Source organism: Bactrocera latifrons, unplaced genomic scaffold (assembly GCF_001853355.1).
Source record: "Bactrocera latifrons isolate USDA-ARS-PBARC rearing strain unplaced genomic scaffold, ASM185335v1 scaffold_100, whole genome shotgun sequence".
Taxonomy (NCBI): Eukaryota; Metazoa; Arthropoda; class Insecta; order Diptera; family Tephritidae; genus Bactrocera; species Bactrocera latifrons.
The window spans coordinates 832,493-976,671 of NW_017534409.1; the positions used below are offsets into that span (position 1 = coordinate 832,493).

General features: G+C 37.6%; 10 protein-coding genes across 31 annotated transcripts; 2 read left to right on the forward strand and 8 right to left on the reverse strand.

Moving 5' to 3' along the window:
• Positions 1 to 20,597: 20,597 nt before the first annotated feature.
• LOC108967409 lies at positions 20,598 to 25,148 on the reverse strand. Of its 4 annotated transcripts, none has more exons than XM_018930809.1 (6): positions 24,807 to 25,148; positions 24,122 to 24,745; positions 23,604 to 24,030; positions 22,115 to 22,242; positions 21,617 to 21,746; positions 20,598 to 21,545 (listed from the first exon to the last, which is right to left on the reverse strand). In XM_018930809.1, exons 3-6 carry the CDS (start codon positions 23,809 to 23,811, stop codon positions 20,773 to 20,775), a joined length of 1,239 nt encoding a protein of 412 aa, XP_018786354.1. In that variant the 5' UTR covers positions 23,812 to 24,030; positions 24,122 to 24,745; positions 24,807 to 25,148; the 3' UTR covers positions 20,598 to 20,772. The 4 variants fall into 4 exon arrangements, with proteins under 4 accessions (XP_018786354.1, XP_018786363.1, XP_018786371.1 ...); XM_018930818.1 differs by having other exon boundaries at positions 23,604 to 24,055; XM_018930826.1 differs by having other exon boundaries at positions 20,598 to 20,957; positions 21,036 to 21,545; positions 23,604 to 24,745.
• A 409-nt stretch (positions 25,149 to 25,557) lies between these two features.
• Positions 25,558 to 27,201, reverse strand: LOC108967459. 2 transcript variants are annotated; one of them, XM_018930892.1, is made up of 2 exons: positions 26,550 to 27,201; positions 25,558 to 26,454 (listed from the first exon to the last, which is right to left on the reverse strand). In XM_018930892.1, the coding sequence occupies exons 1-2, from the start codon at positions 26,931 to 26,933 to the stop codon at positions 25,570 to 25,572; spliced, it is 1,269 nt and encodes a 422-aa protein (XP_018786437.1). In that variant the 5' UTR covers positions 26,934 to 27,201; the 3' UTR covers positions 25,558 to 25,569. The 2 variants fall into 2 exon arrangements, with proteins under 2 accessions (XP_018786437.1, XP_018786428.1); XM_018930883.1 differs by having other exon boundaries at positions 25,558 to 26,457.
• Positions 27,202 to 27,574: 373 nt separating this feature from the next.
• On the forward strand, positions 27,575 to 33,454 carry LOC108967435. 5 transcript variants are annotated; one of them, XM_018930847.1, is made up of 6 exons: positions 27,575 to 27,659; positions 27,831 to 27,937; positions 27,998 to 28,518; positions 29,356 to 29,457; positions 30,397 to 30,558; positions 31,941 to 33,454. In XM_018930847.1, exons 4-6 carry the CDS (start codon positions 29,449 to 29,451, stop codon positions 33,243 to 33,245), a joined length of 1,476 nt encoding a protein of 491 aa, XP_018786392.1. In that variant the 5' UTR covers positions 27,575 to 27,659; positions 27,831 to 27,937; positions 27,998 to 28,518; positions 29,356 to 29,448; the 3' UTR covers positions 33,246 to 33,454. The 5 variants fall into 5 exon arrangements, with proteins under 5 accessions (XP_018786392.1, XP_018786401.1, XP_018786382.1 ...); XM_018930856.1 differs by having other exon boundaries at positions 29,360 to 29,457; XM_018930837.1 differs by lacking the exons at positions 27,575 to 27,659; positions 27,831 to 27,937; positions 27,998 to 28,518 and adding an exon at positions 28,654 to 29,175.
• A 2,572-nt stretch (positions 33,455 to 36,026) lies between these two features.
• LOC108967081 lies at positions 36,027 to 58,313 on the reverse strand. Its single transcript, XM_018930330.1, has 4 exons — positions 57,234 to 58,313; positions 49,557 to 51,043; positions 39,664 to 40,314; positions 36,027 to 38,407 (listed from the first exon to the last, which is right to left on the reverse strand). Exons 2-4 carry the CDS (start codon positions 50,919 to 50,921, stop codon positions 36,407 to 36,409), a joined length of 4,017 nt encoding a protein of 1,338 aa, XP_018785875.1. The 5' UTR covers positions 50,922 to 51,043; positions 57,234 to 58,313; the 3' UTR covers positions 36,027 to 36,406.
• On the reverse strand, positions 40,229 to 40,958 carry LOC108967379. The gene is made up of 2 exons (XM_018930753.1): positions 40,622 to 40,958; positions 40,229 to 40,461 (listed from the first exon to the last, which is right to left on the reverse strand). The coding sequence occupies exons 1-2, from the start codon at positions 40,877 to 40,879 to the stop codon at positions 40,384 to 40,386; spliced, it is 336 nt and encodes a 111-aa protein (XP_018786298.1). The 5' UTR covers positions 40,880 to 40,958; the 3' UTR covers positions 40,229 to 40,383.
• Positions 47,064 to 88,862, forward strand: LOC108967323. Of its 12 annotated transcripts, none has more exons than XM_018930673.1 (10): positions 47,067 to 47,320; positions 47,382 to 47,498; positions 47,613 to 48,599; positions 60,426 to 60,599; positions 84,840 to 86,311; positions 86,401 to 86,611; positions 86,671 to 87,284; positions 87,345 to 87,550; positions 87,610 to 87,758; positions 87,827 to 88,862. In XM_018930673.1, exons 2-3 carry the CDS (start codon positions 47,402 to 47,404, stop codon positions 48,509 to 48,511), a joined length of 996 nt encoding a protein of 331 aa, XP_018786218.1. In that variant the 5' UTR covers positions 47,067 to 47,320; positions 47,382 to 47,401; the 3' UTR covers positions 48,512 to 48,599; positions 60,426 to 60,599; positions 84,840 to 86,311; positions 86,401 to 86,611; positions 86,671 to 87,284; positions 87,345 to 87,550; positions 87,610 to 87,758; positions 87,827 to 88,862. The 12 variants fall into 12 exon arrangements, with proteins under 12 accessions (XP_018786286.1, XP_018786259.1, XP_018786218.1 ...); XM_018930682.1 differs by having other exon boundaries at positions 86,697 to 87,284; XM_018930709.1 differs by having other exon boundaries at positions 86,401 to 86,521; positions 86,697 to 87,284.
• Positions 78,963 to 83,978, reverse strand: LOC108967316. The gene is made up of 3 exons (XM_018930637.1): positions 82,585 to 83,978; positions 82,401 to 82,451; positions 78,963 to 81,132 (listed from the first exon to the last, which is right to left on the reverse strand). The coding sequence occupies exons 1-3, from the start codon at positions 82,591 to 82,593 to the stop codon at positions 79,333 to 79,335; spliced, it is 1,860 nt and encodes a 619-aa protein (XP_018786182.1). The 5' UTR covers positions 82,594 to 83,978; the 3' UTR covers positions 78,963 to 79,332.
• Positions 88,863 to 93,786: 4,924 nt separating the features above from the next.
• On the reverse strand, positions 93,787 to 94,770 carry LOC108967088. The gene has a single exon (XM_018930342.1). It carries the CDS (start codon positions 94,768 to 94,770, stop codon positions 93,787 to 93,789), a length of 984 nt encoding a protein of 327 aa, XP_018785887.1.
• Positions 94,771 to 97,082: 2,312 nt separating this feature from the next.
• On the reverse strand, positions 97,083 to 98,104 carry LOC108967208. 3 transcript variants are annotated; one of them, XR_001993249.1, is made up of 3 exons: positions 97,799 to 98,104; positions 97,597 to 97,737; positions 97,083 to 97,462 (listed from the first exon to the last, which is right to left on the reverse strand). XR_001993249.1 is itself a non-coding variant. In XM_018930504.1 (3 exons), exons 2-3 carry the CDS (start codon positions 97,649 to 97,651, stop codon positions 97,242 to 97,244), a joined length of 225 nt encoding a protein of 74 aa, XP_018786049.1. In that variant the 5' UTR covers positions 97,652 to 97,737; positions 97,831 to 98,104; the 3' UTR covers positions 97,083 to 97,241. The 3 variants fall into 3 exon arrangements, 2 of the variants coding, with proteins under 2 accessions (XP_018786049.1, XP_018786041.1); XM_018930504.1 differs by having other exon boundaries at positions 97,648 to 97,737; positions 97,831 to 98,104; XM_018930496.1 differs by having other exon boundaries at positions 97,648 to 97,737; positions 97,799 to 98,103.
• A 19,499-nt stretch (positions 98,105 to 117,603) lies between these two features.
• Positions 117,604 to 118,397, reverse strand: LOC108967290. The gene is made up of 3 exons (XM_018930600.1): positions 118,064 to 118,397; positions 117,826 to 117,978; positions 117,604 to 117,760 (listed from the first exon to the last, which is right to left on the reverse strand). Exons 1-3 carry the CDS (start codon positions 118,287 to 118,289, stop codon positions 117,720 to 117,722), a joined length of 420 nt encoding a protein of 139 aa, XP_018786145.1. The 5' UTR covers positions 118,290 to 118,397; the 3' UTR covers positions 117,604 to 117,719.
• Between the last annotated feature and the right edge of the window lie 25,782 nt (positions 118,398 to 144,179).

Sequence of the window (144,179 nt, forward strand, 5' to 3'; positions counted from 1 at the left end):
TGCATGCTTTTCATCAACCTGAAAAATATTTTCAAAAAAGTTAAGAATTTTTTATTAAAATTAAAAAAAGAATTAAAGTAAATATAAACAGAGAATCGACATCTTAAAATAACGGATATCAAATAGCCAGGTGCAAAGAACCTCAAAGCCTCACGCCGACTCTGATTATTAGAAAGTTTTTCTACTTATATTTCCAGTTGATCTTAAATATTTGAAGACTCAAGTGGGCTTAATCTCTAGGCGAATTTAGAATTTTCGAAAAAAAGATTTCTTTCTGAATAAACATTTCAGGTTTCTAAAAAAATTTGCTGAATAGGTAGAAAATGAAAAATGTGCTGTAGTGTTAAAACATTCGGGTCAATCTGTACAGCAGTAAACGCGTTATTCTCGAAATCAAACTTTTCAGTTTGTTGTTTTATTCCTGTGAAAGTACATTCCATGCCATTGTTTTGCATGGCCACCACGGGCACTCGTGCAGAATTCCAGACGCTGAACCCAATTTTCGACGGTTTTCAAGCATAAATCGGACGTTCGATATTCGTACGAAGTTCTTCACGACTTTTTGGCATAGACCATAGCTTGACGTAGTACCTTACCTGCTTATTTACGAAACCATTCACCTAGAAATAAGCTTCATCGCTGAAGATAATTTATTAATGAAAATCCGCACCATTTTCAAGTTGTTGCTCAGCCCAATTCACGAACATACGACGAATTGGTGGTCAAGCGACTTCAGTTCTTGCGTCAATTTGATCTTTTAAGGGTGTATGTCAAGATTTTTTCGCAAAATTCACCGCAACGACGTCACAAAGATACCCCATGCTTGATAACGACGTGTGAGAGACTAATTCGGGTCTTCCTCAATTGATGCGCTAGTGGCAGCAATATTCTCGACACTGTGGAAACTTCTTCATCTCACGGGCACGGAAACTTTTTGTACTATGTCTGTGGGTTCAAATTTTTCCACTAGACTTTCAATAGTTGATCTGATAGGACGATTACGAAGACCATAAATTGGACGTAGCTCTCTTGAAATTGAGGCCATTGACTCCAAATTTTGGCAGTAAATTTTTATAATTTTAGTTATCGTCAGTTGGATCGTTAGCTTTCTATGACGAAATGGCAAACCTTACGGAAGAGAAATGTCAAAAGAACTTCATCGGTTGCTGTCCCTATAGGTATACTTTTGTATACAGATTATCAGATTTATTCACTTGAAATTTTATCTGTAGCTCATGGTAACATCGAAGTGATCTATAAATTGCAACTTTTCTTGATGAAAATCTACGATTATTTCCCATTAAACGTGAGTTTTGCAAAATTTTCCATTGGGTTTGAATTAATTTTTTGATAGTACTAGAGTGGATAAAGCTACGCCTAAAGAATATATGTCAAGAGTTGCGCTTAAGCGGCTCTACATGTAAATGTCAGTCTCATTATGCAATATCATTTGCTCGCAATGCTATATCCCGACAGGGTTGAGGTTGTGGACAGTGGGTAAAGTTGTTGGTTGAACAAGAGAGGCAGTATGGCCACTTTAGTACCTCAATACCCTATCGTACTTACTAATAACTCGTATGTAGATTAATAAACAGGTATTATTTTGTTCCATATAGCATAAGATTTTATAATCACCGTGACCTGTTTGATCCCTCTGAGAGATGTTTTTACCAAAGTTTGAACCAGCAGACATTTTGTATCAGAATTAGTTGTCGCAGTTAGACTTAAATTTTGGGGCACTATATTTTTATGGATATATCATTACTGATTTCCCAGCTGCGCGATGCGTGATGATGTAATGGAAGGTCATACAGCTCTGTGCAAATTTTTTTATTGAAATTCCCATTATCACTCGTTAAAATCATGTCAGAACTCTCAATTTGCCACATTTTTTAGCTTTTGAATAATATGCTGTGCAATAAAAAGTCAATTTTAAAAATGTAATTGAAATCCTTATTTACAAAAGAAGTAAGGACAAAATAAATCAAATGATGAGACATAACGCACTGCAACAGGGGACATGACAGCTGCAACATACCAGATTTGACAATTCACCAAAAAGTCCACAACAAACAAAAAAAGAGAGCAAACAACTGTTGTAGAATTGCTGCAAAATTAATTGTGAGGAGTGTACAAGCTCCTTAAAGAACGAAACAATAACAACAACAAGCAAAATACATGTGAATACCATTAAGAGGCAAGAAAAATTTGGCACTGACAAATGTGCCACCTGATGATGCCGCGATATGCGCGACAAGCGAAGAAGCAACGAAAGAAAAGCGGTAGCGAGATTGCGGCAGCCAGACGACAGCTTGCAACATGTTTTGCCAATTTGAAAATCACCTAATTACGTGCGACAGGCATAACTGTCGCCGCGGTCACTGTTGCTGCCACGGCCGCGGCCAATAACATTAAGCGTGCTACCGTGAATTGGTGATTGCTTGTTGCTGTCACTCATTGAATTGTTAACTGCCAACATTTTATTTCACGCATGTGTGTTTGTGTACGTGTGTGTGTTACAGCAGCGATTGAAAAGTACCTGCATGTTGCTACAATATTATGACTTCTTTTCTTAATTGAAATCATCAATTTTCACGACTTTTTATCAAATAACGACAGCTGCAGTTGCATGCCACATAATCAGTAAAAGCCAGAAATACATGCAACATGAAGCACACATACAAAAATCCATGAATTTTTGTTGTTGTTGTTAGCGTTGTCGCTTTGGCAAAATGTCGTCGCAGATTTTCAAGTCCAACGCATGTGCAATGAATGAGTGTCGTTGACTGATGATGACAGTGGGCCGACGCACTCGTACCCACCGCAACCAAACATGTATGCAACATACACCTGTACATAACAGAGTGGCTGAAATGCATGTATGCATGCCGTTGACAGTAGCTGCCGCCGCACTAAAGATGGGCAGCCGAAAACAAGTGCTGTGTGGCAGGATGTTGTTATTGCCACTTGGCCACTGCCACTTGCTGCCACCGCCTGACTCTTGCACGCTTAATTGCACGCAATTAATTGCGCAGCCGCACAGCCATGGCGATAAGCAACACACACACAGACGCTGCTGTTTGAATATTGTACGCGCAACAGCGACATTTCCGCAATTTGGTGGGCAATGTTGCAACAAGACGCCTTACTAAATAACACTGCCCCTATGTAAATGCATATGTTTATGCAGCATCCATGATAGGTAATCACTTGTTTAGCATGTTGGCATGCGTGTATGTGCCTATGTGTCTGAGTGTGTGCGCATGCGTGAATGGCTCAGTTGTCGCGCATTGACCGGTTTTTCTTTTATTATTCATTCATGCGTTTCGCTGCCCGATTAGCCAAATGCGACAGTTGCAAAAACAAATATTTTCGCGTCAAGTGGGCCGCAGGCGCGCCAATCCACTTGTCAACTGCACCACGCAGCAACGCAATGAAATCTTCACGCGCACCGCTGCACTACTTGCCACAGATACCCACTTGCAGCAAGTTTTTGATTGGCTTTTGGCCACTTATTAAGTAGAAAAATCATATTTCTGCCAATGTTCGCTTCCATCATAAGCCGATCGCTGTGTCTTGACTTAAACGCGTCTTGCGCATGCGTAGCTGGTCAGCCGGCCGAGTGACGTTGCACCGATTTTGACACCTCTTATCGCAACGCGCTCACAAACACACACATACACTCGCCTATATAATTTATGCATATACGAGTTTAGCTACTTATGCGCCTAGCAATTAAATATTATTTATATTTCAACTATAAATACTCAAACCAATGCGCATACTTACATATTTATTGCATGTCTACGTATTTATGTATGTGTGTAATTTGCAATTTCCTGTTTGTATGTATTTTCCACTTGCCACAGTTGTTATTGTGATATTTATTTATCCTCCAAAGTTGTTGCAAGAATTTTAATGCGCCTCCACCACTACAACTAACCGCTCCAGCACGTGTGGCTTATCATGCTGCCACCAAACTGGTTGCAAACAATTCCGCCGCTTCTAATGCAAAGTTATTACAAACTGTGTGTGAGTAGCATTGGCGCTGGGTGAACAGTAGTTGGCGTATTAAAAGTCTATAAATCAGGTGTCGAAATGGAATATGTGAGGTTGTTGCAAAAACAAAAATTAAATAGGAGGAAAAAAATTAGAAAAATAAATAAACGCTGAAGGCACGTTTCTGAAAAGTGGTTGACACTTTAAATACTCTTTTCACTCAATTTCGAGTTATTGCAGACATGTGGCAACTTTCGGTCAAAAGCATTCCTCTAGCTGATTTATGATTATGCTGATTGTCAAGCGTCGGTTTGACTTTTTAACCAAAGAAATCAGTCAATACATATATTTCCATAGGTCTCATATATCGAATGTAAGGATTTATGCCCTTCAGGTATCTTTAAAGGATCGATATTAAGTGGAATATTTTATTAAGGGAGATGAGAACTTTATATGTACATACATAGCCTGTCGTCATTTGACATTATAAATCGACGTTGATTATAATAATATCACGACCTTGTTTAGTTTTCCATCATAAATACGCCATAATCATTACGGCACGAAATGAAGTTTACTTCTACTACGGCGGTCTCTTCTTCATGTAAATCATTTGAGGGAGAAAAAAGCATAGATTCGTAGAAGTGAACTGCATTTCCCAAAACTTTGCAGTAACAACGGCTATTGAAACACATTTTATAAAATTGAACTTAAATTACGATTTATATAATAGAATATAGCTATGAGCAAAAAATAGTAAAACTTTACTCATAATTTTAAAATTGTGTAATAATTCTTCAAAATCTATGTCGTCCCCTTCTAAATAACTCCCCTTGGCCTCAAACGAACGCAAAACACTCAAACTCTGTTAACAGTTTGGCCGGTCGGAAGGAGTTCGGAGTGCACCGCACCTCGAAAATTGAAGAAAACTGTCAACATGACCTTGATTTTTTACCTGTTCTTTGCGGCTTCGTCTCATCTTTGCCCCGATATTCGCCCTATTAATAGCCTGTTTCCGGGTCGTAAGCATAGATCCAAAACTCATCACCAGTGATAATACGTTTCATGACATTCTGGTAGTCGGAAAACATTGTTTCACAGACGTTAACGTGACGCCGTTTTTGAAAAAATATAGTGATTTTGGCACCAATCACTGATCTTTCCGATATTCCAACGAATCGAGAAAGACATCTGACGGTTAATCGATGATTTTCAAGCATTAGTTCCTTTATTTTATTAGCGGGCCCTTTTAATGACATCAATTCATCACAGCGTGAGGGATAATAAGTTACGACGGCTTTGCTCTTTATTCTTACATGGTGTCCATGGTGGCAGAAGTCTATATGAATCATTTCAAATTGTAGTCCCCAAAAATACTTTCGCTTGAAAAAGCCCAGCCTGTGTATTAGGTACCGAAATCCTTTCATTTTTTTTTTCTTCTGAATCTCTTTTCATATGGTATGTGTCCGGTTCAAAGAATAGCTCTGGTTTTATCGGTTTCGAGGCCGTCGCTTTCCTGTCCAGAAAGTGAACCATATCGTTTTCTTTAATGCTCTTACTATTTACGTTTCCTATCATTATTTTCGATCTATTCATTTTGACGCTTTCATTCTATGTTAACATAATTTCGACATATGTATATGGGGCACTGAAATAAATTCAGAGCAATTACAGATTTTGTACAGAATTAAATGTACTTTAATAATCCACGATTGGATACCCTTGATTCCATATTGACCTGAGCCATAGTCAATGTGAAGGAGGACCTCCGAAAACAGGTGTATGTTGGTGAAGAAGGTTATTCTACTTAAAACTATCTCAAATATAAAAACCAAAAACTTTAAAAAAGTCGTGTGAAAACTTCAAGGCATCAGCCGTATCAGAGACATTTATTTCACCTACAAACCATCTATGAAATGGTGAGGAAATCTTCAAAATAATACTTCAGATATGAGTTTGTGACATCATTTGAGGAAGAGTCACTCATAAAACTAGCTAACTTTCTTTAGAAGTATAATATATGATTGTATAAAATACTTTTAAACTCGTGCATATGCCAGAAAGTATAATAAAATAAAAAACATGCATATACCATTTCGATTAGGAGCGCTTTATTTTATGCATTGAATAGTTAATTCGCTCTTGTCCTGTAAATTAACCGATATGGCTATCGAATTGATGCGCACACACACGCGTTCCATTTCAAATTCATTAACCATTGAGCAGTCGCCCGAAGTGCAAATACAGCTGCAACAATTCCGATGAGAAATATTATTCTCCCATCAACGAAACATAGATCAAATCACTCCACAATACTCGTAACACTGTCATAACAGCGCGCATTCACATCGAGCAAACAGAACAAACGGAACAAAATGCATACAAAGTGCAATTGCGCTAATGAAACAATAATCCAATTCGAGGGTAACAATAAATGTTCAACATGCATAGAAAAAGTTACAATCAACAAAAGTACACCCCAAAATCGCACCGAGACAACACAACAAAACACTAAAGCAATCGAAGGAAGGCAACGCGAATGTCAGAGAAATTCCCACGCGCACGTGGCGGACGCACGTACGGCAAGCGCAGTGAAGGCGGCTGTCTAACGGTAACGGCTGCGCTGAGCTCATCACACAGCCAGATAATTGAGCCGAACGCAAAGCGAGTAGCGCGATGGGGTGGTTGATAACGGTTAACTGTGAGAGGCGTTCATGTGGCTGCGAAGTGTACAAACTCTCATCGACAAGACCCATCGTCGACCAATTGCTAGTCATACTTGAATTAGCGCTTTGGGAGCAAGCGGAGGCGCGCAGCTGCAGTCGCTCAGGTGTCGCCGAATCCCATTAAGGGTTGCGCGATGCGCTTTTCCTACGCAGATTGATAAGCCGCTGCTATAAACTGAATTAAGCCGGCAATGTGTTTTGGTTTTTTTTTTCTTCCATTCCAAAATCCCATCACTCTTTCACGCCGGTAATGCACGGCAGTGTGAGAACGCACAGTTCGCACTGCGTGAGGCAAACCCTCGCACCTTCAAAGCGCTACTAAAACACTATTAACACCAGCGTTTAGCGCAAATAACGTCCATTCAACGTCTGCTGATTCGTCGCTTTGACTGCTGTGAATTTAACTAATTTTGAAATAACTGGCATGCTATTTGGGCGCAGAGCGTGGAAGTTCCCATCGGAATCGGTAGCGCGGTTGAAAAGTCACACGAGAACCACGCCATGTGATGTGAAAATATTTTAGAACATAAAATCGTTTTTGCTGAGTTGTTTTTGCATTTCATTCGTTTGAAGCGATTGTAGGTGCTGGCGGTGATATTGCCCGCATTTTGGTTGCAAAGGGCATTTTTTGTTGTTTCTGCACGCGATTCGTTTATTGTTGTTAGGGACGAGCAAAGAACAGACTTATGCGAAGAATTTCGAAATTGTTACGTTTATAAGTGGAGCAGGCGTACAAATACATAAGACATCAATTGAAAGTTCACAACGTAGGGTTTCGTAAACAAGAAGCAACGGCAACTGCGGTTGCGCCGAAATCACAATAACCTACACATGTGCATTTCTTAGTGCATGAAAGGGTATAGAGTGATCAGTTTGTATGACAGCTATATCCTATAGTGGTCCGAAACAATTTGTCGCCTATTGTACCGTAAATTGCCCAATAATTCGTGTTAAATTCGCAACAATATCTCGTCATATAAAAAAGTTTTTCATATATAAACTTGATCTGAATCGATCAATTTGTATGGCAGCTGTATACTATATGTACTATGTATAGTAGTCTCATATCGATGGTTCCAGCAAGTGAGCAAACTCTTGGAGAGAAAAGGATAGGTGCGAAATTTTAGATCGATATCTCATAAGACCAGGAACTAGATCGCGTATATGCAAACTTTTCCTTCTTCTTCTTTACTGGCGTAGAAACCGCTTAAGTTGTTATGGACGTGTTAACAACAACGCGCGTTGTTTCTTTTTCGCAATGTGGCGCCAATTGGAGATTCCAAGCGAAGCCAGGTTCTTCTCCACCCGGTCTTTCCAACGGAGTGGAGCTCATCGTTCTATCGAATGCGAGATTCACCGTGGCCAACGCTCACAGGACCTTGTTCACCACCAGCCACGTTTGCTTTGCTTCTTTATCCATTCTAGATAAGGCAGAGCTAACGACGCTGTTGTTAAGGCAAATGACATCAATATCGTCGGCGTACGTCAGCAGCTGTATACTCCTTTAGAAGATGGAGCATTCTCTGTTTAGTTCTGCAGCTCGATGAGTAGATTAAAGAAGTCTAACGAAAGGGAGTTACCTTGTCTGAAAGCTCGTTCGGTATCGAACAGCTTTGAAACGACGAAAAGGTAGTGTGTGTCGATTCTTTTTTCAGAGGACTTTACCAAGGTTTGGCGCATGGTGAATAGTTTATTGTTTATTGTTCAGTCTAAAGCCACACTGGTAATTGGTCCAATAAATTTGTTGACACTGGGCTTTCACACAATACTCTTGATGTGACTACTCAGGGTGTTACAAACTTCGTGACAAAATAAATAAACAATCTTCATAGCATAAAAATGTGGAAAAGTTCATTTTAATATGCGATAAAAATATGCGGAAACATCTTAACCCTACAACCGGAATCTGTACTGCAAATATTTGGGCTTAAAGGAACAAAATCAATATTCTACAAGTAACTATATAGTACGTTCTAAGCCTTTTCTATTCGAGCTTTAAGATAAATAAAAAGTTATTAACTATTGGTTTGAAAACGGTCAAAGCTTGGTTGATTCCCATATACTTAGAAAAGCTTAAGTACTTTTGTTCAAAATAATTGGGTTTATATACTAAAAACCTTTTGTAAAAGTCCGTCATTATTTCAGAATTGCACTGGTAAAACTCAATCGGAACCAACCAGCAGTGTATCCAAATTTATCCCAATTGAGTACATGTTGCGTGCGCCTCAAATTCCAACCAACCACATACCCTCCCCCACATAGATTTCAATTCACGTTTATTAAGCGGCATACACACAATAATTTAATTCCATTTAAATATAATACTTTTGTTTGTGTACAAACGCTGTTGCACATTCTTTCTCAACCGGACATCCCGTAAAACGGTTGAAGAGTCACAGCAATCAACGCTGAAATACTTGGCTTCGCAGTCCAGTTAAACTATGACAATTATGGACACACAATGAATTTATAGTAAACAAACCCGCAGCTTTACCAATATAACTAACTAGTGTGTATGTGTGGATATTAACATGATCGCCAATAACGATGAGAGCGACGCGTGCGCGTCGGTGCGTTAAATAATATTACTTTGTGGTTTAAGCCTATGGAATACCGTTCACACGCCCAGCATTCCCACACTTGCTGTGTGAGACTGAGAATCGACGAATTTTGCCAAGTTCACGCAATGTTGGACATATGTATGTATATGAGAGTACGTTTAGATTCAAATACCCACGGTCGTTTATATGTCTAAGTATTTACTAAGAATTTCGTAAGCATTTTCAAAATTGCTGGTTTTTTAGCATACAAATTTTTTTCTCAAGCTTAAGTAACCATCATCCAATTGAAGAATTTGAATGATTTTAAAAAATTCCTAAAGGAGACGTTGGCCAGAAATATATACTATGTACATATAAGTACAAGTACAAAACAAAGCATATCAGCGAATATTTAAAAATCGAGTTAATCCAAATTTTTATTGGATCTAGACTTCTTTACAAATCCAATATTTGCAAACGTACTACTATGTGCAAAAAATAGTAAGACTTTGTTCATAATTTTAATATTATTATTTTATTCCTCAATATCTATGTCGTTCCCCCCAAAGTTATCCTCTTTGGCCCCAATACAACGTGTTTCTAATCCTCGAAACAATTGTTAAAGGCAATTTCCAGAATAGTATTCAATGCGCGTATCTATTTAGCTTGCGGAAGGATAATTGCGATCCTTCTTTACGAAAAACTTCGCGCCCACGACGCATAACATTCCAATAGTATTCTTTGTTGACAGTTTGGTCGGGCGGAGTGCACCACACCTCGATAATCGAAGAAAGATGTCAACCTAACCTTCATTTTGGAACTGCTTTGACGTGTTTTTACCGGCTTCGACCCAACTTGCCAGAATACTCGGCCGATTGATCGTCTGTTTCCAGGTTGTAAACATAAATTCAAGACTCACCGCCAGCAATAATACATTTCATGACATTCTGGTAGTCGGAAAGCATTGTTTCACAGACGTTAACGCGACGCTGCTTTTTGGATAATTTTGGATCAATCATGCTTTCAGCTTTCTTAGGCCGAAATCATCTTTCAATTCGATTTCGATATTCCAATGGTGGCAGTAAGATCTCTGACTTTTATTCGTCGATTCCCATGCACCAATTCCTATATTTTATTGATCATCAGCTGTTGTTGACGGCCGTTCTGGACGAGGTTCGCCGTCAAAGCGTTCTCGACTCGCTTTGAATAATTTCTACTAATCAAAAGCACTTGTTCGCGACGAACAATTATCATCGAAAAATATTTCGACATTAAAATTGAAGTAATTTTTTTTTCCCCCACATTAGTTTGCTTGTTTAATAAGTAATAAGTGGATGAGGGCGAATAACCAGGGCCCAGCAATGCTAATGGTCTTTTAATAACGTTTTAACATAAATTTCGTAATCTATATATTTTCTTCGTTCCATAGGTAGATGCAGATTCTTAGAAGACTTCCTTCTTCACCTAATGCCATTCCCATAGAGAAATTTTTATTAAGATAAAAAAAAATCCTTCAGAGAGATCGTCATGACTTAGTAATTAACTAGATTTTGTCGATATTATATTAAAAAAATACTCTTCAAAGAGTCATACGTTTTAAACATAGAGCTGGCCGAGTAATGTCAAAGGAACGCTCAACATATCACGGTCGCTTCTGCGACCTGGCGGCGGTAACGCCAGAGTATACACTTCTCGATTTCTCCGTGATCGCAAGAAAAAAGGGTTAGACTTTCGGAGCGAAATATCCATTGAGGAAACTGATTACATCTATCACCTCACATGCGTTGTTATATCCACTGAGGTGTTCTTATTCAGATATCCTATAAAAATATAAGAGTTCAGACAACCGAAAACAACCTTCAAGGATGAAAAATTTTCACATCACTTGCCAGTTATTAAAATTTAATGTGTCCGAATGGGGGTGGGAAAAGAGCTTGTTAAATTTCGTTTAGAAAGTGGAGCTCAGCTGACAATTCCTGGTTTGTCATTCGATAAGTGGACTCAATATATGCTTTTGCTCAATTTAAAGTTGGGTTAAAAAAAAACTAAAGAGTTTTTAACAACGCTTGGAATAAGTAAGAAATAGTATAGAATGCAGGAAGAAATCCTTCTGCACATTTCTCACTCATTAACTAAAGTTTTGATAGACTTTAATTCAAGCCCTTTGTTACGCATTTTCTGATTTCTCTCTTTACAACTTTCAGTGGCGTCCAAAATGTGCTCTAAAGGTAATAGCGAATGTGTGGATATGGTATCAGCAACATATTGGTAAAGAAGCTCAATTCAATGGCTACACAGGAATTCGCTATAAAACTCCACATGCACTGGCGGCCGCGATAGTCGCAAAGTGCATTTATTGCGAAGGTTACGATCAACGCCCACTATGGTCCGTTTTAAAAGCCTTTTAGTGACTGAATTAAAAGTATATGCATATAAATTCACCGTCAGTAGGCAGAGAGCATGTAAAACTAAGTTAGTCATGGAGGTAGCCTTAACAATATTTGTATTAATAAACAGGATTTCTATGTAATGCGCACGTGCGCGGTCTGCATTATAGTTTAGAGGCAGTGCAGATATGATATTAAAATTATATTGATTTCTAAAGGGTGGTTCCTAAAGTGGAATATTGCTAGAAATAAATATTGCACATATTGATCAACTTATTCGAAAGGGCAGGCATAGATTTTGTTTGCGGTTTAAGAGCACACAGTCATATTGCATTTAAGTTAGTCAAAGGCGTCACAGTTCATGTGGAGTCATGTGTAGAAGTTCCCCCAAGTGAGGAAAGTTCCCTCACCGTCATTCATTTGGGAGTGGTGAAACGATTATTTAACATTTAACTCAAGCACCTTTCGACTTTCGGTCTTAGACCAAGTATCCTCTGGGTAATCAAAATTAAATTATGGAGGAAACACTTCTCCAGCCTGCTGATTGGCAGTGAAAGCATAACACCTGGAGTTGGTGAAACCGATTCCCCAATAGATGACGATGAAGCAGACGTTCCATTGTCCGACCTTGAAGTTCCCATAGCAATTACCCGTCTGAAGAAGAAAAAAGCGGCGGCGGTCTATGGATGGCCGGCCTAGCTATTCAAATAAGGCGGCGAAGAACTGATAAGGAGCCTGCATCAGCTTCTCTCCGAGCCGTTCTTTATCAAAGGTTTCAGACAAGGGTACTCCCTTTGGTGCCACTTTTTCAATCTACTCTTGGTAAAAATAATTCTAACTTCAGAACTAAATAGAGACGGTCCCATCTTCTATAAGAGTGTACAGCTGCTGGTGTACGCCGAAGATATTGATATCATTGGCTTCAATAAGCGCGCTTTATTTCAGCTTTCTCTAGATTAGATAAGAAAGCGAAGCTGGTAGTTAGCGAGAGCAAGACGAAATATCTCCTGTCGCAGTCGTCGCACTCGTGACTTGATCGTAGCTAATTTCGTCTTGGAACCAACAACAATGTTAGTCTCGAAATCTAACACAGAAGAACACTTGCCAACAGGTGCTACTTCGGTCTGAGTACGCAATTTAGAAGTAAAGTCCTCTCTCGACAAACAAAAACCAAACTCTATAAGTCACTCATAATTCCGTCCTGCTATATGGTGCAGAGGCTTGGACGACGACAACAACTAATGAGTCTACGTTACGAGTTTTCGAGCAAAAGGATTTGCGGAAGATTTATATTCCTTTGCGCATTGCCAACGGCGAATACCGCAGTCGATGGTATGATGAGCTGTATGAGATATACGACGACATTGACATAGTTCAGCGAATTAAAAGACCGCGGCTACTATGGCTAGGTCATATCGTCCGAATGGACGAAAACCCTCCAGCTCTTAAAGTATTCGGCGCAGTATCCGCCGGGGAAGCAGATGAAGAAGATTATTATGGAATCCCAATCTCTCAACATATATCATCAAAATAATTCCAAATTATTCAAAAAATAGTTCTTTTCACTCATTCAATTCAATTAAATAACACTGCATGGAACACCCTCTATCCTAAGCTCTACAAAAAAAAAAGTAATAAACCAATGAGAATTAAAAGCGAAATAATGAAAACCAATTGCTTCAAAAACATTCACAAACAGATAAAATTTTGATTTGAAACCACAAAAGGAAAACACCAACCAAGCAAAAGGCGAATTAAACGCGCACAGCCACTTTGGCCTCGCGAAAAAATACTTTTGCGGCTATAAGTGTAATAACTGGAGCCGCGGCTCGGAGGCCTGAACTCGAACGCCTTTTTGAAATAATGAAATTATTATAATTTAAACAAATGGAAAGCTTAATGCAGCATTCACCAGCGCTCCAACAGCAAGGATTGTGCGCTTACACCAGGGCTGGGCGATCGCAACGGCCGCAGCTGGTGAAAATCGCAACGGCCAAACAAAATTCATGCGGAGAATTATGCATTTAATAAACTCATAGCGATCGTTGGGAGTGTACTCAACCATAACAATTTACAGCAACAGTAACAGCAACAACAATGAAAGTAACTTTTACGAAACACAACAAGTGATCATCAAAGCGATCGTGCAACGATCTTTGTGGCAAATTGCTGGCGCAACCGATAATAAACGGCACAACTGAGCAATTGTGATCGGAAAACAATGCAATCTGGTATTATGTTGCAAGTACGCTTACTCGCTTGGCCGCGGTGAGATATGGCGGTATCACTTATAGGTTCATAAACCCATTTGACTGCGGGTTCATCTAACCAAAGATGTGCACATACAAAAGCACTTGCATATAAATATACAACAATAGAAGCAGCTGGTGGCACGGCCCTCTGAAATTTTGTAACTACAAGTGTATTAGGTTGAACCCCGACTATCTGTCTCTATTACACCAACTCGAGATCGCTTCGATTTTGGGTGCAGAAAATTGCTGACCAATTGTTGCTTGCGATTTGAATCAGCTGCTTGAATATAAAAAAGTATATATATTTGCATACATATGTTTGTGGATTGGTATATAATAAGGAAGTTCGTACTAAGAAGGAGATGGCTCCAATAAAGCTTTAAAATTGCTTATAAGCCACACACTTATACAGAATATAAGTAGGTTTATTTTGTCAACAATATTTAGATAAGATTTAATGTCAATGTGAATTATTTTGTGTTGATGCGATCAACATACTTGCCTTCGAAATTGATACCACGGTTTTGGCAATTTTCCAAATTTTGGACACCAATTGTCTTTTTTTCTTCTTTATGGTGAAAATTCGTCTTCTCTTAAGGTTTAGAGATAGTAAAAAGACATTGGCCTGGACTCATGCAATTTTTTGATCATTATCTTTGATTTGTGACACCGTGGCTCGCTAAATCGGTTTGATAGAAGAAATCGAGTTGCCCACTCTGCAGAAAGCTTTCTCGTATCTAAATTTGCATAAACCAAATATCCACTACGTTATTTTGATATGTTCGGAATCTCAACTTTATCGATGAACTTTGCTTAACGGTCATACAAACTTATTTTGTGGACTTTTGATGATTCGTACCCGCCTAACATGGACGTCTTCTTTGCTCAAATAGTCTGTATGGAATTTAGCAAACAACTTACGAATGGTAACTTGATGTAGACCCTATACTATATCTATAACCAAGCCAATTTTTAGGATCATTGTCAATATTTTGCTATTAAAACACAAAGCATTAACCACTCAAAATATTTCCTGACCTGACAAAGAGTTAAATTATAAAAGCTATCTAAACGAAATGCCAATGAAATTTTAAGGTTAAGTTTAAATACAAAATTTGTAAATTCACAATTAGGACCCCTTTTATACATAGAATCAAGTATTCGGAGGTGTAATACCCATTCGCTTAAGGTTTCACTTCGAAAGTTATAATACAAAGGTTGATCCATTCTGAGGATCCTTACTTGTTTTAATGGGAATTATTTTTATTATTCGAAACAACAGTCTTTGGCATTTACTTTTTTAAGATTATCTCTTTCAAATGTTGGTTGCGGCCACGTCTCAAATGGTCCTGCCTTTGAGTCCAATTTTCGTTGACTCGCTCGACCATTTCGACTGATAACTTTCAAATGACACGTGTGATGTTTTGCTCCAAGACCTGAATCGAAGCGGAATTGTGCGCATAGACTTTAGACATTACATATCCCCACAGGAAAAAGTCTAACGGTGTGATATCTAAGGATCTTGGTGGCCAATCGACTGGCCCAAAACGTGAAATTATCTGCTCTCCGAAGTGTTTTCTCAGTAAATCCATTGATTGATGTGATGTATGAGAAGTGGCGTCGTCTTCTTAAAACCAAATGTCGCTGAGATCACGAGCTTCAATTTCAAGCATCAAATAGTCGGTTATCATAACGCGATAACGGCTGCCAATTGCGGTTACGTTCTCACCGGCATCGTTTTTGATTCCAACGGCCCACACCAAATCATTGTTTTTTTCTGGATAAAGTAGCATATCTTGAAGCTCTTCACGTTGCTCTTCGTCCCAAATGCTAAATTTTTGCATGGTTACATACCCATTGAGCCAGAAATGGGCCGAAAACGTCGAATCTTCTTGGAACGTTTCAATTGCCTTTAGAGCGAAGTGACGTCATTTGGGAAAATCGAGCGGTTCAGTTCAAGCACAAGCTGTATTTTGTACGCTTTCAATTTAATTCAGTCCGAGTTACTGCGAACAAACAAATTGTTACAGAACGCAAAAAATTACATGACAGCTTGACACGGCTCACATGTGCTCTGTTAAAAAAAGGCTATTGAAAAAATATCTTTACTTGGATGATCCGTTATTTCAAGTAGGCTGAAGCATTGAACAATGTCTTTAGAGAACTTTTGGTTCAACAGATCCAACAGAAATATAACACAATAAGAATCGAGAACCTGCAAAATAAATTATAAAAAAGTACCTCCCAGTAAATATTGAAAAATGTAAGAAAACAGTGCTTGATAATCATCAGGTAGGCATCGAAGGAAGGTAGATTCTAGAAGGTAGAAGATCTCAATACATCTTATGGCTCGACTGAACACATTTTGGTTAAGATTTTGAGTAAGAAGTGTGTCAATGCAAAACACGTACGAAAATACCTGAATATTTTGCAAAAACGACGTCGAATAGAGGTCGTAAAAGACATACTTGACAGTGTAGCTAAGCAACCTATATTCATAAAACGCACCCTTAAAAGGTGACGAGACCTGGATTTATGAATATGACGTCAAAATTGTCCAAAAGTCGAGCGAATAATGTTCCAAAAATGAGCCGAAACCAAAAAATCAAAATTCGCTGAAGACATTGAAGGCCCTGCCTGCCGAAGCTTATAACAAGTGCATGGAAAATTGAATTAAGAGCTGATTTGCTTATGTTGAAAGCGATTTATATTCAACATTGCTGTTTTTTTTTTTTTTTTGCCTATAATTATTGTATATAATTATTTGTATGTATTTATATATCCGTATAATATATGATCTCGTGTAGTGCTTTCGCTTTGGAACTTTTCTGCTTGCTTTTTGATTATCCAAGCCTGTTAGATTTATACCAGCTGTTTGTTGTATCGGCAGTCTTTATGTTCTAAGGTATCACAAAGAATTCGAAAGCTGCATGCATCGATTGCATAACTTGAAGCCAGAAAACACGTAACATTATTACAAGCTACAATGGCTCTCGGTATTGGAATCACTCTAGGTAGGTTGTTGTTTGCACTGATTATACACGGTTTGTCTGGGAAGTAATAGGACTGATTTTCTTCCGCCGCGATTGTGCTTCGGAACGTACGCGCACCGACTGTATTCCGTAGAAGCCGTTCCTAGCTAACGAACGAGCGGCTGGTCAGTTGTCTCCGAGCCGTGTTTCCATAGATAACGTGTTTCTGTGAGTGATGCAAGCCGAAAATTCCGCGTTTGTTAGAGCCGAGGTACGCTATTAAATTATGTGTGAAACTGAACATGTGTGAAAGTGATACCCAATTTTTGAATTGCTTAATAACAGGTGATACGTAGCCGATTGGAAGTTGCACCACGACAATGCCCTGGCTCGCACCGCCTTCTTGTGCACATCTATCTAACCAGGGCCGGCATCCCAACGCTTCAGCAGCCACCCTATAGCCCAGATGTGGCCCTCCGGACTTTTTTTTTTGTTTCCTTGCCTGAAAATGCCGATAAAATTCAAGCATTTTGAGACGACAGAAGGGATCCAAGCAGCATGCGTCTCAACGCTCTCAAGGCTATTAAGAAGGATGCCTTCAGTGGCGCCTCAATGCTTGGACTGCATTCTGGCAGCGCTCCATCGATTGCTTCAATAAATTTTTTTACATCTACTCTATCCTATTACTTTCGGGACAAACCCTGTAGATGACAAACAGCCGCTGTTGCTGGCACTTTCAGCATCAGCTTCTAAGAGGCGTCTATAATATATTCAAGCACACCATTTAACAGAAATTAAGAACGAAAATCATTTATAACTTCCACTTCAGTCGTGTCAACAATTTTGATCGACATGAAATTAAAATCAAAAGCAACCAGATTGTTGCAACAGCCCCAAGACTGGTTGAGCAGCGAGATTGCCACAAGTGAAGTGTATGTACAAATGCAAATTAATTAATAATCAAACTTATTTGCAGCTGCTCATTTGCCACAACGTCGACTTTATAAATAACTAAACTTAACTACAACTAAGTACACACATACGTACACACACACGTACACGTAGACGGTGGTGTGCAAGAGGAGTGTGATTGATGAATAAATATTTGTCGAATGGGTATATAAAAATCAAAGCCAGCCAAATCGCCGCAGAAGTGGTTATACTTGTTGCAAGTAACCCACTTGAAGCGCATGCACATGTGGCGGCGGCATGCAGCATCTGCCATCATTTAGGCGATCACAATGTGGACAGGCGAGAACAGACAACATTTGCACCTGCCGTCTATGTGATTTTAATGCAGCGCCAAGTTTTCCCCCCACGAGAAAATCCAATGACAACAACAACAACAACGACAACGACAATAACACAACAATTGCCCCCTGCAATTGTGCCACACGGCGGCGGCGCATGCAACATGCAACATACATACTCACGTATGTAACTGATGGCATGCATGTGATTTGGTTGCATGCTTCTAAGCGAGTGCATGTGTAAATATCAGCGCTAAATGCTGCCACATTGTGGCCATGAATAGAAGCTGCATGAGCCACGGTCGCCGCCGCTCCAGTGCGTCCACTGACAACAGATGCGCACCGGGGCGGCTGCAACTTGTTATCTGCCGTGTTTCTCTAAGCGCACATGCACACACATACATACATTCAAGGCTTGGGCGCTTTTACCACATGGTCATCGTCGGCTTCCACGAATCATTCATTCATTCAGTCATTCATGCGCCCAGAGTGCGCAAAGTGTGTGGGGTGGCTTTGTGCCGCCGGTGTCCATGGCATGTTGTTGTTATTGCATGTGAAAATCTGAGTTGTTGCCGCACTTGAATATGAGCGCGGCATGCACAGCTGCTAAGTGAGTGCGAATAGTTTAGATGTTCGACTATCTACATATTCGTACTCGATTGTTGTTGTTATTGTTATGTTTGTTACTAGCAAACTAGCCGATTGAACATCTGCCGGTTGTGGAATTTAAAGAGCCACTTGTAACATGCGATGGTCATTGCTGCCACAATATGCTGCTACATCAATAAAGTTAACTAATAACATGTCTATACTCGCATACATACATACATACATACACACATTCAAAGTGCTTCTTCTTCCTAACTTGTCAGGCATTTAAGTTTTTTGGAGCAATATTTTGAAGTTGCTGTGAGCAGGTGGCGCTTAGTTGAAGGAAAACTCAAGCCAACTGGCACTGCTATTGGCAATCAAACTTCTGCGAAGAAAGTTGTTTTCTTCTTCTGGTGCACCATGGGAAACTTACCTCACTTATTATTTTGTAGCAGAGTGGACATCCAACGCAAAATACCTCTCGCCAACAGTTGCTAATTCGGACTGAGTAGGCAAATGAGAAGTAAAGTCCTCTTTCGATGTACAAAGATCACACTCTCAAGTCACTCATCATCCCCGCCCTGCTATATGGTGCAGAAGCATGGACGATAACGATGGCGCTAAGAGTTTTCGAAAAAAAAAATGTTCCGCAGAAGGCGGTCCTTACCGCATTGGCAACGGCGAATACCGCAGGCGAAGGAACAATGAGATGTACGGGATATGTGACGACATTGACATAGTTCATGTTGTCATCCGAATGGATGAAAAAAATCCGGCTCTCCGGATATCGACGGAAGCAGAGGAAAAAAGAAAATTTCCACTCCTTTGGAAAGGCCAGGTGGAGAAGGACCTGGCTACTCTTGGAATATCCACTTGGCGCCAAACAGAGAAAAGGAAGAACGACTGGCGCGCTGTTGTAAACTCGGCTATAACCGCGTAAGCGTTGTACCAACTTTGTACCATCGACCCAGCCAAAGCATTCAAGAAATGTTAGTTGTACCGTTTTTGCCACAGTCAGATCTACGTTATCCAGATCACGTTTGGGTTAATTGCCATCAAAATTATTAAATGAGAGGCCCAGAAAACGCGTTTTTTCGACGTGATCGGGTCATAGGGAAAAGGGTGTTGAATATGTTGGTGTCACAGAGCATGCAAAGAAGTGGTAAGACTCCTGAGAGGACTGGTTGCATGCAGCTTATAGAACTGGCTGACAGCTGAGTCGACGTTGCGAGTTTTCGAGAGAAAGGTTCTGGTCCTGGGAAAGGTTTATGGTCCTTTGCGCATTGGTCATGGCAAATATCACATTCGATGGAACGATGAGCTGTATGAAATATATGACGACATTGACATAGTTCAGCGAATTAAAAGACAGCGGCTACGCTTACTAGGTCATGTTTTCCGAATGGACAAAAGCACTCCAGCTCTGAAAGTATTCGACGCGGTACCCGTCAGGGGAAGCAGAGGAAGACCTCCACTCCGTTGGAAGGACCAAGTGGAGAAGGACCTGGCTTCGCTTGAAATATCCAATTGGCGCCATGTAGCGAAAAGAAGAAGCGACTGGCGCGCCGTTGTTAACTCGGCTATAATCTCGTAAACGGTGTCTACGCTAATAAAGAAGAAGCTATGGCCCGGGGTTTGACTCCACAGACGCTGTGGGGAGTTAGTGAAGCTGTTAATAGCTCAACTGTGAGTGACGTCCATTGCTTGTCTGAAGTGCCATAATCTTCATCATATGAGATGGTTCTAAGCAGATGAGTGTAAAGCTTTAAAAAAATTTAAATTCTTAATTAATAAATAAAAAAATTTTAAATTTAATTTTCAATCACTAAAATGTAATACAAAATTTTAGCAAAAACGTATTAATCAAAAAATTCGTAATTCTAACCTCAGGGTATATTGTATACATTATTATAATTATTATTAATAAACGGTTTCTAAAGAGTTTTTTCTAAAATAGGCTTTGCAAGTCATTTTCATGCACAATATGAAATATTCTTAGAATGCCAATAAAAAAAATTAACCTAGAAGAAAAGATGTAACACTGTTTATATTATACTATTCCGTTATGTTGACTCCTCGATGTCGTAACGCTTTCACCAAATCTCCCTTAATACGACGCTGATGAAATTCAGGCAACCGCTGTGTTGCATCTAACATTGCATCAAAAAATGCTTTCAAACTCTTTTCCTCCAATGATAAGTTCTCGTAGGGCGTCGTCTGCTTACGTTCCGTCATAGTGCCTGTTGTCGTTAAAGTAGTTGTAGCAGCATTTGCTGAACATGTTTGATGTGATTTTGTGAGTAAAGTATTTAACTTACTCTGTTTTATTTGAAAATCATAATTAGGAGATTCTGAGTCTTCTGAAGTACTCATTTGAATTTTGTAAACCTTGTTATCGATATTTATTTCGATAGGACTTTCATCTTGTTGTTTGTTAGTTACGTAATTCATGTGTGCTTTTTTGCGGGATGTAACTGTAAGCGATTTGGATGTGGAAGGTTTCTCAGTGTCTTCAGCAATGTCTGCACTGATGTCAATCGCCTCCAACTCTGTTTCTGACTCCATATTTCTGTTTGTTTGCATATCAGCTGCAAGTATTTCTTCCTTTTTTATATCTTCCTGTATCGCTTTTAATTTAGCATCGATCACAATGCTTTTGATATAGGGCATTACGAAAAGCATTTCTTTGAAATAGCGATAGTCATGCAACTTGATGCTTCCGTTATTAGGTGTTGGCAGTCCGTCGTTTGGTGGTGTTTTCTTGAACACTTTAAGTGTGTGTACATAAAAGTCGCTAAGCAGTCGGTCCCAACGTTTTTTGGATTCATCTGAAGTTTAGGAAATTTTTTTTCAATTTCTATGTATTTATTTAAATACATATATTATAATTTTAACTTACGTTTTTTAAATCCACATGCCGCGTCAATTTTCTCCCAAATTGCATGTCGCACTTTCATCGATGGACTAGTGTATACCAACGGATTGGTCTTCACTAAATTTATTATTTTCAAGTTTTCTTTTACGCAAGGCTATTTTTATTGAAAGAGAAAGAATAAGATTGGTGTGGAAAATTGTTTTAGTGCATTGTTGAACAATATTATTCCAGATTTAATTGTGTCATTGAATCATGTACACTAAAAATTCTATATCATCTAAGTTTCATAAATACATCGAGTTCAAATATGAAATTAAAGGTTATGGATAAAGTTAAAATTAAAACAAGAAACAAATTAACTTTAATACCCTTCACAAATAACAAGAGTTTTCATGCAAGAACTTGATTATAAGCGATTAGTTTGTATGACAGCTAATTTAAGCTAATTTTAAATAGCCTATGCAGGGTATTATGACAAAACATTAAAAACAAAATTAAAACACTATTGTTTTTCATCCTTACCTCTGCGATGTGAATATCATGCACAAGCAAACGCTGGGTACTCGTCGTTTTTATATCCGATCCTTCAGGCAAGTTTTCATAAATTGATGGTACAGCACCACGCTTCAACAATCGATTCCTAGCGTATCCTAGAATATTTTAATAACACAATTAAACATAATTTAAAAAACAATAATATTTGGTATTATGAAACTAAGTACGTAGTTTAACTTGTTTTAGTTTTTTGAAAAAATTTTTAAGTTTTTAAAATCACGACGAGAGATTAATTGTGGACACAACTCGATAAAGGATCACTACTAGTACGACTTGGCTTCCGTTACCAGACTACTAACTTACTGAAATTAAATAGAATTACCAGAATATAATTGCTTTTCGGCTTCTGCTTGTACTTCAACTCATATTCAAAACTTTGTCTCTGGGGCTTCGATAATTTCTAGCGCTCAATTTTAGCCGGTAGCGTTTTTACCTACGTAGCGATACCTACGGCATCGTTCCGCATTTAGTCGCATTCTACATAGTTTTTCTGAAACAGGCTCACAGCTTTTATCGATGGACTTTTCATTACTCAACGTGACATCTGCTATCAGTCCACTAGCTAAATAATCTAATAACTGTACATAATTAAACGACTCCATTAAATTATCATATCAATATATTTTCCTAAAAGCACGAACACTTCCACCATTTTGCCTCCTGGGGCGTGATTTATCCACACAAGTATTTCCATGGTTTATCAGCTTGTTGGTGAGACATGTTTGTCAACCGTTGCAGTTTTGTTTTGATCTAACATCTGTTCTCCTTTTCGTTTTCTTTTTGGATTTGGCGTTGCCACTCATCGCAATTATAACAAAGATTTTGTACCAACGTGCTGAACATACTTATTGAAATGTGTTCCCAAATATTTTATAACTAAGGCATGGGCTCTGATGAACATAGCATCGGAGGTAATTTAAATTATTATATGAAGACACCTACAAATGCGAAAATAGCGAACAAGCAATACTGGCGAAACGAAGAACCGCAAAAGTTAGAAACTGTTGCTCTTTGTGCAAACGGGTCTGAAAATAAGAAGTCTGGGTCAAGACAAATAAACCAAGCTATGTATGTAGACCTTGTAAGCAGCAAACAAACTCTTTTGACAAAGTTGAAAAACTAGCAAGTCGTAAACGAAACTTACAAAACGGATCTTTTATTAGAACCAGGAAAATTAAGCAATCAACAGAGCCGAAAATTTCGATAGAGCTCTAGAGGGAGTGAATTGCGAGGTGTCTGTAATACCACTAACATACAGTGCTACTATGAATAGGACCTTCTCGAAATATCCACTGTCAAAGTGATACGTATTTACAAATGTACTTTCATATGTATATCTATATGTATGTATTCAAAAATAAAGGTGCAATGTGCCATAGAACAGAAGGACGAGATTATTCGATGCTATAGTTAAACAGTTTTTAAATAAACTAATTAATATGTTTCTATACTATACCCATTTCGAATTGAAGACTGTTCCCAAAGTCGCCGCGAGTGAAATGCTTCATGCATATAAAACTAGTCTTTGGATTAAAGTAGTCTTCTCGCCGACAAAATTCCACCCACTTTTTTGCCAACTCCATATTCGAAGGGAAAATGTAGAAGCTACAATTTGAGGCTTTTGAGTGATTGTCGCTACGACAATTGGCAACTGCACATTTCATTTTTATATATGTAAATTATTTTAATGCATTATATTGTGTTTATTGTTGTATTATATTCTTTAAAATAAATGATTACTTTTGTTAAAATTACACATTATTTTACGAAGTGAAAATATTCCTTAAAACACACACATTAAACCTCATAAGCATTTGCTAGCCTGACGTCAGCAAACAGCTGATTACGTATGTCAAATCTTATACGAAGAACATTGTGTGCACCTAGGTAAGATCGTACATAAATTTCCTGTTTTATATAGCCATAACTGCATTTTATAAATCTTAGAATAATCAAAATAAATGTTTAACACACCTGTGACTGTTGTTGTTGTTGTATCGGCAGACTTACAGCTTTACAACAAACTAATTTTTTTCCTTGTCGTCCGATGAGACATTAAAAACGAATGCACATATTGTATGTGTATTCAACTATCCTGCTGCTTAGCCCTGAGCAACGTCCTTCTATCAGCGTCGGCTAAAATTTCTGCCGAATTTAACGATTGTAACATGTCTCGCTTAACTTTATTTTGCCATTTTAATGGTAAAATACACGTTGCACGGTATATTGCATCGAAATAATTACGCAAACACAATTCATTTTCTGCCATGTTTGCCTCACAAATAGCCGGTATATCCATACGTATGTTCTCCAAAGGTGTTTGGGTTTCAGCAGATGCGCTTACTGACGATATGGTTATTGGCTGAATACTACCTTCCGATTTTTTGCTTTTGCTTATATTCAAAAAGTTCTCTTTCAAATCTGTGTTCACCGCTATAAACGGAAGTATGAAATGCATTTCACTATGGTAATCCCGACAATTTGAATCATCAGACCCGCTTTCATTGCTTTTTTCAAGATCGTTTGATATAAATTTATTGCGATAGTTTGTTATAAAATAAGTTTTAAGATCTTTCCATGCTTTTTCCGCATCGGCACCTGAAATTGATGATATATTGAATTCATATACTGAGATTTGTGGTTAAGTAAAATGTATTACCATTGTCATAACCACATTCCAGCGCAACACCTTCCCAAATCCTGTTCGTATGTTCGTCTGCATCCAAGTAGTTTTCATGTCGAGTATCATACAAGACTTTATTCTTTCGTACTGCTTGTATAAGAGATAATATTTGTGGATTATTTTCTAAGGGCATGTTTAGGTATAAACAAAGTTAAGAAAATTAAAAAAAAATTCCGCACTTATTATAAAAGATTATTTATTTAATCAATTATGTTGTATTGATGATATTATTAGTAGTGTAGTAATATTTTATTTAATATTTGTGCTGGATGTAAACAAATTGACGCTTGGCGTTACAGCTGTTTAGTATGCACTGCCGGTAAACATATCTGTGATGTTTATTTAAGACCTATTAAACACAGCTAGTTTTCAAGACGAATTTGAACCAAAAAAGGTAAAAGTAATTTATACTTGATATGTGGACAGCAAATATTATTTTTGGTAATTTTATAAAAAAGGTAAAATATTCAATTTTATTTTCAAGCATATTTGCATGTTATACAAATTTAAACTAGAAAGAAATGAGACAAGGAACACACTTAAACTATTACTTGAGCCAACTGAACACGCCCAAACGAAACGATAGAAGAAGAAACGTCTGTCATCGCAGTCATGTGTAAATAAGAGGAAATCCACTGATTGATTGATGAAGATTGACGCGTTTTCGGAATAAATAGCGGTAGAATTTGTTTAAACTCCAGTCATAAAATTCACTTTTGACCTTTTCATTATATACAAGTCAATGTATGTATTCGTGTAGCTGCATTTGTTCACCACCAACTGCATATACGTAAGTGGGATTGCCATCATCCATGTGCAGTAATGTTTCCTCCGCTATATGTTCTGTAACTCCCTCATTATCCTCCATAATCTCATCCTTTTCGTATTGAGTTGAAACTACAGGCTCCGTAGCATTAACATCTGTTTTAACATTTTGTTGACGTCCTAAATTTCCAAGGCAACCTTCAAAAAGTATTTCAGCAATCGCTTTGCGTGCATAAATTCTTTGCTCCTGGGACATTTCTTCATACTGTATTGCCCACGATTTGGCTAATATCTCTGTAGATTCACTAATAGCAAGACCTGATCGAGATGATTGCACCGCACGTCCTCTCGCCTCTTCTTTAATTATACCAGTTAAAGGTGTCTTTCTGACTTGTCTAGTTGTTAGCAGTTGCTGTGACAGTTCTGGTGGCGTAGATGCTATGGATTCAGCCGTTACAGTCTTACTACAGTCTTCAACAGTTTTTACGTCTAACATATCGTCCGCAGTATGCGATGAATCATCAATGTTGATAATTTCATGATAGTCGTCGGTGTCTGCATCTCCAACCGTTTTGCTGTCATCATCATCTGGCGCTGTTATTATGTTGTTATGCTGTTGCTTTTGGTTGGGAAATGTAAGTGTACGAAATTGATTTTGAAATTGCTGCTGAAACGAATTCTCATCTAAATACTGAACTGCCTCTAAGTGCTCCTCTGTTTCGTTACCGTTGTCAGATGCATATTCGTATTTGTTAAGCTGCATTTTGTATTCGCTGCAACTGTCTTGTGAAGTGTGTGGTGATTCCAAAAGCTGCGACCTTACTTTCTCAATATCCGAATGTGATCTCGCCATCCGCCGCTGCTATGCATAAATGACAAAAACATACATATAATTTCACAAATCTAAAATGTCTGCAAACAAATTACATATTTTTAGATGTCTCACAAACTTACCAAGATTTTCTTCTCACTACTCGGCACACGTTTTCGCTCTTTACGAAACTCTTGGCTCTGCAAAAAGTCGAGCATGTGAAAGTACCAGAGTGAGGTGTTATACCGTTTGCCCATTTGATTGCTCGCTTTAATGCGTGTGCATTCACGTCGGTAATTGGTACGAAATATGTTGATTTTGCGCAAAACATCTTCCCGGCATGCATGCGGATCAATTTCGCGCATTTTCATCACCAACATCTCATAGCCGTGTGTCTTACTCTGTCGATCTTTATACAACGGATTACTTAGGTCCCACAGCGCTGGCAAACTCTCGTATAGCGCAAAAAACTCCGTCCAAAAAGCGCGCTTATCAATTGTGTGTGCATGCGGACGGGCATTCGCCATTTTGTTGCTTGCACCGGAATTGTGTATGAATGTATGTAAACGGCAACGCAACAATTTCAAAACACCGTGAATCACCGATAACGGCAGCGAAACGTAACTTCAATCACACTACTTGGCTTGTCCGGTCGGCTTGATTGCTCGACATCAACTGAATCAAGCATATTTTTTTCACTCTCCCGCTCTTCGATTGCTTGATTTGATTTTCCGTTTTACTGTTCTCTGTTTTTATTTTCATGTGCGTCAGCAGCGCTGCTTAGCTGCTCTTAACAAGTGTACACATGTTTGTTTAGAAGTGTGTGCAGTACCGAAAATAGGTTTCTGTAAACTGAATGTATGTTTTTATATTTCTACTAATCGAAAACGAGGGACTTTTACGGAAGCTGAGGCTTGCTTTTTTAAAGTTTGATGATTTTCGAATCTTTTCTGTGATAATCGGGTTTTATGTGCTCTGTTTTATTTTTTAAGCGACCTTAAACTTAAATAGCAAAATAAATAATTTGATTATCGATGTAAAAATATTTGCCGAAAGCTTCCACCTAAGCATAAATACACCAAATAGTGCTTATTGTTGTTGTAATAGCGGCAGAAAACATTCCTGAAGTTATGACATGGAATGCTGCTAAGTTGACAAAATTTGAGTCCGTTCCGGTTACTTTGACCTTTCTGTCGTGGGAACGAACTAAAAAAAAACACAAAATAGTATATTTTACATTAACTCTCTCCTAGGTGAGTTTAGAGTAGCTGAGATCTTCAAATATGACATTCATTTAATCGTATTAATATGTACATAATATATGTATGTTTGTATATACATATGTACATATGTATGTATGTCTATATAAATAACTATATTTCAATTTCATTATTTTATGCCCAAATTTTGTGCCCCTCTGCCAGTACGTTGATGCGCTACCGTTGAATGGCCTTCAAAACAGCATTTCGCGAATGGCAGGACTAGACAGTGTTAATTAACACAAAATCTAAAGTAACTATTTTACACCAAAGTAAGTTTTCTTAATTCAACAGGTTTTTTTTTTTATTTAATGAATTTTTATGCTCTTCAGGATCTTTAGCAACTCATTTATTGTTTATTAACATACTTTTTAATACCTTAATCCAAAACAAAGCAAAGAACATTTATGAAGTGAGAGCAGTACTCGAAAGGCTCTGCTTGAGGAAGCAGCGCAGTTTCGTCATATGTGTTATACAAACATATGCATATACAAGTAGGGAGTATAGCAGAGCCGCGTGTTGAAAAGAGAGTTGAGAGCCAAGGTTACCTGGTTTTCACCCTGCTAATACAAGTCCATCCAGGTTTGTTTATTAACACATTGCGTTATTTTCAAACAGTCGACGTCGTAGTAATAACAAAAACAACAAACAAAAGTGTCAAATCGGAAACCTTACAAGAGAGGTAGAAAAGGAATTATTAGCGGGATGAAGTTATCATAATGAAACTCACAAAGAATAACCAGGATAGCATGTGCACTTTTCAATTATAGCAAAGCATTTGCTAGTTTTGCGCGACCTCAAATGACACAGGCGCTGCTGTCTGAACTGGGAAGGCCTAACGCTTAGATTTACGGTATGTAAATTCCGAATATGCAATTAAACACATGCTTATACACATATGTATGTATGTATGTTTGTATGTAGAAATAAACATGTGCAGCAGCATATGAATGCCTGCTCATATGTGCGTTGTTCCGACGAAGCTTGCATTGGGACCGCATATTTGGTGTTGCCCAGAGACACGGCTACGAGGCCACATCTCACGCAGCAACTGCGTAACGCACTCGATATATAGCGAAATTCTGTTTTGTGATTACGTCCATAATTTTGTATTTTTGCACGCTTGTTCGGTCGTTCGCTTGGCTGGTGCGCCCGGTCGAGCTCTGTACCCGAGGCTTGGACTCACTCAGCTGTCTCTTTCATTATACACTTCACTGGCCTTGCTTTATCGACGTGTTGGTGCCGCTCTTCGGTGACGACGCCACACATCTATTATGTGCTACGAGTTTCGCGTTGTGGAGCTTGTTCGGTCTGTTTTCTGGTGTATGACACTCAGTCGCTCGTCGGGTTCCCTGTAAATTTCACGTGTTTGGTCTGGTTTTGCAACAGTTTGCCGGTTTTTTGCTTTTAGCTTGTGTTGTTATTGTTGTGTGCTTTGCATTTATATTTTTTATTATCGCGCGTGTTTGTGACTTTGCATTTGCTTTTGCGCTCGTCAGACGACCAGACGGTAAGCACACATACGCACATATACATATGTATATGTATGTGCGTATGCTTGTGTACTCGCAATAAATTTCCACTTTGAAAAGTTGTGGAGGTAGCGAGAGCACTTTTACGTCGTTTTTGTTATTAGTGTTGTTGTTGTGTCGGCTTTATTTGATTTCATTTCGATTTTGTTCTTTTAAAGACAGACGAGCTCTAGCTAGAGTGTTGGAGTTTGGAAGAAGTACAATTGCGGACCTGCCCTTCTGCCTATGGGTTGACAGTTTGGAAAGAGGATATGAAAAATGTAAGTACTCAGAGCCGGTATTAATTTCTCTCTTAATCATTCGTAATTGCATTTAATCGCTTTAATACAATGAGCATGAAGTTACTTGAAGAGGTGTTTGTTTTGAGGCTCTGGGTCGTAAATTATTATCGTATGTACTTATTCAAACAGTCGATACATACATACATACATACAGGTATTTGTATAAGCTTTACGCTGAAATCTCAAAGTTCAAATCTCAGTTCATAAAAGTATTATAACCTAACTATTAAATAAGAACAGTGGTCCAGGCTTCGTACCAAAGTGGAATTGATAGACGGTATATGAGGGTCTAAAATTATGTAAATGGTAGTATAGTTAGTAAAACACCAACGTAAAAAATTAATACCGAGTCATTTGTATTTGGCACTCGCCTAAAATATTGAATATTCGGAAACTATGAAAGGAACAGAGCAAGATATCACTTCCATTTTCCTATATATACAAAAAGCAACCAGACATACATATGTACATATTTATAAATTTATTTGCAAAATGTCACGTGGCACAAATCTGAACGAAGATGATCGAAAAAATTTTCATTATTTGATGGTGAAGGGAAATCTTTTCGCAAAATATCAAAGCAAAAGATCATCTGCAAAATATCGACGTATCGTAAGGGCAAAAAGTGTGAAAACTTGAGTAAAAAATAATTACCGTTGACAAGCTTAATGTTTCCCAGAGTGGGACGACGAGTTTTAGGACAATCAGCTGATATTGAAACGAGTCAAATAGGGATGTGTTATTGGATTGTTTGCAGTCTCTTAATCAGATTTATGTTAGTTTATGCTATATTATATAAAATATGTTATTATCAAACAAATTATGTACATATTTATTCGCATGTACATAGTCCCATTACATTGAAATTTTTCGTTTCATCAACATTTTTTTCATTATACTTTTAATTTTTTGTTGTAGATGGAAGAATCATCAGCTGTAAGAACATATTTTCTAAAGGAAAGACAAAATAAAAGTTATAATGTTGACAAATTAATTGAGGAACAAATGCCTGTCAGAAAGTTAATGAAGAAATCGGTGCCCTCTAAGCAAACAAAACCGGTCTTCCATAATCAATACACTGTAAGATTTCTTAAAAAGTTTACTAACTATTATTACTGCTGCATATTTAAAAATTATACAGTATTCTAAAATACCGGTCAAATTGAATACATACTCATTTAAGGGGTTAGACTAGTCCAGAGCGCTGAGAAAACGTCGAATGTTGCCAAATTATTCTGGGAACACGGAGAAGTCGAATTTCTCTCTTTGAGGCTCCATCAAGGGGTTCATGGCTTTCCTCAGATAAAACAACATTTTTCCAACAATTTTTTTATCATAAAAAATTAAATATTTTATAAGAATTTTGATTGTTACAAGCATGCATACATTATTAACAAAGAAGTTCTGAAACTTTGGAAAAATATTTTTAACTCGGCCATTGCGACGACATCTCCATTGACGCCTCGGAAAGAAGATGCGCCCCCGTTGGCGGGACAACTCCTTACAGGATCATGTAAAGTGAAAAAATGTTTTAGTTAAAACTTTAACTTAGAACTTGGGCGAAGAAAAAAAATGAAAATTGAATTTTTGGCATACATTTTTACAAAAGAATTAAAATTTCAGTCAAAATTTCGTGTAATTTTTATTCAAATCCTTCATCCAAGTCCTTAAGAATTGTGTGTCAGAGACCTGTGTAAAATTTTCTTGGGGATCTGTTCGAGTAGTTCTCGAGAAATCTTGCCAACCGACTTCAAAAACACAGTATTTACACAGTACTGATATTTAATAACAATAAAAACAAATCGATTTTTTAAAAGTCGTAAACCCATGTTAAACCCATCTTGACTGAATACCAACTATTGAAGCTGCAATTTGAAATTTTAAAACCTGGACGCTACATTAGATTGGAGAGGGAACAAAATTCTATAATAGTTTGAATAATATTTTTAGAAGCCTAGCTTTCTTTTAAGGCTTATTGCAAAAAACTTGATTTTTATAAAATCTTCGACTGGCCTAACCCCTGAAAATACTGGTAATTTAAATATGCACCTTTCATACAAATTGAGTGAGTTTTTTTTTATATTTTATTTTATTAAAGCTTACATAATAAACAAATTATTAAATAAACTAAAGTACGCAGCGCTAGCATCATAGGCTTTCGGCTGAGTTTTTTGAGTGAGTTATTTATGAGTGTTTTAAAAAAAAAAAAAACAAATTAAATTACTAACAGCGAATATTTTCTGAAAATGGCATAACTCAAAATTGTTTGCTTTTGAAAAAAATTATATAAATAGCACAAAAATTTTAGTTTTCGTAACTTTTTTTTTTAATTTTTCGAACCAACTGAAAGTTTGCCACTAGAATTTCATTTAAAGCATACACTCATACAATTTAAACACGCACACTATGCAATATATGAGCATTAAATATTTAACTGATATCCAATAATTTCCACCTTCCAGCCCACACGCTATGAACGCGAACGCGCCACAATGAAGAACAAGCCGCGCAAGGTGCTCAATCTGGAGGAGCGCGTGCTGGCCATACGCCTGTACCAAGAGAAGCCAGTCTACCAGCGTGTGGCTTCGATCTTCAAGTGCAGTTGGGAGCAAGTACGCAATGTAATCGCCAATCGCGACGATATACTGCGCTATTATGGCGAATGTCAGACTGTGACGCACAAGGACACGCCACAATATGCGCGCAACAAGAAAATCAACTTTCTCGGCAATGTCACATACGAGTTTGTGCGACGCGCCCACTACCACCGCAGCGCGACGCTCAACGATGAGACTTTGCGACAGCGTGCGCTCAAACTACGCGACATCCTGCAGATCGAACAGTTTCATCCGAATAAGGCATGGTTGGCCGATTTCAAGAAGGTCTACAATGTGGAGTGGCAAAATTTGGACGCGCTAATTATATGCGGTGTACCGCCGCGTTCGCTAGACAACAAGGATTTGATCGAATACTGTACGCGTATGGTGTCGAAAGCACAGTCGCTGATAGGTAAAATGCCCAAACCGCTGTCAAAGAAAGAGAGTTCGCAACTCTACCATACGGATGATGCGGAGTATGAGTCAGCCAGTAGTGGTGGCGACGTTGATGTTGGTGTTGGTGTTGAGGGTAGTTTCGATGACAACGCATCCGATTCGATGTACGCTGAGCAATACGATGATGTGCCTGTGGTGAATGAAATTGACGATTTTTCCGGCACTTATTTAGACACACCCGACAACGATGATGAGGGCTTTAATGGTTTTGAGTTAGAGCCATCAGGCGCCAACAACACTGTGGAAACAGCAACATACGATTTACCACGTACCAGCGTAAGTCACGAGGCTGCGGCGCCCACAGAAATAACAGCGGAACCCGCTTTGCTAGCCGAAGTACAGATTAAGCAGGAGCGACGCAGTCGCAGTCGGAGCCGCAGTCCGCCATTGCTATCGCCATTGACCGTGACAAGTGGCACGAGCACGAGCGCCACGACAGCGGGTGGTGGTGGTGGTGTTGCTGGTGTTAAACGCAAGCACTCACCTACAACAACAACTAACACAAGAACAAATAGTGTCGAGTCAAATAGCAAGCGTTTGAAAACAGACGCGGTGACCACTTATGCGGAGGCATTGCGCAATTTGTGCCCTTTAGAGGACTTCGCGACACAGCAAGAGGACTTTCAGGCCATAAACTTGCTAATGCAATTGGCGCGCGTCTTTGAGAAGGGCGCCAAACGTAACGCAGCACAAAGGCGCATTCATAATTCGTAATTAAGACATTTGACATGATAAAGAAGTTATAATAAAAATGTATGTAAGCAGATTTAAGCGTACAAGCGTATGTAAATATGTTAGTTTGAGACTCTCTCTGTAGTTATAGTGTGGATTAAGTGATGCATAATAAGTTAATGTACAATAAAAATACAAATTAATTAGGCCACAATTAACCGAAATATTATATAATTTGTGTAAGATTAAGCGCAGCTGAATAAATTTAAAGTTTACTATATGTACTAAAAGCATTTTGTATTTTTTTCATTGTAAAGCGCCAACCAACTCTCTTATATGTGCTCTTCGCCTGAGCGTAATTAGCAGCGCGCTGTAATCTCACAATTTCTACGGATCGCTGGCGGTTCTTATCAGCGCCGACACGTTTATGAATTTACAAAATTTTACAATTTGCTGCGCTGGACACGATTGTGGCCGCAGTAACAAAGGTAATAAGTAAATACAAATACAAAAACAACATTTATTGACTCACAAAAGTTGGGTCGCAGCTTGGCGTGTTTGCATGCTTGTTCTAAATATAATTGCCAGCTTTTTTGCAATAATGCAATGTAGTCACGATGGCCGCCACGCTGAGAGGCCAATTGCAGCGCTGAGAGCGCGTTCTTTAAGGCGGGGAGAGCGAATGTGCGCATTACTGCGTATGTAAATGTACTATATAGTAATAGTACTGTGCATATATTTACATATATCTACGAAGCAATTTACTGTTCATATACATACAAATGTATGTATGTATGTAAATGAACTAGTCATCGCTGGCAGACGCTTTAACTCAGTAGGCAGACATGCGCATTGGCGGTCAGGTCAACGCTAGTAGGAGATGTTGCTGATGTGCACACGTATTCCTATATATGCACTTATTATATATGTATGTACATTACATATTTAGCATACAGACGTGTAATGGACGTTTGTTTAGGTAATTGATTTTAGAGCTATATTTTCTGCTTGTGTGTCCGTGAGTAAAGTTCTAAAGAGTAGCATATTTATTGAGAAACGTGCAAACCCGAATATTTCGGCTGCACCGAAGCTATAACATGCATTTTTGTAGCAAAACGAGAATAAATTTTAATTATTTGTCTAAATTTTGTAGATGCGATCTGAACAATTTGTTTGGAGATTGTAGCTCTGTCTTGAACAAAAATCTATGCTAATTTTATGTTGGCATTTTGTTAAATAAAACATTTTTTCCATAAATTTTTACTTTCCTCACTTTCTCTTTTTTGATCGGTCTGTTTGTGTGGCAGTATGTGCTGCATAGGTCCGACATCGACGGTTCTGACAAATGAGCAACTTCTTGAGGGAAAATAAGCTGATATCAAAAAAACTTTTCGTCTTGCCCTCGTTCGTTTGCTTTGCTTCCTTGTCCAGTCTGGAGAAAGCAGAACTAACGGCGCGGGTGTTGAGGCCGATGATATCAATATCGGAGAGGTCGTTCCCGATCCTGGCGGAGCTTTTGGTATGACTCATCGCCAGTTTACACAGCCGTATGAGTTTTGCGGGCATACCAAATTCGGACATTGCGGCTTAAAAACAGATATTTTTCGTCCTGTCAAAAGCAGCTTTGAAATCGACGAAGAGGTAGTGTGTGTCGATTCTCTTTTCACGGGTATTTTCCAAGATTTGCCGCATGGTGAGTATCTGGTCAGTGGTTGATTTTCCAAGTCTAAAGTCACACTGATCCCTCCATAATTTCAGTACGCCCTGATCTTGAAACCTTCGGTTAATCACACCTTCCTCTTCAACTTTCGGTATCTCATCCCATCCCGCAGGTGTTGTGGTCGAACGTTGAAAGGTAGGTAGTTTGTTTTCTATCCACAACGACACGACAATCTTCATCGTGCCAGCTGTTCTTTTGCCTTATCCGAAACAAATAATGTTGTTTTTTATTAGCTAAACTTCGAAAATCAAAAAAAGCAAATATTTCGATTTTGGAGATTTAATAATTGAATAATACCATTGACTTGAAGAGCACCTGCATTTGTCAGGCGAAAAATGGCGCAACATATTGTGGTCCGATGAAACAAAAATTGTTTCATTTGGTTCCCGACGACGCCGACAGTATGTACGAAGGCCAGTATGGAAAATGTCGTTGAAATGGATTTATCAACCAAATAACGACCCCAAATATACCAGCAGGTTGGCAAAAAATTCTTTTGCTCTAAACGAAGTTGAGGTTAGAGGTTGGCCGGCTCAGCTACCGGACCTTAATCCAATTAGCATCTTCGGGCAGAGGTCAAAGAAGCTGTAGGGAAAGAGAATTCGTCAAATACGAAGCAACTAGGCAAGAAGGCGTGGAAGGCCATTCCTCTCGAGAAATGCAAGCGTTTTGTGGAATCCATGCCTAGGCGATGCGCAGTATTATTCAACAACGGTCATTCGACGAAATACTAATTGTTAAAGCTTTCTTTTATATTATTATTGTGAATTAATTGATTTTTTATTTAAAAAAGTTGAATTTGGCGTAAAGCTCTGCTAATCTGATCTCTGCTCTGATCCATACATTTTACATTATTTAATGATTCATTAGGGATTTTTACATTAGTTTCCTTTTTCCTTTTTCCACTAAATACAATAAGCAATTTTCTTTTCAAATTCCGTTTTATTCAACTTTTAATTAATTGGTAGCTTCTCTAAAAAATTTATGCACATACTTATGTAACGTATTGTTGACGTACAAATATAAGTAAGTATGTGAAAAAAAAATTAAATACAGTTTGATATTCACTTGAAAAATAAAATATTTCATGTAAAATAAACATAAACAAAATTGTGTAACTCCAATACAGAAGGAGTATGTATGTATGCAATATAGTAACTATATACATACATAGATGTGTCCCTAGTGCTCTTCTACTTAGAAATATGTGTTTATGTATATAAACCTCTATATAGTATGTGAAAAAATTGATTTGTATATAGGCTGCATACATATGCACGTACTCACACGAGTATGTATGTATGCATGTATGTACATAAGTTTTCCCACTTCACTTACAAACTATGGTAACAATTACCGGCTTTGGTATTCATAGAAAAAGCTATACTCTTACATTCTACGCATGTATACACATAGATACAACAGATGTGCATGTACGAGTATGTATTAATTTTAAACTAGAAGTTTGTTTGTAAACAACAACTCAATCCACATCCACGTCGTCGTCCCCATCAAGCTCGCGCAGAACTTCGTCGGCACGCGTGATCAGGCCGATCAGTCTAAAGTTCTCTTTAACCAGCGCAAAGTCTTCTAAGAGTTTTAGATATTTACGAGCCTCCGAACAGGATTTAATGGGCGGCAGCAGTGGCATATTGTTTGTGGCGTGTTTGCGTTTATTCGCCAAGCGATTTATAACGGCATCCGGTGCCTTCGTCAAAGGCGGCAAGGGCGGCGTAAAACATAGCGATCTACTCATGGCGGATATATTGGCGGCGGGTATGCAAGTAATGGCAGTCGTCGATGTTGGCAAGTTCTGACGCTCAGTCGTGCCCGATGTGCTGGGGTTTAACGGAGCGGGTAATAAAATGGGTTTCGGTGCTAAAGGCGGCACGGCCGACGAGACGGTAGGACGTACACCGGTTGCGGATGGCGTTGAAGTTGCAACAAGTTTACCTTGCGTCTGTATGAGTCGCCGCAAATTGGCTAAAGCTATATTGTCATCATCGGCGGTTTCTGGCGCGCGAACACGCTCCTCAAGATCCATGCTACCACTGGAGCACGTATCACCTTCCGGTGTAAATGGCGTGATATTATTGTTAATGGCATTCGCTTGCAGCGCAGTGTTTGTTTTCACAGTAACTTCAGTGGGTTGTTGGTGCTCCTGCTCCGTTGGCTCCTCATCCTCCGCGTCTGAAATATATTCCTGTTTGATTTCAACGGGCTCCTGCGGCTCCTGCTTGATTTCCTTTTTAATATCCAGCATCGGTGGCGGCACATTGGATTTCTCGGCATCCGACACCGGTGTGGCGGCTGTAGCGGTTGTTGTTGCCAGCGCTGCAGTTAGTGCAGTCGGTGTAGCAGTCGCTGCAGCGGTTGCAGTTGCCGCAGCTGTGGCCGAACCGGCTTGCATGCTCTGCGATTGTGCTATAGTCGCCAGCGGTATGATTGTCATGGTCATTGACTTGCCGCCAGGCATTTGACCGGCCGGCGTTATGGGTGTAGCCACCAGCACTTTTTGCGGCATGCCGGCGACATTGCCTTGTAATGGCAATGCGACCAGTTGACGGAATGGTGCCAATTGCGGTGCTGCTAGGTTGTGCATGGCTGGTGACGCTGTGTTCTTCTTTTGCAAATTGGCAGCTAATTGATTATTCGACATATTCCCGTTGGGGTTGGTGATATTTATGCGTTTTACAATTGGATTGCCAGTTGCATTTAGTGTGCTACCCGTTGGCTGTGGCATGTTGCCTGCAACATTGCTTTTAGCGCTTTGAAGGTTGCCTGTTGCCTTCAGTCGTCTACGCTTTGCTTCCTGCTCCGCATCACCTTCGTGTGCTTTCGTATTTTCCGTATTGTCACACTCCTCCTTAATCTCTTCCACTTCATCGTCATTGTCGTCGTCATCGATCGGTTGCGTCTTGCTGCCCGCATCCGGTGTACACTCGTTGAGCACGTCCTTCATGACATCTTTTATTTGCACAGAATAGCCTTGTGTATAGCCAATATTCAGTAGTTTACTGTCGATCGTATGGATTTTGTATGTCTGTCGAAATTTATCACACCAATCCTGATGCGGAAAGAAATTCTGTAGACCCATAGCGCTTTTAAATTGCAGCGCCGTCTTCTGTATGAGCCCATCCGTTATCTGTATATCCTGATAGTAGATCATGCGACGTAGCCAATCGAAAACCGCTTTGCCCAGCATCGACACGCGCACCACTTTCATTTCGAGCGTTTTTGCGTCGTGACAGCGACGCGTACGCTGCTCCCAAGCCTCGAGTATGCTGTCTTTCTGCTGTACTATGCGCTTGATCTGGTCGGGACTGCAGTGAAACATGCGTCCGATACGCTTGTACACCGGCGACTTTTCGTACTCGCGTATCGCGGCCACTTTCTCGTTGAGCGCCAATACATTTTTTCGACGTATTCGTGTGTCGTAGAGCATTTTCTCGTGGAACGGCTGTGCCAACGCTGTTGGGGGGTTCTATAAAGCAGAAGAGAGAACAGTAAGTGAGTGTGTGTGAAGAATTAGTCATTCGTGAAAAGTGATTGAAGTACAGAAAAGTAGAATGTATGTATATGTATGGTAGCTGGTGGCATGATCATGATTGTATATTCTATACTGTATACCATAAAGTATATAGTATACTCGTAAATATATTACGTCATTAAATGCATATAAAGATTTTTGGCTGACACGCCTCATTTAATGTTGCAGATTTTACGAATCACTTAATGAAAGGTGAAAAAAATATAGTTTATTCGGGTGGCAAGGCGTCAAAGTATTCTAACGGTATGTGCAAGAAACATACTGATTCGGAGTGGTCGAGCCATAGAAAAATTGTGGTTATAGTCATGCGGGGTCCCCAAAGCAAGTTAACACTCTGGAATTGACTCGGATTTTATTGGGCTAAACGCCGTTATATCGACGATCTTATATCGTTTTTGATCGGAAACACTCCAGCTATGAAAGTATTCGACGCAGTACTCGCAGAGAGAAGCAGAGGAAGACCAAGATCTCCACTCCATTAGAAAGACCTGGTGGAAAAGGACCTGCTTTATCTCGGAATCTCCAATTGGCGCCCAGCAGCAAAAAGAAAGAACGATTGGCGCGCTGTTGTAAACTCGCCTATAACCGCGAGTTAATAAAAAGAAGAAAAAGTATGTATAGATCAAATCTGAGGAAAGCCAGGAGCACCTCTCACATAACGGTAGTCATTAAAACTGCTGAATTTCTTAGTAGCATCTGAACAATAATTCTAAGGTTGAGAGAAGAATCGGATAATTACCTAGCCTATTGCAGTTTGACTCTATTCTAAATATCACTAGCAGAAAGACGTCGAAAAGACCCTTGAAGCCTCTGTCTTACTGATAAAGAAGAACATGCTTGAAATAAGCATAGCTTTGCCTAACCCCTAACTAGGACAATATATGTATAATATATAGTATAATGGCTGATCGCGGTTGTAGCATTAGAAGACACATTCCCAAAATAATTTTGAAGAATGCAGCAAAGTAGGCAGCCCTAGGTCACATAAAAATCCGATTATATGACACTTGCATTGACCCGATTGTCATGTTGAAAGATCGTCTATATCAAGAAAGACATAGTATATAATTATGTATCTTAATGAAACTGAAACCGAATAAGATGCCGAACTTCGACGGTGTCAATGTATCCAGGCGGACTTCTAAACTCATACATAAGTACATTACAAATGAAACGCTTTATTCACTTACATTCTCAGACTTATAGCCATCGGCGCCATCTTCATTAGCGTCGTCGTCACTGTCATCCAACTCCTCGGCTGCAATGGCATGCTTTTCGGCCACTTTTTCGCGCTCCTTCACTTTCAACGCGATTTCGTTGTGTTGAATTGTGTTTGTGTTGTTGTTGTTGTTGCTGCTTTTACAATTGCCGTCAATGCTATTGTGGGTGTTATGCCTATTGATATTATTATGAACTTGCTGGTGCTGCTGCTCCGCAACAATCGGTTGTTGTTGCTGTGGTCGCTGCTGCTGCTGTTGTTGAGCACTGCTGCCGCCGCTAGTGCTGCGCACACGGATAGGTTTTCGCTTGCCGCGCGACAACAAATTTCGCAAACTTCGCAATTTCTTCGGACCCAGCGCGGAGGATACCGTAGCCGCCCTTATAGCCGCGCTCGACGTCACCGATGAAGCGAGGTGCACGGGCAGGCGCACGCGTCGACCGACGCGACTAGTCGTGGTCGTCGTCGTGTTGATGGCACTAAATAACGGCGGTTCGACTGTTCGACGACGACGTCTCGAATTTTGTTGTTGCTTCGGCGTATCCGATGCGAACGCCGGAGCGGCTGACACCGTTGTAGACGTCGTCGTGGCTGATTGTATTATAACACCGTGTGTACTTTTGCAACGTTATCGTTTTGGTTGCTGCGACTGCCGCTGCTGATGATATTGTTGTTGTTGTTATTGTGATTATTATTGTTGTTGTCTATGTGGTTGTTGCCGTTGCGCTGCTTCGTCGTGCAATTGCATGCACAATTGGTCGCCGCACTTCTGTAATATGCAAATTCAGTTTATTTTTCTTTCTTCCATAGCACGCAATCACAGACAGACACACACACACACTCACACAAATATATACATACATATAAACACACGTCAATGCACTTGCTTAATATGCTGCGAATTTATGGATAAATGCACTTCTATCTACCAAATCCAAAGCGATATGACAGAACACAATGCGCTTAAAATGCGATTCCAAGTGTGCCTTCCTCCCTTCTACGCTGCGTATGCCCATAAACACGCAAACATACACACGTAGTGTGTACAAAACGTGTGTATTATTTGCTTCGTAGACGTTCCCACAAATTGCTGTATTTTGCTTTGTTTTCACAGATGACGGCTGTGCTGTGCTGCCTGGTGATGGGCGGGCGGGCGTTCGTTGTTCTGTGGCTCTTCGCGAACGCATACAACTCGTATTATCCGCGTAAAACGTACGGTGTAGAACTTTTTCAACCAGATTGCCAGAGCGCGGTGTCCCAACTAGAACGTGGCGTTTGTCTTGAAGCGGAAGCAACCAGCAAACCAAACAGCCAGTCAGGCCAGCCAGCCAGCCAACCAACACATATGTACATACATATGTCAACGAGTCGAGTCGAGTCAGCGCCGCTGAGTCGTCGTCTATCGTACTAGTGTTCTAACCAACACACACACGCATGTGACTGCGCCGGGCCATGCGGAGAGCGCGAGAACATTTGCCGTGCAATAGCCGCGTTGGTCGTCTCTTTGCGCTTGCTCTTTGCGTGGCACTACACATAAAGTACACCTGTATGTATATGCTTATGTACCAGAGTGTGTTATTGAAGTTTATTCAGCATGACTTTGGGTGCTTGCTGTTTGCTGTTTCTTTGTTCTATGTGTTCAATTTCGCTTTCGTTTGGGATTTGGAAATTTTGCTTTCGTGCGCATCTGCAGCACATTTCTCACCGTCGCGCTCTCCATAGCCGTCATCGTTCTGAACAGCTCAGCTACTGGCCGCTCATGTGCTTCTGTGATAATTGTGAAAATTATAAAATTAGCGCTGCTTTCGGTTTTATTTTGGTTGGAAAGAGCGCCGGCGTTTAACTTTTATTTATTTAATGCGAGTACGCGCATTTAGTATATACATACATGTATGTATGTACGTATATTTAGAGCTTTGTATTATTTGTTTAACAGATGCTGTGGCATTTGTCTTTTGTATTATCAATTATTAATACCTTCGAACTTATCAAAAGAAAGTTCAAATATATTTACTTAATTAATTTTATTTCCATCGAAACCTTATAAATATATGTACATACATACACATATACGTAGTTTAAGTATTAAAAATTCTCACAACAAATACTGTGCATTATTATTGCATAGTGAAGCTTACACTCTTTAACTTTCATTAAATAAAAAATAAATAAATAGTATTAATTAATAGAAAATTATCCTGAAATACACTTTATACTATATATATATGTATATGTATGTATGTATGTACATAAGTACAAATAGAGTCTATACAGTCGATCGCTGGTTTATTGAATAACCCATTCGCCCTTCAATCCAAATACAACATATGTATGTATGTATGTACATAAGTACAAATAGAGTCTATACAGTCGATCGCTGGTTTATTGAATAACCCATTCGCCCTTCAATCCAAATACAACATATGTATGTATGTATGTACGTACAATATATACATATGAATGCTTATGTAAATATTACAAGTACATACATATACATATAATAAATATCATTGCTGATGTCTGTATTCAGTATGAATCCAATAAAAAATTTGCTGACACAGTTCAAAAGTCAATTCGCGATCGCTGATTTTTAATTAGCCCGTTTGGTATATCGTTGTAGCACATTGTGTTTCGACCTTAACCTTTGTAATGCGGTGTCTTCTAATTCAGTTGGATCATAAAAATTACAAAAAATAACCAGAAATAGTAAATAAAACACAAAGTATTTAATTATCTATCAATATTTATTTTGTCGCCTTCAAAGTAATCCCCACCTGATGTAATACACTTACACCAACGTTGATTCCAGCCCTCGAAACACTTTTCATAAAAACCATATGGCCTTCAACTCCTTCAGTGAATTTTGTTTTACCCCTTGGATCGACTAAAAACAGATTCCACTGAGCGGCAATTTCAGTTTGCGGAACAAGAAAATATCACACGGAACCAAATCTGCTGAATACGGTGGTTGATCGATGGTTGCGTTTTTGACTTTAAATTCAGTCACAATCTTAAAAAAAAAAAAAAACAGCTTTATGGGAACGAGTCGAGGAATAACGTGCTTCATACTCAAAATATCCATCAAAATCATTCGAACGGACTCGAAGGAAATGTCAAACTCTCTTGTCATTTCTCTAACACTGGCCTGACGATTTTCAAGCACTATACCATCAGTTTTAATATTTTCATTAGTTGAAGAGGTCGAAGGTTTTCCAGAACGAGACATGTCTTCAACGACCTCTCGACCGTTTTTTGAAGGCTTTGTACTACTTGTAGGCTTCTGTTTTTAATGAAACTGTTTTAAATGAATTGAATCGCCATTCGAAACCATTCCGCACACGAAATTTGATTACAAAAACAAATCTTTAGATAAATTCTCTTTATCCTACTAATTCCAAATTTTTTGAGATATCGATCTGAAATTTCCCAAATGTTCTTTTCTCCCCAAGAACTGCACCATAAAAACGGATCGATGAAAATGAAGTCCATTTTTGAAAAAGTTTGTTTTTTGATTTGACGAGGTTAGTATTCAAAGCAACACTACAATCTCCGAACATAAATATCAAATCACACCACTTTATCACTTATATAGCTACCATACAAAACGATCAAGATCAAGATAAAAATTGAGTCTTTTGTGTATAAGAAAAGCAGTGGTGACACGAGGTTACCAGCTTGAAATGATAAAAAAGCACGTAGCCATAGAATAGCTGTACCGATAAAGTAACCTTAATCATTTCACAAAGAATATTCTTGTGTTATTAAAACCGTATCGAGGAGGTGCTATCAATATTTGAAGATTTACAGTACAGATCTGGTTTTCAATCCCATTTTAAAGCCCTATAGTGTGCTGTAAATGCGGTTGACCATTCAAATAATTAAATCCATTTTTAGTGTTTTAAGTGATTTTTCATTAAAATCAATAAACATACAGTGAAATTCTCTATTACGGACAGTCCTCATCCTTATTTCCCTTAACTGGACAGATTGTATTGCGCTGGTTCGAGGTAGTTTAACGCAAACTAATGGAATAATTGTGATTTCTTCCAGGTTGACTTAGTCTCGCAATTATTAGTTCCATAGAAATATGGTTCCGAGTCTTTGCCAACGCTGCGTCTGTACGTCTGCGGTTATGAAGAATTTCGCTGCATGTATACATTTAGAGAGTTTGATGCACTTTAATAATCAGTGAATGATTTCGAAAAATTTTATTTTGTTTTGTATTCCCATGATCCTATAGCCGTTCTAAAGAATTAAATGCATTATTTTAATATCAATAGAAACAAGAAAAAACGTTAACTTCAGTTGCACCGAAGCTAAATACCTTTCACAGGTGCATTTCTGTTAGTAATTATGTGTTCAGTTTGTATGGAAGCTATATACTATAGTAATCCAGTCTGAAAATTTTTTTCGGAGATTATATTATTACCTTAAGCAGTAATCCATTTAAAATTTCGTGAAGATACCACGTCAAATATGAAAGTTTTCCATACATGAACTTGATTCCGATTGTTCAGTTTGTATGGCAGCTATGTGCTATAGTTAACCGATCTAAACAATTTCTTCGGAGATTACATTGCTGGCTCAGGAAATTATCTATACCAAATTTTGTGAATACATCTTGTCAAATGTGAAAGTTTCCCTACAAGAACTTGATTCCAATCGTTCAGTTTGTATGGCAGCTATATGCTACAGTAATCCGATCTGAACAATTTCTTCAGAGATTATATTGTTGCCTCAAAAAAATAATATATACCAAATTTCGTGAATATATCTTGTCAAATGTGAAAGTTTTCCATACAAGAACTTCATTCCGACCGTTCAGTTTGTATGGCAGCTATATGTTATAGTGGTCCAATATCGGCAGTTCCGACAAATGAGCAGCTTCTTGAAGAGAAAATGACGTTTGCAAAATTTCAAAACGATATCTTAAAAACTGAGAGACTAGTTCGTACATATACAGACAGACGGACATGGCTAAATCGACTCAGCTCGACATACCGATCATTTATATAGTATATACTTTTTATACACCTCTGGGTGTTACAAACTTCGTGACAAACTTAATATATCCCGTTCCGGGTATACATAAATATTTAATTCCACCAAAATTACTTCACGATCAAATTGATGATCATAGCTACATGCATATGTACACACATACATACTTCAAAATTCATGCATGCATACATACAAGTATGTACATACATACATACATACATATATCGACAGTTGTACAATTGGTTCGGTACGAGTATACTTGACAAAGCTTGTATGAATTAGCACTATTTTTATAAAGAGTCATTCAATAGGAGTAGTAGCGCCTAAACAATTGACCTAAACAATTAAATCTCAAATTAGTTCTGTAATAAACAAAAAATAAAATAATTCTCACACAATTTGGATTGTATTCATTCGTGCGCCTAGAAAAGCAACGTAACGAGATGACGTACATACATACATACATACGTACATAATTGCGTACTAAATAAAGCACCCAAAGTTGCAATTGCGCATGTCAAGCAAATCTTATCGCCGACTTCTACTAAAAAATATAATAAATACACACACGATTGAATAATGCTCAGAATACATACATACATAAACACATTCATAACAGTCGACGTCGCAGTTTGTCGGAAACCGTCGTGGCCACTCTCCACGATGAGATCGATCCCAGCGCTTGTATGCGTGTATTTATGCATATAATATACACCACCCCTTTGGCGCCAACCCTAACCATGTGCCTTTGCGCTCAAAATGTCATTTCTTAAGAGTCAAATGAAGAGAAGATATATGTATATGATTTACTCTTACTCTCTAATGCTTACAATTTGATAAGATAAACATACAACCTTTTAAATATTTTAAATACAGAAATAGCTTTGATTTTAACTTTTAAGTAAATATGTATAAAGTAATATAAATAGCAGATTTTCAGATAAAATGTATCTCAGGTATCATCTTCAGTTTGGAAGTTAACGCCTATGTTCTCTTCATAACCATTGAAATTGATCGAAAATAAGTGTTAATCTCTCTAATACTCAAATGAGAGCACATGCTTTGGGTTGAGCGCCTGATAAGAAAGGTCATGTTTTGAAAGCGATATTGTTATATTGCTCACAGAATCACTGATTAAATTTTTCTATTATCAGTGACATATCATGGCTTTAAGTAATGTTAGAAAGGATAACATTATATTTTAAAAAGGTCAATCCTTAACCCTTGTTACAACAACTATCATGTTCATACAATCTATTTTGCATACATTGAACAAGGTATATGAAGTTTGACACGAAGTTTCTAACAAACAGAAGAAAGTATCGGAGATCACATAAATATCATCAGCGTGCCGAGCTGAGTCGATATAGCCATGTCTGTCGGTCTGTCCATTTGTATATACACGAAATATTTCCTCATTTTTTAAATACCAATCTGAAATTTTGCACACGTCCCTTTCTCTTCAAAAAGCTTTTCATTTGTCGGAAATGTTATTATCGAACTACTATAGCATATATATGCCATTCAAACTGAACAATCAGGATTAGACCTTTGTATGGAAAAATATAATAATTTGACTTGATATTGTCACGAAATTTGGGAATTCTATCTAAATTTACTGCCCAAGGTAAGGGCAGTGTCTCAGACTTTTTTTCAGAAGGGATCAATATGCATATAGCTGGTATACAAAGTGATTGGCAAAAATCCAATTTCAAAAATTATTTTTTCATGGGCCACCTTCGAAGAAATTGCTTGATCGGACCGCTTTTGCAGTAATTGCCACACAAGCTGACCTATTAAAATCCAGCTCTGTATTTAGAAGGGTATTACAGCTTTTTCTAATTTTAATGATTATATAATTTTTTGTTACTAAACTGGCAACTCTTATTTCCTCGATTCAAATTTGTGCCGCATATATCGATAATTAAAGAAGACGATTTAGATATCTATCGGTGAAGTTACCCAGCTTAAGTAATGTTTTAATAATCAGAATTAAAACACTTCAGACGAAAAAACAAAGTTAAACATCAGTTGATATCTATCTCGAATTTGGAATTTTAAATTTATTGGAAATATTGCAATAAATTTATAATCGCATTTTTGTATTTACCAATAATATGAAATTACTGAAAATTATAGATACATTAAGGACAAATTAAATTTTTAAGGGATACTATTTGTGCATTATTTTCTCAGTTTTTTTAATCCAATGAATTTTGTTTATCCATAATTCATAAAAGAGCATTAAAGTGATAGCCGAGGAAGAACAAATTTTGCTCTTGCATCTCTGAGATAATTGGAATGAAAACTAAACTTACAAAATGGCAACGCCAGAAAGAGTTTTTTGCGGATGTGAAACTCGAATATGATGTTTTTGAAGAAGTTTAGAAATATTTAACACTGTATTTGTTGATACCTGTATTATTTTTAAATACATTATATTGGAGCTGTACGTGAAACAATCACAGACTCACTGAATTACCAATTAAGTCAAAGTGTCCCTAACCAAAAACTTTGATGTGGCATCGCCACATGTTCATCTGTTTTTAGTTGATACAAAATCTACAACATAAATACTGTGGTATGTACATAATAACTTCCAAAAAATACGTTTTTCTCTGTTCGCAGTAAGTTATAATTATTATATTTTTATATTTTGAGTTAACACATCTTAATTACTATCAACAGGGTATACAATTTGATTCGATATGCCTAAATTTGTGAATGCTAGGAGTGCGAAGCGTAGACGCCGGAGACGAAAGCATGAAAATGAGCTAAGGTTTAATTGTCTGGATTCAAAACAAGGTATATATGTATAAAATATGATATGTAAAATTAAAGATTAAAAGTATAGTATTACAAGAACCAATAGTAAAATATTGCAAATTGTTAAGTTCTAATTATTTGCTTTTTTGGCAGAAAATAGAATTAAAATATGTAACGCTCAACCAAAGGTTGTAGTAAATAGTCAATCCGAATATGACATTCCTATAACGCATGTAAATCCTGTGGATGTGTGTTTCCCGAAGAACAGTTCTTTAAGTGAAACCAGCAACTTTCATTCAACGGCTGTAGTAAAAAGTGAGCCATTAGAATACAACGATGACATCTACTTAACGCAGCTAAACTCGAAGGTTGGCCAATTGACATATGATAAAGGTCAAGAATTTCTTTACGTTAAGTCTGAAGAGATCGCTGAGGACAAGAATCCAGAAGTAGCTTATAATCTCATGCTATACGAAATAAATGAAAGAAATCCGGTAGTACTGAATGTAAATCAACTTAATACTGATTCTGACAAACATACAAAAAATGATGCATCTGAAATTGCAGTTACACAACATCTACAACTTCCACATTCTGAAAATTCAAAAATTCGAATGCAAAATACAACAATATCAAACATTTCTACTACAAATGGCATAAAAACCAAACGATTAATCCCTAAAACACCATATTTTGTGGAAATACCCGGAACATCAAGTTTACTACAGAAAGCATCGAGCAGAAGAAAAGTGGCTTCGTTAAAAATAAACAAAACTCCAAATGCAAAAATACTAACAAACTTCAGCGAAGAGACGAGTAAATGCGCTTGTCATCTAAATCCAATGAAAAACGTCGATGTTCATAGCAATTTAGAACTAAAGGATTTCTTTGAAAGAATGTTTGAAGAGACGCGGAAATTGAAACTCGAAGACCGCCAAACGATTAAAACAGAATTGCTCAAAGCTGTTTCTCAAGCTCAAGAAGACGTAGAGGCTGGAAAGTTTTGTGAAAGATGCTATACAATGTTGGCACAACCAAAGAAGAGATGTTGACGAATGATTGTGGAAATCTCAAATTACTTAATTGATTTCAATACACGCTTACAAAAATGTTGCATTATCTGCCTGATAAGCATGCACAGTACGTAGCACTTTTCATTTCATTTCAAATTTTAATATTTAATTAAATAATTTACTAATGTGCACGGGTAGGTATGAAGTTGCATAAATTATTTACTGTTCGAATATTATTTTTTTACTGCTTTAGTTGCAGAGGCAATTAATTTTATTTTCCCAAAAGTTTCTTAATATGTTTTTGTTTATTGGCTGGTGACCTAGACCCGACAATCACGGCTAATAGATGATATTAATGGATGCCTATTTTTTAATTCCGATGTTGGGGTAAACATTAGATTTTCAAAATAAATTTAAAGTTGATAAAATATTAATCATTTGAATGTGTAAGTTTGCAGACAAGTGCTTTAGAGAAGTAAATATGTGATGGCTCAATGCCACCTTTAGTTCAAAGTTGGATAACACGAAGAACACAAGCACGACAAAATGTAAATTCTAAAACAATTTCTTTTATTAATTCTTTCTTATATTCTGGGTGTAATTTTTTCCGAATTTTGGATTATTATTTTTTTATCCGGTACTTCGGAAAAGAATTATATATTTGTTTTAAGGGATTACAAAATAAAAAAATAATAATAATTCCACATGTAATTCAATTATTTTTCTTTGCAATATTTTCAAGTTTAGATGAAATACATAAAATTAATGAACAAGAAAAAAAACCTTTTGGGTCTTATGAATTGAATATATTTTTTATTTGTGTAATAAATAAAATACCTTAACGTCGGCATTGTTTGCTATGCAGTAGTTTTAGTTATGGATTGAATAAAGTATCCTTACATTTTATATACATGTATTTCTATAGTTTAGATATTAATGTTCTTGTAAAAGCAAAAAATTATTCAATTAATTATTAAATTATTCATATATTCTCTAGTAATACTAAATAGTTTTAAAAATTATTTACAAAACCTAAATCACATCAACATATTACAAATTAGCTTATAATTCCTCCTATCGCTTATTTCAGCACCGCTGCCAAATGTTTATTTTCACCTTTTCGTAATATCACCTCCAGTTGTGATATTAAGCCGATTGCGCGGAAATTCTCTCTTGAAAGTGCAAACTCCTCCAAAGGTTTAAGGTGTTCGAGCGCCTGCGTGTAGGATGAGAGCTCGATATCCGCATTTTTGGTAATACCATTTGTATTACCATTTGTACTACCACTATTACCATTTGTAGTACCATTCATTGTGGGTTTAGGCGAAGCTGCTGGTGTGTGGCCATTAGTACCATTTGATGTTGGTGTTGCTGTACCATTAAGTTTAATTGGCTTAACATCACAATCGTTTACTTCGCAATCGCTAGTCAAATCGGTTACGGTATTACCATTTGTTGCCGTTATTTCGCTGACCTCACCGTCGTTGGACCGAGGTCGTTTTGCAGGCGGTTGTAGTATTGGGCTGGCACGATATGCTGGAGAGGCTAATTTTTGTAGTTGTTGGAGTGGTGGCGAATTCGAGGCAGGACGTTGGGGTTGTGGAGAACTATAATTACTATGTTGGTTTTGACGTTGATCGTAGTATCCCTCATAGCTGTCATAACCGCCATTGTAATTTGGTATTGGTTGGCCATATGCGTCATATCCAGCATGGCTCTGTTGTTGGTCCTTTAGGGATGCACCCTGTGAATCCTGATCATCGTCCTCTTCATATTCGCCATACTGTTGCATATAGTCCATATACTGTTCAGGCAGGCTTTCTAATTTCGCTACACGTTCAGCACTAGTTGGCGGAAAGAGATGCTGCAAATCTTGTACAATATCGGGAATCCATAAGGATACGCCGAGTGGTTTCAATTGATTGCTAGCCAATTTTTGTGCAAAGCCGCTTAAATGTGTCTCACGGAATCTATTCAGCCAACGATTGTCAGCGACAAATGAGGTTGAACCCACGAGTTGTCCTGCTGTAGCGGCTTTTTCTTTAATCATGCCGTGTGTTATGGAACCACGAAGTTGTGGATTCAAGTTGGCACGTACTAACCATTCATAAACAACTGCATTGATGTATGCACATTTACGGCTTCTCTCTATTTCCTCAACCATTGCTTGCTGTTCGACAGCTTTCAAATCATTGGGTACATCTAGGCGTAGCGATGGCACAGCTGATGATGTTAATCGGCGGCCGCCTATAAGATTTGGATGAAAGTGTAGTGCACATACAACTGGCTTTTTGAAGGGCAGAATGCGATTGAGCGAAGCATGGCATGCCTGCTTCCAGAGACCGTAGAATGGGTTTTCAGGGCGTGGAAATTGGAAGAATTGCAATTGTGGGCTCTGACGTGAATTAGAAAGGCAACCCACGATGCAGCAACGTCTGATTGTAGGCATTTTGTTGTTATATTAATTTAAGATATATATTTTTTAAGAATAAAAATTCCTTCTGCTTTGCTGATTTTCCTCTTCCGAATTTATGAGTTTTGCTTTAATTTTTGAAGTCCGTTATAGAACAGCTGAAATGTGAAGAGAAGAGAAGAAAAAGTATTGTAGAGTGACCATAAAAAATGAACATACGTTTTTAAGAAATTTGGGAATATTAATAACAGTGTACCTCCTACATATGTATTATATAATATGTACATAAACAAGTTAATACAAAATCTTAAGGATTTCATACAGATACGCTCATGTATTGTCATGTAAAATTAATAACATTTTACTGCATTTTTTAACTTTTTATTTATAATTTTTAATATCTTTATTTAAAATTTTTTCTATTCAATTTTTTTTTTAAATTTAATTTCTTTCTTTTTAATTTTTATTTATTTATTTTTTTATTTCATTTTTATTTATTTTTTTTTATTATATTTTTTTATTATTTTATTTGTTTAATTTTTCATAAAACAACTTTTACTATACCATTTTATACAGTAATTTTTTTGTTCTATTTTCACATATTTATTTCCTTCTTAGTAAACATTTTATTGTATACTTTTTACTCAATTATTTTTTTCTTTATTTTGTTATAGCAACAGTTTTTTTATGCCATAAAAACTGAGTAATCGCTATTACGTGCGAAATCTCAACTCTTCCAATAAATAATAGCATCTGGGGAAACAACTGACAGGAAATTACAAAGACTTCTACCAATTTCAAGTTTTTATATACATACATATATTGCTCGTACAAAGTTGCTTTAATGCATATACTTAGATGCGTATGTACAAATACATGTATACCTTTATCTGAAGGTATACTTTGCCTGAGAGTCAGTTTTAGAATTGTGGAAACACCCTAGGGGAGTTCCATACAGCAAAAGTTTTCAAACTACCGCTGCGAGCAGACCAACAAAGAATCACATTTACACTCGTACAACGTGGTGGTTGCAGAAGCCCACAAAATAAATTACAGATACTTGATATTCGACCCAAAGTGATAAATTATATCAATATTAATGTAGATATGTATGTACGACTGTAGCTATGTTCTCGCTGTGAATACATAGTAAGTAGTGCATACACATACATATACACTCAACAGTTATCGTTAAGACCCCAAAATAAGAGTCGTTGTAACCGACGCTTCCCTTTTCAGGCACTTTTATCAAACAAGCATATATGTAACTACTCACTGAGTGTATCCGAAACCGATCGATATATTCAGTCGTTGATAAATGTGAAAGTATAAACATGAACATACATATATTCCATTTGAAATTCCACTGACTCGCCTGGTATCCCTAATTAGTATTGTTGCTTCGGCTTAAAAAGGTTTTTGAGAAATCTGAAATTCGTCACAGGTAAACGGAAGTTATTGTACTACTTATAGGTATTTTTACCGACAGACAGCGCAAAGATGTTTCATTTCGATTGGGTACTTTTGTGTGTAACATCATTCCAACTAATATCATTTTCGTATGCCATTGTGTTGACTCAGACAGCTGCCGAAGACCGAGTGAGTCAAGCTGAGTGAGTTGCTCTTTTTTCTTCTTATTTTTGTATCTCAACGATTAACTGTGGCAATGAAGATTACCTGAAATAACTGAAAATCAGGTTGATGGCAGCTATAACATATTATGTACAGAAGTCTAATATGCACAATCTGCAGATGAATGTATATACATACACATTTACATACATATACTATGTGTTCGTATGTTTCTAAGGTGCTGGAAACGGAATCGTGCCGAATGACAGACAACTCGATAACGCAGCACACAAAGACTCTCTCAGCGCCCAAAACAGCGTCGCTATATTTCTATAAGCTGACTACGTTTTGCGATTTATTCATGGCGTTTTCGAGTTCTTCTAAGGTTGAGTTACGACTTGAGGCTGTGGAATTTGTACTTCGATTCAAGTGGTTGTATATACATATATTATATATGAATGGTGTGTATGTCTGAGTACGAGAGCTGTTTGCCTTGTATATATCGATTTACTTACAAACATAGAGCCAGTTGTAGTCTAACATTGTCATCTATTGAAACTGTTGTAGCGCGCCTCTGACGCTCTGACTGTCTCATGCATATATATATTTTTCCCCCAGTTTCCACTTTTGCCTCGCGATTAATGGGTATACAAGTAGTATGCTTTGAACATTAAATATACAATTTTTCTTTTGAATTCGAAGTCGCTCGGTTCCCATGCTTTGCTTCTAGCGGATGTTAGAGTGGTTTAATCTTTCATCATATTTATGTAGGTATGCTAGCGGTTAGTCTATAAATATGTTTGACTGTATTTGTATATACATATTTACTGGGTTGTGAACAGATGTCTTATCTGTAAGAAAGTTCATTTCATTGTTGGTCTTTAGCTATCAAATCACGTAATCCCAACTGGGTTGCTGAAGACTAGCTGGGGATTTATACGTGTACATGTATCTGTACATACATATGTATATGTATGATATGCATATAGGTTTATGTCTATCTAACCGTTTCGACTATTATAGCCCACGCTTAAGCCGCAGCTGCCAATTTTAGAGTTATAGAGTTTAGTCGCCCTACCTGAAATGTGTGCTTGTACACATACATTCGTAGAGATTTATACACATACACGAAACGATTTATATTGCCTGTTCCCAAATATAGATTTACAGGTGAGATTATCGATAATTTTCTCAATAGCACATGTTTGTTCTAAGATTTTTGCTTTAATTTGGAATTTTTTTGTGCTTATAAATAATCAAGACGAAGAAATAAGCCTTAGCTTTAGTTTAAAATTAGTTTTCATTATGTACGTGTGTATATTTTCTTTGATTATATTATGGTTTGCAATATAAATAATAAAAGATGTTTGTTTAAAAACGGTAAAGGAAAATTATACGAATTAACTATAAAAAAAATAAATAAAGTAAAATAAGAAAAAACAATTAAATAAAATAAAACAAAATAAAAATTAAAAAATTAAAATAAATGAAAAAAAAATTAAAAAAGAATAAATAAAGTTTAAAAAATATTTGGAATTTTAAAAATTAAAAAAAAAGTTATTAACTTACGAAAATATCCTGAAATATTAGGCATCGAAAAAAGTTGTGTATGTTTCAATATAGAATCCAATAATTAAAAAAATTTAGTAATAACAAAAAATCAAAATTTTTTTATTTTCATTTTATACTTTTAAATTTCACATAGATAATAGAAAACAATTTATATATGTATGTATGTATATACTAGTATGTCATTAAAAGTCATTCTCGTTATAACACGTAATAGGGTTCTTTGATATCACTCTGTATATACTAAATATGTGCTTAAGATCAAAAACTATATACAGAAATAAACGTACAAACATAAAACCAACATACAAGAAACTCCCTGAAAAAGATAGCACAACAATTAACGTACATACATATGTATAGATACGTATGTAAGTATGTATGTATGTATGTATCTACTTAGATATGTATGTATATAGTGAGACTAGAATATTAGTAAAGTTATTGTAGATTATTTTATTTGAAAGCAGATGGCACCGGTTAAACAAAAATGTTCATAAATGCAAAAGAAAATGAAAAAGTATCTTCGAATGATGAGTAGACTAAGCATTACGCAGTACACCTACAAAAATATCTATGCAATCTTTTATTAAAGACCCCGGTAAGAAATTTTTGAGTAATTTTTTTAACTGTAAATATCTATTATAAAAAAACATGAATAAAATTTTTAGTTTCATAAAACAAAAAATGTTTGCGTTAAAAGCTGTGGCGAATCGAACAATAAATAGTGATAGAATGAAAAGTGGTCATAAAAATTTAATGAGTTTCTCTTGCCAATTTTGAAAATTATAAATTGTTTCGACAAGAGCCATGAATTGGTCTGGCGATTTTTACCATGGAAAAAACTGAAAGCTTGGGTTTCCAGTAGAATCATGGTAACGGAATCGTAAAAATGTTACAGAAGTGTTTTTAAGAACCCACTTTATCATTTGAGTGGCACATAGCATTCAGTGAAGGTTGTGAAGTCATCGAAAATTTGTTTCTTTTTTATGATGGCCATCCACTTCTGTTAATGACAATAACATCGAACAAGTTAAAAATACAGTGCTTGAAAATCGACATGTTGGCAGCAGAGAGATAGAGATGCTTGACAATACAATGTTTTTGGTGTTTGACAGTCCGGGTCAATTTTGATCAGAAATAATGATATTATTATATGTAGTATATAAATTTGATCGGTATTTGCAAAGTCTGCACTAAGTAGATTTAAGTTTAACTTTAGAAACATTAAACATTCAATTATTAATTGAGTCCGAATTGATTTTCGAATTTTTCTGTACAAAATCTTAGGAAGTGTTATGCAATATCATCAAATATTAAGCAGTTACATATACTCGTATTTGAGAACATAATATAAATATGTACGTACTATATAAGTGCAAAGTAATCAATATAAATAACTAATGCATTATGTGCCTATTTGACCTTTTCAATGTGCATTCATGCGTACATACAATCTCAAGATACAAATGTGTGTGTATGTCAGTATGATGCTGATTGTTGTTGGGATTAGATGTTAGAACCAATTGAGAGCAGACTTTTTTTCCAGCTTCGCTGTAGCTTTGATGTATTCATTATATTGCTCTTAAGAGATTAATGATACATCTTCAAAAACTATTATTGTAAGGGTGGTTTTCGTCACCACTAATATGTATTGTATGGTTCTTAACCCCCACAGCAGTTTGTACTACACTTTTTTTATACCATGAACAGGGTATATAAAATATGCTACGAAGTTTGTAACAACCCAAAAAGAACGTAGGAGAAACTATATAAAAAAGTGATGTATGTAAGTAAATGATCAGCGTGATGAGTGAAGTAGATTTAGCCAAGTCCACCACCACCTGTCTGTATATACGCGAATTAGTTCATGAACTTTTGAGATATCGATATGAAACTTGGCATACCTCACTTTCTCCTTAAAAAGCTGCTATTTTGTCGGAACCGCTGACATCGGACCACTATACCATATAGCTGTCATACAAATTGACCGATCAATACTAAGTCTTTGTATAGAAAACTTTTTTATGTGTTGAGATATCTTCATGAAATTTGGCATGGATTTTCTAAAGCAAATTGTTCAGATCGGACCACTTTATCATATAATTGTCATACAAACTGTTCGATCAGGATCAAGTTCTTGTATGGAAAATTTTTTTATTTGACACGACAAGTGACAACTCACGAAATTTCGCATGGATTATTGTCCAAGGCAATGCTAGAATCTCTGATTCTCAAATATTCTCAAATCGGTTTACAATAACATATCGATGAAATAAAAAATGAGGGCACAAAATCAAGTTTATTTTGAAAACGTTTTTATTTCTGAAAGTTATTAAAGCAACGCACGGAAGATAAAATATTTTCTCATTTAATTTTGGTTAGTTGTTGTTCACAGCTTGTGTCTTTTAGTCTATAATAAAATAGGATTTTTGTATTCGTAATACTTTAGTATATTCATTGATGATTTGATGACTAATAACTGTTTGAACTCGTTAGTATGACTATAAGTCGTGAATGTTTATATTACTGTGATCTAAATCATTAATAACGGGTTTTGAACGTCTATTAAACACAGCTGGCAAGCACTCAAAATAACTGACAAATATTTTTCCATTTGTCATGCTACTTATTTGGCGCTAAAGTATTTTTTTGTTATTATTGAATACAAAAACAATGCTCCATTAGTCATGACAAATCCGATTCCAAAAAATGCATATTTATCTGTTTAATAGTATGTATGTATATCTGTGTAACACTTTAACAGATCATATCAGAAAAATTTTAAAAATGAAGAAATGCTTGTTCTTCTTTTCAACAATCTGCTCTCTAAGAAAGTCAAGTATGTAGTCAGCCGGCTTTCTTGCTTGCTGCTTGCGAAATCTGAAATATCACGCACGAAATCACAAGCAGTTGTCAATCGAAACACACACACATATATAAACACTCAACAGCGCAACAAAGTTTATGTCGCTTACAATATCAGCTGTGCGAAACACTAATATAAACAACAACAAACACTTAAAAAAGCGGTAGCTGTAACAACGTTAATAATAACAAGTAATAAAATGCAGTGAAATACGTAATGACAACAACAAAAGACCGCGTCTTAACGCATACAAACTAATTAATATGCATGTGTGTATATGTATATGCATACATATGTCTATATATGTATGAAAATATTCACATATGATTGATAATTACCTTGTTCGTGCACAACCACACACACCAGCACAATTCTCAAGACCCCGTCTCTTGTCTGAGTCGTTTTGATAGCCTCGTTGTCGTATCCACTCAACGCGCTCTTGCGCTTTTTTGCGTGACCGTTACACACGTACACAACACACCGGCTTTTGTATGCGTATTGAGTAAATTTCAGGTGTCAGTGGACACAATCTCCTATAGACGACGTCGATAGGTCCCAACACACCAATTATACTTATAATGTCTATATATTCGAGCGGTTTCACGCGCTGGCCTCCGTTTGCGATATGACAACTATTTCTTTCTATTTTAAGAACCACTTTCGCAGCGCTACTGTTATGAACGCTCGTAAATATATACTTATTTGTCAATGCTAATCAATGATTACTTTCTGAATCAACTTTTATATCCAGTAAAGCGCGCGTCACACAACAAACAAGCTGTTCCGTAGTATTTTTTAAGCGTTCGGAATCAAAGCGTCTTTAACGAGGAATAAAAAACAAACACTCCACTCACTAATATTCAAGTTAAACAGCAGCTAAGGCGAGAGAGCGCCAACGTTCTTCTGTGTTCTATGTTCTTTGAACGCCTAATACCAAGTACAGCACAAATATTAGATACTACAACAATAATAATCACAAAAGTATCGTTCGTATAGAGTAGTAGTGAAAAAAGTATAATGATACTACACCATCAGCGAGGAGAAGAGCGCGCTGACAAAATTACAAACGTTCAAAGCGACTGCTCAGCACTAAATGAAACGTACGTACAACCGACTTGGTGGTCGAGGTCTCGTGCGCCCCAAAATAATACTCGTTTTTTCCATACGCGTATATAGACGAAAATCCTCCAAGCATAGTGTGGCCCGGCATCCGTAGTCGTTAGTCGTGAGTCGTCAGTGCCAAGCGTTGTTCGATGTATAAGCACAAAAACAACACTATACAATATGCACACGAACACACACACAAATACCCTGTGTATATATACATATATGGTATTATACACTCATACCGTGGAGGGAAGTTTGTATAAATGACTGACTGACTGCTGCATAGATGGTTGCTTGGTTGGGATGGTTTGTTGGTCGCGTTCACTGTGGTTGCTGGGACGAAACGCTTAGAGGTAGACTAGGTAAGGCAAAAAAAAAAAAAACACTCAGGCAGCAACGCAGGCTTATGTGCGGTGCCAAGGTAAGAGGTAAGCTGTAGATGCATACGACGAGTTCGTTGTGTCGTCGGTAGTATACTCGGTAGTTTTGTACGATGTTGTCGATGACGCTGCGATGCGCAGCGACTTAAGCAGAAGAAGCAGCAGAACCCAACTGAAAGACTGACTACCTACGACGTCTATACCGACTGCATCAGAAGAAATGGAGGCGTTCATAACAACAACAACAACAACAGTTGGGTATATTGTACGTCGTTGTATGGTTGTTGTCGGTATTGATGATGATGTAGAAAAAGTCGGTGAATACAATCAAGCTGTTAGTGATGTCGCTAGCATGACTCGTCGTAGTCTACATTGCTGTCATCGTATCGTATCGTCGTTGTCGTCTTCAGTCAGTCAGTCAGTGGTGGAAAGTAAACAAAAGCTATTGAGACCCAGCCGTGAGGCCATCCATCGGTGAGTTATACTTATGTACATAGTTCGTTCCGTAGCGTCGCTTTTATGGTATAATGTGATAGAGATAGAAAGGTTGGTTAGTTAGTTGGCTGCTTTTTTGGTTGCTTGCTGCTTCAACGTTGAGCGTCGACAGTCGTTTATTCGATCATCTCACCTGGCGCGTCGCTTGGCTTGCTGGTTTTTTCATTTCTTCTTTGCTTGTACGGCTCGCTACCTTCTATGGTAGTTTATTATGAGCTACCTATCTTTGGTTATTATACTCGAGCTCGTTTCTGTGTTCACTTCTAAAAACTTTGTGACGACTTTGTGAATAGCGCAGTTTCCAAGGCTTTTAGTTTCGGGCTTTGAAAGTAGTATAACAACTCGAGCGGTAAGTGCTAGCTAATGCACATGTTTACATACAGTGGCAGCTATAAGCAACCCACTTATAGATGCTGGTATTAGTCTATAGCATATATATGTGTGCTTGAGAGTACTTAAACGGGTTCGTTGGTCCACAAGGCTACCAACAGAAAACTCATATGCACGGCACTTCAACTTTCAGAAATGTATTTTTACACGCGCATACCTGCTATAATGATGCCTGAAGTCATTTCGAGAAATTATAACAACCTGAGAGATGTATTCATGTAGATGTCGGCATACATATACATATTCTGTATGTATTCGATTTCGTATATGTATATATATATATTCTGTATGTATTCGATTTGGTGTACATATCTGTTGTGGAGTCGTTGAACTGCGCACAGCGCACATTTATCGAGGTTGCCTCAGCCGATTTGGGTCTCCACGCCGTGCAAGCGACAATCGGGAGCCGACAACCGACAACCGACTACTGACGACCCATACGACTGGCGTCCGTTGCTGCTAGGGGCCGTGCAGCGCAGCGAGAGCGACTTTTAGTCGAACATTTTGCTTGGCGTACAAATACGCCCTCATATCATGACAGACCCACACCCACTTACCATATATACATTTTGTTAGCGCCTCTGTGCTTTATATACAATGTATAAGCATTTATAAAACCATTTTATTATACGCCCAACATTCACGTTTAGGGGTCCTTTTATTTATGATACTATGGTGTAATAAAAGCTGTACGAAGTTGTCGGGTAAGTTTTAGGGCACGGGTCTATAAAAAGCGCAATATGCGAGTGAGGTGAAAACAGTTCGTATTGGCGCGCAAGGAGGTGTCTTGTGTGGTGTTCTATGTGCGTGCGTCTGTGGTGAATTGGTATTGGTTAATATAAAAATGCATCTGTATAAGTTTACTGTTATTTCAAAGTGTATGTGTGTGTTGAAACCATTTTTTAACGGTATTGTTTATGCATTATTCATTTCAGCAAAAGGGGGAAATCTATAAATTAAATTATTTATAGACATCACAGTGGGCATAGAGTTCAAATCAGGATATTAAGGGAGGAAAGTTGGTTGTGGTTACGTAAATTTATGCATTTAAATAGTTTTGTGTTTAAATTTTTTTCGGCAAGTTACTTTTGAGCTACCATATTTAATATTTCTGATTTAATTTATGTCTATTTATTATTAATTTATTTTTCGTTACAGGGGCTTCAAACGAGCTGCAGTTCTTTACTGGCGTAGACACCGCGTACGTGGTTATAGCCCGAGCCGAGCTGTAGTTATACATATAATCAAAAAGGGGACCATTGATGTTTTAAAATAACCGATTTCTCATTTCAAAGGTCGACCATAAATGTTTCGAAACATTCCTGTAAATAGGTGAGAATTGAATCATTAACAAATTCTCTAGTCGTTTAGTGGAAATCTATCGGTTAATACACATCTGAAAACCTTCTATCTTAGATATATTGCATATGAGTATATAACTAAAAGCATAGACCTGAAAAGTTTAGGTTTTAATTAGGTGTTAATCAAAAATCAAATATATGAGCTTAGAGCTCTTGAACCTACTAGCCAGGCTACATAATAACTTTCATCAACCTTTGACCACTACTATTTAATTGCTCATTACGTGCCAGACCGGATAGATTCTATTGCTTACAGAAGCACAAACGAAGATCAAAGCTCACGTGAAAATTTCAAGCTTCTGGATCAAAGTATTTATTTAGGACTTGTTAGTGGATAGTGAGCTTCAAGTCAAAACCGATTTACCTAACGTCACGATCGTCGTAGTAGAATTTTAAGCTGGTTCTTGATAACTAACTGATTAATTAGGCGTTGCAGATATGCAATATTGGTCCTGCAAACTCGGAATTGCAATTTCGGGATTTCTTTTGGAAGAAATTGATTGAAAATTGTTTTCATAAAAAAAAAAAAAAAAAAAATTAATAAATAAAAGAATAAAAATTATAATAAATAAATAAATTTATCAGATTGTCTTTGTGGTCCCGAAAATTCGTAATTGTAATTTCAGGATTTTTATTTTGAGGAAATTTAGGGGTTAAAAAAAAATATTAGAAACGGTTAAATAAAATTTCGGATACTTTTCGTTATTAAATGGCATTTTGTTTGAAATTTCGAATTTCCAGTTTCTTGTCACTGTCTTTTATTTTCTTCTGACCCCGAAATAAAATGACATATATATGTTTGTTACATAGCTGTATTGCCGTGATTCCAATTACAATTTCGGAATTTAAGAAACATTATTTTTTTATTAATCCCGAAATTTCGGGATTGGAAAATGGGGACGTGCCCCACGGTTTTATTTTAGTGTAGTCTATGCATATGTTTATAATTCCCACGACTGTATCTATTTTATTAATTTTTGGTTTTTAGTACATTTATCTTAAAGATTTCAATGTATGTTTAACATAAAACCGTTTAACTTAAAAAGTTTTTTTACCTACTTTTATTTTCTAGTTTTTTTTCCTACTTTTATTTTCTAGTTTTTAGTTTTTATTTCGCATTCTGTTTAGTTCATTTAGTGCTTCATTATTGCAAGGCTTCTTGCCCGTTATTTTCTTGCAGTCCAACATCTCTATACGTAGTCCCTGCAAAGATCTTACTCTACTAAGACCCACGTAGGCTTGACCTTCTTCAAACAGTTTCGCACCTAAGTATACGACTGCGTGATCCACAGTGCTGCCCTGCATTTTATGTATTGTAGAAGCCTATGATAGTATTAAAGGCAACATTCTTCTTTTAGCCGTTCCGTAATTGTACTTAGCTGGAAACTGTATGGCTTTCGGGTGTATAACATGTACTCTGTCTCTTGGGAAATCAATTCGGATGGAAGGTACATCTGTTGCATACATCTGAGTTCGACGAAATTGAGGCCAAACGATTTCGTTGATGTAGCCTATAGCGCCATTTGTATTCTACTTCTTGAGACCTTTCATTTGATACCCATGTTGATGGGATTGATAAAACCTACGTTATCCGCCATTTTGTAGCGGCGGTCATCTTGAATTTATAATGATAATGAATAAACATAATTGTATTGTCACCAAAATCCAAAGTGTATACAAAATTTCAGATTAATCGGTTGACAGGAAGAGGCTGAAATTTTAATTACTAAATTTGACCCAAGAATAAATAATAAATAAAATAAACGGGGTGAGCTAAATAAAACCATTTAAAAAAATCCATTACGTAGTTCCTTGTTGCTTATAATCTCACCCGCACTATTAAAATCTCAAATCTATTTTCTGTCAGAAACAACACAAAACAAAAACTTTAGTCATCTGTTGAAAAACATCTGAATTTGATTTTTTTTGTTAGATATTATTCTCTACAATTCATTTGAGGTGTGGACCCACCCCAGTACAGTTTCTGGTTGCGCACACACAGCGCTAGCATAAGGCCTCTCGTCATTTGCTCTTAACACACAACTATACATACATACACATATATTTATAAAATATATTTGAACATGTGTTAGCACATTCCCCTATTAAGTGCATAATTCCATTATATGTGTTGTTGCTGTGAGCATGCTCGATCCGTAAACTTTTTATATCGAACACGGTCGTGTTATACGGACGAGGGGTGTGCCAAATTCATTCAACCCAATGAGTTGATGAGCAAAAATTCAGTCTCTACATTCTAAAAAAATGAAATATTCAATGCTACCCTTCGGGGACTTATAGCAGCAGTGGTTCAAATACCCCATGAGCAATGATCCCATTCTTGAATGCTCCTACAATGTACATACCATAGTGTGAAATATATGTATGTACGCGCAAAGCAGATTCTACTTATACAAGCAGACTAACAGACATACTAACAAATATACACGCATTGTAGATATTTCTGCTTCCCTGCATCGCTGCCTTGGCTTTATATCTGCTATACAGTTGGGGATTATCGTCGTTAGCATCATTGCCCAGCTGCCATTATTGTATGAAAATCAAGCATTGCGTCCCAATGTGTAACGAACCAACCCAAACTCGAACTACTTGAAAAACTGGCAAACTCATCGTTTAACGACGAAACGAAAGCATGAAATGGAATTTTACTCGGGCAACAATATAATTTTCTGTATCTGTGTATCTGGATATTTGCCAACTCGCTCTGACACATGCCATCGTGCCAACGGATGAGTGGTTGAGTGGACGCATGGACAAGCGGACGAGCGGACGAGCGGACGTTGGCCGATTGGATGGCGCATATAACTTTTTATGGATTCGTTTGCAGTTATAGTGCTGCTGCTACATAAATATATACTCGTACAAAAGTACGGAAGTTAAGAGATATCATTTGGCCGGGCAGTTGTTTGTGTAAAACAAGAAATGCTCAAACTATTGGAGATACTACGAATCAAGTACCTATTAATATTTGGGCACTCGGCGGCACATTTTCGGTATCAAATTATTCTGTCTTCTGCTTTTATTGTATGGTGTACTAAGTAGCCGTGTCGTTAAGTCGTTTACTGTCGCTGGTCTCTAAGCCATTCGAAGACTTGCTTAGTTGTGTTGTTTGGCCAGAACAGAGGCGCTCTATCTCAAGGTGCCAAATTTTGTGCGCTTAGCCGGCGCACCTTTGGTGTTGCTCCACCTTTTTTTAGTTGCATCGACTTTAGGTATACACTTACTTCGGCTCACAATTTATCTTCGAATTTGTGTTGGCTATCTAAAGATAGGGTCACCTTGGTTGGGGCATTATTTTACCGTTTCATTGTGCTTAACTGTTTTCTTATGGCATGTGATATAGCATAGTAAGCGCAACTGCATACAGGGTGGCTATAAATTAAAATGTACAATGATAAACTGGTTTTTCTTCTGTATACCCTTCAAAGTTCGCTACAGAGTTTGCTAGATTGGAGGAAACGTTGGGAGACCCTATAAAATAAATATAAGTATACATATACTACATACAGGGCTTGTCCGAAAAGTAATAGAATTGGTTTTCTTCCGCCGCGACTATACTTCAGAGCGTGCGTCCACCGACTGGATTCGGCAGAGCGCGTTCCTAGCTAACGAACGAGCGGCTGGTCAGTTGTCTCCGAGGACTCCAAGACAGAAATGAGCAAAATCCAAAAGTGAAAACGATGCTCATTGTCTTTATTGACATCAAAGACAGCATGCCCGCCATGAATTTGTTCCTCCTGCACAAATCGTCAACGTCAAGTTTTGCGTGGAAACGAAAGGTCAGTCGGGTCCGACAAGACATTGCAGCCGATTGGAAGTTGCACCGCGACAACGCCCTAACAACAGCTACCTAACCAAGGTCGGCATTCCAACGCTTCGGAAACCGCCCTACAGCCAAGATGTGGCTCTTCCGGACTTTTTTTTTTGCTTCCTTGCCTGAAAAGGCCGATGAAAGTCAAACCATGTATGCAGTCATGCTCGTCTATCCGAACAAGTAACTCAGTTTTTGAGATATTGATCTGAAATTTTTCACACGTCTTTTTATCTCTAAGAAGCTGCTGAATTGTCGAACCGCCGATATCGGACTACTACAGTATAAACTGTCATGCAAACTCGTCTATAAAAATGTAATCCTTGTATGGACAACTTATTTATTTGATGATATCTTTTCGAGAAACAATCTAATGTAATGACGTACTTTCCGAACACACTGTTCAGATCGGTCCACTACATATAACACATATATAATTGTCATACAAACTTCTTCTTCTTCTTCTTTGATTGGCGTAGTCACGGCTTACGCGATTATAGCCGAGTTAACAACCGCGCGCCAGTCGTTTCTTCTTTTCGCTACGTGGCGCCAATTAGATATTCCACGTGAAGACAGGTCGTTCTCCACTTGGTCCTTCCAACGGAGTGGAGGTCTTCCTCTTCCTCTGCTTCCCCCGGCGGGTACTGCGTCGAATACTTTCAGAGCTGGAGTGTTTTCGTCCATCCGGACAACATGACCTAGCCAGCGTAGCCGCTGTCTTTTAATTCGCTGAACTATGTCAATGTCGTCGTATATCTCGTACAGCTCATTGCTCCATCGAATGCGATATTCGCCGTGGCCAACGCGCAAAGGACCATAAATCTTTCGCAGAACTTTTCTCTCGAAAACTCGCAACGTCGACTCATCTGTTGTTGACATCGTCCAACCCTCTGCACCATATAGCAGGACGGGATATATGAGTGACTTATAGAGTTTTTTTTTTGTTTGTCGAGAGAGGACTTTGCTTCTCAATTGCCTACTCAGTCCGAAGTAGCACCTGTTGGAGTTATCCTGCGTTGCATTTCTAGGCTGATATTGTTGGTGGTGTTTACGCTGGTTCCAAGATAGACGAAATTATCTACAACTTCAAAGCTATGACTTCAACAGTGACGTGAGTGCCCAGTCGCGAGTGCGACGACTGTTTGTTTGATGACAGGAGATATTTCGTCTTGCCCTCGTTCACTGCCAGACCCATTTGTGTTGCATACAAACTGGCCGATCAAAATCAAGATAAAAATATTTTTTGAAAATACATTTATATATATGTATTTACAGTTTAACTTCACCTAACTCGAATCACCATAGTCCACAAAAAATTTCGATTTAGAGAGACTTCGAGTTATTGAATTAAATTTGCCTTCCATTGACAATTCAAGAGTTCGAGTTGTGGAGAACTTCGAGTTATAGAAGCTCGGGTTATGATTTTTTCCATTTTATTTGAGGCAACAATAATCGCAGCATTTAGGAAGAAAGATCGTTGCTTACATAAGTGATAATGCAAAATTAAGGTAAAGCTGGCGTTGGAATAATTTTTCGCAATTTGAAAGACTATTATACTTACAAGCACATGTGTCTAGGAGAGGGCGGAAAAAGCGGATCTCTATGATCTTGCCTTGTTTTACATTTTATGTATGGAATATCGAGTTTCTGCCGATTTTGGTGGCTTCTTTTAGGAACTATGGCTATCAAAAAACCAGCCATTGAATTAAAAGGCCTAATATCCAATTTTATGCCAAGCAAAATCTATTGTAATTAATTTTGTATTGGCTATTTATATAAAATATTTTATTATAATTTCAGATATGTATTTTTTACACCAAAAGTTGTATATCACATATGTATATAGCACCCTGTATTTTGGTATATGTATGTATACGCATTTATAGATCAATGTATTGGTAGGGTCAGCGACTGTGTAAATAGTGGCTCAAGTGACCTTGTATTGAAGGAAATAAAGCTGCTTCATTCTGTCTAAACCAATAATACCCAGAAACAGCCCAAACCACGTTCAATGATTATTGTCTAAAAGAAACCAAGGCACAAGAATGCCCAAATGTATATAATCATAGTATATAGTATCTAAGCACATAATCAATTCTTGGGCGTATCAGCTAACCTGAACTGAACACAACGAAATCGTTCAATCATTCAATGTCTAACATCCTTAGCGTCCTTTCCGGCGCACAGCAACAACAACATATGTGTGTATACACATGAACATGAGATTTCAACTGGGATAACAGCATTACTTGTTCAAAAGAAATATACAACTACATGAGCACACACAATAGGCGACGTCAGCAGCGACGTCGACTGCAGCAGCATCAGTATTATCATCGCTCTTGCTTTGTGTATAGCATTCTTGAACCTTTTGAGGGATTTTGTATAAAATTATACGTTCCCATTATTGAAAGTAAAATGTGTATACTTCGAAGAAAAACAGTCTGAAAGTTGCTTCTTCTCTATACCTATGTACGCGCATAATCACACATTCTTCTTTGCTGGGCGCGCGTGTATTTGTTAGGGTTCAGTATTACTTGATTTTCGGTTCGTCCCCTTCATAGCTAGCATGTCGAATACGGGCTTGGCGAACCCATTTTATACTTGAAATTCTTTCGTCGCTGTCGTGCTCGTTCTCATTCTCACTCGCCTAGCTGTGTTGTTCGTCATGCTTGTCTCAGCAAGTTTTTCATTCTCCCTTTAATGAGTTTTTTCCACGCAGTCATCCATCTCGGATTTCCCAAAGACTGCTGGAAATCTAAACGTCCATCATAATATTATATATAAAAGTTAATGGATTATATTTTTGAGAGCTGAGACATTGCTTTTTGTACGAGCACTTATCGTAGTCGTATAGCGTTTAGAGATGAGGTCACAAGCGTGTACGTTTATATGTTTTAGTATGTATGCATATATATACGAGGTTTGTTCAAAAAGTATCGCGAATTTTGAATTTTCGCGGGTTACATTCGAATTTCGAATTTTTTGTGGCGTTATGTTGGTACTCATGTCTCTCACTTATGCAAGCTCGGCCAATTTGAATGTTTATTTAATTCTTGACAGCTGCTTTGCTTGCACGTGTTCGTGCAAGAAGACGTGGATCGTCTTCGATTTTTACCTATTAAAAAAAATGGATCAAAGAACCTGTATCAAATTTTGTGTGCRGATGCATTCCGAATGTTGACTGTGGCATACGGAGAAGCTACCTTGGACCGAAGCAACGTTTATCGGTGTTACAAAATGTTCTCAGAAAGCCGAGAAGATGTGACAAAAATTGGCTTTTGCACCACGATAACGTCCCTGCTCACACGTCGTTGCTTGTGCGCGACTTTTTGGCCAAAAACAACACACTAATGATGACGCAGCCACCGTATTCCCCAGATCTGGCCCCCTGTGATTTTTTCTTGTTCCCTAAACTGAAGAGGCCCATGAAAGGACGACGTCACACTTCTCTTGACGTGATAAAGACTTCGATGCCGTCTTTATAACGTCAAGAGGAGCTGAAGAAGATAAAACATGATTTTTTGAAGTGCTTCGAAGATTGGAAAAGCCATTGGCACAAGTGTATAATATCTCATGGGGATTACTTTGAAGGGGACAAAATAGATGTTCATGAATAAATAAATAATTTTTGAAAAAAACACAAAATTCGCGATACTTTTTGAACACACCTCGTATGATATGTATAGATATTTGCTGAATGGGTATTGAGCCTGGGTGTGTATTGAGGTCGCCGGGTTAACTATTAATTTTTATATCTGTACATATGAACATAAAACGATTGCCAAGAAAGGATAGGAAGATAAATATAAGGGTCTGGTTGTACAGTCACGCCAAAATCGCTAGCGTTGGAAGAGTTTTTATAATAACTAGATGCAGATTCAGTTCAATACGAGCTCGAGTTTTCATCATACAGAACATTTTAGAAGCTTATCTGTATATATGCGAACTAGTCCCTCAGTTCTCTCCAAGAAATCACTCATTTGGCGGAACCGCAGATATCGAACCACTGTAGCTTATTAGTGCCATACAAACTGATCGATCGATATCATATCATTGTATGGAAAACGTTTGTATTTGACGAGAAACTTGGTATGGATTAACACTACAATGTTACTACTTTTGGATCGGACCACTATATTGTATAGCATTGTATGAACACTAAAGAAATAAGTTCGGGTATGAAAAACTTTTTTATTTGATAGGGCATACCTCGGACCGATCAAAATCAAGCTCGGGTAGGCATCATTTGTATTTGTGAAGAATATTATAGTTTTGGTGCTAAGGAAATGAACGTTTTTTCTTATTTTGGTAATGCAAGTACCATTTATATTACAAAAGGCTTTGGCTAGAACTCGGCATCATTACCATGGTACCTAAACATAACCCACTAGCTCGCATGAGTATCGCTGGTGGCAACAAAGGAAAAAGATGATCTCTTCGGCGGTTGAAATTTTTATGCACTAAGCTTACTATTCATTCTTAGTATGCAAGGGCGACACTTGAACGTTAATATATTTTTCAGTATGTCATCATTTGGGTTATGTTAAGGCTCAATTTTAATTTCTAACTGAAAAAATGGCGCCACTTTTTCAAGATTGGAATAGGTACAACTAGTCGACTAAAAACCATTCGCCTTTCGAACAGTCTCAACTTTTCAGTTTAGGTTAGTACCTGAGAGTTGTGTTAAGTTCCAAAACATTAATAAACATTTATTGGGCACTGGGACTTCTAACTCTCACATTGCTTGATATTGCATTTCAGCAGCATGAAATTTTTCCATCTGATCCTATGTAGTTAGTTCTATTAACAATTTCTGCAAAACTACTGCATTTGATGTACATGTACATTAGAGCGGGTCGGGATATGTGTTACGGATCATTCTGAAAAACTTTGTCTAAAAGATCACGGGTCTAAAAGCGTGTCAACGATTTTTAGGACGAAGCTCAGTCTGAATAACGGGTTGTATGAGATATTTGTGATATGCTTGTAGTTGTCCCATCTTGCCGATTGAATGACCAATACACATTAAAATTCACACACATTAAAATTCATTTGGATACCTCAAAAACTGACGAAAAAAAAATGAAACCGGTTTTAGACCCAACATTTCCTTTTTTTCGCTCAATGTAAACCGACTCACTCTAATGTATATACATACATACATATGTACCTTCTGACAGACCGAATCGATAAATTTCTGCTTGGATTTTTTGGTGCAAGCTTTTCTATGTTCGTGTGAAGAATGGTGATCCCACCATGTATCAATTAGTGGGAGCTTGCTGTTTACGGTGCTAATTTTTTTTTTTTATCCACGGATAAAAAATCGAACGAAATCAGGGAAATAGTAGTTTTGAACAGTCTACTTCACCACTAACACAAGTCTTTGAGTGGCACAAAGAATTCAGCAAAGGTTGTGAGTCATCGAAAATTTGCCTCCACCGAGTCGTCCAACAAGCTTTGTTAATAAACATAACCACAAAAAAGTGAAATATACATTGCTTCAAAATCGTTGTTTTAGCATCAGATAGATAGCAGAGGCTTTCAACATCGCTTATGGATTCATTCAACGCATTTTGTTTAATGTCTTGGATATGAAGTGTGCCAAATGCTAGACTCGATCTGGATTTTTTGCAAAAACAACATCGAGTCAGAGAACTTCATTTACCAAACGCCGCATTTTTAGTGTCAAGATATTGGTTTACAAATATGACGTCGGAACTGTCCAACAATTAGCGAATGGCGCTTCAAAAATGAGCCGAAACCAAAAAAAAAAATTTAATTCGCTGAAGGCAAAGAAGGCTATCTCAGCCGAGGCTTATAATTAGTAAATGGAGGACTGAATTAAGCGTTGGCATGCTTGTATCAGGTGCCTACTTTGAGGATGGCAATAAAGATTTGTATTAAAATATGTAAAAATGTATTTTAATTTTTGTCAGTCCGGCTCAAATTTGATCAGACGGTAAAAGTAAAAAGATGAATATTATATTTTAATTGGCTTGCGCATTAGATACTTTTTTTTGTAAGCTGTTGCTTTAGAATCAGTTTGCCGAATACCATGCTCACACACACACACACCCACACACCCACACAAACACCGGCAAGTGGGCAGTACAGGTGGTGTGATTTCGGCCTTGTGCGCGCGCGCATAATTTAACACCCATACATGTTCGTATGTAACTCAATATACATATGTATGTTCAAACTATTTCAGTAAACAATAACGGCATGCTAACTGCAACAATTTACACGCACACCTGCATATATACATGTTCTTATATTTACTATTGCAGAAACGTCATAAACTATCTAACTTCTATATAATAAATTATGACGAAAAACTATGGATTCTATCTGTCTATAGTACATGCCATACACACCCAACAAACATACTCATTCGCCTAGACATAGCACGACGATAAGCTGTTATTCGTTCTGATGCGTGCGACCCAAACTTCAACGGACCCCAAAACTGATGATTCGATGAGCATACTAATACAAATATTGCCATACACACCCAAACTACAAATACAATTACAAAGCCAATAAATTCCTATCTTTACACAAAGCCATAGCACAGTATATATTCGGTGAACCAACCCGAATTCCTATTCAAAAGCTATACACACTCGTAGCTCGCTCGTAAATCGAATAATTTTATATGAAATTAGTAAGAAAGTTATAAAGCTTCATTAATAATATACTACATAAAATGTTGGTCGGGTTATATGATGCGCTACGTTTTTGGAAAACACGTAGAGAACTTTTAAGGCAACACCAACAAAAGCAGCAACACTCACTATCACACATACTCTCAATCATTGCAATAATCAGAACAATAATCATCATCAGCATCAACTGCAGCAGCAACAACAGCAGCCGCCAGAGTCAGCAACAATACTGCAGCAGCAGAAGCTCAGCGTCTAACCCCACCAACCCACCGCACACACACACTTCCAAACAAGCAGCTTCATTAACATCCTCACACATACATTTATGCAGTGATATCAAGCGCTGCCGCTGTCGCCTTCGACGTTGTCGTTAGTTGTTTTTCGATATCGTGTCACGAGGGGGCAAATATCGCCCGCCTTTCGTTTCAGCATATCGTTAACTTCGCCATCGTACTGTTGTCGTTTGTTCGTTGCTCGTGCGCTCCATTCACCAGACCGTTCACCTCGTTGCGCCCAGCCGATTCGACTGGTGGTTCAGACGTTCGTTCTGCCGATTACTCTGTCAGACAGTCAGCCAGTCGAGTCGTTGGGTCGCACGCTATTCGATCCATCTGCCTTTCATTTATGTACTTTCGCCTCAAGTTCTCAACTGGCAACTGTCGGTTGCATGGCGCTCGTCCGGGTTGTTATGCCGGTCTGACTGGGTTCTTTGGTGAGTGGTGTTGGCCTCGTCGAAACGGCAATGACGATGAGCAAAAATTTTCGACGCTTAGCAGTGTGGCAGCTAGACAGCTATGGGAATGGAAAGGAAAAACAAGTATTCAACTTGGTTCTATGCCATTTGGACAATGTTCAAAACTGCACTGCACGATTTATTGTGAAGATAAACTGGGTATCTGCTTGTAGATATAATACATACTATAGTACTATAGTAGTAGTAATACTCGTACGATTGGTTCATGAGCTGGATAGATACATGCTTGTGCGTCATTAAAACTTTGTGAGGTATACTCTCATTTCCAAATGCCATACATATATGTACAATTTAATGTATCTGTGTAGGTATATGCCTGGATCGCAGGCCAAAATTAGGTTCAAGTTATTGTATCTCTTTAATTTAGGTATCTTTTAACTGTATTTCTTCGCTGTTTATGTACGTATGTGTGTAGTGTTCCACATGTCCCACAAAATATGTTCAACCTACTTTATGTTAAAGGGTAGATGTTGACGACCTAAGACAGCCATGTTGTTTTGTCAACTGTCTAATCTGCCATTTATTTTTCATTCAACGTTGCCTATTTGGGGCTTAGTGCGGTTTGAAAGCAGAGGTTGCGAGCGTTACATCTTTTGATGTTACTTTTTGGTAGGCGATTTAAGGGAATTTAAAAATAGTTGTTGAAAAATCTGCGATCGTCTATGAAAAACTCAGGTTTTATGTATTATTAGAGTGAACAGACGAAACCGTGAAAAAAAGACATTGAAGAAGAAGCTAACCACAATTCCAGAGAACGTGCATTAGGATATCAAGTGCTATAATTAAGAGTCTCCTAAAGATCGTTTACGATATTTAAAAAAAATGTTTTTTTTATACTATATCATTGAAGACTGGACAAAGGACTCGCTGAAAAATCCGTCCAACGGAAAATGTTATGAAAAAGTTAAACTCGCACCGCTGAGGTCCATAATTTAGTGCGGGGTCTTGAGTGCAAATTTGGTCGAAGGTTTGAAAAGGATAGGACATTGTCTCACAGCTGGCGACCCTATCTAAGTATTCATGCAGGTATATTATATAAAGATTCCTTTAGCACTCAAAAAACCGTACGGAGTTCACTCACAACTTATAGAACCCCTATTTGTCCAGCCTATTTTGATGGCGATAATTACGATTCATATTAAAAAATAAGTATTTTTTGTCAGTCAATCATATGGTATATGTAAAAATTTATAAATATATGTATTATATATATGCATACATCTAGATGTGTATAAGAGACAGGGTTTTATTTTATGCGAACAGTAGTTTAAAACGTTAAATATATGTATTATATATATGCATATAATATATAGTTATATTTTTTTAAAATTATTTTTAAATATGTGCAGCTATAGTAATAAGCATACTTATCTGTCCAACCGTTCCCTTTATCTATTTCGTAATTACATTATAATTTTTCCATAAACCCTAAAAGAACAAGCCTCAGTATACGGTAAATATATATTCTTATATATATACATATATGTATATATATTGTAGGTATGCACGATTACTATTATTTTACCCGACCCTAGTCACCTTCAAAAGAACGTTCAGGGTGTGTTTTCTTTTCAAACAAAATTACTATGTATATAGTATACCTGTGAATATGTGCATACACTTATATATATACATACGTGCGGTAGAGCATACATATGTACATATATGGGTTTCAGCTCAGCTGTCTTGAGTGCGGTGTTATCGGTAAGGGATATCAGATTCTAGCATGGTATTTATATGGGCTCGTTGTTACTTCTGCCGCCGTCATTGTCCTCATTCGGATAACTTTTGAAAGCAAAGTTATTATCGCAAGAGTTTCGTCGGTTATGCCTTCTCTGTTGTCTCTGTTCTTCATTGCGTTTACTTTCAAAGTGTGAGTCTCAATTGAATATAATGGCGTCGTAGAGGAAACTCTCATTTTTGGGTTTACGATAGTCATCCATTATTTTACGAATATAAATGCGCATTAGCAATGAATCGTTTAATCCCACGTGCCTTAGATATCAAGTTTGCATACATAAAATATTGAATGTTTAGGTTAAAACTTTCTTTATGCGTAGAATATTCGGTAATCATAATTTGTAGGGTAAATGATTGTAAAAGGAAATTTTTAGAAGTGCATATTGAGTTGTAGTCTGACAAGAAAATGTAGCTCAAACGGTAAACATACACTATGAAGAAAGAAATTCGGAAATTTTTGAAAAAAAAAAAAAACATTAAACTCGACCATGCGACGCCATTTCCGGTGACGCCTCAATAAAAAAAAGTTTGAGTTAAAACCTTAATTTAGAACTTGGACGAAGGGAAAAAACTGGAAATTGGATTTTTGGCAGACATTGCTACAAAAAAAACTGAAAATTTCGGCACATTTTATTTTTTCAAATAGTTGTAATCGAAAAAAATCCTTCGTCCAGGTCTTTAAGAATTGTATCTCAAAGATCTGTGTAAAATTTTATGAAGATCGGTTGAGTTGTTCTCGAGAAATCTTGCCAACTCACTTCAAAAACACAGTTTTGAGAAAAATCGATTTTTTGAAATCCGTAAACCCTTGGAACACATTAAGTAGAATGGGATTTTACTTCCAAAATGGAGATGGGATATATAATGGTTGTTTGTATCACCTATAACAAGTCGAGATGGGTATGAAGAATCAGATAGGCGTGGCACCGCCCATATTTAGTTAAAAACACATATCTCCGTACATACTCGACCAATTTTAACCAAATTTGGTGCGTTGGATTTTTTTCACATTTGTAATACACTGTGAAAATGGGAGAAATCGGACTGCGAACATCGCTACATCCCATATAACGCAACTTTAAATTCTATCTGATTAATATATCGGTATAAAGCTTTGCACGAATAGTGCCTTTATGGTGAGTCACTTTATGACTAAGAATTGTGCAAGTCGGACCAAAACTATACACGCCTCAGATATCGAATATGAGGACAGTTCCTATTGCGGAACTCAATCAAAATGTCAGATATAAGTATAAGTTGAAATTCCAAAAAATTTCCCAGACATTGCTCTTTGAAGTTGCGAAAGTATGAAATATTCGGTTTCACTCGAACTTAGCACTTGCTTACTTCTTATTTTGCCTTATGTTTAGTTTAAAAATATGTCTTTCTCAATCCTCATTAATCTCGTCGGCTCATCTGGTTCTGTTGGTGAAATCATGTCCATAGAAGTACTATATGTGATGTTTGTCAAATAAATACATACATAGGACAGAGAATGACGTGGTCATCAGTAGCGTGATACAACACGATGTTCAATGACTTCTTTCACCCGCAATGTGATGAAATCGATCTCTATTTCCAACAAGACGTCTCAAGTCTAAACATAGACACATTGCTATTACATTTCTTTAGCTAGAAGAATTCTTTAACCTCCATATTTTAAGAAACTCAAGGTTCCAAAACAAGCTCAAATCAATTGTAGACCTCCCAGGTAGTTTCACCTTTTGTTGTCGACCATCAAAGAAAGGGGCGTACCTAGTGCAGGCAACATTTTCCAGGACACTGTCTTTAGAACCACAAAAGCCAAAATCTAAAATAATTGATCCAATACTCACTGGAGGGCGTCAAGCATATTTTTGAAGGCCATTTTAATTGTATTACCCGTTTGCATTAAAAACATCTGTCATGAAAGTATTAGTATACTTTATTAAATTCCATTATTACACAGGAAAAGCCTGATTAAAGCAATTGTATCTTTTCAAAGCTATTCTCCTTTCAACATTCTTCGCTTTGGAAACATAATTCAGTAAAATCAATTTATTAAATTAAGCAAAATTACATACAAACTTATGCAGATATACCATAGATATTTATTTACTTTTCGAATGTTGAAAACTGCCGAAGAAGAAAGACATCATTTGTTATCGGCTATCAAAAGAGAGATAGATGGACGAGATTAACATCAAACAAGTAGAACTAATGAATTCACATGAAGAATCTGAGTTAATACCATTACAAATATACATATATACGTTTCAATGAATATTATAAATACATATGTACATAAAAGTTTCTACACAAACAACAATTGAGATTGACAAAAACAACATACAGCTTACGAACGTCACCAACTCAGCATTGCACAGGATGGTAATTCAACCTGACAACTTTCCACCCTCACAAAAGGTTGGTTCAATTGGATGGACGACGGGCATACAAATGAATATAAATAAATAGACCCTTCGTTACCGCCAACCGACCCGATCAAGTGTGTACACAACCTACAATGGTTGAAAGAAACTTTTGGTTTTAGTGCTCACAAGGACTTTTCCATGAATTTCCGGACTTTTGCTGACCAGTTGCGGATGAAACTCAATATCTATATATAAAATGACTGCGAGTGAAGGGTGCGCTAAAACCCGACGGAAATGAAAGTAGTAATGGTAGGGTATAAAATAAATGAGAACCCATAAACGAGGTAGTCACCACCATCGAGTTGCCTAGCAGCTGTGTATCTACCTACTGAAGAAATGTGTACATAGTAAATGGTTATAAGGCAAAGTTGTTATAAAGAAAATATCTCAAGTTACCTTGGAAAGTTCGATAGCAAAAGTACATGTGTAGTAGGTACGTAAGGTCTAAGTAGCATGCCGGAGATGTGCTGAATTTCTAATGTTAGTAAGGCAGTTCGGCTTCCAATAAATTATTCAGTCTACTTTTTATTAATTTGCAGTTCTGATGTGTGAAAAAAAAATGTTATACGTATATTGCTTGCCAGTTGTCTAGCAACTGGTATTTAGTTAGAGTCAAATCTACATTTTCGTAAAATCATGGTTTATGTGGATGAACCAGTCATGTCGACATAACGCTGGTAATGGTATAAGCAGTAGCTGTTGCAATTGCAATTATACTCCTATTACAGTTTAAATCTAAAATTCAGTTGAATTGAATTCGATACAACTCAACTTTGAAACGAATTAACTCTTTTTTTGGCATTACAACTAGTTTCAGTTGAAGTTAAATTGACTGCCGAATTAAAAAATTATAATTTGACAGATAATATAGCGATTCTTTCTTCGATATATGTGTACAAAATTTCTGAATAAAAGTCAGTTCAAAATAAGTTAAAATATTTTGTTTACACGCTTTCCATTTTCTATTAATAAATACAAAATACAATAATTCTCTATACAAAACTAACGGTAATAATACAAACAAGTTTAGAGATTTTAACAATTCAACTTTAAATTTTGAGGCAGGTTGAGTTGTTATCGATAATATCGGATTGGTAAATTCTCAACCGAATGGAGTTGGGTTGTAAATCGAAATTTCGGCATTAAATAAAACTTGCATCTCTTCACGTTAGAAGTCTCACTCAATTATACAATTTTCAACAATCAGAGCTCTAATAATACCGTGAAAACCTGTATAAATTTTCATCAAGCTAAACATTCCATTTTTAAAAGATTATCTCTTTCAAATCTTGGCCGGGGCTACGACTTAGATTGTCCATCCTGTGAGTCCAATTTTCGATGACTCGTTCGAGCATTTCGACTGGTAACTGGCGAACGACACGGGTGATGTTTTGCTCCAAAGTCTGAATCGAAAAGGAAAAGTCTAACGGAGTGATATCACAGGATCTTGGTGGCCAATCGACCGACCCAAAACATGAAATTATTTGCTCGCCGAAGTGTTCTTTCAATAAATCCACTCATTGATGTGATGTGTGGGAAGTGGCGCTGTCTGTATGAAACCAAATTTCGGTAGTTTGTCGAATATTATTCAGTAATGAACGCTGGGTCTCAAGTTGGGTGATGGAGTAGCGAATAGTACGCTGAGTAGGCCGTTTATGTTGTACATAAGTTGAGCGAAGCGCGCATTATTTACAGAACGCGAATTTTCGTAATAAATATGAACGATTTGTAAACGTTGTGCAGTCGGAAATCGGAACTGTGGGAATGGTTTCGAACCATTTAATCGATAAATCCTAGGAATATATAATACTTTTTGAGTAAAATTAAATTTTCAAAGCGGTTGGCTCCTCTTCAGCCATTGTTGTTTAGCGGGTGATCTTGTTGGCTTAGAGTAATCGTTAGTAAGGATTTTATGGTTTATTATACCCTGAAATACCCTGTTTGTTGTGCAATGTGTTTTTACGTGAATACCTGTCTATGAAGACTAAACTCCACGGTGTTTTCTATTGCTAGAAGAACATAGATCATGAACAGGATATATTAAGTTTGCCACGAAGTTTGTAACACCCAAAAGGAAGCGTCGGAGACCCTATAAAGTATATAAATAAATGATCAGTATGTTGAGCTGAGTCGATTTAGCGATGTCCGTCTGTCTGTATATATACGAACTAGTCCCTCAGTTGTTAAGATATCGTTTGAAATTTTGCAAACGTCATTTTCTCTTCAAGAAACTGCTCATTTGTCGGCACTGCCGATATCGGACCACTATAACATATAGCTGCCATACAAACTGAATGATCGGAAACACGTTCTTGTATAGAAAACTTTCACATTTGGTAACGTATCTTTACAAAAGTTGGCACAAGTTATTTTCTAACGCAACAATGTAATCTTCGAAGAAATTGTCCGGATCGGTTAACTATAGCATATAAGTGCCATACAAACCAAATGATCGGAATCAAGGGCTTGTATGGAAAACATTTGCATTTGACGTGGTATCTTCACGAAAATTGACAAGGATTACTGCTTAAAGTAATAAATTAAACTCCGAAAAAAAATTTCAGATCGGATTACTATAGCATATAGCTTTCGTAGTATTGGCCCAATTTATTAATGCCCATTTTAATAATTATTTATCTTGAGAAATCGTGATGAGCGCATCAAAAAAATTATTGGAATGAAAACGTGTTTTAAGGGAATACTAAATCGGCTGAGTGTTCATGATACTGAAACCATATACAGTTAGTTTTGGATAGTCGAAATATGAAAGATTCTAATTTAATATGATGTTTTAATTAGAAACAGTTTCAGTTTGATTTTTAATTAAGAACATTCAAGATAATTATTTTAATATTTAACAGAAATTAGTTAATCAAAAAAAAAAAAAAATAATAATAATAAATAAAAATTATGAGTAATTCAGAGCAAACCCAACATTGTAATTACATAAGGTTATTGTAAAATTTGGATTTATCCAAAAATAGTTGTATCACATATACATATATGCGAGTAATCTCATTGAATCGCATAGAGACGTTTTTATATCTAATAATGTACACTTGTATGTGGGTTGGTGTTGTATTGTACAAAAATTTTGAAATATTAACTAAATTTATCCGCTTAAATATGCATGTTTAATATTCATAAGTCAAAAAATGTATACTCTTACTACAAAAAATATTTACAAGCATGCTCTCACTATAATATTTTTGGCGGGGCTAACTTTAAAACAAGTCCATGGTGCCGCCTAAGGCTACTTTTTCTAGAATACACAATTTCACAATCAACTATATTTAGTTGTCCTCCTTCGGCGGTGGATGCTTGAAGATCTCTTCGAGCTGTGATATTAAGCCGATGACACGATAGTTCTCCTCCAACATCGCGAACTCCTCCAATGGTTTCAAAAGCTTCAGCGCGTCGGTGTAATTAGTCACGTGTTTGGGCAGCTCCTCCTCGTCGTGGTCGCTATGCTCCGACCAATGCCCCGGACTATGTACATTTCGCTCAGTAACTGGTACGCCAATCGATTCAATCTTTTGTATTTTCAGTGGTTGGTGGCTGAAGCTCGCCTCGCTGCTCCGACGTTTGCGACTTAAGCTTATTGTTTGTGTTATTTCAGGGGTGGGCGTATTATTGGTTTGCGATGTGGGCGGTGACGCAGTTTTTAGCAACGGTGATAGCGGTGGCACCAACTCACTTAAGCTCACGACTCTCAGAGCAGGCAGTTGAGCGGCATGGGACGTGGTGGTTGGCGCCGCTTGTTGTTGTTGCACTGTTTGTCTGGTCAGCGGCGTGGCAGGTGGTGTTGGTATTCTGCGGCGTTTATTAGTTTCGACCGCTGTTGCAGTTGCTGTTGTAGGCGAGGGTGGCGGTGGCACAAGCTCACTTATGTTTGGCTTAACATCCTGCTCCTCTTCATCCGCGTCTAAATCTATAACTTCTACTTTGATTTTCGTTGCTAACGTAGTTGTTGTTGTAGCTGATTTAGCGCTTGTTGCGATTTGCGCACCCGTTGATTTGCACGCCTCATTGTTGCGTCGCAAGTTAAAGGTGTGTATTTGCACTAGCGGTGTGGTGGTTGTAGCTGTTGGTTGCTGCGCGATTTCTTTTGGCGCAAGCGTTATCGTGCTGGGCGCCTGTTTCTTATTCTCCTGCCTGCTGCAGTAGCTCAGTATGTCCTTCAGGTCGAGCGAAAGCGGCGGCGGGCGCATATCCTGTGCTTGCTTCAGCATTGTCGGATATATGACCGTTATGTACTGCGTCAACCACTCTTTATCCGGATAGAAATTGTCGATTTTCAGCATCTCTTTCAATTCGAAAGCGACTTTGCGTAACGAGTTCTCATTCATACGCATCTTATGGTGATGTCTGGCTCGTTGCCAATACTCGAAGAGCGTCTTCTTGAGAAAGTTAATTTTGCGCAAGCGCCGTTGTTTCATCTCCTGTAAAGCGGCTTCATTTTCGCCGGAAATAGCGATGCGCGTGGCGGTGCGATATAGATCGGATTCTCTGTCCTCAATCGCGCTTGGGCTTGACGCATCCGCTTTGGCTTTATTTTTCGTGCAATAAGTCATGATGTCCTTGAGATCCAGCGAGGTGGGCGGTGTACGTGTGATCGTTATTTGTCGATTTGACAGCGAAAAATTGTAGGTCGCTTTGAAGTGATTAATCCACGCCTTGTTCGGCATGAAATCATCGATTTGTATGATATCGCGAAATTCGATGGCTTTCATGCGCAACAACTCTTCCGTTATGTGCGCCTTCGTGTGAAATTGTGCACGCTGTATGTACTCGTAGAGGCATTCGCCGAGAAAGCGTATTTTACGTGAACGCAGCTCAAGGCGATTGGAATCGTTTTGCGTTTCAGCGCTTCGGGTGGCCATATAGAATTCCATTATAGCATCACGATTGGCGATTATATTCTTGATTTGCTCCCAACTGCAATTGAACATTTTCGCCACTTTCGTGTACATGGGCCGACAATCGTAGGCCTCTATGGCGGCGACGCGCTCCTCCAGCGTCAATATGTTACGTATGCGTTGCGGACTCGGTTCCAGTATGGTTTGATCGATGTCGATGTAGTCCTTGACACTCTGAAATGTTACGATTTGTTCATTAATCAAATTAATCAACTGTTTTGATTTTGAAGTTTGTAGTAGAAATCTGAAGAATTGTAAAGGCATCATTGTACTTGTTAGGCAGTGGCGAGGACTAATAAGAGATATAGTGTGTGTTTTTTCGAAAATATTTGTCTTTGACAGTTTCGTTTGACTTGAAAGCCCTCAAAATTTGAGACTTGATTCAAATACGCTTATGTCACTTTTGATTTTGAAATAAAATTTTTTAGAACTAATTTATCTTGTGTTACATGTTTTACCTAATGATTGTGATTAGAACAAACCCACTGTCTCCCAGTCTCTTAGTCTCATAGCTAGAATAAGCTGTTATTTTCATCGAGTGCATTGTGTTCTCGCGTTTTATGTCTAAACAAACTCTGGTTTATCGGTTTACATCTCGAAAATTGTTAAATTTGATAAAAGACGAATGATAAATGAAGTATAGAAAACTGAAATTTCTCTTATATGCAGGGTTGCAATAATTTAATTCAAAAAATCATTTTTTGATAAATTATATTCAATTCTTATACACGATTGTGGAATAAAAAATGCAAATATTATTTAGATTAAAAATTTAATATTTTGATTTTTGGGATTAAAAATTTAATATTTTGCTTTAAGAGTAAAAATTTAAATTGAATAAATTTGTCGACCACTGCTCAGAATGTTCAAGGTGTTGGCACTATTAAATTATAATTTTTTTTTGTTTCAAACTGTTAGTTGGGCTTAAAAATAAAAAATTATTTTTTAATAAAATTTTCGGTATTACAAAATTATGAAAAAATAATTCTAATATTTGCAACCGTGCTCATATGCGATATTAACTGTTTAACTTGGTATATGGATTCTCCAAGTTTTATATTGTTAAGCTATTTCTATTTTCTTTCTTTAAAAAACGTTGTTTGGTGATATTTCGAAAATCAGAAAGTAGAAAAGTAACAAGTCAGACAAATTTTTACTAAAATTCGTTGACCAGAACTATGTATAAGTAAGACATAAGCATGTAGAAAGCTGCTTCATAGAAAAAATATATACATATGAAGATTCAGCATTGTCTACTGGTATTAGAAAACCGAATTCTTTCTTATATTGTTTCAACACTACGCAATAAGACCCCATCCCTTATAATGTATGTTTGAATATTTAAATAAAAATAATATACATAAATAATGCAAATTTATAATATAAATAAGTACCTATAAACGATTTAAAACATCTAGTTCAGGAATGTATCTGCTACTCACCTTTTTCTTGCTGATCTCCGGTATCGACTTGTTCCGTAATGAAATTGTGTCCTGCGTTGTTCCAAATTGCAAACGAATATGTACATACATACATATGTAAAATAAGTAAATATTAGAATATGAATTAAATTAATTATGCATTAAAATTTCGAAAAGCGAAAGAAGTTCACTCGATCACACTCACCTTAGCCATGTTCGACGGCTGAAACTGTAATGATAAATGGCAAAGCCTGTTTTAGCGTAAAACAAAAACCGTTCAAACGTTCCCCGATTTGAAATGAAAAAAAAACAACACGTAAACAGCAATAACAACAACAATGATAACTAAACACAGAAAACCAGAACACTTAAGAGCTCAGTGTCGTTAGAGTGGAAACCAGACCCACAGCGTAGAAAAAACGAACTCGCCCAACCGGTCCGCGTTTCGCTGGCGCAAGCGGTAACCAGTTTTTTCCTTGTGCTGTTCGCAAAACGTGTATGCATCAACAACAACAGCAAAAAAAACGGTATGAGCAAGCGCACTGTGCAGGCTGGTCGTGGTTAACCGGTTTTCTGCTCACGATATTTGCAGCGCTGCTCCAGTTGTGTGCGTACGTGTGTATGTGTGTGTGTGTGACTGCGAGAGTGTAGGTTGTTGCTGTTGCACTCTGTCGTGTTGTTGTTGTGGCTATTTTGGCAGCTTGTTGTCGTTCGGTTGGTCAGGTGATGATTGCTTGCCAATGATTCACGCAAAGCAATGTGTGAAACCAACAACAATAAGAATGCAATCGTTGCCGCTGCAGTAGACTTCTTGTGCTTCAACTTCTCTACGTTGTTGTTGTTGTGATTGTAAGCAAACAGCTACTGACTGCTGTGCTTGTGTGCAAATTAGCTAAACGCTCTTGTGGGCGCGAAATTGCTTTCTTTCCCCTCGCAGATCTTGGTATACACTCCACCAATGTTTGTGTGCGAGTGTGTGTGTGTGTGCTACAAATTAAGTAATACGCTGACGATCCAACACTTTTTTCGTTATCAACACTGAAAGCTGCTGAACAATACTAAATTCAGTTCGTCGCTTCTATAATGTTCGCTAATGTGCTCCCTACAGTGCCGCCAACAACCGCTAACACCCTCGAAATGGTGCTGAAAAACAAGCGCAAGTGAGCGTCAAAGAGAAACGCACACAGACAGCGCGAGAGAGCGCAAAAGAGAATATTTGTTTGCGTGAGTGTATTTGGGATAGTCACGATTGCAGTGTCTCTCCAACGGTTCTTCGTAGCCACGCTACCAGGTTCGCCAGTTGAGCAGCCGCGGATCGAACGAAAAACGTGTTTAGCAAGAGCAATAATAAGTGCAACAACATCAATAACACAATTGCAGGCACACACCGCAAGTGAAAGTCGATTGACGAGAGCTAGTGTCATTGTCGGCGCTCACATGCGCTCACTTTGCCATTGCGAATGTGTAGAAGAAGCGTTGTGAGAGCATTTACTCACATAACCGCTTCTTTGGAACATGCTTTTACAGGCGCTCTGAGTATGGCGTCACTGTGTGCGTTAGATACGGTTGTGAAATAGATACATACTGACGATAGCATATATGTAAATATAAAATAGTTGTGTTTTCATATTATATGTATGTATGTATGTATGTGTATTTATACATAAGAATGTGAATTGAGGTTATTTTTAGATGTGGCGCTTCCTCTAATATTTCATATGCGAACGTTATTTAATAAATATGTATTATAAATCGAATGTATTTTAAGTATATATTTACATTATTATTATTTAATAAATACATACATTTGTATGTATGTATGTATTATGTATATACATACATAAATTTGATACTCGTAGCTAAGTTATTTATAATGAAATCTTTACTGATCTTCAAGTTTTCGTCTATTTGTACGGAAGTATGCATATATCAGTATATAGTTTGTATGTTTATATGCTTGTGTATACAAGTTATGTATTTATGAGTATAATCATATTGTAAATTAAGCAAGTCAAGAAGAGCTAAGTTCGATTTAACCCATTTTTTATACACAAAGACACTTTTATCAAAAAAGGATTATCTCTGAATTTCAAATATACATATTATATAATATGTACATAGTATATCCCATACATTGACCGATATTTTCGGCTAAAAGTCAGCTATAGATACTGGGGTCCACATATTTGCTCCTAGCAGCTTGAACATATTTGGTTGGATTTAGCCAATTTTTGGTCATAAGGTGGCTTACCTTAAAGGATTTATTAGTGAAAAGTTTTATCCCTTTATATTAATTACTTGTAGTTGATCAATTTATATCATAAAGAGTATACAAATATCTTTATAATAAAATTGAGGAAATGCTGTTTGATACACCCTAATCCTATTATAAAAAATTATAATTTATATATTTAAGTGTTTCAGCAATTCTTTATAATATAAAACATTTCTGTTTTTCAGAATTTAAATGTGACCTTGATAACCGTAATGGAAAACTAAAACGAGGTAATTTGGTAATCAAATCTCGAAGTCTGGATCTCTTAAATGGAACAAAATCTAATGCCGCTCACAAAATAATAAAAAAAAATGTTTCAATAAAACTTGTTATGCGTACTCGCTTGAATTGAAGAAACGTCAGTATTAAAAAAACCTTTTAGTGATCGATGGACTTCATTTGCAAAGCAATAAGTGAAAAAGAAAGGACCTCATTATGGACACTATGAACATTGATCAGTACTCGTTTTAATGACTTGAAGTTGTGGATAATAAGGCGGTATATTTTCTGTGCTGAAGGTCATTCTTAACATCCGGTCACACGTAGTAACTCCGCCATAGCCGGTCCCAAACTCCTGTTGAAAAAGGAGGAGTGTTGGTATGGTGGAATGACTATTAATAAGCGTCTCGGTCGTCTGGCAGCTGCAACCAGTACGCAGGTTAGTGTTACAAATGACAAAAACAATCAGCTTCCCGTTATTGAAAAACAAGTACGCAATCCGGAAGCAAAATACCAAGCCTAGCGAGGTACCCAACCAAATAGCTAGCAGTAGTTCAACAGCTCCAAGCATCGATAAGAAGTTTGTAGTAACCTCAAGTGGCAAGGAAAGGAAAACAGATCATATAGGGAAGCTAACTGTCCTTTCAACTACGTCGTAACCGACCCTGTTCGTTCGGGAGGTAGTAGCAGCGGAGCAGCAGACTTTGTTCGAGTCGGTGTTCAGCGATGGTCTAATGGCAATAATCCCGTCGTCGTCCTCGGACATAACTGTCTTCAAGATAGATAATGCGCGCTTCGAAAATGGTATTTTTTTGATTAGCCATTAAGAGGATGTGAACGCCATGGTGGAGGGCTTTCCTCAAATCTCCCTAGACTTACAAGACTCATATCTTCATCCGAGGAAAAATGTCGGTTATGTCTACGGAGTGCATCCACCAGATGCTGGCTAAGCAGACCAAAGAATTAAGAACTGAATTCTAGGAGGTGTTCCACCGCGGTTTCACCTCGCAAGAGCATGTCATTGTGTTGAGCATAGACCAGAACTCGGTCTCATTTGTTGAAACTGCAGCTGGCAGAGTTCCAGTTCTGTTTTCCACGGTGCAATTCAAGATGGGACACTGTCAGATCACAGAAAAACCTTCCTTGGAGACTTTTCCATCTACCGTTGCGCACTCTAATAACATCACAGCATGGGAACAGACGATACCGCTATCGGCACGAATAACCACTGAGAAAATTCTTGGCCTTATTATTAGACGTTGAAGTCTTCCCACCACAATGAGTTCATCGGGACACTCCGATGACGCCTACCCTCTATTGTTAACAGGAACAGGCGGTGCCGAGGAGTTAACAGCTAAAACAAAAATGCTGTTCACGCAGATTAAATGGCACTCACGCGGCGTCCAATTACTAGAATGTTTTGACTGACCTTTTAAAGGTGAGTTCGATATTGTTTTAATTCAAAAACCCAATTTCCATGGGAAGAGGGCCCCTGAATTAGGTTTAACCAACTTAAAAAACAAACAGTCCGAAATATTTTCAGTAAGATTATGTATTTGCGGAAGAAAAGGAAGAGTAACCATAGGGTATTCAGTCTCGGTAGAGAGGTGTCACATGTGAGGAAGTTGGTTTCAAACGGAGATCGTGGGTATGAGAGAAGTTCCTATTTTAATCTTCGCTTTCACTTTCAGCAACTAGATAAAGTAGAATAGTCAGAACGCGTTGCAGGAATGATCAAGTTAAGTGATGAAAGTCGTGAGAGTAGAATATTTTTTGTTATTTTAAAACAACAAATAGCTATTTTTCTTGCTTTTTACTTGCAGTGCTATCAATACTTTTACCTGGAGTCAGCTGTATAAATATCGATATACATACATGTATGTATATATAGACTTTACATAAAGCTCATGCAAAGAACAGCGAGATAGCCAAGAAGCCCTGAATCGTGGGGCTAATTGACCTTAGCCAACCCATGGGACAGATTACTCAAGAGTAAAGGAAAGCAGTGCAGCTGAAGCTGTTTGATGCGCTCTTCGCAAGAATGGATAGGACCCCGGGCGCGCCTGGCGTAATAAGGTCAAAATCCTCAAATGCAAGGACGTGTCCTCATTCTATGGGTAAAATAAGTGCTTCGGAACCTTCAAGGCCTATAGAAGGGTCGCCTTCTGGACGTTGTGTACCGTAGCTGCATTCCCATTTTTCCGAAAGCGAAGGTGCTCATTCCACGAACGGTAGAACCGGATGATGCACTTAGGCTCCTCAGAAGATAAAATCCTGTTGTGTGGAGGGAATTGAAGGTTACCAACTCTGACAACAACTTAGTTCTGGAGCCATAGATAATCTCGGGACACATCGTATCTAGACTAAAGTCACCAACATACTAGTCCTACTTCCCGAGTGCAACAAATAAGGTCAGAACAGCTTGACAGGTGAAAGTATGTACTAATATATTGATCACAATTTATCTTCAGATGGCCTGATTGCTGTAGCCGTAAAAGATGGCCAGGATAAGGCAAACTCCTTGTATCCAGTTACATGACAAACGTTTATGAAATGCCAGTAGCCCAGTAGAACCCCGGATGTTGCTGGATGCTTCTGATAACACGAAAGAATTCCATTGATAGGCACGGACACCGGTGAGCATAAAGTCAAACAGATGCAGAGATTCTCATATTCGGTATCTTAGGATTTGTAGGAACTCTTACTACTTTTGCTATATTAGTTTGTATTTTCCAGATGCATTGTGCAGAATACGCTGAAAACCGTTACGTGACACGTTCAAAAGAAAAAGAGGCACCTAACGCCTAACAGCCAAGAAGATAGAGATCTAGAAATTCAAGTTGCACTTAGAGCTGTTTTTTAGATAGTATACCATCTAACAACAAGTAAATATAATATAAAAAAATATTAAGAATTAAATTTTTTAATTACAAAAATATTTCTTTCTCTGCAGTTGTGTAAGCAGCGAGGACGAAGACTACAATGATAACTGCTTTAACATGACCGAACAAGCGAAATTTTGCAAAATGAGGAATCCTCTGTGTCGAGTAATTCTAAAAAACGCCTAAAATTGTTACGAATGTAAAACGAGTTTCACCGCTTCAAGTAGTGACAAATAGTTCGGCTGGTAATAAAGATGTGCCTATTGCCATGGCTTTGGTTATGAAAAATTCCACTTCCACTTGGTGGGTTTTCGAAGTCTTAGCACATAAAGCTTTATCGGCTGGCCTGTCGGAAAGTGACGTTGGCTCAATCGAATAGAAAGTAGCCACATTGGGCTTTGAAGACGTTTTAAAGGAGCGCCAAATATCTGCAATACCATCTGTTATAAATCCGACTGAGCAAATCTCATAGTCCAGCTCAATATAAACTGTGATAGGAACATTTGAAGGGATAAATACTCCTTCGTAAACAACTGTTTACTAAGTCACGTACCAATTCAATAGTTCGATTTATGGCAAGGAATTTTTATGACTTCTAAACGCTGTCGCCAATTTAAGAGTTCGAGTTATGAAAGTTGCCGAAGCGCCTTATTTCTGAATTATTCTCATCTTATGTAGTCGCTTTGAAATTACTTAGTGTGTGACTCCCAATGCTGAAGTAAGCTCTTCCTGCGTTTAACACAGATCCTCAACGAGCAACGACTCCAATTCAGCGTCTTCGAAGGTTTTTGGCCTTCATTCACGCGGACGGTCGTTGATAACGAAATCGCCGTATTTGAAGCAACGAAACCAATCACGGCATATGATTGCACTTTTAGAGTCGCCGAAGTTCTGCAGCCGCCGATTTCTTTGATTGAAAGAAGAAAATCAAAACTTTTCGCAAATGACGTTTATTTGGCAAAATATTCGAACAACCGAAGGCATACATACATATGTCACATAAACAACGTCACTAATGTAGATTCACAGTTTCTAGGTTAAGTTTATCACATTTAGGATATACTTATACATATTAAAATCAATCATCAATAACTGATGAAGCTGAAATATACGACTATTCATTACGAAGGTTTTAGTTAAAATTTCCAAGGTAGTCTTAAAACACCAAATTATGGAGAAATTGTGAAAAATAAACTGACAAGCTTTCTGACCTTCAAGCTTCAGGATCAATCACAATCATCTGGTTAAGTTTTCGGATAATTTTAGAAATTATAGTGAGGAACAGCGAGAGAGCGGTGCGATCAGGATCTAAAAGTGAAGGAAAAAGTTATCAAGGAATTTGTGATCGTCATATAATGACTATCTCAATGAAGAGAATACAATCAATAGCCCTTATATTTTCTTCAAATAAACTAGTTAAAAATTATCAGACTAAAAAATTTATTTCGAAAATTGTAATTGCTAAAATTATTAGAAGCATGCTAGAATCTTTTTGCTCTTACAAATCAACAGTTAGAGATAACTCTGAAAATTCTTTGGAACATAGTATTGAATAATTTGTATTATTACATAGACACCTAAAAACTTTCCCAGCTATTAATCTAGCAGAACAAAGTTATTAAAATGTTTTAATCTAACTTAAATTTATATAGTTAATATTAATTTATATTCCGTATTTTATCACAGCTTCGCTGTTCGCACAACTATGTGCTTAGTCTTACTACACAAATTACAACAGCGAGTCGCAGTACTTTCATTCGCATTTTGCCTCCATAATGATTAGTGCTTCCGCGGTACAAAAACAAATATTTATATTTGTATGTATGTATGCCGTGGCTGGCCTACACTAGTCTCTCCCAACCATGTTTTATATGCTCCCACAGGTATCTTTCATATACCTATATAAGTAATTAATTTACGTAGCTTTACTTTTCGCATCGGCCACACTCCTAAATATATACTCCAGTTGTGTTATTAAGCTAAGCGCGCTATAGTTCTCCTCAGTCATGACGAAATTCTCCAGAACTCTTAAATAACGCAACGCCTCCTTATAATTTGTTATACGTGCGCTACGTTTTGGCTGATTTGTTGTTGGTTTTTGAGTTGTTATGCTGCCAGTGTTATCGCTAATATCGGTGGATTCAACTTTAACAACCGAGACTAGGTCATTCGCCGCTGCTTCGGTTTTTATACCGATTTCAGTGGGTTCCACTAACTGGGCGCTCTGAGTAGTGCTTGTACTTGGCACTGACGTTGCGACATTTTGTTCTCTGACATCTGACATTATGCTCATAACAAGCGCTTCGATATCGTCTTTAAGACGTCTTTGGGTTTTTGTTGTCGTGGGTACTTTTGCAGTTTTCCCTGTACTTTTTGCACATTCCATATTCAGTTCAGTTTCACTTTTGCACAACTCTTCCACTCTTCTACTCAATATAGCAATGCGCTTATCTTCGGCCAACAATTTGCGCTGTTCCTCTTTTTGCTGCTCGCGCACATATGCAATAATGTCATTGCAATCCAACGAGCTACGCTTACCCATATCACTCTCCAATTGTTCCATCGTCTTCATGAGGTCCACATTATTGTGTTTTAGTTTGAAAGCATGCAGCCACGCATCGTTCGGTGTGAAATTTTCAATGGCCAAGGCTTCCTTCACCTCCAACGCTTTGCTGCGTATGGCGGTCGCATCGGTCGACATGCGAAGATTGAGTGCGCGTAGTAGAAACTCAAAGATCACTTTGCCGAGCAATTCGATTTTCGCCTCATTCGAATTGTCCACTGTGGCGTTTAGATTCTTGGCACGTGCGTTCTCATAGCTCTGCAGTAGTTCATCCTTGCTGGCCATAATGTTCCTGATCTGCAATTGACTACAGCCGAAATGCATGGCCAATTGCCGATAGTTGGGTATGTATGTGTAGGCCTTAATCACTTGTATGCGTTGGCCCAGCGTCAGTCTCTTGTAGGACTTGTATTGGCGCCACTTCAGCTGTTGCGGCTCCATTTTACATATACATATGTATATATATAACTTTATTTAAGATTGTATATGTATGTATATACAACAAAAGTATGCAAAGTGGTTTAATTTTGACAATTAGTGATATAAAGCGGCGGAAAACCACCGTTACAGACGAAAAACAACACACTACGATCAAATTGTATCGGATACTGAGCAGCCGACCAAGCCTTGGCAGTGACGATCGTCAGACACACACATGTCTATCTATTAATATATAAGAAGAGTAGTAGCCGAGGGAAATAGTGTGCTCAAAATCGTATTTTCCATATATAAACTCATATACAAAAATATATACATACATATACCTACACATACGTGCATAGCTAAACACGAGAGCATCTCACTGTTTTCAAGAGAGCAAGTTTTGGTGGAATTTTAGGCGCGAGAGCTGAGTTTGAGAGTCAATAATAGGTAATATATAATAGTATAGCTGTGTATATACTTATGCATGTACATATATAGCTTTCTGCACTGAAATTTTGTAAACATTGCATGCTCTCTCTGCTATCGCTTGCCGAGTGTTTGTCTGTTATATTAACAAGTCAAAACAATGCCGAACAGCTGTTTGGGAAGCTAAAAAACAAAATATATTAATACATATGTACATGTAGATAGGTACATAATCATGTATATATGCATATAGACGTGTGAGTATGCAAAAAATCTCAGTAAAGGATTTATATAAATGGCTACAAAAGTGCAAATACACGTTTAAATACTCGTATAACCGTTATTTGTTGTAAATATAGCAAAAATATTAAAAATATTTTGATAATTTTCTCAATATCTATAATTAAGATCTCCAAACATACGCGAGAGACCCAATACATACGGATTCGAAAAGTGAATATGAGAGAGCGTCTCATTACTCTCTTGATATTCACTGCGATAGTCCAAACTTTTTGGGAGCCGTAGAACAGGTGTTTTGTATTTGTTTTAAATGATGAAAAGAAAACATAAATATTATATTATTTATAAAAGCTTAGAAGCGTGTGATATGAAAAAATAAATTGGTGGATTTAGTTTGGAGCCGAACAGCTGTATGTATGTACATATATTAAATATTCCTGATTTAGCTAAGTTACTAAGGCAAGGTATGCATACAAATTTTTGATACCAAACTACACTGTTCTAAACACCGAATAGATGAATGCCCTTAAAAGAAGATCCTTGGTCCTATCACGCTTTCAGACCGAATTATTTGGCATTAAATCGTCGGAATAATGGAAATTGGAATCATGGATATTGAAATGAATGAAATAACGGCTGTCTGTAAATGGGGGCTTCATAAGCGACCGTAGACTCAATTTCAAATCATGCTAAGAGAGAGAACATAAAAAAATTTAATATTCACGAATGATGATTGAAGTTGGACAACAGGCTTCATACAAAAACTTAGCTGCATATTTATGCTCTGAGTTTACTTTTTGTGGCACTGTGAAATCGGATAGTCCTTGAAGCATAATACTGCAGTTAATTCGGGGGAATGCAGTCAAGAGGACAGTGTTCTGCAAATCCGGATTCGTTCCGGTTACGTAACATAATTTAAAATCTCATATGATAATTTCAGAGCTCAGATGCTATTTATGTTATTTAAGATTTCATTGTAAAACTAAGAAAAGATTGATCGAGTAGAAGTTTTAAATCTTTGGTGTTTAAGTAAAAACAATCTCGGAAATACGACAAACGAGGTGAAAATCTTTTTGAGTTCCACGTAAGCAGGCGATACACTGATTTATTGTGTTAGAACTTAATTTGGTGGGAAGTCTCTTCCCACTGCTTTAGAAACTACCTAGACAAATATCGTCATGATTTTAGTCCATATTGTTTGCGTACAGACTGTATAAAATACTCTGAACACGTATTCCATCATTGCCCTCGGTTTTCAAGTATAAGGCTGAAAAACACACTTTCAAGTAATCTCACGGTGGAAATTTTGACTACACTATACATGATTATGTGTGGGTCCTGTGGAAAGCTGTCAGTGAAGCGGCAGCTTTAATTATGACAATATTGAGACATTTACAACAGATTAGATTAAATCAATCAGTCCGTACAATAGAGAATACTTAAATGACTTCTTCTCTCACATGAATAATACTTTCTCCTGTATTCCCGTGGAAGAAGCATGAGATGGTAAGATTTAGCAGTTTAAAGTCCCGCACTCCGGTTTTCCATGCTTCTTCCTACAAAAAAAAAATATTCCTCAAAAGCAGCATAGCTGTATCATTGTAGATTATGGGAAGTATTTCGAACATTTGAGGTCGATATACAGTTTGTTAAACACCAGTAAGCATTTATTCAAAGAAATTTATAGTTTATTTTTGCAACTCTTATGTACATGTGTATTCATTGGAATGTTAAGAAGTCTTAGGAGTCTATAATCAAAATATAGAATAAAGAAAAATAAATGATAATCAAAAATAGATTTTATGAAAATATTTACATTTCTGGCATAAGCTACTTTGACATAACTGAAACTTTAAAATATAGGTTTCATTACTTAGACATAAATATTTTTAGGTTATGCAAATATGTACTATATAACCAGATTACTTTAGAAAATAATAATAACTTACAGAACAAAAATAAAAAGGTTTAAAAAGTAATTCATTGAAAATGTGTGATTTATACAGAGTTGCTAAACTAAATTTTTAGGCACCATTAAAAAATTATTACACTTAACTTCAAAACTTTTGAAGTTTTTTATTATTAAAAAAGTTAAAAGAAAAAAAATTTAAAAAATATAATAAAAAATTAAAAAAATCAAAAAATAAAATTAGCAAAAGCTTTTGTAAAAAGCCTTAGTCATATAACATTTGGAACAATGCCGCTTATTATAAATTGTAAATATAATAATGACCTTATATAAATATACATACATACATGTGTAAGGAAATATTTACTTAAATTATTCTTATACTAATACTATATATTAATAGTTAATAAATTTGTATTTACATATTTCTTCAACAAATAACTGAACTTAGTTTAAATTCCACTTCGAATTCAATGAGTTAAACTCTTCAATTTGGGTGGATTCTTAAATATCTGCTCCAGTTGAGTAATCAAACCGATGGCACGATAGTTCTCCTCAATCATCGCAAAGTCTTCGAGCACCCGCAAATGACGCAAAGCCTCCGGATAACTGTGTATATCGGGGAAGGGGGGCAACGTTATCGGCTTTTGCGTCGAAATGCTCTGATTAGCAGGCGTGTTGATTGATTTTGCTTTGGCAAGAGAGACATCATCGCTGCCCTCTTCTTCGTCATCCGATGCAAGATTCACGACAATCGGCTCAATATTTTTACCGACGACGCTATCGTCATCATTACTTTTCATATCAGTATCGCTGTTAGTCATCGTATGCTCGTAACTGCACGAACTATTACTGCCATCCGCATCGCTCTCCCACACACTATTGCAATTCTCATCTTTCGTCATTGTCAAAATTTTGCGCCGCTCTTCTCTCTCCTGCTCACTAACATACTCGATTATATCGATGCACTTCAGCGAACGTCGCTGATCCATATCGCTGGGCAAGTGCTCCATCATGCTCGCCAAATCCAAACGATTATAAGTGGCTTTGAAGTCGCGTAGCCAAACATTGTTGGGTGAGAAATTTTCAATGGCAATCGCTTCCTTAACTTCAAATGCCTTTTGGCGTATGATTGTGGTGCCGATCGGCATGCGCAGATAGAGGGCGCGCAGCAGAAACTCATAGACTACTTTGCCGAGAAAGTCGATCTTCTCTTGCCGTCGATTGGTCACCTCATCGGTTAGCTTATTGGCACGTACACTATCGTAATGACGCAACAGTTGATCCTTATTCGAAATGATATTCTTTATCTGCTTAGCACTGCAGCCGAATGTGCTCGCCAAACGTTGATAGTTCGGCATGCGTTTGTAGGCTTTGATCACCTGAATACGCTCCGCCGTCGTCAGTATATTGCGCGTTTTGTAATCGCGGTGCTTCGCGTTTAACAATTCCATTGTCCGTATGTTTGTATAAAAAAAAAGAGCAGCGAACTACAATTACAACAATAAGCTTTATAAAGCTCCGGAAAACCACGTTCAGCAACACAGAAGCGTCCTCTCAACCGAATAAACAACTTATTGCTTCCAAACTCTATCGGATACTAAGCTGGTGTAGCCACATAATAGCCGTCGATCGGCTACGACCGAGAGACATGGAAGCGAAAACGTTGTGCTCATTAAGCGCGCTTGAAATTATCAATTCAATTCGTCGGCACACACTCTTGTTCTCGGTATGTTCATAAGTACATAAGTATGTAAGTAAACAAGGGTGTAGGTATGCGCGTAGGCAAACGAAGTTAAGGCAAGCGAACCTCAAAGCGTAAAATGCCAAATAAGCAGTGCTGTGAAGCTATTATTGGTGAGAGCGCTGAGTCGGTTTCAGCAAATTTGCAGTGTGCGCTCGCGGCAATTGTCTAAGCATGCCGGTACTCTCGGACATATCGGCTGTTGAGCAGTGGTTCGGTTCGGAGCGCTACGGCTGAGCGAATATCTACCGACATCGTAGCATGCAAAGAAGTGAGTATCAACAAGTGAAACCGTATACTGCATTTACGAGTCAGTGAGATACATACATACAAACATATTTACAGCCAATGACATATACTAAAGTAGACATACGTATTCACATTTGTAGCTACGTCAGTGGTATAATGATAAACAATTTAATAACACACGTAAATTGCTACATACATACCTACAAGGCTTTGCACGGTAACTTTGATACTTCCGATGAGTGATTCAGTTGGATCAGTCTAAAAAGCTTTGAATTTTGCAAATGGGATTAAAGTGTACATATATAAGTATATATTAACCATACATATCCATACATATTTATGTATTTAAGAGAGGCATAATAAAGCCAGTCGAAGTACATCTCGTGAGTATAAGCAAATAGAGCATATCATACCGGTGTCTGGGGAGAAGCAAGCTTTTAAGCTGTTAGGTTAACAAAATGCTTTTATTCAACATTCAATGTGGAATTGTGTAGAATTGTATATATTTGTAAGTATGTATGTATGTACATACTTATGTATTTATATAAAAGTAGAAAACGTTTTTAGGCATCATTGACTCGGAGAGTAATGCTTTAGTAAGCTTGCTGGAGCGTTTTGATCAATTAAGCCGATCACATTATTTTAAGGAAATCAGAAAATTTAAACATAGATTTTATTTTCTAGTTCTTATAATATTTATTCATCGAAATTTCTGTGCTTCGAAGTATTTTTGTTGTGAACTTGAGTACTTTGAGTATAAAAATCCGTACAAAAAAGCTTTTTTTCCATTCAAACTGTGGTTTTTGTCTGGTTGTTTGGCTCTCTTTCGAAATATCTACTGCAAATCTATACGCTTTCTTCTAGTTCTTTCTAGCAAACATCTGTCCTAGCCGGAGTACACTTTGAAATTCGTTGAATTATGATGACGTCATCACAAAGCTCGTTTTTCGTTAAAGTCTATAAATAGGTATAGCATGGGCGGATATTCGGGAGATTTTCGGGTTTGAAAAACTACTCAAACCCTTTTTCCGCACTTCCCTAGAGAAAAAATAATTACTTTTTGTACATAAGTATAACAGAAAAATATGGATATTTGTATACATATATATATGGATGTATTCGTCAATGTCTGCTGTTATTTAAATTCTCTTCCCAAATAATAGTAATTTTCTAAAACCTCTCCTTCTGTAACAGATCATCGCCTGAGGTACATAAACATAACCACATTTTTGAGTCATAAAAAAACGAGAAACTTAAAATGACGGAAAACTTCAAAATAATGGTACAGGCAAGAATGTACTAAGTCACGATTACTCTGCTTTAATAAAGTTGTAGATGCATTTTTAAAAACAACTTCCGAATGAAGCTTTATTAAGTTGCGAAAATGTAAAAATAGGTGGATTCGTATGATAACCCTGCTCACTCTGCATAAAACAATTTTTTAAACTACTTAAAGAACCATAATTCAGTAACTAAATGCATCAGACATTAAATTTTAGAACCTGGTTGGTACAAGAGGGCTTTCCAGGAACCGGTGTTAAAACTAGATGAGAAGCGTGGAAACGCTCGCCTTTACGTCTGAACTAATATCTCCGGACCTATTCAACTAATTTTATCCAAATTACTTGGTAACATTATCCTGATATTTTTATCTTATAGTGCACGCCTACTTTCTTTATAACATAACTTTAAATGAGCGCTGAAATTATTTTGTGAATTTGTACAGTCTTTTAAATTAAACCATCATTGTATTTTTAAAAAAGCATGGCTTACGGTAAAACAACAAACATAAAACTATTTCATAATTATACATACATATATCTACATTTCTAAGCATAAAAAACAAGTCCAAGACTAATTTTGGCGACGAAGGAAGTCGATGAAAGCATCCTTCATCTCACGAACGTCATTGGCATGTTGTTGCAAAATAATTTACTCTTTTTCATCATCTTCCTTCCAGGTCTGAGTCGCCTTCAAAAAATCTACCCGTAATTCTTCCATCATCGATACTGCCGTTTTCTTTATAGTGTTTCCAGTATCACTGGATGAAGAGTGATTGGAGCTATCGGATGACGAGGTGTCAATAATCAAAAGGTTTGATTGCCATTCGGTGTCACAATCCTCATATATCGGCTCAATGTTCTCAATATCAACTGTAATAAAATACGTACATATGTATGTATAAAAGACAATAACAATACCATATAAAAGCAATGAGAAATGATCCAAAAAAATAGTTTCATTAAATTTAATATAAAAGCGAATACTAATTTCAAATAATACGTACTAATGTTTGTATATATTTATTTTAAAGAGAAGGCGCATTATCAAACCGTACCCATAATGCTGTCTTCTACAAGCTCGTAACGCTTCGTGGACCGCGGTAAAATGTGTCCATGACGAATTGCCAATTTTTTGTTGCTCCTGCCTAAAAATATACAACAAATACTTTTTAATAATAATCTTTTATTTATTAATTTATTACTAACTTTCATTCATTGGTGAATTCATACAGTTTCACCTTTATTTCAGCGGCAGTATACTCGTGGCCAAGAGTCTCTATAGTGTCCGCCATCTCCTGATATACGAGTATGTGACAGCTGTATTGCCTGCCCGATCGAAGCTGTGGCGAGCAAAAACGCCAGCAAGATCGGCCTCGGTATCCTCACTCCACATCACCTTTGTTTTTCCACTATTTTCTGCTATTCTTATGTGTTTTTGCATTTCATTTATTTGCTTGTTTACAGTTGTTCTCTATTAAACAACGTTCTCTGCAAATAAATCTGCGCTGTCTGTTTGTTGTGTCAAAATCAGCTGTATAAAATTTCCCTTCTAAACCAACAGATGGCGCTATGAGAAAATCGTACTGGGAGATTTCGGTAGATTATATTCAAATCACTTCGCTGACAAGATATACAAATGTAATTTTTGTATCTTTAATTCTAGCTAAGTGCAGTATATTAGAAAGATAATCTATTCATCAGCCTAAATGTTATGAATAGATGGCAGTCGGTATATACTATAAAGTATGACTTCGGTTCTCAATAAAAATTTTGCAGTCTGAAGCATTTCTGAGCGCTGAAATCCCACGGTTAGACGGTTTTAGTCGCTGCACGCCAACTTTGGACTCATGCTAATGAATAAGTTCAAAAACCCGGTTTCTCTTCCTAGCACTTATATAAATTATTTAATTTATTTTCAGTGTACAATTCAGAATCGAATTAGCTTGAAGATTTCTAGCGATTACAACAACCACATTTCTTGCGACATCTAGCCAGTTCTTAAGCAATGTGAATTTTTTCGTCACAGTTTTTGACGGCCACCATGAGATGGCGCCAGAAACTGAATATTTTACAAAGACTTTTGGCGGATATAGGACATAAGGGTTGTTATTCGAAGACAGTACAACTAAAATGTTTTAAATTTCGGTTTCTTACGCAAGTGGACTTTTAATTAGACTCAACCAGTTTAATTCGTCGGAAAATTTTTCAGTTTCGTATTCACTTTAGGAAGGTATTAGAAAAGAATTTGAGTGAACTCAGAGGTTTTGTTTTCCATACAGTTTTTTTTTATTTATAAACCACTTGGGTCTTTCATACGAGTTTTTCAAAAAGACTCGTTTGAAAGGCCGGCTATAATAGGCAGGAGAACCGTATTGATATTGAAGCAAGTTATAGAAAGCTTTGGTTAGGTTAGGTTAAACTGGTAGTTCAATAAGCCACGCATAGACCAGTTTTGGTCCTTTGCGATACCTTATGGAGTTCAGTTCCTAGGTCCAAGAGAAGTAGTCACCCTTTATGGTGCCTTCGCTTTTGCTTTTACAAGCTCGTCGGTCTCGCTATCATTATATCATACCACGGGGACCTCAGATGCTTACAGCGTACAAAAGATGCTCCACTGTTTTCCTTAATTTTCATCGACACTCTCGAATTTCTTTGGAACTCAACATTAATGTCTTTAAATTGAACGGTCAAATAATACTGGAGGCATAAAAATGCTTACAAGAGTTTTTCCGAAAAAAAAAAACATTTTAATAGCATGGATCCTTAGAGGGAGATGAAAATGAGCTAGCCGATCTCCAGACGAACAGTTCGTCTGAGTCAGCTATCTACGCTCACAAAAAACTTGCTCCCTTTCCAGCATACTTGCATACGAGTCTTTTTGAAAAACTCGTATGAAAGAACATCTGGTATCGCAAAGGACTAACCAAAGCTTAGTTTGAAGCATGTTAGGTTAGGATTATTTTTTTTGTGTAAAACTTATTGTTGTCTTCTTCTCATTTCTCTTCGACCTCTTAATCACCTCGTCATCATCAATACCAGTGATAAAATTCAAAGACAAAGTAGACCTTGAACTCGTTCAGACGTCATACGCTGGACTGCGGTACAGTTGTTGAGGAAGGTTCTGCCAAGTCGTTTGAGGCTTTAGTCAAAAATAGTTCCAGTCTATTTTTTATAGCTTTCTTTCAAGATAAATAATGAGCAAAGCAAGTACTAAACGCATATTTAAATACTCTTCTAAGTACATCACATATGGATATACCTTATACTGTACATTCACGCATAAGTCCAAGGAAACGGCAGCTATCGCTCACAAACATACATACATATGCATGTGTCATAAGCTTTGTTGGGAAGTCAAGTTCCGGATGCAAATTACCACAAATATTGACGTAATGCCGCCTGATAATTGCTCGCTGGCCGGCTGCCCTGCGGCGATATCACAAATACCCACCAAAAAAAGAGCGAAGAAAAAAACGGAACAGAGCGGTCAGCAGCTGTGATTCCCTCGACTTGAAATCGTCAAATTGCGCACAGCTGCGCAAATGTAAAGTGTACGTACATATGTACATACATACAGTCCTTCTTATATGGATATGCGAGTTCACACAGTCTGGTGAGCGGTCATGAAATCTCGGCCAAAGTGGTGGTGATCGTTGCTTAGCGGCTTCTTTTACTTAGCGGACTGTCAAGCAGACTCAATCGAACTGGACGGAAGCACTTACGTACATATGTATGCGTTGATAAAAGCCTAGCTGCATTTGCATATGTATGTATGTATTGTGTGTGTATGTGCCACCAAAAGTGCAAGACATTCTTGACAGGGTCGCGTAACCACTTTGCAGACAGCTGAAGAACGCTCGGGCGGTCAGTAGTCACTCTAGCGTGATTCCTTTCAGTGTGTTTGTAATTGTAAAAGTGCGCAAATTTAAAGTCATGCGCTCAATTACAAAATTATTTACTATTGTTACGAGGGTTCTTTGATAAGTTGATGAATTTGGGATTAATTAGCCGTGTCTTTATAAATGCAACACTGCGTCTGTTAACTTCAAATTGATCTTTGACGATTGTTAAATTTTAAGCAGATTTTGTGATCTAGTTATATTTTTTAATTTAGAGTCGGTTAGTGGATTCTTGAATTTTTGAACGAAAATTGTTGAAACGAAGTTTTCTGTATTAGATTTGGTTAGGTTAAACTGGCGGGCTGTCACACCATACATAGACCTACTATACCATAGTAATGCTAATTGGAGGTTCATTTTATTTTAAGCTGAAGTATTGTATTCTTCATACAGAACGACAACCCTTTTTGCGAGCTTGAAGAGCCACTTAATATCTAATTTTGATACTTCATCTAGTCCTTTGAATTGCGAAGGTCCCTAATACCTCAGACAAGCTCTGCATTAGGCTGAACAGAAGCATAGGAGGTGCCCCAGCGCATCTTGTATGACCACTTTCCTGAATTTTTTGCATGCATCATCGATACTAATGCCCATCTGGGTCGTACTTGATGCCAGTAACTTGTAATCTGTGACTAGGGTAACAACTTTCATATAGTCTTGAATATGTGAGTAAAAAGCATTCTTCAAGGCTCTGCACAGAATATTGGTGGTTCTTAAAGTATTCCGGCTCACTCTAATCCGTTTGTTAGCCTTTTCGAAAATTTCGTTATGTAGACCGGCAGACCGGTGGGTAAAGAACATTCTTTGGGGCTCTTGCACATGATCTTTGTGATCGTGCATTTTCTTAAGTTATTCCGCCTTATCATAATCCGTCTGTCAGCCCTTACGGAAATTTCATTATGTATCATTTTTGGCGATTTACTAGTACATGTATAGTGTATTGCTTCGGCAGACATACAGATGGTCTCCTATATCTGAAATGCATTATTTTTTGGGGTCGAAAACATTATTTAGGCAAAAGAAAGTCCTGATGGCGGTTTCAATAAAATTTTATTTCCTCAGTAGAAGTTTTTTTGGATGTCGGTATCAATGGCACCGAAAAGTCAGGAATCCAGTAAAAGCGGGTCATGCTAAAAATCTTCAATAAGATGAACAGCATGATAGGTACGAAAATTTTAATTGCACAGTTTTTTTTCATTTCTCGGAATCACTAATATCGGACTATTATAGCATATAAGTTTTTATTCGGAAATTTTTTTCTTCGACAAGATATTTGGTGCAGAATATTACCTAAGAACACGCTACAATCTCCTAATACATTTTTTAGATCGAACCATACAAACTGATCGAACAGAAACAAGTCAAGTTTTTTTTTATTTGTGGACGGTATTTTTGCTTCTGTGCAATTGCAGTTAGCGTTTTTACTGTTTTTATTTGAAAAAAGAATTTTTGTTTAGAGAAAGTGTCCTAGCATTAAACACAATTGTGTTATGACTGCAGGGTTGCTTTTGAGATAGCAGCATATTATAAAGTCCTTAAATTCAGTTTTTTTTTTTTCAACATAAAAAACTAAGGACTTGGAAATAAATGCATTCTGTTACAAAGAAACATTATTAAAATTATTTTTTTCCCAAAAATAAAATATATTTTTTCAAGCCACTATAACTGCTGGAAGTACCCTCGTATTACTCGCGCTCAAATATACTCATAATTATAAAAGAAATATTTGTTTTTATTGTTGGCCACGACTTCTGCGCTGTGGTGTCACCGCCTATGTTTTTTCTTGTTGTTGTGCGAGTATATGCATATATCCAACCCCTTTTTTCCGCTTTTCTTAGAAGATTATTCGCCTCTATTTTTGCTGCGTAGCAATCGTTCTTGCTGACTGCATTTCTCAAGGAACTACAAATTTATCAAGAAACAAGCAAACACACACAAAAAATATTTTTTTCTTCAAATTTTTAAATATGCAAAATTGAGCAGCCGGAATACTTAATATTTTACATTTGGAACATCTGTGTGGTCATCAACACCTGGTCTACTTTTTTATGCGGATAAATTTCAACGCCTTTGAAAATATGTGATAAACAACAACATATATACTATATGTATGTGTGTATGTGTGCGGAAAAGTTAAACATCTTATCAAGCATTGAGGGATGTTTGATCGACCTTATATTTGTTCAGTTGCATGAGAACAAACACACACACACGTACATGTACATGTATATAGCGCTCATAAGATTGTGAAAAAGATATCAGTGTTTGAGCAGTTCACAGGATCTTCATTTAAAGAGCAGGAATTTGCTTCATGACAGCGAAGTCAATTGTTCCTGATGAGCGCTTTTACCTATAACACACATTTGTGTATGTATGTATGTTGCTAAATTGTTTCCACTTTTACCAACAATTACACATGAATTTATGTAAATTTTTTGTGTTAAAAAGAAAGTGCAGCTTGATACACTTAGACCCTCATTAGAATATTTTATCCAATTTGAGTTGTAACCTTTCATACTTTTCTACAGCGTTTATAGAGAAGGCACTCTCTAACTGCCATAATTACATAATGCCAACTCAAAGTAGAGAAGGCAATTTGTCAGCGCATATATCAGACGGGAGATCGTTAGCAAATGTCATGGTACCAAATGCTACGCCTTCAGGCGTATGAATGTTCTTACTGTGATATAAAAGGAAAAAATGCTAAACAACACATTTTTAATGCTTTCCATGTCGATTTATTGAAAATTAAATAATTATATAGCTATGATAGCTTTTTTATCGATAAAATTTTATGGAAAATTTTCACTTTTATTGTAGTTTATATCGCAAAAAGATACTCCCATTTTACCATTCAATCAGTATGTAGTTATTATCGATATTTTATCGATAAAATGTTATCGAACATTTATATTTTTCGGAAATCACCTACGTTTATAATTATGATCAGTATATTCGATTTTTATCGATAAATGTTTATCGATATAAAATAAAATATCAATATTTAAATTAAATTTTTTTCGTAGGTATGCATAGTATCATATAATATCAGATACATGCGATTGGTATACAATTAAATCAAGTTAAATAAAATGTAGCAATGTTCGATAATTTATCGTTAAAATGTTATCGAAAATTTCCATTTTTCGAAATTGTTTTCGTAAATGATATCCTCATTTTACCACTCAATTATTCTCAAACTATAATAGATATATGAAATTTTATCGATAAATTGTTATCGAAAAAAAATAAAATATCGATGCTTCAATGTTGTTCGTATTTATAGTATTTTATCAGGTGCAAACGATTTTATATCAAGTAAAATAAAATTTAGCAATGTTCGATAATGGCGCGCGGTTGTGAACTCAGCTATAATCGCGTAAGCGGTGTCTACGCCAATTAAGAAGAATGTTCGATAATTTATCGATAAAATGTTATCGAAAATTTTCATAATAGAAATTGCTTTAAAAAATAATACATATCCTCATTTGTCCACTCAATGATTCTAAGATTATAATCGATACATTAAATTTGTTATCAAAATAAAATAAAATCGAAAAATATCGATATTTAAATATTTTTCATTTGTACATATAGTATAATATCAAGAACATATGATTGGTATACGATGTTATATTAAGTAAGCAATGTAGCAATGTTGCACTATCACTAAATGTGTTTAAAAATATTTCAAGCTCTCCATTTACTTGGCACACTCCACTAAGTGAGCAACAGTTTTTCTACGACCTTTTTATTGCACACTAACACACCTACAAATGAAGAAATTTTCTTTTATAGGAGTAAAGAAACCCGCCACCTTTGCCTGCAACATTCTTCGCGTGCAACAAGTGCAGCGGATATAGCAACAAGCTCATGAAACGCTAATTAACCAGCACATTAAAGAAGTCAAAGTAACAAATTCTTTACACGCTATAAAAACAAAACTCCCCAGCAGAAAATGCTGTACGCAACCAGATACATAGAGCCGTTAGGGGGGTGTTTGTGTGTGTGTAGCTGGTGAATAAGATCGCCGGCATAAAGCGGCGACAAGATCGCGTGGCTTTCAAGAGCTATGCAAGCAGAAGTTATCAGCCAGCTGAGTATACATATATACACACATATGCATATGTATGTATGTGTGTATTAGTGCATGTAAAATGGCAGGTTTTAAGTAAGTCAGTAAGTTGGCAGCGTTGAACGGTAATTAACACCCAACCGGCGGCAAACTTTCAAAGTATTGCTTCATTTGGGCATCAGCCAGGTGTAGATATGTACATATGTATGCTTGTCTAGCTGGTGTGTATGTACATATGTATGCATGCATGTATATATGAGAGCAGGTATCTTTTATGAATAGCAAGCGGCAACTTTTCATGGCTGCACGTGTTCGCAGACGCCAAAAAGCTTAGTTAAAGAAGGTCAAGTCTTGATCTTCCAGCCGCAGACAAAGCGGCTTATGAAAGCACAGGGAAACATTTTAAGAAAGGCACAGCAAGAGCCACAGCGTATGAATGAAAAAATAACAAAATTACAATTTAAGATGATAGGCTCAGATGCAAACATACATACATACGCATATCTATGTATATTGAAGCTCGAACGCCGGTGCGAAGTTGGCCGCAAGATCCAAAGTGATTATTGTATTTCTACAGACACCAAACGTGACATATGTATATCTCTATACACATACATATGTATGTATGTCTGTAGTTATAAGTATATGTGAAGCAAAATTCGCCAGCACGATCGCTCGCACCATTCAAGTGTACAGACGTCAATCAACTCGTCACTTTGAAAGCCAAAGCACTCCTACCGGCTCTTGAGCAGCGTACGAGTGTGTGAGTGAGTCTACACAAGCAGTAGAGTTATAAGGGGTGTATTTTTAGAGGTGTTGAATTTCCTAGAGGAACAGCTGTCAAATTAGCTGTCAAAGTAAGTAAATCGTTTTGCAACTTTGGCAAAGGCTTGTACTCAAGATCAAATATGACCCGGACTAGTCCATTTAAACCGAATCGAAAAATATTTCCCAGATTGGTATGAACTTTTTATGTTCGTGGGAAGTATATAAGTACAATCTAGTCAGTTTTTTGTGTACGCCGCGAAAAATTTGTCGAGCGATTTTCATATATTGCATTTAAGGACTTATGATACGTTCCCTGAAACAGGTTTCGAAAAGAGTATAAAGTCATAGTGAGTCAAAGTTTGAACCACAAGGTCGTCTTTCGATTGTCCGATTTCCGATTCAAAAGTAAACAGAAATTGTTTTCACCAATTAGTTTAGCTTAGGTTAAAAGACCGATCCTAAAGGGGATCACACTTGGACAGTTTACAGCCGATACGTTGTGAACTCATATATATTGATCATAAAAATCCGCATAAATCAACGAAGCGCTTCGAGCCGATCACAAATTATTGAGATGGCTAACAGGTCAGTTTCGGCATGTCTCCTGGTTCATCGAAGGTATGACTGCCGAGATGTTTCAACTTCAGACTTGCAAAAGCTAGACAATGAAAGAGAAAGTTTCTGGAGCCCCCACCTTTTTCCATANCATCGAAGGTATGACTGCCGAGATGTTTCAACTTCAGACTTGCAAAAGCTAGACAATGAAAGAGAAAGTTTCTGGAGCCCCCACCTTTTTCCATACAATTTTGACAGATTGAGTCCGACTGGATTTTTAGCCTCAATACATGACAGGTATTCATGGATGATGAACTTCCTACCAATAAAGGTCTTTGCTTTAACTTTTTCCATGCTTTCTTCGAAATAAAAGTTCATAACTCTAAAAAAAGCCACCCTTTATACATACATATATATCTATATACATAGGTTTACACTGCGATCACGCCGCACAATCGCGCGCTAAATTATCAGCTTCATTGATCAAATGAAAATTGTTGCTCGACATCACATTGGCATAGTCAAATTGTTGCCGCTTCGCAGACAATCAAGCGTTTTGACTGCTGCAGATACCACAGATATCTGCTGTACATATCCACCAGTAAATGTGTAAGGTTGAGCTGCAATGAAAGCCGCTTTCGGCAGAAGGTGATCGCACAATCGATTGTGTGATCAGACGATTAATGAATCGGGAGCAAATTTTACGCTACGCTGAGCTCTATGTAAAGCAAGAGTCTTGGTATGCCATGGTAGAGAGTGGTGCAACACTCGTATGTTTTTGTATGTAGATTCCACGGTATGATATTACATCGGAGAATTCATATGGAGCGCTTGTGTTAAGCGATCGGCCGCATTTAGGTAATGTGTTCGACTGCATTGTACGAGGGATGGAAAGAAAATTACTCTATTGAAGTTAGATTCAGACGAAAGGAATGTAATTTTGTTGTTAAGAGCTCTGAAAGAGTAATTTATACTAATCAAGAGATTCGGGTGCAAGCGATCATTGAACAAAAATACAGATTGAACTCAGTTCTGAGCAACGGTGCTTAGTAAATATAATTTATTCCATAATAATAGTTAATAAATATAAGAACATATTTCGGATACACAAAGTATTTTGATCCAGTATTTTTGACTGGGTCAGGAAATGTGAGCGAATAATGTGTTAGGAAAAGAGAATCTTAATATTCCAAGCATCCGAGCAATTGAGGACTTGGGTAAGAATTAGGGTACACATAATAAGTCGATATTATTAACAATCATTCAAAAGTTCAGACATAGATGAGTGCTGAATTTGTCAGATACATTTGCTCAGAGCGCCAATACTACAAACTCTTAGCAAGATTCACCTCGCCACAACGATAGCTATCCTAACAAGCAACTTGATAAAATTGCAGGGAGGTAGATGAGTTGGAAACATCTCGACACTTTCATCTTCACTGTCCAGCTTTCGCCAGACCAAGGTTGAAGAATCCCGGTTGCCATACTTTATAAAAACTCGGCGAATTTGATGGAATTGATATTGGCTGTCTCAGTCCATTTACCTAACCCGACCAGCTTTATAATTATTGATTCAAAGTAAAACCGTCATAACCGAGTTTAATATATAAAGTGCGATGCAAGGTTATAATTTATGTACTTACAGCACTGCGGAGCTTCGGTCCAGCTACTGTAGTATAATTCTCTGAAATATGGTTTCCTCCGCCGCTACTGTTAACATTGAAAGCGTAAATGCTAATGGAAGGGTTCCTGGCTCAAAAATAAAATTATAAAAATTCTTCAAAAATCCATTAGACATTTAAAGAAGTCTTCAAACTAGTACCACACCTCTCCAAAACTCTCTTTAGTTCTTCAAGAGAGCGCAGAGAAATATATTACTTTTTTAATAAATGTTGGACGACTTCAGATTTCTAAACCATCTGTTATTATCGATGATATAATACAGGCAGTGAGCTTTATCAAACTACATTTGATATCCTAACTTTGTCACCCACCCTCGTAAGCATATATGTTTGTTATACGACTGCACTGAAGCAAAACGATTACATGCTCTTTTTCGGATGGATTTATCGCTGACATGCGGCCAAGCCAATCGTTCGTCCGCTCGTTGTGACGTCTATCAGTGCTTTGTGCTTTGGTGCATTCATACCTTTTTAGCTCCCACTTTACGCTTGATAGCTTTTATATTGGGAGCAGGCACCTAGCACACATACACACACCGGCGTACTTACAGAGCGAGCGGGCGATCGATTTCGGTACGGTGTTCAGTGGCGCACACACGCAGTACTTGTTGGGGTCTTTGGCGGCACACAGCTGTGCAAATATCGCCGGTTTCCCAGCGAGTCAGTCAGTCATCCAGTCGCTTGGCTTGATAGCGACTACCAACCCACTACTCATTACATTCTGTGAATTTCACTCAACGTCATATCAGAGCACTCCACCCGAACGCAACGTGAATTTCAATAGCAATCAACGGCGTCAGTCGCCTTTGTATATTTAGTCAACTTCAACAGCTTCGACACTGGTGCGATCGACAAGATCGTTGGAGATCGTTGTGGCGGCAGGCAAAGTCGTGACCCACGATCGTTGAACCTTTTTATGTGGTGAGCTTTTTCGTACGGACTTCCGCAGCTGCGAAGCTGTCTTTCTATTCTCTTTATTCGTGTATTTGTCGCACGAATTGCGGTTTTCGATATCCACCGTCCAAATACTGAACGAACGGTTGGCCGACGTCGACGGTGGCACTGTCGATGTTAAATTGGCTGTCGTATTGACGTTCCATGGCTCCCACTAAACTTGAGGTTGTACGAAAGCGTTCTTTACCTCGACGCAGACAGTACCCACTTGAAAGTACAAACATACATATACAACTGTCCGCCTGGCTTGATGAGTTTGATGGCTTCGTCTTAAATTACAACGTTGTTGACCCGCAGCTGTACTACTTATGTATTTGCTATTGTTGTGGCTGTAGTCGGTCGGCATTTAAATACGTAAACGTAATAAAACTGACATCACGAATTACAATTTGAGTGGAGTTTTGTCGACACGCAATCCCCCGCTTTTACTTGTGAAGTTCTGCTGTTCTTCGTGTGGGTGTGTGCCAGTGTTGGTATTCGCCTGCGGGAAATTTTTGTTATGCCTTATTCTTATTCTTCGAGGGTGCTGGTTTTCACAATAACTTTTCAGGTGTGGGTGATGTTTGTAGAGACTTCCCAAGTAGCATTGAAGAATGAGGAAGACCGAGAAATCGGTAGTTTCATATATATTTGGAATGGTCGGGGTGGTCTTTGGGCAGTATAAAAGATGTAAAGAAGGGCATGCCATATTTTAATAGTTTCAGACGGTGTCGAGTTGTCTGTCTTCTTTGGGACTCGTTCCGATTACATCGGAATGAATTTGAACGTGTGGTTTCCTGTAATGAAAAATGGTCAATATAGTCGTGTTTTATTTGTCGGGTAACATGGACTTTCAACAAAAATAGGGGGGAAGTTCGACTGAACATCGAACAAAGCCGTTGAAAGTTAAACTTTCAGCTCGGCAGCTTAATATTTCTTTGTATCAGTAGCGATAGAATTTTTCAATAAATCTATACAAGTTTTTATTTTGTCTTCAACGCAAAGGACTCGACGTGGCTTCCGAGATGGATTGTTTCAGTTGAATGTTTGTTCATTTTCGGCTCATTTTTAGCGCCATTCGCTCGATTTTTGGGCTGTTTCGTCATTATATTCATAAATTCACGTCTCTTTTAGCAACACGGAGTAATTAAACCACCGTTTTTTTAACTTTAACTTTTTTAATGTTATCGTCATTAATAGAGGTGGATGGACGACTCGCAAGAGAGGAGAGTTTTCGATGACTTCGCGACCTTCACTAAAGTTTAAACCCTTATACTTATATATAGAAACATCTGGTATAGTAACGGTTAAGACTTGCCACATTAATGTACTCGCGCTGATTTGAATTATATCTATTTAAATTATTTTGACTCTCGCAGGCAAACAGTAGATAGAGACCTACAAAAAAAAAAACCTACGGTAATCAGCGTGCAGCGGTCAACGCCATCGACCCCTCAACCATCATGAATTTTATTCACCTTTCCACTAACTTACACATCTACATATAAATGTCTAGGCATATCTTGTACTGCCGTGACGATCGGTGAAATTTCGCCATATCATCGTCGTCATCATCGTCATTTCCACTAGCCCGCCCCCACACGACTACCGCAAACCCTTCATTTCTTGCGTTGCCTTCCTTCGGCGGCGCTGCCTATAATTATTATGTCTTACATTCACCTCAACTTAGAAAATCACATACCGAAACAACAATGCGCAGCAAGTGAGCCGAGTTGAATGAGCAGTTGACTGGCCAAGTGAGTGATGGCTTGACTTCTAGACCAATGTTGACCTGCCTGGCTGAATAGATGGCGGTATGTAGGTATGTTGGTAAGCTTGGTTGTTGCGCCAGCATATTTTCTCACCATTTAAATGGTTTTGTTCCTGCGTTTGCCAGCTGAAGCGACAAGCCCTTCACGCTGACTTTATGCTTGAAGACATGGGAACGCACCGATTTTACAGCAAACTTAGACGCACACATGCACACATACACTTATTAGTGTTAAGACAGTTGTGACGCCCTGTTGATTGTGCTGTGGGGTCAACTAAGGGCATTGTGATCTTTTGTGAATTTCGATGCGTGGTGATCACCATAGGTGGGTTATATACATACGTGACTACTACTAGGTGGATAATATGTTTGGCACTTGGACACGGTTTTACTAAAACAAAGCCATTACCATACAGAAATAGAAAAAGTTTCCATACAAGGCCTTGATATTGATCATTCAGTTTACATGGAAATTAAATCAGACGACCAATCATCCATAACACTTTTCATTCCAACAACTCAAGCCCCATCTTATCGGTTAAATTATGAACTAACGGTAGGCTTACGTTATTAATTTTCTATTTATGGAGAGTTACAAGTATTTGTTCATTCAAAGAGCGCCAACTTTTAAGCCAACTGCTGAAGTTCCTGTTATGAATCCGCATACCAAATTTATGAATTCCACACACTACGGTTAGTTCCATTAAAAACTTAATGCCAATCGATGCAGAAGTGACAAATGGCAGTAAAATATATTTATTATCTTGTGCTCAGTCATACTTAAAACACTTCAGAACAAGAAATATTTTATGGACCGTAAAACGCAATTAGCGATTAAATATTAACTACACCGGCACTAAATGATTTAAATGATATATTTATTGGAATTAAATGCATATTGACATACAATTTATTTTTATTGACGTTTCTATATACACATACACACATACAAATATGCATTCATACTTACATACATTCATGTTTAGTATATGGTATGTATGCATAAACACCCTGGGCGATAAATGCAGAATGAAGTGAGCTCGCACCGAGATCGATATGGAGCTATAAAAATAAACGGATTTGCATATTTGTTATCTAAGTATGCATTTTATGATTATAAGTTAAGGGGTTATATTCACGTGCAAGTCACAAATATGCGTTTATGTGATTTTTATTGAAGAGACATTTTATTTAATAAAAATATATAAAAAATTTATATGTATTTACAGAATTCATTGTCAGTAATCGTGAAAATTTGTTACCAAAAGAAAGAGCGGTTCGACCGACACATCATTTAGACATATATTCGTGCTTTGTGTTGTCCATAAACTTCTAAAAGATGGATCACCTGATACTCAAAATCCGCAGAGCGTTTTGAGCTCGTCCTAAATTTATTTATTAATCGCTTTAATGTTAATATCAGCCACTTCGCTGGGTCGCCAAAGATGGGTCTACCGAGATATTTCAAACTCTCTCTGACCAAAGCCGGTCAGTAGAGGAGAAAATGATGAGATGATTCCTGCTAGCCTTCCCCCATACAGTTTTGACAAAGAGCGTCCGATATAATATTTCGCCACTACGCGTGTAGTGTCCTAATGGACAGTGTCCATACATGTAATTGCGGCGAAATTAGCTTTGCTAAGAGCCAGCAGTTCGGAAGACCAATTGCAGTTGATTCTGAGCCATAAGGATCTTGCAGTCGCACAAATTCTGCTGCTCTGGCGTGATTATAATCCATGGTTGCCAGTGCTTGTTAAGCTCCCTGAAGGTCCAAAGGGCCGGTGCCACAATTCAAGCACACATCTGAAAACCGACTAAATCCCAATCAAATAAAATTGGGGAAAGGGTATCCTTCTTATCAAGCTCATCGGTTTTATTACCAATAAGGTCATGCACTCCTTGACTAGTTTTGAGCGCATAGTCAGCGAGATCAAAGCCACTATAGCATCTGCTTCCAATATTCGATCGACATAAGCGCCCAGCAGAGTCGGTTATTAATGCAAAATATAGTGTACTTGTATAATGCGAATCCTTAGTGACGAAGTACAGTGCGCACCGAAGACGTTATTGTGTACATGTTCGGTGAATGAGCTCAGAACGTTTTAGTGATGAAACTAATGAGTACGTTAATAAATAGTCTTCAAAATTCACTGCTTGGTGTTCTCAATGGGCAAAAGGAATCATTGGTCCATATTTCGTATAAAATTTAAGCTAACCATAATATTAAACTCAACGGTTTTTAGAAGGAAATTTTTGTAGAGCGAATACCTTTGGGTCTTTGGTCTAAGACATGCCTTCCCGCTGCACTATTTTTTGTAGGGTTATGTGAAGTCGCTGGTCTACGCAGATAAGTCCGAGTCGACTGACGCCTAAGAAGAGATTATTAATTATAACATAATGACAAAACTTTATCTTTATAATAAAGCTAAATTTTTGGCCATAACATTAAGTTATATGCGTTTTATTCGTTCTTGAAAACAACATGTCTAAAAAAACACTCTTTAAGATTATATGATATAGACACTTATTTCCTTTTTATTGCTATATGAAACATATGCATATCTTCATAAGGATTAGCTTTACTATATATGTACCACCATGGTCAAAGATTCTTTAATGAAAGGTTTTTTTATAAATCGTAGAGCTTACAATTCTTATCTAGTAGTGAAATAAATTGGTCTGTGTCAGTATAGCTATCCAAAATCCATACACCAACTACGCCTCCGACATCATTAGGTGACGATTTACTAGTCTAGGGTTCAATAAATCTGGGCTTAATTTTATTCCGTACATAATATAACCTCAAACTATAGCACTTGCAAGCTATGAGTCAGAGAACATTTATAGCATGCCTCGTTGATGGGGGAGTTAAACGATTGATCGCGAAATCTCGCCAACTGTCGTAAGTCATAAATCATTCGACCGCAATATGAGCACTTATGCCTCAGAGATATATAATCTCCATTCAACTGTAAACAAATGTAGATCACGCGAGCGAGTGTGCGCTCATAAACCGGTACCGGCGTTGCGCTATTTATGCACCAAGTGCACGAGCGCATGCATACGAGTGTGCCTACGGTGCGGGTGATGAATATGTAAACGCGCGCAATTTACCGTTTGGTTGCTGCCACCGCCATCTTTTTAATGCCAAGGTGAGGTGCGCACAGCTGAGATTGAGACTGCGTCTGAGACGGCTGCTCAGCTGAGTTTGGTGCTTGACATGCGGCAAGGTAATCGATCATGACGATCGTCGATTAAGTGATACAGAAACAATAGCAATGTTCGCGAATAACTACAACAACTGCAAAAATTGTGAATAAAATGCGAAAATCACTGAAAATTGTGCTGAGCCTGCGCACCGATGGCGTCACTGGTGAGGTGCAGCGATTTGTAATCGAAATAAAATTAAATTTGAATACAACGCGGGCTAATGAAGCGCGAATGTGAACGTACAAGCAAAAAAATTATACAAGCACGTAAAAAAAACGAAGCAAAAACGAAACTATAATAGACAAAATCAAAGATTGAACAAGCAGTTAGCCAAGCAGTCAGCTGGTGATTAATCAATCAGCACTTGAACGCGTTTGTATTCACCGTAATAATAATGCGTTGCCATCAAGGCATAAATAAATAATATTGCTGGAGTTTGTGATGTTTGGGGTTTCGGGATTTGAAAATTTAAGTTTCGGGATCCCGAAATATGTATTTGAATCAGTTTCAGTAAAAATGCGTTGCCATTCACGTATTACATAAAAAACAATAGATATATTCTGTGTTGTATGGGATTTCGGGATTTCAAAATTTAATTTTCGAGATCCCGAAATATGTATTTGAATTAATTTCACTAAAAACACGTTGCCATTTAATTAATTAAAAAAACAGTACATTTTATGTTGTACGAGATTTCGGGATTTGCAAAATTTAATATTCGGGATCCAGAAAGAATTGAATTAGTTTAGGAAAAACTACGTTGCCATTCAATTATTGAAAAACAGTACATTTTGTGTGGCACGGGATTTAAAAAATTTAATATTCGGGATCCCGAAACTAATTCAACTGTAGTAGGAACAAGTAGGTATTAAATCAAAATACAGTGATTTTTGTGTATTTCGGAATTTCGATATTGAAAATTTAATTTTAGGGATCCCGAAATATTCGATATTATTTAAAATGGCAATAATTATGAAATAACAAAGTATATTTTGAAGTTCATGATTTTTATTTGTATTTAATTTTCCGAATTTGAAAATATTTGATTTAGTTCTGAAAAGGGTACATACATATGTATGTATGTAGGTGCACTTTGCTTGAAAATCCCGAAATGCAAATCCTGAAGTTGAGTCCCGCAATAACGGGATCCCGTAACTAAACTCTTAACATCCTCAAAACAATCGAACACAAATTCCGAATGTTGAGTCCCGAAATTTCGGGATCCCTGTACTAAACTTAGCTTATCTGCATACGTACATACATATTTATGAGTGTAACCCTATCTCCCGCAAAGAAACTGCAATTTGCCTGTACAAAGGTACACACATCATTTACATATGCCTGTATCACATGTACATATGTATGTATGTATGTATATACACCCGAAGTATGCAAATATATGCAACAAATATGCATAAACAGAAATAAAATTGCGCCAAGCGTGCAGTGGGAGTTGACCGTGATCGCTTGTCTGCGGTGGCTTATGGGTGCGTTAGTGGCAGGGCCAGCCGCCGAATGCAACGAATCACCGGCGCGTGTTGTTGCTCTTGCTGTTGCTGTTGTATAAGAACAGGCTATTGCTGGCGCGATCACTTAAGAATTTCACTCGTTTCTTTTTATTAGCACCTAAGCACACCTGCAACACGCAACAGCGTAGTGGCAGCGTAACCGGTCATCAGCCGCTCACCGCATGCTTGGCATTGCAACCATTGTTGTTGTGGTTATTGTTGCTATTAATGCTATTTTTATTGGAAACTTGCAACTCACAAGTCGTCCACGTGTGGTATAATATGAAAGTTGGTTGTTGTTGCGGCGACATGTGGTTGTTGTTGCTGCTGCTTGTAATTGAAGTCAAATGAGCGCGCCAACATTCGCTTGGCACTTGTGTACACACCGTATATATTTATTCTACACTTCACAGCTGCACGATGCACTTAAGCGCTCAAGTTGCTCTTGTTGTTGCATTTACGGCCACGGCATTTTATTGCTTCGACATCATTGTTTTCGGCCAAGTGTTTCATATGTTATTGCTGCCGTGATTGGCGCGCTTCTTCCTTAAATGGGCTGCCGCTGTCGTTGGTGGCGACTGCGACGTCAGTAACGGCATTGGCGTCGCCATTGCATACTTATGGACGCACCAAAAATGGCGCTGAACTGGAATTTGCTTTTAAGTCGCGCTGGTATGCGGTCCAGTGATTGCCGATCACAGATCAATTGAACATCTGGTGCGTGATTTTTAACGAACGGTGAATATGATATGGACTAGTATGCGTGCATATATGTAAATATTACACAGTTAACACTGGCTATTATATTATTTTAGATTATAATAATAACAGTTTAGAGAAAGTAGAGTAGTGATAACCCTATTTGTAACTGCTCTGGATTAAGACCATCTGGGAAAGCATTTACATACGGGTGTATCATAAAATAAAAGGGTTAATCCGCATATTTACACCATGTATGATATTTAGACAGTTGCCAACCTTACGTAAAATATATTTCTTGTATAATTAATTTCAAAATCGATACAATTTTATAGCATAAATATTAGTATAAACTTATTTTTTTCACCATATGAATTACATCTATTTAATATAAACAAATTTACATGTATTGAAAACTATATTCGTGCTCAATAGCATCATTCCAAGTATTGCCAATTTGAAGCTTCGGCTATGCAGCGGAATGAATCAAGCTTATTTTGTTGTGAATGGTTTATCAGTGAAGGTATCATCAGAACAAAAAGGCAAGTCGTAGGCTATAAGAAGAGGAGGCGAAACTTTTCAGCCCCCGTTTCCCATACATTCTTTAATTGGCCTTGCAGCGTGAAGCTGAGCGTTATTATGGGGGAAAAGTATTGCCTTGTGCCTAGTCGTCAATTTGAATATCGCTCGTTGCAAATTTGATGAGTTTTTGGCAACGTTCCCTATTAGTAATGTTTTCAACTGGTTTTAGAAACTTAAAATAGAGAATGCTCCTCTGATGCTACCAATACAGGTGGTTTGCCAAGTTTTGCATATGACTTTTCGATTTAGAGTTGTCGTAATGAATCTATTTTTCATTACCAGCCGCAATACGAAGAGTAAAGCTTGCTGCTCCCCATTTCCAAACTCTTATTTTCAACGTCTCCCGAAATATACTTTATCTAACAAGCCAAAATCTCCAGTTTTGAATGCATGAAGCATCTTTTGGATATCCACAGTATGATACACAAGAGGAGATATTGACAGTGAGGTCGCAGAATCTGTTAAAATTCGTGTCAAACACAGGCATCCTAAACGATGACTACTCCTCTTGGACTTATCAATTGAACACCATCTGGTATCGCAAAGGGCCAAACTGTTCTATGCGTGGCTTATTGGCCTACCAAATTATCCTAATCTAACCTAACCTGATTAACATTCCTCCAAAGAAAATAATCTAGAGGCGTTAAATCGCATGATCATCTTGGCGGCCATTTGATTGCGTTTTTTCTTGAAATTAAAGAGTCGCAAAACTTTGTACGTATGTAACCATGTTTAGGATTGAAGCATGATGCGGGCCACAGTCTCACTGGAAGTAGAGATCGTCATTGTCAATTTCATCAAATTGCGTGGAAAAAGTCGGTCAACATTATATTATAATGCTTGATGTTGATGGTTACAGTATTTTCTGTCCTATTTCAAAGAAAATAAGGCCCGATGATACAGTCTTACCAGAATCTGCATCAAGCAAACGTTTTTGGGACTGCAATTAGGCTTCTTGAACCACATGATGATTTTACTCAATCCAATAGTGACAATTTTGTTTGTGACAAAGTCATTAAGCCAGAAATGCTGCTCATTTGAGAAGATAATTTTTCGATGAACGTTTTTTCCACAATTTTTTGAGAACATGAATTTGGCTAATAATCTTGTACAATTTCCAAGCGCTGTACCAAAATAAAACGTGTCATGATGAAATGCCAAATCTTACTGAATATACTGACAAAATTTGACACAAAACTGTAAACGAACATGGCACTCACGAGCTGTTAAATTACCCCATGCTTATTGATAGACACGGTAGCTTCTGGTTAGCCGAATTTAACATTTTCTATTGTTCTAACTACTTATGAAAGAAAAGATCCGTTTTAATAATTTGTTGAAATTTAATACAAATACATATTTACACTAATACATACACATATTAAACACTATTAATTGTAAATGAATGCAAACTCGTGAAACTCACAAGATTGGAGCGTTATCGGCTAATTTGTACCACACTCCGCGTGCCCAAACAGATTGTACGCTGTAAGGGGGGGGGGGGGAAATGGGAATAAATAAACAAATCTGATAAAATATGGCAATACTTACTTTCTCCAGAGCGACAAATATGGGCTTCCAAAGCGCAACTATTCGAAAAGGTGCGTCTGACACCGTTATATTCAGCACATATGGGCCTATAAATCTCTATGCAGGCGTCAACACACATTTCCTGACACTCTTCTTTGGTGACTTCTCGCAACTCTGTCGAAGACGAAATCATTAAATATAACTAAGTTACAATTTACAGATTATTTAGTTACAACGGTACTTTAGAAATCGTTCTAACCTTCTCGTTTACTATTTAGACGCTGACAATTTTCATTTTTCAAATGACAGCCATTTCTCCACACAAAACATTTGCTGCCATCCGTGGACCAGACGACTTCTTCAACATCTGCACATCTGTATGCTATCGGACAGGGTCTCTCGGATGCGGCGGCTAAAATACAACTGACCAACAATAGCGTCAGTCCACAACTAAGGAGAAATTGTTCGAAGCCACGTTTGCACATTTTTAAGGAAAATTATTATTATTTTTTTTTCAAATTCTATTTTCTTTATTAACTTTTAGGTAAGTCTGCTCTAGCCGGCTAGCGTTCTGTTTCTGCTGTGCATTTTAGTTTTCGTTGAGACTGTTATAATTGGTTTTCATCATTCGCAATTATCTGTATTTAAAATTTATTATTGTACTATTTTTATATATGTATATGTGCACTTGTAGTTATATGGGAAAACCAAAGCACAGACGTGCCGGCGAAATTTAAAAAATCACCGGCACAATAAGCATTTTTTTTTATTAATTAAAAGTATTTGTTGCAATCGAATAACAATAAATATATACAATGTGTAGATACAACTGTATTATTTGTATTTAACAGAGGTTCATAATCATATAAATGTACACACAATACTCTGATGAATATGTACTCGTATAGAAGTTTCTACAGTAGGCCCTCAGAAAAATTAACTGATCAAAAGATAGAAATTTAGATAGTTTCCTTGAGGTTAGCCACGTAGTGTGATAATCTGAAAAAATTTTAATTTTTGAGAATTAAAAANAAAAAAAAAAAAAAAAAAAAAACGAATACATCGATCGTTTTTAAATTTTCGGATTTTATTTTTATAGGGTGATCTATTTCGAGGTTCTATACATTTTTAAAGAAAAAACACAGAGACTTTAAATTTGGTGGGGAATATTTATTATCATTCGAAAAAACATTCTTTGGAATTTATTTTTTGAAGATTATCTAAACCTCAAATGGCCTATCCGTTGAGTTTTATTTTCCATGACTCGTTCGAGTTTTTGGATTGGTAACTGGACACACGTGATGTTTTGCTCCAAGGTCTGAATCGAAGCGGAATTGTCTGCTTTAGACTTTACATATCTTTACTCCCCACAGGAAAAAGTCTAACCGACCCAAAGCATGAAATTGTCTGCTCAGTGAAGTGTTCTCTCAATAAATCTATTTATTGTTGCGTAACCGTCACGCTCTCAACGGCATAATTTTTGAATAAATATGGACCGATGATTCCACCGACCACCAAACCGCACTAAATCCTTGTTTTTTTTTTTAGGATGAATGAACGGCTTGTTTATATAGCCGTTGAGCCAGAAATGGGCTTCATTGCTGAAGAAATTTGGCTCAAAAAAGTCGGATGTCCTGGAAATTTTCAAGAGCGCATAGAGCGAAGCAATATCGCTTGGAAAGTTAAGCGGCTTTAGTTCTTGAAAAAGCTGTATTGTGTACGCTTTCAATTTAATTCAAAACATAAAATACACAAAGTCGTTGCATACGTCAGTTCGAGTTTCTGCGAACCACTCCGAATCGACTCTCCATGGTCTTAATGTACTTGATCTATTTGGTCAAATATTATCCAATAATGAATGCCTGGTCTCAAGATGGGCGAAGGTTTTGCGAATAGTACGCTCAGTAGGCCGATTATGTTGATAAAAGTTGAGCGAAGCGCGCGAAACATATTCTTTACAGAACGTGAATTTTCGTGTTAAAGTTTAACGATTTATAAACTTTGTTTAGGCGTCATCATCTTTCCACGATGAAATGCCAAACAATACTGAACAACAATACCATGGCAGCTTGACACAACTCACGGTTGAACTGTCTGCATCGCTCGTTGCTTTCGAAGATATGAGCGTTATTGTAAGAATTTTTGGACTCAGTATAATCGCCTGAAATTTAAATGCGTTTTTTCCAAATCTTTTTTCAGAGTCGGTGAAGAAAACTTCTTCGAAAGATATAGACTGATCGACTTGAGATTTTCTGACGACTCAAATATATTTGTCAAGTACGGATTGAAGCAATATCATTTTTGATAAAAATTCTATTCTAAAGTGTAAAATAACTTTATTTATTTTAGTGAACAGCATTTGGTCAAAAACCAATATTTTGACTAGTTCTTGCTTTGGTTCTTGGATTGGATATAGTTTGAACCAAGAACTGTTCGTCCTGGAGATCGTCTTCGGGATAAGGGAAATCCAAAAATTTTTCCAATCACCGGTAATTAAACTACTTAAAATTCTGTAAATGCATCTAATTTTATTTATTTCATAAATGTCTCTTTAAATACAAGCCAAAAGGAAAAATAAGGTTCTTGAAGATCTAAACAGGAACCCATAGACACAAAAACCATAATAACGATCCCAATTCATTTATGAAGCAACTTTCAGCATATAAAACCCATTTTATTAGTGCAAGCTCGTGCAAGAATAATAAAAAACGTTCAATATGGTTACACAAAAGCTATATCCTTCACACATAAAACAATTCTATATAAGACTTCATTTTGATCAATCAATTTATAAGGTAGGTTAAGAGTAGTCGAAAAAGTCTCTTCCTATTTTGTCAATAGATGTGTTTGCGGTCGTATATCTCCAGTGCTACCAATCACATTGTGTCATACCATATAGTGTAGAAAAGGTGAGGTTTTAAGCTTCAGTTAAGCAAAAGAAATTGTGAAGTTTACGATGACGAAGCTGTATCAGTTCATGTAGCACAAGCATGGTTCGCTCGCTTCCGTTCCGGAAATTTCGAAATTTCGATTTACACTGATGAAACTTTTGCACTGATGGAATTATGTCTCTAGCGGAAAAATGGTAAAAAGTGGTCGATCGAAATATTTGTTTATTTATTTATTAGTAAAAATATAAAAATAAAAATAAGTTGAAATTTGTTTAGAAATAGAAATCTTTTTCGATTACCCCATATATAGTATACTCAATATATTGTAGAGTTTCTAACGTCTTCTTTTTGGAGTCACAAACTTCGGGACAAACTTAATATAATATAATACCCTGTTCAGTGTATTGAAATACATACATTCATATATACTTATAGGTTTAAGTATCCAGTCAGTATAGCTACACATTTGCTCCACTTACGCGTACATTTCATTAGCATCGAAAACTGTCTCTTATACACATCTAGATGTGTATAAGAGACAGATATAATACCCTGTTCAGTGTATTGAAATACATACATTCATATATACTTATAGGTTTAAGTATCCAGTCAGTATAGCTACACATTTGCTCCACTTACGCGTACATTTCATTAGCATCGAAAACATGCGTCTGCTTGTTTCTTCATCAGTTCACACATCGCATGATCAGTAAAGCGCTCAAGTACGCAACCATTGAACTGCTCAAGCAATGCGGTGCTCTACTGCTCAGCCGCTCAGCCACCCAAAGCAGCCAGTTGGTAGTTGCGAGTTGCCAGCTGCCATCATTTAACATTTACCAAACGAACTTTCCAATTTCGTTTCAACAACCCAAGTGGAGTGAATGGAGTGTTTAAATATTTCGACAAACAATTCAGCTGCACTGAAGTGTGATAATTAACCCATTTACACTATGCAACAAAATGCGCGCGCCATTGACTGTGAAAACAAATTTGTGCCTGGCTGCATGTTTGTGTAGTTGTTTGTGCATTGCTTTGGCGCACTGGAGGCTGGAAATCTGAATACCGATAAATAAAGGCGAAAAAACGAGAGCAAAACAATGGCAGCGTTAAATTGTTTTGTTTAAGGCAAACATGCTAACAATTAAGGTCATTTGGCTTGGTCAAAAAGCTGTTGAAAAGGTTTCACCGCTCACCGCCAAGGAACTTTCACAAATCTGTCACAATCCATTTGCGCTCGTGCAGCCTTCATTTAATGGGTGTGTATGTATGGTGTGCGCATTCGTTGTGACATTCTTAATTGAAATTGAATGGAACGAATGGACGGTGGCAAGGTACATGCGATCGACATATGTTTATACATATCTACTCACATGTACTATATATGTATTAATATATTATATAACTACATATATAAATGTAAATAACTTTAGCATGCCACAATTATGATATTGAGACGTGTTTTTGAACTCTACAAACTGGCAACAAAAAATCGATTAGTTATTGCTCAATGGAAGCTTTGGCGAAAATAAAATATTTTAAAAGCAAAATATTTTAAAAAAGCAAAATCAATGACTTCCATAAAAAAAATAATATCCTGTTTTCTTAACAAGATGTACCAGATACAATGAAAAAAAAAAACAGTTTATGTTTTATTATTCAGCATGATAGGGTGAAGCAAGTTGTTGGGGTTTTTAGACTACCTAAAAGAAAAAAAAAGACAAGGAATGCTGGTTCTGAGGAGTGTTTTAAGGCCCTAAATCGTAATAAAACCAAATATTTACATTGTTATGTTATAATGAATGAAAGTAATTGCCTTAAAACCTTATCGACATGTACAGGGTTTGTCCGGAAAGTAATAGCACTGATTTTCTTCGAACGCTACTGTATTTCGGAGCAGCGTACACCGACTGGATTCGGTAGATTGTGTTCTTAGCTAACAAACGAGCGACTAGTTAGTTGTCTCCGAGCACCTGGATGACAAAGCGGCATCCCAACGCTTCCGTGGTAGCCCTATAGCCCAGATGTGGTCCCTCGGACTTTTTTGTTTCCTTGCCTGAAAAGGCCGATGAAAGGCAAGTATTTTGAGGCGACAGAGGGGATCCTAGCAGCGTGCTCTCGGTCCCTCAAGACTATTCCGGAGAATGCCTATTGTGTAAGTTTTTAAGGCATTGTAATGATTGGTTCAATAGTTTTTTTTAAATCGACTCAATCCTATTACTTTCCGGACAAACCCGATAGAGACATGTTCAGCCTTTCTCCTTTGATTCCAAGAATTCTTATTTAGGCAATAAGAGACGAAAACGAAATGATGAGATTTCCATAAGTGCCATCCGTCTGGCTACCGAACGACTACAGTTAACACGGAATTTATTGAAAACGATATATAGTACAATGCAATTTTCGAAAAGTCTGACAGACATGCCGGATCGCCTAGATCATTTGAAGAAAAACACGCATGCTTTTTACGAACACGATCTCGAGAGGACTGCAGGACGTTGTTGATCTAATGATATGTCACAACTTATTGGCATCGCAAGCGAGTCGGATAACGAGAGGCGCTGGAACACCTCCTATGCTTCTGTCCAGCGGTAGCTAAAACTCGCTTTAGATGTCTAGGAGCATCACAGTTCAAGGGACTAGCTAAAGTATCCAAGTTAGATAACAAGTTGCTTCAGCTCAAAACAAACTGAACCTCCATTTGGCATTACCAATGACCAGTAGGTCTATGTATGTATGACGTGACAGGCGGCCAGTATAGCTCAACCTAAACTAAGTTGAGAAATATCCACAATGGACTTGGTTCAAAGAAAGGTGCTACAATAAATTTTTTAAATGATCTTTAGTAAGATTTTATGTTGTTAAAAGAAAAACAATTTAAATTCTGCTTCTTATTGGCGCAGACACCGCTTACTACTTAATTGTTTGCAGAAAATATTCACAAAAAATCATTCACGATGCTTTTCCATTATATACCTTCCATAATTTATAACCACCACGCAAGAGCTCTAAAGCAACAATGTGGTCGACTCAATTAAAATTAATAAAGCATTGTTGGCGACAGTTTAAAAGTCAAAAGAGTGAAGAAAACACCGCAGACTGCAACTTGCAACTGATTGTTGGGCTTTCAGGCAGCAACGAAGACGGCAACTTGTGGGTGACATGATGTTGCGCAAATTGGCTTCACGTTCACCGCGGCCACTGTTGTTGCGACTACTACAATAACAATAACAAGCGATTTTGTGCGATTGCGCGAAGCAAGACAATTACAGCGACAGCTTGTTGACAGCGTAATGGCGCGCGTGTGATGGCTGCCAGCTGATACGAGACGACGGTAACGAACGCCGCCAGTCGGCGGCTGCAGCTGGAGCTTGCGCCTTGGTTGAGCGCGTAGTGAAGAAGCCGCAACCGTACGCTAACGGTAGCTTGCAACAGATTTGTGCTGAGAAGTCGCAAACACACGTGTGCCAGCAGCTGCCTTGGCACAAAGAAGAAAAAACAATTATCGCAAAAAAGGGATTTTATGCCGAAACTACAGCGCTTTCTGGGCTTTCAATGCAACTTTTCTAATGTTGCGTCAGCAAGGGTTGCATGCGGGCGCGCTGAGCGCTCGGCTCTCACGTTGCGCGTTCGCATCAAGGCTATTACATATTTCCGTATATATATATACATATACCTAGATATATATCACAGCAGTTTGTCGTCTGCCTTGTTGTATGTCACCATTGCTTTTTATGCTTCGCTTACTGCATGCAAGTTGCAGGGCACAAAAAAAAAAAAAATAACGTCTGCAATTTATTTGTGCGCGCATTTGCGAAAATTCCCACGTTCCGTTTTGTTGCTGCTCAGCTGCCACACAGCGCGGCGCCTAGCATTTTTGCGTACTTTCCACAGTCAACCGCCCCTCAGCAGGCAATAACACGCCATTACACACACGCACACATACAAACGCTCCCTTTCACTTTGGAAAAGTCAACGCCAATGTCCTTTGATCGCGTCTGCCTTGTTGAACTCTTCGCGTTCAGCTGCAGTTGCAAGTCGTTGCCTACTTTGCAGCGCCGTGCGCGCTGTTGGCCACTCGTCGATCGCCCCGAAGTTGCCATAATTAAGGGTTGTGATTAATGATCGCACGTATCAACATTTGTGCTCAGCGTCAGCGCTGTCAGCGCCGTCGTCAACTGCGTCGTTGTTGTTGTCGCCTTTGGTGGCGCTGAAATTTCCCTCAATTTTCTTAAACGCTTACGCGACAATCACGCACACAGCTGTTAATAACACACTCGTTTTCAACTTTTTTTTCCTATTTTTCGCTTTTCTTATTGTTGTTGTTGCGGCCGTCTATCGGCATGTCAACTGGGGTAAATATTTGTATTGTTTCTTTGCGTCTCGGCCTTTTGGGTACCACAATTCATCGTTTGTAATTTTATTTTAATAATCCTCATGTGTTTACTATTATTGTTGTTGTAGTTATGATTATTGTTGTTGTTGCCGCTGTTATTCGGTCGTCTGTGTGAATGATTTCTTAAGTGGCATTGCCGCCTCTCGAGCTGCGAAGTCACACAAATCGTTGTATTGCTGGAGTTCGACGGGGTGTTTGTAATATGCGAGGCCTTGCGGTTATTAATATTTCCTCTTTATTTTATATAATTTTTTCATTTAAACGTTTGTATATATGTACATATGTAGATGTCATGGCTGATTGCTCTTAATTGAGATTTCTTTTGCGCACGTACAGCTGGAACCGAATTAGTTACGATGGACAGAATGCGCGTTGTTGAGATTTAATCAGACGGAAGTGTAATTGTGAATGAACGTCATGAGATTTGTGAAATTCCCACATATTATATTGCAGCGTTTAAGCGATTGTGTTGTTGTAATATATTAATATCGTCACAAATGTAGAATTAAATATCAGCAATCAATCAGATGTGGTGGCCGAGTAAGGGACGGCCCGTCCCGATCGAAGCAGATTTTATAATTTAGAATATATTTTTATTATGACATAAACTTTTGTCTGTAGGATATTTTTTTTTGGACTGATTTCAGAGGTAATGGGGTCCCTAAGTCGCTTGGCGCGAACTAAAGACTTCTAGAACTCGATTTTATGACGTAACTTCGAGGCTTATCAAATACCTGTACGAACAGGCATCTGATAAAACTGTGTTAGATTACATTGCTGTAACTACATAGAATATCTCTGGATCCCTGAATTCCTTCCTTCCCTTTTTAATAATAAATTATCTTACAATGCTCCTAACAGTCATTATTTCTCTAAAGATCTCTTCGTTCATATCAAAATTCTTATTTTTAACAAAAATTGTTCCAGTTTTGCGTTTAAGTAACTACAAATATTGCTCCAAAGTTCAAGCCATTTTCGAAGGAACCATTTTTACTTATTGAAGCCGTTCTCAATTTGAGAAAACTTATGCTTTCCTCTCTTTATTAATGAACAGGATGGTTTTCATTAAAGATCATCCTAAAAAAATTATTTCGCAAAATCCAAAAAAAATTCAATGTCCGGTCGCGTTTGAGGAAATCCGGAGAGTCTGCGGTTCCTCCACCGATACAGTGGGCATTTGGTGCCATTCAAAACCCATTTGTATTTATTTATTTAGTTAAGTCTATGAACATTAATACTTACAGACTAATGGAAAATTAGGATGCTAAATAAATTTCTAAAATAATTCAATTAAAAGTACATAAGTAATTAACTTAAACTAAAAAACAGAATTTAGGGTATTAATGAAGGATACCCTAGAGTGAGAAAAATCAAGAAGAACTTTTTCTGAAATCGAGTTAAACTCTCGCATTGCATGCTTGAGAGGAGCATATTCAGCAAAGTTAGTACTTTCCTTTATATAATAAAATGAGGAAATAGATCTGAGACAACGTTGGGGAGCATTGAAGTTAATTTTCCCTAATAAATAGGGACAGTCAATACCTCTATTAATAACATTGAAAACAAATGAAAGGCAGAGAACAGACCGACAATTCAATGCATAACCCGCTCCCATATGAGTCAGCAACAGACTTCGAGGTAGTCCACTGTTATTATGTGTTTAGTCATCAAAGGCGGTTCCTTCCAACTAAATCTTCGGGTCCGATTAAGAGTTAATTTCAATATGGATCCAAACGGCAAGATTGGAAAATCACCCAGGAGAAATGAGTATTAAGAAATCTCCCTGTTCCGGCAGCCTGCAAAACGGACTTGGAGGATCGGATATTATGATGAAAAAACTGTCGAAACCCAAATATTACTGCGTGGTAGACATTTAGAGCAATCGCTTTTAAGAAAGTGGGGTATAATTGCCATGTTACTGAAATATCGAAGCGTAAGTTGAAGTTTTTTGAAGTGTGACACATTTGATCTGAGATCGAAGTTACCATGTCAATTCTTCATATTAGTCTTCTGTTATAAGGCGCGTTTTAAGGTACTTTGCAAGCTCCCACTTCTAACCAATACCATCGAATTTCAAGTAAAATTTCGATCCCCCCCAAATAGTCTTCGCTTCCGAAGAAGAGCGAACAAAAATGTGGCGGACAGGGACACGTGGTTAAGTATCTATGCGGATGTGTCCACACTAGATAATCGATTGAGATTTTGAGCATATTCAGCCAAATTAGAAACCAAAATCGGCTTCCGAATATCAGACCACTATATTGTCTTCCAAGCACAGATCACAGCAACACTTAAAGACTTCTTGTTCTGATAATGTGGGCGCTCACAACAAGAAGTATATGCATACACGGACTGGAAAGCGGTTAAGTAGAACAATGAGAGAACATCTTCTATGCTAATCTAAGGCTTTGTATAAGAAAATAATCGCAACTTACAGTCGAGGGATTCTCGACGAAGTTGCGCATAGAAAACTTTTTCTATTGATGCACTTTTTGAGGTGCAAAGGGTGGTTCAGAGAGTACGTAATCGAGTTAGGAGGTTTTAGTGCCGGTGGGTTCACAAGGGACATAATAAAGGCCCAGGTGCGTCTTTAGATGTTCGCTCTACCGGCAATGAAGACAAACTTGGTGACAGTATGATGGCGCAAAATGATCTGCATTCATTCGAGGCAGAGGTCGCGGTTGGAAAGATGAACTAGATATAAATTCTTAACCGTTTTTTAAAAACTCCTAAGTAAAGAATATGATTTTGCAATGGATTGTCTACCATACTTGTTGGAACTGTATGGACATAGATCACATAATTATAGATTGATAATTATAGATAGACAAACTAATTCAATAGTCCCACGCCAAGCTGACCACTGGTTGAAATAACAAAAAATTCAACAAACCGAAATTCCCACCATTAACTGCAGCACGGTCTTATTTCAAATATATTTCGAAGCAGACCAATACATCAACGCCAACAAGGCCCTCCGGCTGCAATTGTATAATTAAAAATTAAAATTCAAGATTATAGCGACCACTCAATTGGCAATTTTAACAAAGTAATTGAAAGCGTCGGCTGGCAAAGCCGCCAAGTGGCAACAACGGTTACAACGACTGCGTTCGGACAGTTCAACTAATTGCCAAATGTTGCCGCATGTCACGTTGCAATAACAAATCTGTCAAATTTTTCAATAATTCAATTTCGCAGCGCAGCGCACACATACAAACACATAGCATGGCAGCGCATAGCACACGGTTCAGCGAGTAAGCGCGCTTGGACTGTAGGTTGGCCGGTTGTTCAGCGGTGTCGGGCCGCAAGCCTAACCAAATCAACAGCGAGTAAAACAAACTGACTGCGAAGACACACACGCACACATACACAATCAAAGGCAATAACCATGAAAGAGTATCGCACTTGAGAATATTTCGGAATGACCAGCGGACTGGCGCACAAGAATAAGGAATAGTTTATTGCATGCGCAATGTGGCTACGCGATAATCGAACCAATCGATCAAATTGCGGCGACCGAGAGTGTGAGCCCCGCGGCAAACGGCAGATTAACACGCAACGAATTGTAATGTGGCGAGCGGACAAGCAAGCGTGCGCGCTGCTAAGCGCTTTGTACAGGTGGGTTGACAGGGTGTGTCTGTGGGGACACAGAGCAACATACATCCACTCATATAACTATGTATGTATGTATATAAGCAAGCGCGCATGTGTGAGTTTTTTTGAGTGTATATGTGTGTGTGTTTGCGTTGGTAACGCCCGCTGCTGGAATTCAATTACCAAACGAGCGATAACGGTACATCGGATCGAATTCACTGACCATGCGCTGGCAGGCGATCGCGCCGCCAACAGTCGCTGTCCGCTGTGCATACGCGCGCTCTCAAAACTACCGCAAATTTAAGCAATCATAAAAACATATTAAATCAATAATAGGAAAGGAGGTTCTCAAGCGGCTGTTTGTCATTTGCCACAACACGCGCAGGCGCGCAATCGCATGTGAAACGCACAGGCGGTCACCAGCGGCCGCGGCGCAAACGGTTGCATTGGCCTCGTAAGAAATACGTCGATTTTATTGTGCTCAGGCGGGTAATTGCCAAAGCTTCAATTACAAGAAGTCATAGCACAGCAAGCGTCTTGCAGCCGCGTCTACCGCGTTCGACGTTGCGCAGCCGTTTGTCCATCGCGCCACTCGCTTGGCGCGCGCGTTCTTGTGGGCGTTTTATTTGGACTGCGCGTTGTTATTGTATTTGCTTGTATTGTTGCTGTTTTTGCAAGTTGTGTTGCTGTTATTATTGCTTTTGTTTTTTTTATTACTGTTGTTGTTGTTGTATATGTTGAGTCGCGTGCGCTATTTTATTGTTGTCATTGTGACCGTTGATTGCGGCAACTGCCGTCTGTCGGCCGTTGACTGCTTGTTGCCGCACACGCAAACAACAAGAAGAACAACAACAGCAATGCCAGCAAACAATAAAACTTATTTATGTCTGTTGCCATTTCGCTGGTAATTTTTGCTTTATTTGACAGTGTTTTGTATAAATTTTCGGTCATTTTGCTTGCAGATTAGATTTTTCATGCGCGCATTAACTTTATTGTTGCCACGTTACTTGTAGCCCCAACAGCTGCTTCTTGTTGTACACTCGTATGAATGTAAGCTTATTGTTGTTGTAGTTTGTGTATATAATTTTCGTGATTTCTTTGCGGGGATTTTCTGTGCTTTGGCAATATGTCGCTTTCGTGATTTTGTTGTTGTTGTTGTTGTTGTGTACACTAGCTCGCGAAAAGGTTTACGACCTGCTAATATGCAACTGCTGAGCGCCATGAGCCACTGTTGTTGCGCCGGCACTGTGATTTTTCTTCGTTAGTGCTTTGCTTGTTGTTGGCTTTTTTGTTGTGAATTTACGGCGTATTAGTTTCCTGTATGCCTTTTGTTGTTGTTCCGTGCTTTACATATGTCATGTTTAGGTGACACTAGTATCCGCAAAGCTTAAACCCTCCGTTGGCGATTTATGATATTGGCTATATTATGTTAAAATTATATATTTTACGGTTATTTCAGCAACATTTTGATATATTTACCGGAGTGGCGCTTTGAAAAGTGTCGAATAATTTGAAAATATTTTATTAGATATATTCTATGCGAGGTTGGAGCCATGTATAGAAGTTCCGCAAGTGAGGAAAGTTCTCTGATTGCCATTCACTTGGGAGCGGCCTGAAACGATTTTAAGTATTCTCTGGGTAGCCAGAAAACAATTGTTTGTAGGTGAAGCATCCCTCCCCAGGGCATAAAATGACATGAAGAAAACAATCTCGAATGAGAGACCCCCATCCCCAAGTGGGTTGAGGCTGATCGACTTCGCCGGCGCCCGAAATATGGTTATCTGTAGTACTAGATTCCAGCACAGAAAAATTAATGAAACTCCTTGGTTGTCTCTATATTGAAAATCCATAAACCAAATCAATCATGTTGTGATAGACGGAAGACACGTCTCCCGTGTTTGTGTCGATTTGGACCACCATCTTGTTTTCGTTCGACTTTTAAGGCTGAATTGACTTCGACGTTGAGGCTCATTATAGGGAAGATATATTGTTACAGAACTTCAAAGATTATCAACAAATTGTTGATCTTGTTCTCGTTTAAAACTTTACGGAGTGATTGTTTATGCCCTGGATATGCCAAGAGTATACACCGTTTTGTATCGCGTCACTTCATAAGATTACACCTGGAGAATCGGATTGTCAATAGTAGACGAACGAAATCATAAGATAACCGGCACCTTGCATGGAACCTTGCAATAGAGTAGCTTGACAATTTAGCCAAAACAGCTTTATTCATGAAAACGACAATAAAGATAGTTCTTTCTTAGTACAGGTCAAATTTGTTTTGCTGGTATGATTTGTTGCGATGATGAAATGAATAAGGCAATTCTGTTTGGTAGTGCTTCGAAGAGTATCTGGAGAGTTTAATGATTTTCTTGAAATGAAATTATAAAAAAAAAGTCTTAAAGGTACTAGAATTAAAATGTAAACAAATTTTATCCGTTAAGGAATGATTAGATCTAAACAGATCGAACGTGTATTGCTATATTTAGTCGTTTGTGAAGCCATAACAAAGATGTTCTGTGTTCGAACTTAAAAATTAGCAAATCGCTTAGTACGCAATACAAATTTGGAAAAGAGTTTAATTTACATTCCCGCCAGTTCGGTGAGATGTTTGAAGCTATGCGCACCCTAGTGTTCAAGTCTTCACTTGTTAAGTTCTTTCTACCTTCTATACAGCTTCTGAAGATGGAAAAGCATTGACGCCAATAGAACAATGGCCTGTTAAAAGCGTCACAACTAGGGAGATACTAGCCTTACTGAGGGCAAAAAGATCACTAGATTTCTTTCGATCGTTCCGCTCCTATTTTACCGAGAGCGGTTTTAGGGTGCCTTTCCTTGCTAGCTAGGTGAAGAAGAAATTATCAATGTAATATTATACCTGCACTGTTGATAGGAAAATGTGTTGAGAACCTTAAAATCATCGAAATCGCTTTTCTTGTACTTTGGTTCCTATACCTTTACCACCACAAATGATTAAGTGAGCAAGACTTAGTTCTATTTGACTACAGCTGAGAAGTGTACAACTGCACGCCAACGCACTACATATTAAAAACAATATTTTTTTCCTGCGCGCCAACATTCCAAGCGAGCAAGTCATCAAACACTACGTCCGCCGTCCAAACAAGGCGGTGTGCTGCAGACCAAGTAAACACAAATCAATTTTTTAATTGATTTCCTATTAAATTGTCAAACGCACCCATTTAACGCGTTTACAACTGCGGAACACACAATCAACGGCTTGAGTCGAAAAAAGGAGAACAAACAAGAAACTCCATGCGAAAATCAGTCAACCAACGACGGACGTTTGTCGCGTGGGTTGGCCAATAAAAGCGGCCAACGAGCACCGCGTGCACCGAGGTGGCAAGCTGGCAGCCAGCCGCTCAACGGTCAGCGAGACGGGCTAATCGGGTCGAACGGGTGCGGATTGGGTGAAACTGAAGCGAACGTCTGTGGCTGTGGAAACCCCCAGCAGTGCGTGATTTTGAACGCACCCACAAACACTGAAAGCGCAAAAACAAAAACACACACAAAAAGCGCCAATGTTTTTGCTGTTATCCAACAAAGCGAGTGTCTAAATGTTTCTATTATTGTAGCCGATCAGCGCAGGCGCCGCAACACAACTTACAGTTAAAACCATAAAAAGCAGCAACAACAATAACAACGTGGGTATGCGGTTACAACGGCGGAGATCGTGCTACAGCTGGAGTGTTTGCGCGCAGCGGGAGTTTTCAAGCCTTCGAGTTGTTGTCTGCGTACACACCCACCAGCCAACTAACGCGCCAACAACAGCAAACATCATTCGCAAATAGATGTTTTTATTGTACGTTCGGACGATTAGGCGGTAAGCCGACAAGGAAACGATTTTCCTAGACAGTCAGCTGGCTGGGCTAGCAAGCTCGGCGCTCCGGCCAATGGGTCGGTTAGGTGGCACACGGCGCAGGCGTTTAAGTCAAAATACTTCGACTTCGTATCGCCGCGATAAAAAATGCGCTTAACATCAGTATTTGGTTTAAGCGCTTTTTTGCCATCGCAACTAACCAACTATTCGGTGAGTGAGGTATGTATTTAATTGGTCCATTTTGTACCCGAGTGTGCGAGTTGTACCTGGTTGTTATAACCTTGTTAATCTAACGGTAAGAAAAAATTACAAGGCGAAGTTCGATCAAAAGCTGTCATTTCCATCATAAAGTTGTTTCGAAAAATTTCTTAGGGCCTTACAATATAGCGAACATCATACAGAGCACAGAGTGATTCAGAGAAAGCATAATTAGTAAGATAAGGGGATTATAGTACCGGTGGTTTCAAAATGGGTCCCCCAAAGGCCCAAGTACACCATCAGATATCCACTCCACCTACCTAAAATGACGAAACTCCATATTGAACTATGCCCTTGTGCTTTTGATACAGAAATTAAGCGAACACACCCGATCATATCTAGGAGTTTTCGATGATTTGATCTAATGACCATGTCTACGAGATTCTATATCGCTTGAATTGATGTTCAGAGCTGATGGCGTTCTTAGCGATAGTGGTTGAGAGTATTTACAAGTTTTTCAAATTTTTTTTGTGCAGAAGCTTCGGTGGTTCATTAATGTCACAAACCGGTTTTCTCGAAACGGAATGAGCCAGAAGTCGGACAGAAAATATTATTATGATGAAATAAAGTTTTCAACAATTAACATATAATATTATATGTACGACTCGTACTAGTCCCTTCTTCAGCCTAAAACTTAATATCTTGAAGCCATCGTTTTGGCCAACTCATACACAAATCCCAAAGCAACTGGTTCCATGTTATCGGAATTGTCTCGGATTATTCTGGCCGATAGCTGATAATTCAAAGGCCCTATCCTGTTTGGATCAGTAAGTAGAAGCGGAATCGTCCACGATATATAAGTTTTATACCATGAACAGGTGGTTTTTGGCCTTGGCTTCGGAACCTCATACCTTTTTCGTGTACTAGACTATTTTGTTTTGGTATATATTTTAGGATGTGGAAATGAATGACACGTGAATTCCGCTACTCTGATGATATCTATTACTATTTACTGCATATGGGCTGGATTATTTTTGCAGGCGGTATATAAACTCCGGTTTGGTTTGCTATAACGAAAATTTGTATGGCGATCTGATTTCAAACGCATATCCGATTTTTGGCTTCCGGATCTATAGCGATCATCAGCAGTGGAACGGTCTTTAACTAGAAGCTTTACGGATTCGAGTATCGGCGGTTGCTCTTCAGTGTGTAGTCAGACCTTGTCCAAACTGTCAGAATTCGTGCACATACAACTGATTCTTAAATAGTTGCTAGAACTTTCGTGGAGATTCTCCTTTCGACAAATGGAAACGTTATAAGTTTGAAGTTTAATCTGAATGTCTGATGAGATTTAGAGAAGTTTTGTATGCATTAAGGTTTGACATTACCTGAGAAGGTGATCATCTTCTAGTTATGAGCCATCTAGCAGTACGCAGCACTTCAACCAACTCAGTTAAGGCATCATTTTTGTCTTGAAGCCGCTTCCTTTCTATAAGTTTTTTCTTACCCGAGTATAGACCCACCTTACTCTCCTCATTTTTTGCTGCACGCTTTCTGCCGCTACACATATTGGCAGACAAATTGGTGCAATCAGTCTTCGTCGCGTTCACAGCTACAATCGCCGACCACAAAATACGCAGTGCAGCTGTCGCGTTGCCCACTGGGGCGAGTTTTCCACGCTCCAGCTTAGTATTATGCGCAATTTTCGGCATTTTTTCCTTTCGGAGGCTTTTCCAAAGCGGCTTTCATCCATGATTTGCGCTCTCCAGGCATGCAAGCGGAGCGTTTTTTTACCGCTATGAAGCGGTGAGAATTTCTTGCCCAATTAATATCAAATTACGCCTTCGGCGCACATTCGTAACACTGCTTCGTAGTTATTATCGTTTAATGGGTGTGTGTGTGTGTGTGCGATATTATTCGGGCGAGTGCAATTGAAATATATGAAAATTGCTGGAATGTGAATTTTCGCGATAAATTTCCAGTGTTGCATTTTTGCTTTGCTTTCGGCCTACGATTTTCGCAAATTTTTCACAAAACTCGCCGCGACGTGTATAATTTCCTGTCGTTTTCGATAATTTTGCAGCTGTTTCGTTGGAGGGGTTTCGCTGCGCTTGCGGGGGTGCCATTTTTATCGCCTTCACGTGTGGCAAGGTAGACACTTTGGTGGTGGCGACCACTGCGGCGCTGTAATCACGTCGGGCGTTTGTTACACTTCTTATGTAAATAGACTTAAATCGTGATTTATTGTTGGAAATAGAATATGCACTTTAATCTCATTTAATTTGCCGTTGTTTCTCTTTGGCTCTTTTGAAATATGTGCGACAGCTTGATTGCTGTTGGTTAATCAAGAAAGATTAGAAAATAAGTTGCTGAAATATACTTTTTCGGCGGATTATTAATTGAATGCTTGCATTATCTTTATATTTCGCAAATGCTTGGTATTTAAAATATGTTGCGGGTGCTTGGCGTTTATTACAGATAAATTCAAATGTTAAGTAGTAGTGGTTGCTATGTTATTATTTTTTATAAATTTAATTGTAAAATAAACAATTTTTATTGGCGCTACTGCATATATCAAAACAAAATTTCAATGCATTCAAAGAAGATCGCTACGGACAAATAGTTCGGGAGTTTGTGTTTTTTCATGTCAAAATGAATTTGCTAGGTTTCAAAAGCCTTATATACAAGGTACGTTCCAAAGTTAAAAAAAAAGAAAAGAATAAATGATTTTTTCGGCAAAAACAATTTATTTTATTCAAAATAGTCTCCTTCTGTTTCAATACAGCTTTTTGTACGATCCAAAAGCATGTCGAAGGAGTGTTTTAGCACTACCAGTATGCCGGTGCAAGCGTTTTTAAATGGCCTCTACGTCTGCATAACGCTTTCCTTTCATCGGTGAATGCATTTTACCGAAAAGGAAGAAGTCGCATGGAGCCATATCAGGTGAATACAGGGAGTGGCTAATGGTTAAAATCTGATTTTTGGTCGAATAATCGTCCTTCGAAACTTGGCTTCTGGCAATTTTTGGCCTTCAGTCAATTTGTGTTTAACAAACCGTGCACACACCTTTCGTAAGTAAAAATGTTGGGTCAAAATGTAATAAATCGATGTTTTGGATATGTTCAATGCCACTTCCATTATTTTAGTGATGATTTCGGCTTAGTTTGATAAATTTACGCACAGTTTCGATGGAATTTCCGGTGATCATGGATTTTGATTGGCCCACATGTTGATCGTCATTTATGTCCTCGCGACCGCTTTCAAAACATTGAAATCACTCGTTCACTCTGCTACGGGAATGGCAATCATCACCATAAACTTGTTTTATCAATTGAAACGTTTCGGTAAAAGTTTTACCAATTTTCCAAAAAAAAATTAATGTTGGCTCTTTGTTCGAAGCTAATTTTCGCACCGATAACACAAACATGTTGACACTTAAAACGCAATAACTTCACTTCTAAGATAGTAGATTATAACTCACTAGTCGACATAAAGATGACACCACCAGGGGGCGCACCTTGTAGGATGGTGTAACTTAACTTTCGCCTAACCTATTGTGGTTTAACACTCGGCATGATACTGATAAGATAAAAGCTGAGCGAAACATTGAAAAATCGGAAGGAAAGATGGTCTTCAGAAGACGGTATTCAGAAAAGACAGCTTAGCCTCGGAACTCCAAGCATCCGCACTCTTCATGTATGCGATCACTGGATGGCTGTACTTCACGGGAACTTGTTCAGCTCTACTCTCCCAGCAGCTCATATTTGATTGTCATTTTAGAAATTTAGGAATGCAGACTAGTCTTTATACTTTCGGTTCACAACGTGGCAAAATTTAGGATCTTATCGAATAACAGTTCTAGAAGTTGTTTGTTCCGACCGTAACCATGTGCCTTTGAGTTCTCATTGCATCTGCCATCTTAGCTTGACCAAAAAGTGATAAATACCATTTTAATAAGATGATAAGTGGATGGTGTCAATATTTTTGCTTATGGCACACTATAATCAATAATGATGCTATCAATAAGCTTAATTTCGAAGTACGAAGATAAAGTTTTCGGGTATAGATTTTGGAGCTTGAATTCGAAAAGGGAGACAATTTTTTTTACGTATGACTCAATTTCGAAATTCGAAGACAAATATTTCGATTTTACTTTATATATTGTTGTTTTACTAACTTTGGGAACTGGAGGAGTTTTTTTTTCGAATAGCTAGATTTTGGAGCTTGAATTCGAAAAAGAGAGAAAACGTTTTTACTTATGACTTAATTTCGAACTTGGAAGACAAATACTTCTGTTTTGGAAGCCAACTTTGAAAAATGAAGATATTGTTTTGTTTACACAAGACTTAATTTCGAAGTTCGAAGGCATACATATATTTCGATTTTGGCATCAAACTTCGAAAAACGGAGATATGGTTTTTTTTTCACAAAAGACTTAATTTCGGAGTTTGAAATCATATATTTCAATTTTGGGTACTAACTTCGACATCTGGAAAAAGTATTTTTATATGACTTAATTTCAAAGTTCGAAGGCAAAGTTCAATATCGGCAGCTAAATTCGAAAAAACGAATCTTACAAAGTGTATATAATAATCGGTATGTTGAACTGAGTCGATTTAGCCATGATCGTCTGTCTGTACGTCATCCGTCTGTCTGTATAAATATATACAAACTAGTCCCTCAGTTTTTAAGATATCGTTTTGAAATTTTGCAAACGTCATTTTCTCTTCAAGAAGCTGCTCATTTGTAGGAACTTCCGATATTGGACCACTATAACATATAGCTGCCATACAAACTGAACGATCGGACTCAAGTTCTTGTATGGAAAACTTTCATATTTAATAAGATATATTCACGAAATATGGTACTCGTATAGATTATTTCCTAAGGCAACAATGTAGTCTCCGAAGAAGTTAATGTTTTTTTTTTTTGTTTTTTTTTTTTTATATTTTTATTACTTAATTTAGAAATACTTAAAATTTATTTCAACATTCGTTTCTGCGAGCTTTTATTTAACTGAAATATTGAGAATGCAAGCAAATCGAAATATTTTCGTTCCAAGTTCGTGTCTTAAGTCTTTAGTATTGATTAAAGAGAAACAATGCTAAACGGTATGTACTGGCGATACTAGGCACTTGCTGAATGTGGTCGAAATTTTTCGTAGAGTTTGGCATTTAGCAATTAAGATCAATAGTATTTTATTTTGGAAAATGTGCTCTACAGTGACCACTTGTTAATTGTGTCTGTCAGTAAATAGTAAATGTAGCTTTTTTAAATATTAATATTTTAGTGCTTGAATATTTTCATATATAAAACTCAACAGATTTTCATAAACGCCACTCCTTTTGGAAATAAGCTTTGACCGACAGCTGTTATACTTATGTGTATGTATGTATGTATGTATTGTAAGTATGAATACATATATGTTTGTGTATGTAACTGCCCACCTACAACAAAATGCAGCTGACAAAAGTCTTGTGCGCTTGCAGCACGCTTCAAACATGACAAACGCTTAGCAATGACTAATAAATAACGGAATAAATTTTGCAAAAATAAACGAAAAAATAACAAAAAATACAAAAAGTCAGAAATTAAATTTAGTTAATGCCAAAAATCAATAAAGAAAATTTTTGATCAAAAAACACACTAAGTGCTGTTGTTGGATATTGGCTGCGCAGAGACATTTTCGGTATATTTGTATGTACATATGTGTGCTTTTCATGACACAATGGCTTTGTAAAAATTGCAGAAACATGGCACTGCAACAAAATAGTCATATATACATATGTATATAGTATATTTTTATGTGTTTATATGTTTCTTTGTATATGCAGCTGTATGTATGTGCCGCCAAAATTAACGGTCAGTAGCTAATGGCTTGAGAACTAAGTAGCGGCAATGCGTTTCAGCCGCTAACGCACAAGTGTGTGACTTGCATTCGATTACCGTTGATGCGAATACAAACAACAACAATAAAAAAGAAGAAAATTTGTTAATTTTGTTTGCACCGAAACTCTTATACCCTTCACAAGTGCAATTGTTTTATTATTTATAAAGTTCAAAAAATCTTTATCTTGATTTTGATTGGTCAGTTTGTATGGCAGCTATAGGCTATAGTTGTTCGATTTGAATATTATATTTAGGAATTATATAATTTGCTTGGATAAAAGTTTGTTCGAAATTTGGAGATGATATCTCGTTAAATAGAAAAGTTTTCCATACAAAGACTTCAGTCCGATCGTTTAGCTTGTATGACAGCAATATGCTATAGTATAGTGATCTCAACAGTTTCTTTGCAGATTGTTGCTTTGTCTTGGACAATAACCCAGGTCAAATTTGGTGAAGATATTTTGCGAAATAAAAACGTTTTCTATACGAAGACTGGACTTTGATCGTTCAGTTTGTATGGCAGCTAGATGCTATAGTGAACCGATATCGGCGGTTCAATCAAATAAGCAGCTTCTTAGACTGAAAAGGACATGTGTAAAGTACGGGTACTAGACATACAGGAAGATGACCGATGGATTTGTGACTCAGTTCATCACACTGATCGTTTATGTATATACATATACATATATATTTTTTATAAGGTCTCCATGAAACTTGTTATTATTATAAAATTCCTTGAAAACTAAAGATACCCCGTTCAGGGTATAATAACAAGAGCTGTCTCTGGGTATGTGTGTTGTTGTTTTTGTTACCGCAAATTACAAAGTATGCAATAACAATAATAAATATCGCAATAAACTAGCGATTTTTGACCAACTCAAGTGGCGTCAATGGTACAAACTTCAAATAGTTGTTGCTACTTGAGCACTATGGAAGTTGTAAGAAACAACAACAACATCAATAACAAGCGCTAATGCAGTGACAACACATATTAATAGCCACGAACATAAACCTTTAGCTTACATGCAGGTATATGTATGTACAAATATCTATGTTTGCGTTTGTATATATGCATGTGTATTGAAGTATGTGTGCATATGTGTTTGTATTACTGTCCGCATGCACACAAATAAACAGGAAAACAGTTGCTGCGCATTGGTAGCCGCTTGGTAGCGCTGCAATATGTCAAAAATTTACTGCGCATGCGCGCCTTGCCGTGAAATCGCGCCGCCACAGAAGCGCACACACTAGCACAAGTTCATATACATGTGTGTATATGTAGATATGTGTGATTGCAAGTGCTAATATATCATTGCAAATACAAGAACAAGCGTACTTTAACGCGTACAAGTTTTTTTATTTCAGTATGCATTGCTTTTGTTGTTGTTATGCTTCGGTGTGCCTCTGCAACTTGTGCTGCTTAAGTGGCGTTTATAATTTACAAGCCGCTCAACTTCAAAATCCACTCTTATTTGGCACTTTTGGCGGACGACGTGCTGCCAAGCCAAGCGCTGTTGTTGTTTTTTTCCCCCTTTATTTGAGTTTGAGCCAACAGTGATTGAGAACGTTTCACAAATGTTGTAATTAGTTGGCAGCAAGCTGTGATTTTGAAAAATCGTAATGCCAGCAAAATGGTCAAGCGCTGGTGACTGCGCGGTGACTAACAATCAACGGTTGCAAATTAACAAAAAAATATATAAAAAAATTACAAAAAAATAAAAAAAAAAAAAATAACTCCTAAAAACCAAAAGTTATAAATAAAGAGCTTAAGAAAAATCGCCGGTAATTTATTGTTGACTTAAAAGGTCTACTATGCAGACAATCGCTAGCCGGCTGGCTTTCTCTCGTAGCAGTTAACGAGCTCGTAAAACACCAACAACATCGAAACATTATTAGCAACAACCAGCAATTTAGGTGCGCATGACCTAAAAAATAACGGCGAAAAAGTCTTCATAATTATACATAAGCGCCTCACAGAAACAAGTCATAAAATCGGGCACACAACAACAACAACAATGACAGTTAATTTGCGTTATTCATTGTTGTACGAAAAGTTGTCTACATAACCTCTAACATCAGCAGCCACTCACCAAAGCACGACTCGCATTCAACTTATTGCTGTGACTTTATGACATTTCATCAACGGCATCATCACATTTCAATTGTCAGCTGAGAACTTTGTAGCTTTTACTAGCTGCAAATGATGAGTCAAACGCTTAACGGTGCACTTAGAAAAATTTAAGATGGTTATAGGTCAGTTAAAATCATTTATGTTGGCGAAAAATAGTACATTTGCCGAAAACTTGCAAAGTGGCGAATCGAATAAGCAACTAGCTTCGGTAAATAGACTAGCTTGAGGGGTTATATCCACTTGTGGGTTTCAAAATCAATATTTCGTTTGACATATACATATATAGAAGGTATATATACTCGAAAATATTAATCACAAATTTGATATAAGAACCGGAAAATAATTTCGGCGATATGAACGTTAGAAATATTCTAACTTCCGCTTAGACCCATTGTGTATAAAAAGAAGGGTTGTTCTAATTTTATCGTACTTGTATGTTTCCAAAACGAGGATTAGCAAGTATTTGCTTTTGACATCACAATAACGCTACACAATCGGAGATTGTATTCCAACTATTACATGCAGTACATTGCGAAGGCAAAAAAAGCAGAGCTCCGGCAAGATTTTCAACTTTACAGCATTGGCCTCCGATAGAGCAATAGCTGCAGGTTAGGAACTGCCACAACTAGGGAGGGGCTGGCCTTACTAAAAACAAAGAGCACACAGTATCTCTTACGTTCGATCTTGGACCAAAAAGATGTTGAATGGACCGATGATGGCTCAGCGCTGACCAAGTTCTCACGACCCCCGGTTATCCAGCAAGCAAACACACCAGTAGAGGGGAACACCGGCCCATTCGTATTATAGTGATTATATGGTTAGGGTACCTTTGCTTGACAGCTCGTCAGATTTACAGAAATCTGCGATTCCACTGCGGCCTGGCATCCTACTCTTATCACAAAGTGACTCGATGCCATTAATAACGATGTTAGGCATTTCTTAATCACCTCTCAACGCTCGGTCAGTAAGCTCAAGGCTAGTATCACCGCGCTGCTATCAGTGTGGGTAGTCATTTCTTTGAAAGATGCTCCGGAGCAGTAACTATACTGGTGCTTTAACGTCAGGAACTTCGATTTGAAACTGAACAAAGTAAAACTGAGGTTGATAGAGAGTTCCTGACAATATAGCCCTTCATCAACATTAGCCCTAAGCCTTGACCCATCCATAATGGCCCAATACAAACAAACATCCACGCAGGTGTATGGGCGGAGAAAACGTCGAGTTTAGTTTGCCTACTACATCGTACAAAAGGTTCGGAATAAAGACAAAGTGTGCGAGGATTTCCGAAGACCCAGATTCTGAGCCGAATTGCAACTTACGCGACCATAAAGCGAACGGCGAGGCAAGGAAGGCGAGGAGTACGGATGTCAAGTTTTAAGATCACATGATCTTGGTGGTCAGTCGACCGTCCCAAAACGTGAAGTTATCTGCAAACCGAAGTTTTGTTGCAATCAGATGTCGCTAAGATTACGAGCTTCAATTTCAGACATCAAACAGTCGGTTATTATAGCGCGATAACGGTCGCGATTGACGGCTATGTTCTCAACAACATCGGTTTAGAAGAAATATGGGGCGATTATTCTACCGGCCCACAAACACACTAAACCGTTGATTGAGCGCTCTTCGGTGAACTATCTGCTGAGATTCAAAGACGTTCATCTGGAAGCTTTCGGTTAACGTTTCGATTATTGAAAATTCATTTTTCCACGTGTAAAATATATATAGAAACCCATATAAGTACATCTATTAATTGTAGTGTGACTGCATATACACTTGTTGCACTTTGTGGCAGTTGCCACATCACCAAAAACTACAACTCATGTCATGTCAACCGCCACAGGTTACCCATAAGTGCAAACGGGTTTGATTAATTGCATTCGAAGTGGAAGTTGCGCCGCGCCAACTTTGGCTGATGGTCAGCGAGTTCGTATATTTTGCGCTTTTGTTGTTGTTATTGAGGTTTATTTATAACTTATTTCCTCTTTTTTTATTTTAAGGTGTGCGCTCATTCGTTTGACACTCGACACTTGTGGCATCTGTTGAAATCTTATACGTCAAACGTTAGCATTATTATTAGTCGCAGACACGGCCATCAAATCTCAAATTGCTTTGCAGTAGTAGTTGGTGTTGGCTGAATTTGGGCGCTGGTGACATCGTTATTTGGCTGGAGATGGCGAATTTGCATTCAGGTAATTTATCATGTGCGCCAAAGTGGTGGCTTTCAATTAAACTCAAGTTGTGTGGAAGACATTTGTGTTGATGAGGGTATAATGGTCAATATTACGGAACCTCCGGTGTGGCATTTCGAACCTTTTTTTTCCTATCGTCACTCACACATATCTCTCGAGCTTTTACAATTACTATTACCAAAGAGCTCAAGAGCTTCAACATTTAAAAATAGTAAAAAAAAAAACAATCCATAACTACTGTCTCACATTAATTTTAGTTTCTGCCCAACATAAATATGGTAGCAACGAACAAAGGGCAATAACTTCAAATTCAAAAAAAGGCAACAGCAATAAACAACATTTGAACTCTAAAATGTCAAGAGGAACAACAGCGAACAAACCATTCCCACAATTCTATTGGCAAAAGGTAATATATGGCCATGTGGCATGAACTTTCTATGCAAGGCTGGTGGCAGCAGCTGCCAGAGGAAGCTACAAGCAAACTACCGTTTAGTGCAATAAATAAATGTAAAGCAAATAAGTATGTATGTAAGTGCATGTTGAACAATCCTTAGAAGCAACCACTTTCCCATATTGTAAGATCAGCTACAATAAAAATAAAAATAAAAATAAATAAAGAAATGAGACCCGTGAGCCCATCTTTTGTAGAACCGCCAGCCAAGTGGCAGCTGAAGCAAGTAGTGTTTGAGTTTATATATATATATATATATAGGCAAATATATATATATATATGCAAGTAACAACAATAGCGGTAAGATCAACCGCTTCCAACAGTCGCCGTGCACCAAGTGCCACTATTTGTCACTCATTCGCCATGGCCGCCCAGCGCTGTGAGTGGGGTCTCACAAATATAGACAGCCACCAATGGCAGCGGTTGCAACTGGAGACATTCATAACTTAGTTGGCTGTGTTTCCGCATGCACGTGCTGGCCATTGAAGACCACCAGGTGGTCGCCAAAAGCGATGAGACAAATGATTCTGGAGCTGCTGCTGCCACTGTGCTTAAAAATATTGTCGATTTTTACTTTTGCGTGGCATTGTTTTGCCGATTTTGCAGCGCGCGCCATACGAAACGATGACTTTGTGTAGGTTCATGCAAATGTGAGGCTGACGTTAGTGGCTCCAGTAGGTTTTGTGACTAACTGCATTTATTTCTCTATGTGTAAGTCTCGGATATCTGTGTTTATGAGCAAATCTTAACCCCGTCACAATTTGTGGCAGTAAACAATTTGGGTTGGTTCGTCTTTAT

Bases quoted from the DNA above. Each gene is read 5' to 3' on its own strand.
- LOC108967409 (XM_018930809.1), bottom strand. From the start codon at position 23,811: ATGAAATGTGCAGTTGCCAATTGTCGTAGCGACAATCACTCAAAAGCC. The intron at 22,243-23,603 runs GTATAGTATAGA...AAAATATTCTAG, and splicing joins CAGTCTTCAATTCGAAATGG to GATACGCTAGGAATCGATTG. The intron at 21,546-21,616 runs GTAAGTTAAAAT...CCTAAACTTCAG, and splicing joins GGCATGTGGATTTAAAAAAC to ATGAATCCAAAAAACGTTGG.
- LOC108967459 (XM_018930883.1), bottom strand. From the start codon at position 26,933: ATGGCGAATGCCCGTCCGCATGCACACACAATTGATAAGCGCGCTTTT. The intron at 26,458-26,549 runs GTAAGTTTGTGA...ATTTATGCATAG, and splicing joins GTAGTGAGAAGAAAATCTTG to CAGCGGCGGATGGCGAGATC.
- LOC108967435 (XM_018930847.1), top strand. The intron at 30,559-31,940 runs GTAAGATTTCTT...TCCACCTTCCAG, and splicing joins TCTTCCATAATCAATACACT to CCCACACGCTATGAACGCGA.
- LOC108967379 (XM_018930753.1), bottom strand. From the start codon at position 40,879: ATGCGTTCGCGAAGAGCCACAGAACAACGAACGCCCGCCCGCCCATCA. The intron at 40,462-40,621 runs GTAGATAGAAGT...TGCATATTACAG, and splicing joins GTCATATCGCTTTGGATTTG to AAGTGCGGCGACCAATTGTG.
- LOC108967323 (XM_018930714.1), top strand. From the start codon at position 47,402: ATGCCTAAATTTGTGAATGCTAGGAGTGCGAAGCGTAGACGCCGGAGA. The intron at 47,499-47,612 runs GTATATATGTAT...CTTTTTTGGCAG, and splicing joins TTGTCTGGATTCAAAACAAG to AAAATAGAATTAAAATATGT.
- LOC108967081 (XM_018930330.1), bottom strand. From the start codon at position 50,921: ATGCCTACAATCAGACGTTGCTGCATCGTGGGTTGCCTTTCTAATTCA. The intron at 40,315-49,556 runs TAAGCGATAGGA...CGATAACGTTGC, and splicing joins ATTTGGCAGCGGTGCTGAAA to AAAAGTACACACGGTGTTAT. The intron at 38,408-39,663 runs GTAAGTGAATAA...TCTGCTTTATAG, and splicing joins ATGGCTATAAGTCTGAGAAT to AACCCCCCAACAGCGTTGGC.
- LOC108967316 (XM_018930637.1), bottom strand. The intron at 81,133-82,400 runs GTGAGTAGCAGA...GTAACATTTCAG, and splicing joins CGGAGATCAGCAAGAAAAAG to AGTGTCAAGGACTACATCGA.
- LOC108967088 (XM_018930342.1), bottom strand. From the start codon at position 94,770: ATGGAATTGTTAAACGCGAAGCACCGCGATTACAAAACGCGCAATATA.
- LOC108967208 (XM_018930496.1), bottom strand. From the start codon at position 97,820: ATGAATTCACCAATGAATGAAA. The intron at 97,738-97,798 runs GTTAGTAATAAA...GTATATTTTTAG, and splicing joins GAATTCACCAATGAATGAAA to GCAGGAGCAACAAAAAATTG. The intron at 97,463-97,647 runs GTACGGTTTGAT...ATTTTATTACAG, and splicing joins TGTAGAAGACAGCATTATGG to TTGATATTGAGAACATTGAG.
- LOC108967290 (XM_018930600.1), bottom strand. From the start codon at position 118,289: ATGTGCAAACGTGGCTTCGAACAATTTCTCCTTAGTTGTGGACTGACG. The intron at 117,979-118,063 runs GTTAGAACGATT...CGTCTTCGACAG, and splicing joins TCTAAATAGTAAACGAGAAG to AGTTGCGAGAAGTCACCAAA. The intron at 117,761-117,825 runs GTAAGTATTGCC...CCCCCCTTACAG, and splicing joins TATTTGTCGCTCTGGAGAAA to CGTACAATCTGTTTGGGCAC.